The following is a 144,179-nucleotide window of genomic DNA, read 5'->3' on the forward strand; positions in this document are numbered from 1 at the left end:
ACAAGTTGCACGGTCTAAGAGCAGTGGAAAAAATGTTAGGGGATGGACCCAGAACATTTTTCATCATTAGTTTGTTGGACTTTTGTCTCACGCACAATTGTTTTGAATTTGAGGGTAAACATTTTTTACAAAAAGAGGGTACAGCTATGGGGGCGGCCTTTGCGCCCTCATATGCTATTTTGTTCATGGCCCATTTTGAAAATAGTTACATTTATCCCTCTCTTTTTTATAAAAGGAAGGTGGTCAAATACATGAGGTTTATTGACGACCTTTTATTTTTGTGCAGTGGTGTACCAGAGGAGTTCGAGAAGTTTGTTTCAGAATTGAAGCAAAATAATTGGGGTTTGGATTTTACTTATACCATAGGGGGTAGAACTATCCATTATTTGGATGTAGAAATTTATGTGAACCAGGATGACAAAATTCAATACAAACCTCATTATAAGAAGACTGCAGCGGAAAATTTTCTCCATGCTTCCAGCATGCATAGTGATTCCTTGATTAATTCTCTCCCATTTGGTGAGTTTAAAAGAATAGGGAGACACATTTCAGAAAAGAATTTGATTCCATTGGAATTCAATAAGGTGGAAGGAAAGTTATTAGAGAGAGGATATTCTGTCATGAGTGTTAAAAAAGCTAGAAGAAGGGTGGAGAATGAGTTGGGCATTACAAGAAGGTCCAGTAATAGGGTCACATTTAGGGGGATTAGGCACTCTGGAAATTATGATATCCATGACAAAAATAGTGGTGGGATTAAGGATTCTAACGGAAAAATATTTTTTGTAACCAGATTTTCCCATTTTTCTCATACTTTGAAGGGACTAGTGGATAGATTTTGGCCAATCATTTGTGAAGATGAGAAGATAGGAAAACTCTTTCCGTCACGGGTGACCTTTTCATATAAGAGATATTTTAATCTCAGGGAAATTCTAAATTTTAGAAAAAATGGTGGAGGGGGTGAAGATGATAGAAAGGGTCCATTTAGGTGCGGAAAATGTAAAGTGTGTAAGTGGATTAGGAACTTGGATGGTTGTAAAATCAATGGGGTCAAATACAATGCCACTGAATTTTATAATTGCAACTCAACTGGGGTTATGTATATTATAGGATGTGGCTGTGAGAGACAAAATTGGTACATAGAACAAACCACTAGAAGGGTTAAATTAAGGATTTTGGAACACCTAGGAGATATAAGGCACAAGAGGCTGGAGAGCCCAGTGGGAAAACATTTTGTTGACAATCATGGGGGGGTCCCAGATGGTTTTGTCTTCAGTGTGTTAGGTAGACCCAATGTATTTGGTAATGAGGCCATTTTTCGTGAAAAATTACTTTTGATGGAGTCAAGGTTCATTCTCAATTTAAAAACTATGTTTCCAAATGGAATGAATATGGAGGTGTAATGTGTTTTTTCCATATAATAATTTTTTCAGTAATTTTTTTTTTTTCAGTAATTTTTTTCAGCAATTTTTTTCAGTAATTTTTTCAGTAATTTTTTCAAGAATTTTTTCTTGATTATTTTCATGGATTTTCTCATACATATTTTACAATACTAATTTCTTCACGTATTTCTCAATATTTTCTAACATTTGGGAAAAGGGATTGCTTGCAAGGGCAACATTAATTGAACAATAGGTATACATATTATCAGTAATAATATTTATATTTATGTATATATTATTAGAAGTATTTATGAAATGAATGTTATTTATTCTCCAGTTAACATGCTGCATAGTTGTGCTTAAGAAATGCCAAATTTGTTTCCTTAAAGTAGTAAAGAAATGATTGTAACTATTTAATTGGGGGATGGTGCATCAATTATTTAATTAAAAGATTTGTATAAAAATGGGTGGAGTATTATGTAAAATGTATTCCAGGAGAAGGCGAAGGCCGAGGTACCAGAATTAAAAAATTTCTAACTTGCAGCAGTCGGTGTTCTCCATTTGTATTTTGTATGTTTTACTGGTGAAGGAGTGGAGGAATCGTGTGTTTTTTTAGTTCCCACACACAGTATGCCTGTACCTGATGTTAACAACTGGAATGGTGTATGTGAACACCTGCATATCCCGGCACTGTTCCCGGGGAAGCTAAGTGTGTGTCCTGGATGTGGGTGTGGTGTTCTGGACTAGTTGTGTTGTGTGTTACAGGTCCTATGGTCATGAAGCATGGTATAGGACATAACCTGCCAGTGCGATGTGCATATCTGACCCTGACGTAGGTGGCTGCAAATGCATATATATGCTATCCCCCACCTGAAAGGTAGTACTAGATGTATATAACTCTGTAGAAATAAAGATGTCAGCACCCTATAAATACTGCAGGTGCAGACCAGATGCCCAGTAATTCGGTTAGCGCACTCTGCTAATGCATCTCCCTCAAGTGTTATAATATAGGTAGGTAGGAGTTCGAACCATGCAATTGCTCAGTGTGTGTGTGTGTGTGTGGGTGAGTGGGGTTGATGTGTGTGCAAGTCTGTGTGAGTAAGATGTCCCTTTTGGCAACTGTGAAAGCAGTCTACAGGATGCACATTCCCCTATCTCAGCACGGATGATGACAGCACCCTATAAGTACAGCAGGAGAAGGGAAACCTCCCAGTAATTTGAGTAGTGTGCTCCGCTAATGCGTCTGTCACGAGTGTCATAACATAGTTAGGTAGGGGGTTGTATCCTGCAACTGCCCAGTGTGTGTGGAGGGGGGTTAGTGTGTGTGTGAGGAAGATGTCCCTTTTGGCAACTGTGAAAACACTCTACAGGATGCACATTCCCCTATCCCAGCACGGATGATGACAGCACCCTATAAGTACAACAGGAGAAGGGAAACCTTCTAGTAATGCGAATAGCACGCTCCGCTAATGCGTCTGTCATGAGTGTCATAACATAGTTAGGTAGGGGTTTGAATCTTGCAACTGCCCAGTGTGTGTAGAGGGGGGTTAGTGTGTGTGCAAGTCTGTGTGATGGAGATGTCCCTTTTGGCAACTGTGAAAGCACTCTACAGGATGCACATTCCCCTATCTCAGCACGGATGATGTCAGCACCCTATAAGTACAGCAGGAGAAGGGAAACCTCCCAGTAATTTGAATAGCGCACTCCGCTAATGCGTCTCTCTCAAGTGTCATAATATAGTTAGGTAGGAGTTTGAAACCTACAAGTGTGTGTGTGTTTGGATGTGGGGAGTTTGTGTGTGTGCAATTCTGTATGAAAAACATGTGCTTTTTTGCAATCAGGAGATCACACTACATGATGCACATTACCCTTTCCAAACAGTGATGATGTCAGCACCCTATACATACAGCTGGAGAGGAAACAACTACCAGTAATCCGAATAGCACAGTCTGCTACAGTGTCACTCTCAAAAGTCATAACATAGTTAGGTAGGGGTTTAAAACCTGCAAATGGCAAGTGTGTGTGTGTGTGTGTGTGTGTGTGTGTGTGTGTGTGTGTGTGTGTGTGTGTGTGTGTGTGTGTTTGGATGTGGGGAGTTTGTGTGTGTGCAATTCTGTATGAAAAACATGCTAGTTTTGGCAATCAGGAGATCACACTACCTGATGCACATTACCCTTTCAAAACACTGATGATGTCAGCACCCTATAAGTAAAGCCAGAGAAAAGAAACCTTCTAGTAATCCGAATAGTGCACTTCACTAATGCGTCTCTCTCATGTGTCGTGACTTAGTTAGGTAGGGGTATAAATCCTGCAAGTGTGTGTGTGTGGGGGTAGTAGGGTGTGTGTAAATGCAAGTGTGAGAGAACAGATCCTTTTGGCAAATACGACAATACACCAGATGCTGCATATTCCCCCAGTAAACACAGGGGATGTCACCACACTATCAGCACAGCCAAACAGGGCTAGTTGGCCAGTAATGCCAATAGTGCGCTCTGCTACTGGGTCTATTACCATTGTCAGAGTACAGATAGGTATGTTTTGGTAACCCACAACTGCCACGTGTGGTTGTGTCACACATTATGACTTTGTGTGATTTTATTGCATAACAATGCATGCCATTGTCTAAACCAGCAATGGCAATGCACACATGATGTATGTGTGTGACACATACACATAAATACCTGTGACCTGCAGTAGTTGCCATGTCTGACACATGCCTCGAGTGGATACATGGTATTTGCAATGCATATCAATATGACTGTGTCTTACTGTGCAGGGGCCGCACGTGGTATGTGTCTATACAGTGTGGGTGTATATGGTAAAATACCTACAGCAGGGGATACACATCTGGTCTGGGCCATATAGTCTACATGTAGTCGATGTACAGGTGCTGCATGTTCCCACCTGTTGTGGGAGTGGTAACATGTCATTCCACTGCAATTCAGTGACCACATGCTGGGAACCCTTCAACTAGTGTGTTGTAGCTACAGTAATGCTCATGCACAATGTTTGGCTGGATGCAGTCCAGCCATATAAAGACGGTTCTTGAGACTTGCATATTGCCAGTGTTGTTATGGAGGATAGGTGGGTTTCCTGTGTATGGGAGGGTTGTGTGTGCCAGACTATGAACCAGATGGCCGTCCGACACACTGTTAGCTGCACATGAATAGGCCCTGATGCTTTGTGCTGTGCCAACAACCTGGAGGTGTGTGTATCTGTGGTGCCTTGGGATACCACCCTTCTGTCCAGTGTTACATGTGTAGGGGACAACAGGCATGGTATGAGGTATAACCTGTCAGTGATGGGATGCACCTGTGAGCCGTGAATCAGGACTCTGGTACTGCACAGACATTGCAGTTCACCATGCTGAGGACAGTGTCCAGTGCATGCATCTTGCGGTGTACACTGCTGGTGTTGTGTAGCATCACTGTTAGTGTCCTATCCTGTGTGATACCCATGGAGGTGACTATGTAATCCGTGTCCTGCAGCATAAGGCAGTATGTGTGTATCAAGGGGCTTCGCCAATATACATTGGGCCATGGGTGTCACGTGCAAGCTGCCCCTCGCACATCATTGTGGTGTCCCTAGCATGTAAGCACACGTTGACAGCCAGTGGATGCCTTATGAATGACATTGGAGACTGAGCAGAATGTAGACATAGAACACCCTTCCTACATATAGTGGTAGCATACCTGGTGAGGGTATGATGGCAGCCAAGATCAGGCTCATACTGGCCCGTGCCACATGCTGAGAGATCCCTTCTATGTTCCCTATCATGTAGTCCAGGGAGGTATGTCTCAGGTCATCCATAGTGGCATGGTCAATGACTGAGTTATATGTGTCCATGCCTCTGACTGACCTGTATGCATGTGTTTTGTGGTGGACCATAGTGCCCCTGAGGCATATCACTGTGACCTTCACCGTGTACAGCCTGTTGAGTGGGACCCCACTGCAGCGGCCAAGAGAGGTACCTGACACATCTGTAGCAGGTGTGTTGTGTAGCCCTACAGGCTGTGAGTGTGTGGCACATGGGATGTGTGTGCCATGTGTGGCATGTGCTCTGTTCCGACGTAACATATGCCTGTGTGCCAGCTGTGGAGGTGTGTGATGCTCAGGCAGGATGCTATTCTGAGTCCCCACGTATGCCCCAGTGTGTTCAGCTTGCTGTCAGTGCATGTCTATGTCTGGTATTGTAGTCACTGTAGTATGACATGCCACCTGACAGGGTATGGCATTACTGGGTTCAGAGTGCTCAGTCCCCAGATTGGCTATGTGGTGGCATCCCACACATGTGTTGTACGTTCCTGGCCAAGGGTGATGGTTGACTGCATACATGTGGCAGCTGTGACATTGCCACATGACTCACATAAACCACAACTGGACCATAGAGGTGATTCACAGGTTACCTTTGCACATGCTACCCTAGTAGTGTGATTGCCATGGTGAGTACCAACACATAAGGCCAATGGGGAACAACATACTGAAGGTGTGTATGTGTGGGTGTACTGCTACTGTTTCATAGCACTGGCATATATGACTGCACACGTGGGTAAATGCCAGGTAAGACATGTGCAATGTGTCACAGGCAACGTACATGCGAACAGGACAGACAGTGATGTTCTGTCATGTGTAAACTTGACATATGTATCGTACGCTATGCAGATGCCACTAGGAGTCCACAGAAGCACTGTAACTCTGCATTGCAGGTGGAAGCAGTGTTCCAGGGAACCCCAAGCGAACATGCATGCAAACAAAGCTACAGTAAGCAGGGCTGGAAGTAGACCATTGTACAACAATGAAGGGGTAACACTAACAGTAGGTAACAGTGCAAATATGTAGGCACTATCAACATGTTCCCAGGAATGCACAGCGCAGATGCCCATGGTAGAACAGATATTATGTCATAGTTAATTGTGATTTGGATTACATTGGTACTGCACACATATCAACATGCGCAAACATCCACATTGCATAATCGTTGTGGGCAACCTGCCACCATTACTGTACATGTCCATCATTGCATATCACTACTTGCATTAGCTTCCCCCCTGTGCTACCCATGTATGTGGCTATCTGTTGACATCCTTACCACCGGTATGCAATTATGTGCAGCTGTTACACTTTGGTACGTACTATGGGTGCAGATAACAATTCAGGACAGTCATACGGTTACTGCATCAGGCATGCTGGGATATACACACAGTCATATCAGTACACTGTACTGTTACCAACATGATACTACTAATACACTTCTATGTAGTCACCCTGTGCATCAGCAACGTGTTTACCTGTTCCTGCACTGATGTTGGAGATTGCAGGAGGTGGCACAGTTGCTGGGGCTGCTGCTGGCACTATGGGGGCGTGCGCGGGCCTGTTGTCATCCACGCCGACTGCCAGCTGCTGCTGTTGCTGACATATGGCCACGTTGACGCCGCAACCACCCACCATTGCCCTGGCTCATGGACATTTGGTTGTGGAACTGCTGTAATATGTCCCCACAACGTCTGTCTATGACATCGGTGAAATTACGGATAGCATCCGCGATGTCACGCATACTGTCAGTCATGGCTGTGCGACATGCTCTCAGCTCCCTCAGACCCTGTCTGGTGTACCTTTCCATACACGACTGTGCCTGCATGACAGCCCGAAACATAGCTGAGGTTGACAGACCTCTTTGGGCACATCTGCCAGAGGCAGTACGCCCACGGATGCTCCCACGAGAACCCATGGGCAACTGTCTGTGTGGTACCATCGCAGGACCCTGCCCATGGCTGCTGTGAGGGGATTCATGTGCCACAGATACCACATTATCCTGGTCAATGCCTACTGTATCCTGTCCATCACCTAGGGACAATGGTGACAAAGGATGTACTGGCAGGATGACTGTGCGCAATGATGGGGTTGACAGCTGTGTACTGTCAATTGGCTGACCAATGGCGGACCCTGACACACCTTCCTGTACCATTACACAGATATCATCATTACCAGTACCTGTGGCACCAGATTCAGGTTCTCTGCTGCAGGACACCAGAGCAGCACCAGAACCTGTGGGAGGAAGACAGGAAACACAGTTTACAGTGTCCACACAATATTACCAGTGATGCACTTATGCACACATGCACACATGCACACATGCACACATGGACACAAGCACACATGCACACATGCACACATGGACACATGCACACATGCACACAAGCACACATAAACATATGCACACATGCACACGTGGACATGTGTACACATGCACACATGCACACATGCACACGTGGACACATGCACACATGCACATGCACATGCACACGTGGACACAGGCACACATGCACACATGCACACGTAGACACAGGCACACATGCACACATGCACACGTGGACAAAGGCACACATGCACACATGCACACGTGGACAAAGGCACACCTGCACACATGCATACATGCACACCCCGCAGTATACACACAGAGCACTACTGAGTTACACTAGTATTACTAGCACTATCAGGACTAGTATAGGTATTGTTAAACACACTCACCAGCATGGATGGCCTGCCTTGCTGTAACCCCGAAGGGACCTGCAGAAATGAGGAGATTAATGTCAGTGGGCACAACTGTGCCATTGATACTGCATATGATACAGTGCAGTAGTACACCAGTTGCCTTTCACACGTCAGCTGCTGATATTGCCAATATCACACATGCACAATTACATACTATGTTGACAGCTACATACCACGGACACACCTTACACATGCATAAACTAACAGTGTACAGAACAGTCAAGTGTACATATGGCATATTACCTGCATGCTCCATGTCATGCTGCTGTGTGGATCCAGCCTCCATCATGATGCAGGTGTATTGCTGTTGCTGTTCTGGGGCTGGAGCCACAACACTTAGGAGTAGCCCCTCCAGTCTGGTGAGGGGGGGACCACCTCCTGTGGCAACCTGTTGCCTGTGGATATCCGACACACGCTGACGGACATTTCTGATTAAATCACTGCGGTGATGTCGTACCTGCTCATATGTCCTATTATGCATGCCAATGTCATTTACCCTACGGACAAGGTCCTGCCACAGTGCAGCCCTCTCCTGCTGATTCTGGCTGGTGCAGGAAAACAGTATGTCATACTCCCGCACTAGGCTCTGGTGTATCTCCTCATCTTCCACTGCAGAGTAGGCAGGATTACGCTGACGCGCCATCTCCCTGGAAGAGAACACAAACAGGATATCAGCAGACTATGTCAGCAATATATGGCACACATACTATACATGATACTCCAGTGTAGTGATATACTACTACTCCCATATGTTGCATGTGTGTGTCCCGTGGTGGATAGACAAGTACATGGCCAGATATCAGTGCTCAGCCAGCACCTGTGCAACAATACCTGCCACATTCCATACAACATAGTAGCATGCCCCATCGGTCAGCACACTGCGACAGGTCCAATGCACAACATCACTCTGGGGGTTCATACCAAGGTACTGTATGTGGAACACCATCCACTAGTGTGATGTGGACACAAGTTACTCGGCCTGGATATACATATCCCACCATCACCACCAGCACAGTAGACTACTTTGATATGTATGTGATTAGACAGTTATTCACTTGTTAGGACTGAGATGGTATCCATGCAGCCCACTGGGCCAGTGGAAGCCACAACCCACACTGCTGACCCCTTTGCAAATGCTTACCATGGACATCCCACAGATTGCATGGAACTTGCACACACATTTCTAACCCAGACCCTATGCACAAAGGTTAGGCATCCTGTCCGGTGGACCCCAGCCAGAGGCAGATTGTATAACAATAGCAGGAGGCTACTGCAAGACAGAGCAGATTCACATTAAGGGAAGGCATCTGTGGTCAGCACTGGTAATACGCTATGGTCTCTCATAACAATGGCCAGCCTACTCTGGGAGGAAATGGACACAAACACTATAGATAACCACAAGGCCTTCTTCAGTTATGTTACACATATGGACCAAATGCCTCAGATATGCTCTGAGTTAATACACACCTACTTACCATTCACCGAACACACAGATATTGGCAACATTCTTGCAGACAGGTTCGGTGCACGTATCCCCCCTCCTTCTCCCCCACAAGAAGAAATACTTATCACAGCTGAATGTAACCTCCCTATCATCTCACATGTCCAGGTGAGGGCCGCCCTCAGCAAAGCAGAACACACAACATCACTGTGACCTGATGGTATCCCTGGATGTGTGCTAAGTGCACTCCAAGAGGACATACATCCGCATATAAGACTGATACTTAACCTTGGCCGTACTACAGGATATGTACCTGAACACTGGCATACAGCAACAGTGGTCCCACACCGCTAAGGAAGCACCTCTACTGATCCTGGGAACTACCACATCATAAGCATAACCAGCCTGGTCTGCTAAGCTATGGAATTATTCAGTATGGGATGCATATACAGCAATATTGGGAACCTGCAGACACTTGTTCCCGGCCAGTTTGCCTTTGTGATGGGCTGATCCTGCCTTTTGAACCTGGCTGACCTTTCTAAACAGTAACTACAGCCATTGATGAGGGCAACACACAGACAACTGCTGCCAGGATCATGGCCTAACACTGACTGACATGTAATGTATAGTCATCCCCTTTTGGTGGAACTACGTACACACAACATAACACATGGACATACCTATAGATACAGACCTATGACACATTTGGAGGGTTCACAGTATGCAGACTATTAACCTGCTACTTTACATTACCTGTGTTTGTCACAGCTGGCTAAGTTACCACTACGTCTGCTTCCTGCTGCTGCTGGCATGGCTTGCTACTGTCACTGTGTGTAGCATGTGTATTTTTTTTTATTTTTCTCTCACTCTCTGTCTCTGTCTGTCTCTCTCCCTCTGTCTGCTTCCAGACAGTGCAATGAACGTATTGCATGTGTGGAGTGTTAGTACAGGATGCTTTTGTAGGTATCTGCATAGTAGGTCCACGTGATGGCCTCTGCACCAATTGTAAGCCAGCATTTGCTAATTGCATCCAGCCAGTTGTGTACTGATTGCAGTTCTCACTGTGATTTCAGGACAGTGCTATAAAAGGGTATGTGAGATAGGCGTTGCCCTTTCAGATTGTAAGGGCGGGGACCATGCTGGTATGCTGTGGACACTGTTCTGTTAGTGTAAAGGTTAGTATCTCTCTCATGATTCAGGCTGTGTTGTAGATTCACATTTCTCCATTCCTCTCTCCTGTTCCCTGTAGTAAGTGTATATGCACAATGACACTATATATATATATATATATATATATATATATATATATATATATATATATATATATATATATATATATATATATATATGTAAATATACATACATTTATATATGCACATTAACTGACATTATTACCTACTAGCTGCCAAATAGCATGGCTGTTTCTGTTCACACACTACTATTATGGAAATCCACTAGTTTTGACAGTAATTCTAAATGACATGCTTTGTGTACTACACATCCTATATTCCCTTTACATTCATTCCTACTATTACATGATATATTTATTTTAGCACAATGTTCTTTTATAAGAGTCATGGCTTAGTGGTAGGTTATGCAGCCTACTGTTTCCAAGGTCCTGGGTTCGAGACTGACAGTGGGATTTTATTTTGCTTTTGAACTGACTACAGGACCTTTCAATCAGAGTGACTAAGGCACTTTTAAGCAGTTGTAACCGGGTTAGCGCTGGTTTGCGTGGAGCTCACGCATGCGCACTGGCGTTCAGCTCCGCGCACACATGCGCACACCCGCTTACAACCACTTAACAGTGCTTACACTGGCGCACACCTGCGCTATTTTCTTTGAAAGAAATGAAAATGGGGAAACAGGAAAGTGGTGAAAAAGGGGTCACAAAGAGGTTAAGACAATAGGGAAACAAGCTTGGGATTTGCAGGAGGGATGTAGGTAAGGCCCATAGCTGCCCATTTCTTCATCAGCAACAGCTGTGCATATGTATGTAATTTGGTGTGACATTTGAAACCTTCCACCCCTGAGAGAAGTGTCAGGACAACAATAATACTTGTTGCACAGCCAATTGTAATTGATAGTTTCCATGTCCAGCAGACATGTGTGCGGAATGGGCAGCTATGTATGGGGCGTAATTTTTTTGTGGGTACAGAGTGCCCTTTTTTTCAGGTGAGAGTGGTATGTCAGGTGAAGGAAGTCGGTATAGCTGGGGAGGTAGGTTGGGTAGGTCAACAGACAAGACAAACAAGACGCATACAGGGGCGGTGTATGACACGTGTGGGGGGGGTTACACAATTGACGGGGACGGAGGTTTTGATATCCAGAGCCCATGAGCCCATGAGCCCACAGATGTCAACAGTGGAAATGATATCCCCACCCATGGGCAGTTGCCACTGTTCCATCACTGCCCAGGACGGGGCTATGCTGGGGGCTGTGTAGGCCGGGCAACAGGCATGCCCGTAAGTTGTGCCACCTGTGCCTCAAGCTGGCATAGGGGCCCAAGAACAGAGTCCTGGATCACCCTACGCACCACAGTCCAGACGCTATGGAGGGTCAGTGGTGGTTCTCCTCTGGCCACACTTGCAGAGGGGGGCGAGCCCCATCCCCTGCAGTGCTTCCACCCGCAGGTGGCACAGGACCACCGGAGGAGGGTCCAGACTGGGCACTAGTGCCAGGTGCACTCGCCAGCTGAGGTGGGAGAGGTGGGTCTGCTGGAACCCGCCTTCCCTGTCGTCCTATGTTTTGCATTATATCATGACAGTTTGGGTTAGTAACATATAATCGCATTCACAATTAGTTGTAACAGCATGCATTAGTATTCCCATTAACCAAACACCCAGATATTCACACCATTGAACAGCGAGCATAACACATGCATAATTTGAACAGCAATACACAGTCCAACAACATGCAGGGTTGATTGATGGCAACAGGCCATCAGGTTTGGATGTATGAACAGGGTAGATGCATCAACGGACATGCAAATATCTATGACCCAACAGGACAAATGTCCAGGGGTGTTAATTGTGATTGCACATACCATTTTCACGTGGAATGGGTTATATGTATTTATAGGGTGGGGTGAAGAAAATAATATTAACACCTTTGAATACCAATACATATGCTGTACATTTCTAATAGCTGCACATATATACACACTACTGTTCTAACTACAGTTTCCTATATGATAATTACTTCAGTTTGGTGATAGGGCTGTTACTGCTACATCAATATACATTTTATTGTTCTTCATACACATTCATATTTGGCTTTGTTCAGCTACATCATCCTGTTACATTTGCTTTATATATCTATAGACAACTGTGGATGTTTGGTATGTCAGACAATCATACTATCTGCATATTGCAGACTGATAGCAACATATTCAGATTTTGGGATACACATTCCAGCTGCAGCAACACTTTGAACAGATTTCACTGTTTGGTTTTGCTTCTCACATGCATTTCATTCTGTACTGACTGCAGTATACTTTATTCAGGGGTTATTACTACTTTATTGGTGGATTCATAACACTTTCTCACACTCTCTCCCTTGTTTTCATTTTACTATTCAGGATGGTACTTACTTCTAGGCTTTATTGACATGTTTTACCTGTAGTTATTACAATCCTTTCCAGCAGTCTCACTTCTGTCATGTTTCAGTATTTCAACAAGGGTATATTTCACACATGTGATTTGCTCATCTTCTGCAGCTGTACTTTTCAGCCTGCTGCTGGTTGTGTACTATTATATTACAGGTGGGGCATCTTTATTTCAGACTTTATTTCAGACATTTTCATTTTTCTGTTTGGATTACAGACTGCAACACACTTTTGTAATCAAGCAATACTTGCAAACACTCTTACATTTGTTACTTGCACATTCTATTACTTAGTGACTACACTGCACTCTTTTGCTAACTGTCATACTTTTATATTTCTTTACAGTTACTGGGAGAGGATTACTGACCTGCCTGGTGGTGCAACCGCACCAGCCTATCGCCATAGGTTCTGCGGTTCGCAGAACGGACACCTGCAGCTGTAATATAAATGAAGTAATATTGGAATACACATCTCCATAATATCAGCTAGTTTAATTTCTTACATACATAATTACATGTAACTTACTCAGTAGTGGGGCGTTGGGCATTTGCCGGGCCTCCTGGATCCAAAGGTTCAATTGGTCCTGCTTGCATCTCTTCAGGTCCGCATGGTGGTGATGAACCTGCTCACCAGTCCTTGGAATCCCTGTGGCACTGGTGAGATCATGAGCCAACCGGTCCCACGCCTCAGCCCTATATGCTCCCCACAGGACCTGGCCCTGCATGAGTTGGGACTCATGATTGTGGACTAGGAGCCAGACCATGTATCTGGACTCCTCAATGCCCCAACTCTGTGCTCGAAAGCAACTACCCTCACCTACACCTGTCATTCTGGCTGCAAGTCAGTTCTACAATCATTTATGCTGTGTATTCCCGCCTATGGGGCTTATATATGCCGTTTTTCCCGCACATATCTGTGATTGGCCATTTTGAAATTGTATCAACTTCACAAAACCTGCTTTGTCATGCTCCACTTTGTATTCATTCCTATATATTTGCTATTACTGCTTTTATAGGTGCTGCTGTCATGGCTTAGTGGTTCAGTACCTTGACTATGGTGCATAGTTTCCTGGGTTCGAACCTGGCCACTGCTTTTTATTTTTATGACTGTCTAGACAGGCTGAGGGGTGTGTCTGTGTAAAGGCAGTTTTGATACGGCTTGCTCAACGTTGCCCGTTGGTTAGCTTGTTGGCGTGGCACGCAGCTCCGCGCAAATGGGGTGCACTGGTTTACACCTCATTTAGCTATCAGCACACATATTACACTTAGCTCAGCTAGGGTCACACAGTTTCAGCATGTTAAACCACTGCTCACCTACGGGCACTCATTTTGCACCTGTTGAACCACTGCTCACCTTTGGGCACTCATTTTGCACTTGTTAAACCACTGCTCACCTACGGGCAGATGCACTCACCTTGTTAAACTGTAGCTCAGCTATAGGCACATCTGGCATTTTTTATTATTTTGTTATCTCACATTTCTTCAAAATAAATGGACTATTTCATTACATTTTACATGAACTATGATTTTATATGTGTACATGTTTGTCAGGGACTTGTTATGTGCTTATTTTACTAAAAATAAAAGTTGGTGTTGTGGGGGCTCGAACCATGAATGCCTGCTCTTCAGCCGACATGTCTACCACTACACTACTGCTTCTTGGCTTACTTTGCATATTTAGTTCTTATATCCTTTTCCACTGACTGCTAACTGTGGCTAAGCTACGGGCAAGCCCGCGCAAACGAGCACACTCACGGGCAAACATCTTTACGTTTAAAAAAAATATATATAAGATGTTCATTTATATATTTTATGTTCATAGTCTGTGGGGGCATGTGTTGTGTTGTGTTTATTCACATTTCCATGGTCTCTGTCGTGGGTGTTTACTTTGGACAATTTTACTCTTCTGGGGGCGTGTCCGCTTGCAGGGCTCAGCCTACGGACACGCCCCCTACTGTCTTCCATGGACCGTGTTAGCCTTCGGTGTGATTCAGCATGCCCTCATGCATATGCATGACATGCTGACGTCACACCGTTTAACTGCATCCTCCATGTAAGCCATGTATCTCTTACACGGAGACTTCATGAATCCTGCCCAGTGTCAACACCTTGCTAACTTTTATTTATTTATTTATTATTTGTCGATCAGGTGAGTGGGCTGGTCTTTGGACCCTTTTGGCCATGACCCAGGTGCAGAGGCACAAAACAACTAAAGGATTTAATACACTCTTTTGATGATTACACAAGTGCACAGAATTTGGTTGTATAGCCTTTACATAGGCTAAAATCTTCTATTATCAAATAATCTTAAACCATTTAAAGTAGAAAGTATTCATGTTAGGGGAATAATACGAATGTAAGTGTAATATATGCTTTACACACACACACACACACACACACACACACACACACACACACACACACACACACACACACACACACACACACACACACACACACACACACACACACACACACACATATCTATATATATATATATATATATATATATATATATATATATATGTGTGTGTGTATAAATCAAATATTGCATTTACATTCACATTATTGCCCTTACATCATGAATACTTTATATATATATATATATATATATCTATATATATATATATATATATATATATATATATATATATATATATATATATGGTTCCCCTTCAGAAAGTCGAATGGCTGAAATCTTGAAATGCATATGGTCAAGACTATATGTTTGAAATTTCAGAAGCTCGACCTTTTGAATGGGGATCGGCATACAGCGCAGAACAGGAGATTTCCCTTTCTGCACTGTAGTGTGAACTCGGAGCTGGAATAAATAAGTAGCGGGGGCTGTGGGGGGTGCAGAGGGGTTTGCCCCCCTGCAGAAACATTGTTTTGTGCTTTGTTGTTTTTTTTTTTTTTATTCCCTTTGAAAAGTTCGAGCTTCTGAAATTCGATCATATGGCTTTGGCCTAATGCATTTTGGGATTTCAGCATTTCAACCTTCTGAAGGGGAACCATATATATATATATATATATATATATATATATATATATATATATATATATATATACATATATATATATATATACACCAACAAAACAAATGGTGCTCAGACCTGACACTCTGACACTTTACGATGATTATTTAAATAATGTGGCTATGTGACTTCCTGTTTTTTATATAGCACTGATGATGCCTATATGGTGAAACCAGTTTGCAAGAAATAGAGGCCAAGTCCATTATGTTTGATGTCTGCTGATGTCTGTTGATGTGCTTATTGTGTAATTAAACTGATTAAATGGATTATTGCCATAATGCGGCATGATTACTTACTACTTTATAAGAACCTATCGTGTGCTGGATGGTTTATGTTTTTGGGCTGGATATTTTCACAGTGCATCTCTTTTGGTTTCATGCACCTGTCACGTCTGATCACCATTCATTTTGTTGGTTAATTATGTATATTGTTTGCTCAAGCTGTTCAAAGCTGCAGAAATACTGACCTGCTGCCTTTTGCCCTGCTGTGATAATGGGAAAATATAATTTTCAATTATTATTTTCAATTGTTTTCTGCACTTCTCTTTTACTACATATCTCTGTAATCTGTACAACTATATTTTGCAATTGGTGCAACCATTTTTAGTATCCTTTTTGTTGTCTGATAGAGCTGAATATCTGTTACTGTTTGTGACCCTTTCAGCTTGTAGTGAAATCTTTTGTCTAGAGAGGCCTAGCTGATTTTCTTTGTGGAAGAAAGTAAATCAGTCTGGCTTAATCTAGTTAAAAGCATTCCTGCAAAACTATTTTTGATTGGATAATTGAGCTGGTTTCTGTTTCTCTGTCTTTAATAGCCAATGTTTTAAACCAGTTATACTTGTTTGCTCAAGTTGTTTAAAGCTGCAGAGAGACTGGCTTTCTGCCTTTTGCCCTGCTGTGATATTGGAAATAGATGTGTTTATTTTCAATTGTTTTCAGCACTTCTGTTTTACTAAATGGCTCTGTAATCTGTACAATTGGATTTTACAATCGGTGTAACTGTTTTTAGTCTCGTTTTTGTTGTCCATGGAGCTGAATATCTGTTACTGTTTGTGACCTTTTAAGCTTTTAGTGAGATCTTTTGACTAGAGAGGCCAAGCTGTTTTTCTTTTTGGCAGAAAGTAAATCAGTCTGGCTTTTTGTAGCAATTATTGCAGCACACATAAGTGCTATCCGCACTAGACGTCCTATAAGGAAACAGCTCCAGTACTTAGTAATGATGACCATGCCTTCTGAAATGTCTAAAGATCAGTTCCCTGTGCTTTCTTCTATTAACCTGGTGAACTTGGGCATTCTGAGGCAGTGTAACAACTGCCTCATGTAGACAGACAACCCTGTCCTCTTACCTCCCAACACTTGTGAGAGATGCACTTATATCTTCAAACTGGAAGCCATGCACTCTCCAGCCAAAACCGGAATAGCTGGTCAAGAGAAGAAGGTCAATGCCTGGACCACACCACATGGAACAGAAACACATAGCCCACATAGCCCTCCAGAACACCCACCATCACAGCCCTCACATAAAACACAAATCACACACCCACTTTCTCGGACGATCTCAGCAGAAATCTACCCAAACAGCAGAGACTTCCAAGGCAGAAAAGCACTTGACCACCACAACACAGCACAAACCACAAGACACATAGCTCACCTACACAGTGTGCCCCTCAACATAAGCCCCTATGGCAAAACAGCTTACCCAATACAATAATCATAGGTGACTCAATAGTGAGGCACACTGATGTTCCACTCAGTATGTTGAATAAGGAGAAGGTAACAGCTGTCTATCAGTTCCCATGATCCAACACATAACACATGCACTCAGGCCACTCCACAACAAGTACAAGTATGACTCTGTCATTGTCCATGGTGGTGTGAATGACCTGACGCATACCTCCCTGGATTGCATGAAAAGAGACATGATGGAGCTCTCAGATTATGTGGCCCAGGCAGGTATGATCCTAGACCTGAGCAGCATCCTACCATTGCCCAGAATGATACCACAGTACAAACAGAAAATGAATGACTTCAACAATTGGCTAAGTTTCTGGTGACATTATAAGGGGATCCAGTATCTGTCTGCTTGGGATGACATGATTACCAGACCTCAATGCCAGAGATGGCCTGCATCTGTCAACCCTGAGATTCTGGGTACGGGCTAAGGCTCTTGCCAACCCTATAGTGCCTTTTTAGGCAGTGTTCCAAAGACCAAATTACCACCGTAACAGCTATAAATAAATGCAATCTGAGGGTCATGCTGCTCAATACTAGAAGTCTAAATCTCAAGATGCAGTCACTCAAATCACTCCTCAAAGTGGAGAATATCGACATTTGTGCTGTAACAGAGACCTGGTTTAATGCAGCGAATAGCACCCCAGAGCTACCAGGCTGTAACTCATTCCATACCTTTTGGCCCCAAAACATTGTCCAAAGCTCCAAAGGCGGTGGTGTCTCCATATTCATAAAGGATATGCACACCTCCAGACTAGTAGACCAGCATAATGTATCTGAAAGGCTCCAGGTGCAACTAACATTAGGTAAGATGGCAACTCATGTTGTAGCCTGCTATAGGTCCCCAACCATGTCCCAAGACTCTCACTCCACATTCCTAAGCACCTTGTAAACTATTAAGATCCAAGCCAACACTCTCATACTAGGTGACTTCAACAACAACTCCATCAACTGGGAAAACTACTCATGCACCAATGCACTGGCCCAACGCTTCCTGGAATTCATTAATTTGAGTGCCCTGGAACAGCTCATTCTTAGCCCGACTACAGGAAGCAAGATCCTTGACCTGGTTATTACTAACATGGGCAACCATTGATCTACACCAATAGTCAATTCCTCCCTGGTTAGATCCAACCACAAACTAATCACCATGGAAATCCACATCTTACCCACACCCCCTGCATGGGTATCCACCATGAAAAACGTCTCCAAAGCTGACTTTTGACTCCTAAAAATAGAGGTGGCTAACTTCATGGCACCCATGCCAATGGAAAATAGATGCATGACTGTCGAATCATACACCAATGCACTGTATGAATGCGTACATAAATGCAAGAAACTAGCCATACCCAACAGAACCAAGACACTCTCCTCCAAAAGAAGGAATCCATTCTGGTGGTCCCCTGCCATTAATAAACTCTATAACAGAAGGAAGAAACTGTTGCAGAAAAAGGTGAAGTCCCAAGGCTGGAAAAATTCCCTTATTAGCCTCAACAAAAAGTTGAGATCTCTCATCAAAACCCCCAAAGCCAGCTATGAAGGCATAATTGCATCAGAAGCTAAAAACAACCACAAAGCCTTCTATAGTTATATCAATAATTGCTACAGCAATACCCAGATGTGCTCTGAGTTACTGCACAATGGTACCTCCTACACTGAGCCAACAGATATTGCCAACATACTGGCCGATAGATTCAGTGCAAACTTTACTCCTCTCCACCCCCCCAAAGGACCAATCTCAATATGGAAAAATACCTGTGCACCCAACATTACTGCAGCACAGGTTAAAGCTGCATTGTTCAAGGCCAAGAATACAGCTTCCATGGTACCCAACAATATACCTGGCTGTGTTCTACATGAATTTCAAAGTGAACTGGCACCACATCTGTGTGCCCTGTTCACTCACAGCCTCATCTCAGGCTTTGTCCGTACCGAATGGTGCACTACTACAGTCATCCCTCTCCATAAAGGAGGAATGACTACAGACCCTGGAAATTGTTGCCCTATTAGCCTGATGAGTCTGATATGTAAGGCTATGGAGCGCATCATCATGGACCTATTTAACAAGGATATAAGGAATCTCAAAACTCTAGATCCCACTCAGTTTGGTTTTGTGAAAGGTAGATCATGCCTGCTCAACCTGGTTGACTTCTGTGAGTCAGTCACCAGAGCTGTGGATGAGGGTAAGACAGTTCATACAGCCTACCTTGATCTGGCCAAGGCCTTTGATACCATTCCTCACTCAGGAATTATTGATAAACTCACCAAACTAGGCATTATCCCCCTATATCATTAGGCGGGTCGCAAATTGGCTCACAGATAGAACCCAGAGTGTGAAAGTAGCAGACTCCAAGTCAGACTGCTGACCAGTCAGAAGTGAAGTCCCACAGGGATCAGTCCTGGGTTCTCTCCTGTTTGGCATCTACTTCTCAGAAGTCCAGACCAACACAGAGGGACTCTGTCTGACCAGATTCACAGACAATTACAAGCTGGGAGCCATTATTAACTCCCCAAGTGATGCAGACATCCTACAGAAAGGCCTCACTGAGACCAATGATTAGTGTCGAAACCATGGCCTTAAGCTTAATGCCAAAAAGATGCGTCATCATCCCTTTTGGGAAAAACTCAGTTCCCACTAATTACAACATCAATGGGAGCCCACTGAACACTAAAGACATTATAAGGTATCTGGGGACACAGGTTGACAGCAACTTCTCCTTCGACCACTGCATTGCCACTGTGGTCAGCAAGTCCTTCTATGTGGCACACCGCATTACAAAGGGTTTTACATTCAGGAAGAAAGAGGTCATCATTTTTCTCTACTCTTCCCTCATTAGACCAGTCATAGAGTATAATGCTCCATTTGGCATGTACCTCACTAGACACCTGCAACAGCTGGAGAGGCCAGAAAAGTACCTCATGAAGAGGATCCTAGGCCTTAAACACATGTCCTACATGGACAGACTCAAAGAACTCCAGCTATTCTCTGTCTCATATTGTCTACTAAGAGGCGATCTCTGCTTGACTTATGAAGCCATGTCTGACCAAGCTCTGTTAGAAATGCTACATCTAAAGAAATCCCAATCTCTCTGCACTACATGCTCCAGAGACCTCAACCTCATTACCACAATCAACAGAATATGCTGGAGGGACAGGTTCATAACCCAGAGCCTCCCATACATGTCAAGCAGAGCACCTCACTGGTCCTCTTCAAGAGAAATCTTGAAGAGTGTATGGGAAATAGAAAGTTCACCATACTCTATCATACTGGCTCTATTTGATTGAAGCACTGGGAAGTAACATCAGGTGGCATAATGCCAGGGCACTTCTATGGGCTAGGCTTGTTCATAGGTTCATAGGCTGGTACTAGGCTATTGGCCCAAGGGCCTATGCAAGCCTATGCAAGCCTAGCCATAACAATTCCCTGGATATTTCTTCCCACAATATTTACTTCTCTGGACCCCTGTCTAGCAGGGAGACTGACATGATCCCCGGGGTGAATTTTTCTATCTCCCATCCAACCATCAAGGTTCCTTTTGAAGAGGGCCAATGAGGCACGCTGCTTGACATGTATGGACAGTATATTCCAGAGTATGTGGAGTCTCTGGGTCAGGAACCTATCCCTCTAGCATGTTTTGTTCATTGTGATGACAAGGTTTAGATCCCTGGAGCATGTGGCTCTGAGGGATTGGGATTTCTTTAAGTGGAGCATGTCCAACAGCTCAGGGTTTGACATGGCCTTGGATGTTAAGCAGAGATCACCTCTGAGTAGACGATATGCCACAGAGTATAGCTAGAGTTTATTTAGACGGTCAGTATAGGGCATCTGCTTTAGGCCTGTGATTCTTTTAGTGAGGTATTTCTGTGGTCTTTCCAGCTGTTGTAGATGTCTTGTGAGGTACATACCAAATGGGGCATTATACTCTATAATGGGTCTAATGAGGGATGAGTACAGTGTGGGACAATGACCTCCTTTTTTCTGGATGAAAAGCCCTTAGTGATGAGGTGTGCCACATAGAAGGATTTCCTGACTGTTGTGGCGATGTGTTTATCAAAAGTGAGACCACTGTCCACCTGTGTCCCTAAGTCTCTCTGGAATAAAATCCCAGTCCAGGTTAGGCAGAGTCCCACATTGACTCTCTTCAAGAGGAATCTTGATGAGTGGATAATGCCCGAACCTATGAACACTTTCAATGTTTAGTGTCCTGCCACCTATATGGTAATTCATAGGTACATGTTTTTTTCCAAAGGGGATAACTAACTTTATGTAAGGCCTTTTTGTAGAATATCCACATCATTTGGAGATTCAATAATGGCTCCCAGTTTGTAGTCATCTGTGAACTTTGTCAGCCAGAGTCCCTTAGTGTTGGCCTGTACTTCAGAGAAGTAGATGCTAAACAAGAGTGGTCCCAGGACTGAACTCTGAGGTACTCCACTTGTCACTTGTCTGGAGCTGGATTTGGAGTCAGCTACTTTTACAGTCTGGGTTCTGCCAGTGAACCAATTGGCAACCCATCAAGTGACGTAGGGATTTATGCCCAGCTTAGTAAGTTTATCTAGGATTCCATAGTGGGGGATGGTGTTGAAGGCCTTGGTGACGTCCAGATAGGCTGTGTGGACTGCCTTACCTTCGTCCACAGCTCTGGAGACTGATTCGAAGAAGTCAATCAGATTCAGGAGACAAGAGCGTCCCTTCACAAACCCAAACTGGGTGGGGGTCCAGTGTTTGAAGGTTGCCAATGTCTTTGTATATAAGTTCCATGATAATGTGTTCCATGCCCTTGCAGATCAGGCTTGTCAGACTGATGGAACAGTAGTTCCCGGGATCCAAGGTGCATCCCCCCTTGTGGAGTGGGATAACTGATAACTCAGTGGGCATGAAGCCTGAGGTGAGGCTATGATTAAACATGACACTTAGGTGAGGTGTCAGTTCATTTTGTAGTTCATGTAGTACACAGCCTGGGATGTCATCTGGTCCCATGGATGCTGTATTCTTAGCTTTGGAGAGTGTGCTTTCTATCTGTGTGTCTGAAATCTCAAAATGCATATGGTCGAGACTATATGCTTGAAATTTCAGAAGCTCGACCTTCTGAATGGGGATCTGAATTTGGCAATCTTTTGGTATTGAGATGGGAGAGGGGGGTGAAGTTGGCACTAAATCGATCTGCCAGGATATTGGCAATATCCTTGGGATCAGTATATTTAATGTCATTCTGTTGTAGCTCAGAGCAGATCTGAGCATTGCCATTTAGATTCTTGACATAACTATAGAATGCCTTGTGGTTGTGTTTGGAATCTTTGGCAATTTTATTTTCGTAACTAGCTTTTGAGGATTTTATGAGGGATCTCAGCTTCTTACTGAGGCTGGTGAGGGAGTTTTTTGCATCCTGGGATTTTCCTCTTTTCTGCAACAGTGTCTTCCTTCTGTTGTATAGTTTGTTTATAGAAGGGGACCATCAGATTGGCTTTCTTTTTTTGGAGAAGAGCATCTTGGTTCTATTTGGGATGGCACGAATCATGCATGAGTGGATGTGCTCATACAGTGTCTTAGTGTAGGATTCTGCAGTTGTAAAGGCTCCAGGGCCATTAGACTAGTACACACCTATGAACCTATGTATGAGTGCTGACCTGGTGGTGCTTTGCTGGACTGAAGTTGGATTATAATAGTGACATGGTGTTGATTTGGCATGAACTCACAATAACGGTGGAAAGACAAAGTTTGTGGACATTTTTGGACAATTTGGCCACCGAAAGAAATGATGTTGCACTCTTTATGGCAGGGGAACAAGTAGCAAGGAAAGACGGCAATATATCCATGATGGATATGGAAAAAAGTTTTAAACACTTGAGTGACTGTTCGAAAAAAGTTAAAAGTTACGTGTGGCATATCAAGCTCCTAAAAGCATATTTACAAACTGATATAGCGCCCAGAGTACGAGTATATGATTAGCCAGGTGTTGGTGTTTTTATTAATAAATGGTGTGATGTATTGAAACGTTGGATTCTTGGCTGGAATGTGGGGAGTGCCTTCTGTGTGGAGTCTGCATGTCCTCCCCGTGGTTGGATGGCATTCAAAAGACATGCGTAAGTGGGCATGCCTTCGTTGAAGGTTGGGAGTCGAGCTGGCACCTTGGCGTTCGTGAAAATCTACTGCCAATCATTAGCGGACCAGAGTTCCGCTGTGGCGATCCCGAAAAGCCGAAAGACAAATAACAACAACAACTGAAAGTAGCTTCTAGGATGTTTCTAGAGCTACTAATTAGTTATTATGAAAAGAACTTGGACATGTTAACTGAGCAGCTCCATAATTGCTATGATGATATCCAGCATTTTATATCTAGGGATGATTTTTTTGGGGGGTAGAAACAATATGTTTCTACAAGAGATGGGTGATTTTGAGAATGTGCTGCCAGTACATAAACTAAAGAAATATACTAGGGATATGAATGATTATCAAAACGACTCAATGTATACCTGGAAATATAAAAGATGTTCAGTTTGCTTCTCTGATGTTAAGAAAAATAAAGGAGAGAATGTGAAAAGGAAAAGGCTTCATTCTATCCTAAGGAAACTGAGTGGAAATATTACTGATGAGTCAAGTGCACCTGAGTTTTCATCCAACATTACTGATACAGATGTGGACATTTTGGAAAGTTGTGAGAAGTTTTCATCTGTACAGAGCATTTTAGAGACCCTTTAGACATGGAGGGAGAATGTGGAGTCAACATGGTAAAACCCTTCAGATTGCTGATGGAAGACTGACAGTAAATGTTAATGACAGTTCATGTGATGAGGACAATTTGATAGTGAATTTGACGTCTTTTAAATTTTCTAAGGATGAAACTGATGTGTTGAATAAAGGGTAGAATTATGTACCTTCCTTTTATGTCTCCTGTGCTTCAGTGGTGTCTGATTTTAAAAGTTTTTGTCGTAATTTAAATCTAAGATTCTATTATAGTAACAGGCTGGAAGCTGTTATTAATCCTACTTTTAGATTTAGAAAGTTTATTTTCAGCCTCCCTACCACTCTGCAGTGAGAATATTTGAAGAACATGTTCTACGTGAATTTCATGTAACTCAAAATAATATTTTTAAAAATGTAGGTACTAATTTAAAAGTAGAATAGAGGAATGATTTAAACAATTTGTGTAATAATGATAACTTAGTGGTGGTTAAAGCTGACAAGGGAAGTGGTATAGTCCTTTGGGACTCTACCAACTATGTTAAAGAAGTTATGAGACAGCTTAATGATGGCATTTCATATATGAGGTTACCATTTAATCCTGGCCCTGGTTTTAAAATAGAGATCACCAAATTCTTGGAAGATGCTATGTCAAATGGTATGATTTCTGAAGTAAAATGTGAACAACTGAAGGTCGATGATCCTGAACCATCTGCATTTTATATTCTGCCTAAAATACATATGATGATTATTAATCCCACAGGGAGACCTATTGTTTCTAGTAGAGGTTCTTTGACTGAACCATTATCTGTTTATTTAGAAATCCAATTGAAACCATTATTGTCCTTGGTACATGCTCGTATTAACGACAGTTAATGGATGATGTTCAAGTATCTTTACATTCATATCTGAGTACATTAGGTGTTCAGTCATTATTTATTAGCATACCCCATTTATTATAAAAATGATTGGTATTTGCAAATCAAAAGCACTAAGATGGATACCAATTTTATGCCAATATACCCTGACTTATTTATGGGATTCTTGGAAGTTAGCTTGATTTATGATGATGGTAATCAATTTAAAAATATATTAATATGTGTTGAAGATATTTGGATGATTGCTGGTGTATATGGAAAGGTTCTGTTGAAACTTAGAATGATTTTGTTAACTATTTAAATACCAATAAATATGGTATTATATTTGTTGGAAAGATTCAGTGATTTAATAGAGACTTCTTGGATGTTAATGTTTCTAAATTTATAGATGGTACTATGGTTACAAGATTATTTCAGAAGCCTTTTTCCAATAATTCTATATTAGAATCCAGCAGTTGTCATCCTACACATATTAAAAAGAACATACCTAAAGAGCAATTTTTAAGACTTAGACGATTATGCTATTCCAATGAAGTGTTTGAGGAAGAAGCAAATAAGATGGAACCTAGATTTCTAAGGAAAGGTTACAAATTAGTTTTCGTTTCAACAGCACATTCTTTTGGTTCTAGACAGGATAGGAAAGTATTGTTTGAATCAAGAGGATGTAGTGGTGCTGATATGGTTGTTAATCAAATACCTAAATTCATTAGTAGTTTTGGAACTAACACCTTTAAAATAAAGGGAGTGATAAATAAGTATTGGTCGATTTTGAAGTTGGATCCCTATTTTGAACAAATGTTGGATGATTGTTGCCATTTTGGATATAGGAGGGGGAAGAATATTGGTGAATATTTTAATAAGTATAAAACAGTTCCTTTTTGAGTAATAATGTCACGAGTGAGCCGCTCAAGGGTAGTACATTTTGTGGAAATTGTACATATTGTAAATGAGTGTCTACAACTAAATCTTACATCTGTTAATACTATGAACGTATTTTAAATTAGAACGTTGATCACATGCAACACTGACTGGATTATATACATAGCTAAGTCAGTGTAGTGCTTTCTATGTAGGTCAAACATCTAGACCTTTTAAACATAGGATAGCATTACATATTAGTGACATTAACTGTAAGAGATGTAGAAGTGCACTCTATAAACATCAATTAGAATATGTCAGGGCACATCTTACTTTTGTTGGTATTGATAAGGTTAAGATAGAGGGATTGTCACAACTGAAAAAACATAAAATTGTTAGATATAAGTTTGTGGTATCGGTTACTTTATGGGATCAGAAAAGTAACGTATTTGTTTCATCTGTACCCCTTTATTTCATTGTTTGGTGTTTTTGATTAATTTGCAAAGGGCAGGGGCAGGGGTAGGAAGGCAAGGCTAACACCAAAGAAGTGAATGCGTTTAAGTAAGACACACAAGTATCTTCCAAAGTATACAGGGTTCAGGTCGAGTAAAATCTGATGTATAGCACTCAACAGTACTGTTTAGATAGCTTGCATGTGTGTGAATTGGTATGGGCAAGTACATTTTTTTCTATATGTATGTGTTTACACGAACACAATCAAGCACTGTGCTAGCAGTGCATCCTGGCATCACAGATAGGTGGGAGTCATGCATGGTAGAGTACCCAGTTCAGCACTGTCACTCCCAACAACAAGAAGCACCTCTGCCAGGAATTGCACAACTACTTCCATGGCCCTGACTAGAAGTCAGAGTGCTACCTGAATGTGAACAATGTCTGCTGGTTGAGCTGTCCACACGACTATGTCCAGGACCACAATCCCATGACCTACCATGTCTGGGTGTGGACACCATAATCACTGACAGAGCAGTGGATGTAGTTTCAGTGGGATCTTGTGCAATCATATCTACTAACACCAGAAAATATTGCAAGTCTCCTGTTTTCTGGATGCCAACCATCCCTAATCAGATATTCCATTATAGACACTGCCCAATCTAGTGGATCATTCATCCTGTCTAAGGAGTCACCCAATCAATTCAGGGAGTCACTAACATCAGAATGCACAACTGAGAAAAGCAACTGGCACTGCAATGGAAGTAACCATGTTAGCATAATCAAATGTGTCACCCTCAACCTGTCCTGTATCAGAGGTCTCTGTGCCATGGGTTTGCATAGGCATACTGACTGTGTCTGAAATTGGGGATGTGGGAACCACATCTTCAGTGTCAGATTGACCCTCTGCATGCCCCAACTGTGCCTCTTCATTGCCACCATCATCATCAGAGGGTAACACTACTCCAAAAGTAGGTAGTAGGAGTTCCACATTGCCACTCTCAGGATCATGTATGATAGAAAGCAATAGAAAAAGAGAGAATAAAAGAGAACACATATTTTCCTTATAAGAAAGTTGTGTTAAACTTTAACAGATGCTAAAACAACATAAACTTTACTTGCATATAGACCCGAATCTTTCTTATATATAATACTAACAATAATTAAATGTGCATTTACCATGTGCAGGGGGGCTGGCAGTCTACAATCCAAAAGTACCTGCATGTGAAGAATGAAAAGGAAAAAATATGCTAAGTATCATAATGTGAATGAAAAAAAGAAAGAGAACAATCTCATTCACAAGTGCAGATTAAAAATGTTTTCTTACAAAACTGTAAGGGCCAGTTTGATTCCCCCACCCCCAAAGCAACCTTCACTATTTTTCTATGACTATTGTCTGACTCACAGTTATCACTGTCTCTCTCTTTCTCTCTCTCTTTACACACACACACACACACACACACACACACACACACACACACACATATATATATATATATATATATATATATATATATATATATATAAAGATATAAGAATAACAATTGCATTTTGCATACCTGGAAGGTCTGCTTATAACAGTCTGGCTGTGTTATACACATCTGCACCAACATCAAGGATTCCATGGGAACCCTCTGCTGTGTTATCTGGATCTGTGACAGTGGACAGGAACTCCTCTGTTTCAGTTAATGGTGGTTTGGTAGCAGGACCACCATCCATAGCAGCCTGTTTCCAGGCAACTGCACTGTCCTACAGCAAACAGAGTTTAACATGTCACTTGCCCAGTGTTGTATGAGATGAAACAGAAAACAGATACACATAATTAAAAACATAATACACAGACAGTATGGCTGTGAGCTCAATTATGTTTGACTGCATGCATCCAAAATGCACAAAAATAATTTAGAGGGTAATTGCTCCCTACTACTACATCCAGGTTAGGACAACCCCCCCCCCCCCGAAGTATAGATTTTTCAAAATCAAATATCAGCACCATTCTATAGCACATCCTTAATGGGGGAAACAGGGGTTTAACTGTGTAATACATTGCAGCATTAATAACAATTAAAAATCTAGCAGAAGAAATGTAAGGCAATGCTATTATAACTGCAATTTCTACTGCTGTGGAAGTCAGAAAGGCAGAGATCCAGAAACACATTTTTATTTTTCTGCTAACAAAGGTAAAAATGCCAGTTGTTCCTAAAAAAATTATAATACAGTCATTAGCAATGACTATGCAAACATCAAACTGACTACAAAACTAAAAAATAGGTCATGTTGCATTCTGTACCATAACATTTTTGTCATGCAGACATAGTAATGGCAAAAGAAAGGGATACAAGAAAACAACATTTACGACAAAAAACTACTTTTCAGCTGTCAGTTTAATTCACCGTTTAATGATAAGCTAAAACCATTTTGTAAGAAATAGCAACATGCCCTGAGAATGCAGCATTGTAGAAGATAAATAATTTTCCATAAGTTTTATTTTTAGCAATATCAAGCTCTTTGGATCAAAAGAATTTCCCCAGTATGATACAAGAGTATTAGCTACACAATTAGCTTCATATAGTAAAGAGTTAGCCCTGTGAGCACTGTGAGTATACAAATGAAGTCTCTCATCATTAGCATTCCTGAATACCACAATCTGCACTAAGAGTAAGGAATATAAACATGGTGGAAGGACCTACATAATTATATGCACATGTCTTAGTAATGCAAGGATGTGCATTGAGAAGTGCCCTTTTTAATGGCTTGCAGGTGACTATGATTACTCTTACTGCAGAAACAATCAGTTTTCTCAGTCTCTTCATCTTCATGTACACCTACTGAGAGTGTGTCAGAGAGAAGAGACTTTCCAAAAAGTCTGAAAGTACATTGAATTAATTAGGAGAGCAACAGTCCTAACATTCAAATGCTGTCTTTAATGACCATAGTTACTGCCCCTTAATAAGAAATGTTCATATGCAAGGGAGAACTTTAAACACTGGTAAAGATAACATATGGCAATAAAACAGAGATAGGCTTGCTATTAAGAAAGTATACATACAGGAATGAGGCACAATACAGAAAGTAAGGGGTATACCTATAGTATTTTCAGTCTTTGTTTAATATTGTGTAAGTACATGGGTATCCTAACTGTTTGCAATATCCCAATGATCCAGACATATATAGTAAACTCTCAGTTAACCGGCACCCATGGAGATTGCTAGATGCCAGATAACTTAGTTACTGGTTGCCTGAGAGTTACTATTAAAAATAAGCCTGACTAATACTGTACCCTATACTATACCATACCATACCATAAACACTACATTGATTTGATTTTAATATTGAAACACAACAATTAAAACCCAGGCTGGGGGCAGAACAGAAAGTGCAACACATAAAAATTAAATTGAATTGTTCATAATGTACTGTATTTCTTTGATTTTTTTCTGGTTGCTTGAGAGTGCCTGTTGCTTGAGTTTCTGTTAACTGAGAGTTTCCTGTATTGCCAAATGAGAAAGGACAATTTTCATGACTTGTTCCTGTTGCAGTTTCGATGTAACTTGATGCAATGTCACATTATCTTCACATCTAAACTTTTTTTCTTTGCAAATATATGTCTGTCTGCAGCAGCTATAGGAAATACTTTTAAATGATTGCTCTCAATGCCTTTGTCTGAGGGTTCAAATCCATACAGGTTCCTGTTACAAGATAGCAAAGTCTCTTTAACATATGAAATGTACATTTAAAGTATTTGAGCTACCTTTTTTGACATTTTTTCCTTGTATCATTTGCATGCCATTTGACATTGCATTCTGTTGACTGGCAGCAATCAATAGCACTGAACTGCATTTGACTGCTCAAGGTGAAAACTGATACATTTTATTTGAACTCTCATCAATGGTGTTCTTTTCTCAGCAGTCTGAACAGCACTGAATGAAGAAATTGTCACACTCATATCTGTGTTGCATAATTTTAAAAGTATTGAGCTCAGAGAAACACTACAAGTGACACAAGGTTTGAAATGCATTCCCAGATAATTTTACTGAGGGAGTTCGTACTAAATCTTGACACTCATTTTGTTGTATAAATGTGTTGATGTGGGAAACACAAGTACTGTCAGCATTTAGTTAAATTGACAGACAGATACATCATTTGAAATGATGTTTGTACTGCGTGAACAATGAACACACTTCTGCTGTTCACTGTGTGTCTTTGCATAATACCAGTAATATGCAAGATCTGCACTGAGTGCCACTTCAGACATGTTTTGCAAGTTTGTCTTTTGACGATGTGACTGGTAAGGGAGAGGATGGTAATAAATGTATAGGGCAAAGGTGGAGTGTGAAGGAGTACAAGATATTTATGGCACTCCTTATGAAGCACTATAGGCATAGGCTGATACGGGGGATCATACCTGGACACATTATAAGGCTGAGGCTTGGAAAAGCTTAGACAAGGCTATCTTATATGAACAGACATTTTATGCACTGGGGAACAATGTTGTCACTACTATAGTGACCTTATAAAGTGCAAGCAGGACCTTGTAAACTGATTGGAGGCTGGGTTTAGGAATGGCAGCCCCCCCCCATCATGTAAGTTTACTGATCCATAACTTGTCTGTGATATGGCATTAATTGTCCAGTCAGCCAACACAGGTACTCAATATTCTTTCATATTTATTTGTTTTCTTTTTGTACTGTACAGCTACAAAGGAGATAGCTGCAAACAATGAGGTGCACCTGGACAAACTTGCCTCAGAAAAGCATGGAATAAGTATGACTCAGGTACAAATTCAAGCCAGAAGTTTATTTTCATTCCCTCAGTCAGTGGCATCTTCAGAGAGCATACCCCAATCTTCATCTCAAGCATGCATGCCTTCCCCAATTACTCTTGCTGCTTGCATTAAAAAGAGAGAACACCAGCTTAGCTATGTGTGGGTTCAGTACCCAGAAACAGCAATCAATTGCTATTACTGGATAAATATTTATAAAATATTAACACCAATAAATATGTCAGGAAGAATTAAATTATGGTAATTGTGATTATTTAACTAGAATGCATATTTTGTATCCATTATAGGAAAGTAAAGGCTGATGTTTCTTATACAATAGCAATGGGGTTTGTTTATTATATGATACATAAATATCTTTCTATCATATAGGGATGTGGCAAAGGTGTAATATTAAATTATCATAATTTTTATGCATTTCCAAACCAAGATAATTAAAAGAAATAGTGTGTTGTGACATGCCATGTATCTAATTATCTCTTTTGCTTGTATCACCTCACCCTTTCACTCTCTCTTTTTGGGGTGTGGTTGTAATTTAACAATCTGCTCTTTATATAACTACTGCTGATAAATTAATGATCAAGAGCACATAGATGTACACTGACCCCTATGTCTCAGTCTGCTATATCTCCACAGATGGCAGCACAGACACTCAGAACTTTGGGGTCACAACCCGTCAGTATGGCCTCCACAACCACTGCTCTACCTGTGCCAAATGCAACAGATATCTCTTCCCAAGCTGCTGATTTAGTGATACCCACTGGGAGTAACAGCAGTACAGGTGATGATTTTGTCACTCAGCATGAGATGACAGGACTGGTGGAAGATATAATGGAGAGAAGCATTGGTGTATGAATCATCACTAAAAAGGTCATGAGTCTCATTGCCAAGATGACGCCATGTCCAGCACTGCCAGAGAGAGAGAGTGTCTGCAAAAGACAGTAATGACAGTTCTAAGGCTGATGACTAGATTCTCACTCTTCTCAAGCTGGACATGGATGCACCACCAATGTCTCTAGACAGTCCCCAGACATGGTGTCCTCCAAACATTTTGTTGCCATCACCACCTTGTATGTCTTGTATGTGTGCGCATGCTTCCAACCTTACCCTACCTACTCAACCCTGTCATTTCTAAGCACTTTTCATAACATTCCTCTCCCTCCACAAAAAATAAAAATGGGCACCTGTCCCACAAGAAAGATACTCCCCATACATTGCTTTCCACTTCACCTATGTGTCATCTTGACACAATTGATTTAGTTCAATTGGCCATATAACATTATTCTGTTGTTGTCAGCCATCACCGGAGTGGTGACTCTGCAAAGTCAGGAAATTGAGTATACAGTTTTGCAGTACATTGTGAAGAAGTGGATAGCTATGGTGCTCTCCTACATCCCTCCTGCAAATTCATGTATTCTTTCCCCTGTGCCATACCCTCTGCTTACCAACTCTATTCTCACCACTGGTCTATCAACCCCTATTCTATGCATTTAATCTGATCAGGATGTGTTGTCTGACTCCTGTGGATGTGTTTTACTTAAAATAAAATCTTGCTGCTATATTATTGTACCTGCCACCTATTTTGAAGCCTCTCTTGTAGAGATCTTTGTGTAAACGTCAGCACAGAGCAACATAGAGTATTTTTAATTCCCATTCTAAGTTCAACATTTCAAGATGTGATTATGCATGTACTAACATTTTGCCATCAGCAGTTCAATTCACCTTAGCAGCACTGCACTCAAAGAGTAAAATAAAAAAGAAATGAAATAATTATTTTTTTTGTTTGTACATTTGTATGTCTGTATTACTTTTGTCAACATGGGATCTTAATTTCAAAATGAAGTTGACTGACTTGAGTAGTTTAATGTGTGTCTGCTCTAACCTGTTGACCCTTGCAACTGTGTAATAAGTGTGGTTAACCTAGTCCCACATAATCCATCACTGTTATTTTTCAGTGCACTGTCCTATGTATGACATGCATTTTTGTCCTGCCAATGCACATAGTGCAAGCATGAAACAACACAAATGTGCATTCACACCGACATGAGTCACAGGAATGTTTGACTGATAATCTACTGGTGTAAAAGAGTCAATGTGTATGTAATCCCGTAATGTGAAACATGGCATTGTCCCTCACAGTAATGGATTGTGCATTAAAGACAATATCTACATATCAGTAGAGAAGTATGTTATTGCATGTGATAATAATATTGATGCTATCTTGTCCTGTGCTCAGAGTCATTTGTTGCACAACCTGTGATGCACAGTAGCATCTGTTCCAAACAGTGGATGTTGAAAAATTCAGATGTCCTTTTTCACATTGTTAATGTTAGTCTTCTGTGGTGCTTGCAACTAATGCAGTGCATTTATGTAATAATATAGGGAGGAGGTCCCACAAGTGAGATATATGTGTGTGTCTGTGTGTGTGTGTGTGTGTGTGTGTGTGTGTGTGTGTGTGTGTGTGTGTGTGTGTGTGAGAGAGAGAGAGAGAATGTGTGCAGCACTTGGTGCTGTATCCACTTCCCCTAAGAAGAATACATTTAACTGTTTACACAGCTCCCTTATTCTACTTTTTTACTGAAACATTATCTATACAACACACTGAAGTAATCCTGACAAAAATGCACTGTCTAGTCTTAAGTGTCAATCTTCTCCTGTGGTGCGTGTGACTAATACAGTGCTCTCCAGATTATGTAAATAGATAGGTAGGAGGTTTAATGCTCAACATGGAAGACTTACATATGTGTGCATGTCTGTGGGTGTGTGACTGTGTAACACTTAGTGATGTATCCACTCACCTTACAAAGAATGCATTTAACTGTTCACACTGCTCCCTTATCCCACTTTTTACTGAAACATCTTCTGTGAAACACACAGATGAGGTCATCTTGACAGAAGTGCAATGTCTACCACTAAGTATCAGACTTCTGTGGCACTTGTGACTAATACAGTGCTTTCGACATTGTATAACTAGAAAGGTAGGAGGCACAATGCTCAACATGGGTGATGTTTGTGTGTGTAATGCTTGTTGCTGTATCCACTTCCACTAAAGAGAATGCATTTACATGTGCACACAGCTCCTCTAGCCCACTTTTTCTAAAACATACTCTATGAAACACACTGATGAGGTCATTCTGACAAAAGTGAACTGTCTACTATTAAGAGTCAGACTTCTCCTGTAGAACTTCCAACTAATATAATATTTTCTACATTGTGTAACTAGATTGGTAGGAGGTTCATTGTTCAGTATGGGGAACTTGTGTGTGCATTAATGGTGGTATTTATGGTTAGGTTATCATGTGCTCAATCAACTTCTCTTTAAATATTTTAAGCTGCTAGATAACTCCACCATCCTCAATCTTACTTTTCACAGCCACAACTTATTTGCAACACAAGGTATATAAATGTATTTTGTTTGTACTCTACTGAGTACAGTTTTCTGCACTTTACTTAAAGAAAACATGGCTTTTTTAGGCCACAATCTGTCCATAACTGTCTAAATTATTGCTCCCAGTAAGAATGTCATACATTGAAAAGCTATCCATTTATTTTTTTTAGACGTGAAGAGATACAAATATTTGTTATGTGGGGTGGGAGAGAACATTTCCATTTTCAAATGACAGATGTTTTGAGGCATAGCAATAAGAACAAATGGTAAAAATGATATTATCTGCCTACATCCTTGGTGCAACAGACTAATGAAGTTATTATTTAGCAACTTCACCGACTTCTCCTGTGGTTCTTGCATGTCTTACACTATTTTCTCGAATGTGTACATAGATATGTGGGAGGTTCAAATACAGCAGTTCTTAATTTCTACAAGTGTGACTGAAGATGAATTTGTGATTACCTTACGCACATTTGCAGTAGCAACTTTTACAACCACAGATTGCTGTAAAACTAAATTTTACTAGACCTATCTCCTTTGCAATACACTGCTGATGTAATCCATTCATAGATGATGTATATTTCACTTGTCCTCAGTGCTCTGTTGTGGTGCTGGCTGCTGATAATGTGCTATATAGATAGAGTGTGTGGATAGGCATATGGTTTGAGTCCATTACTTCTTAAATAGAGTGAATGTGATTACTATTATATAGCATTGGCTACCACACAACCACCTTCATGTATATTTCTGTTTATGATTTGGATTGACAGTGGCACTCTGTGACACTAGCAAGTCCTAGCATCTGTAGGAAAAATAACTTTTGGCCACATAATTGTTACATAATGCTAATATGCTTGCAGTATCTCTCATTTGGAGTGCAAATTCATATGTGTTGTGTGACTTTGATATTGTGCTCTGTATATTGTGTATTTGTAGAATATTTGAGGCCAGCTGTGAGGGTGTCTTTCATTGTCATACTGTATATGCTATTCTTCAAAGACATAGAATGTATAGCTGTACAGTGTTGTTGTGTACTTTAACCACTTTTTAGCATAAACATCCAGCTAAGAAACCGTGGAGATGTCATCCATTTAACTGTGCACTGTTCCAGTTGTATCACAACATGTTGCGTGACACTTGCAATTCAGTCACTAATCTTTAGCTTGTGGTCTTGAGTAGTTAGTTCAAATCTGGCCATTCCTACTCAGACTACATTGTGCCAATCTTATTTTGATTGTTCATGCACCTAACACTGTTGTCAAACACATTTGTTGTGTACATGTATAGATGTTGATCTTTCTTACAAAAAAGCTATGATAATTTGTGTCATAGCAATGTTTTATTCAGAGTAATACATGTACTCATATACTGCAGGCAACAATATGATGACATGTGATTACATTTTCCTTACATAACATATGTAGGAAGTGTTATCCTCTGGCACTAGGTAAAGAGACAACATGCTGTCCGTTGTTGACTTAGTACAGCAACTACAGACACACATATCCCTTGCTACAATAACATGATATAATGCTTTCGCATAATGACATATCTCACAATTGTAGTGACACTTCTACAGTGGTGCATTCATCTTGTACAATATCATGTATTTTCTGTTATCAAATGCTCAGGTGTTCAACACCTACATTCAGTGCCAGTTAGCATTCTTGGGCCTTATACTGTAAAGCATGAAAGGCCTCTACCACAGTTACAATGTACACATTTACAGTGGGATGCGCCTCCACTATCCCTTTAATTTCAGAGATTGTTTACCATACATACTTCTGATGTAATAAGTTAGCATAGGTGGACATTTGCAATAGTGTGATGATGCTGTCTCCCCCTGGTCCAAAATCGCTCAGTTTGGAGAGCATTTGACTGAAGATCTAAAGGTCCCTGGCTCAATCCTATGTGGTGCTTGTGGTTGATCCACATCATTATTTCAATAGGGTTTCAAAGCTTGCTGATCAGTTCCTGAAAGGGGCAACATTATATGAATGTCTTGGCATTACCATAAACACCATTGGATCCATTTATTGTTATACATTTTTATGTTAGAGCATGATATATCATCACAGGTTGTGACTGAATGGCAGTGAAATAGTTATCCAGGGCATTTCATGCTGTGGGTGCTTCTGTAACATGTGCATCAAGTGCTGGGTTGTATTGCACACCCACACAGGTAGACTTTGCTTGAATTCTGAAAAAGTGTGAGTCCTACATGATGGTGCCAGCTTCCTTGTTAATGAAGCATTGATATTGCAATGCTCACTGTTGTGTGGACTGTAACATGTGTAGCTCCCTTCTAGTAGTCTGACTAAATCTGATTTATCATACTATATTTGTAACTCCTATCTTAACACACACACACTTAATTCAGTGACATGATGCAAATGTTTCTTACATCATTCATTGCTCACATGCATTACCTATTCACAAGATAATTATGTTCTATATTGCATGTCTTCATTCGGGCATGTCTTTTTTACTGCAATTGTTTTTGCCACATTATAGAGTTAAAATACCTCTCAACCTGTTAATGCAAAAAATCTGGACAAAGCTTGACAAAATGGGGGTACAAATAGGGGCATATGTTAAATATTGCTCTTATAACCTTAGAAAGTTGCTAGAGTAACATGATTTGTTTTAATATACATTTTCTGAAGTATTTGAAGTCTGAAACTCAAATGTATGTCATTATCTAGTGACATCAATCCTGAGATCATTCCAGTGATTTGCCAGGAAAAAAGAGGAACAGACCAAAAATATGAGCCAAAAATCTGGACATTCTGTGAATATCTGTACAGTTCAGAGGTATAAATGGCAAATGAAACATTGCATAACCATTTTTTACTATATAGCATGCTTCCAGACCATACAAAATATAACCAGTCCTGTGTTACAACATTTTCTTTTGTGTTGCTGCTGTTGAATTGCTGTTATGTTACTGTTCCTTGTAATTCCATGTGAGCATGTCCAGTGTTATGATGTCAGAGTTGTTTGCAAATCACCAATGGAAAACCTAGACTCACAACATGTCATCTGATCTGTCTTGTCATTTGTCACTTATGTATGTTCTATGCTACAAGATTACAATTTAGCATTTCCATAAGTATACATTTGCTTGCCTATTACATGCTCCTAGGTGAAGAACTCCTTTCCTATTTGTGCCACTGTCTTTTTCTTTGCAAAAACATGTTCATTTCTTATGTGCCTGACATTACAGCTGTAAGGTTCTTTTGTTCTTGTGTATACATGCTGAAGTGAAGAATACAGAAGTGGTTTCAGTTTGCATACATAGATTTCCTGTTTATACATCTCATATGCAATAACTGCAGCCTGTGCATGCATTCCAATAATGTATCTTTCTGTCCTTGGTAACTGTTATCTCAACTCAGCATTTAATAAACATGTATATCACTTTTACACTCACCTTTTTTGCACTGCAACTTTATATCTCTATTATTTATTAGCATGTCTGATTTTATTTATGTAAATAACTGTGGTATTGTCATTGGCATTAATTATTAAATTAATATTGCAGGTTTATGTCAGAAATGCTTCACATACACTTCATCACATTTGCCTGCAGTATATGAGTACACTTTAAACATTTCTACGTCAATATTAATTAATTATGCAGTATAACACAATTTGTGTACAACTTCCCCATTTCACTTCCCCTTCTTCTTTATTCTTTCCACAAGCTTGCCCATAATATGTCTGGGTTACAACTCATGCTCGTTTGTGAGCATTGCCTGTACATAAGCCGTTTTGTTTACATTCAGTGCTCATACCTGTAAGCACTTTCCATGGCCATGAACACTATTGCTGACCACAAAATGCTGCTTGCAAATCTGTAGGTGCAATGAGCACAGTACCTTTTTTCTGATCATTGTAATGCACACATGCAAACTATGATAACTGATATGATAGCAACAATATTTATTTTGTTTGGAAAATAACTACTGATCACTTTCCCCAGTATAATGGCTGACAACTGTCAAAGATGCTTGCTGCCTAGATGGAGACTGGCAGTCCTATGAGAATTCCATCAGGGATATCGACGTTCAAATCCATTTCCTTTACCAGTAGGCTTCTGAGACTTCAATCAGTGATGTCCATGTTTAAATCCTTCTTTATCACTGTTGGGATGTCTGCCATAGATTGGTTGACTTGGATGAGTTTCTGGACTTTTCTAAGAGTTAGATAAAAAGGAAATATTAATGAATGGACTGAGGGCAAACATTTGCCTAAGAGTAAAACATGTTATGCTGTATTAATATAATTTGAGTTTATGATGTTGAGCTGTCCATGCACAAGGGGATCCACCTAAAGAGTATGGAAAAGCATCATCAACATAAGTCTGCTGTTGGATAGTAACTGATATATTCATTAAGTGTATGTTTGCATATTTGAAATCATGCTTTGTTTTCTTTTAATTTGTATTGGTTTTTATATATGGTTATTGAATAAGTATCACTGTTTCAACTACTTTCCCAAATTTAAGCATGTAGTGCATTTGGGAGTATTATGTTTGCTACTGGCCTTTCCGTTACCATAAACCGTAATGTTAGGACATGAGTATTATAAACAAATGAAACAGATACCTTTGACCTTTTTGGTCACTGCTTTGTATAGAGAGATATATGCACATAAACAATGCCAATGAAGCAGGAGATGAGAAGTAATAAAAATTTAGTCTGTTCTAGAATCTAGTAGTGCAAGTCAATTTAAGAACCTGTTTGTTGGCTAAAAACCTTCAATGAGTCTGATGCTATAAAATAAATTCACTTAAATGGACTATCAGTGCCAATGGCATCTGTCCTTTACATCACTTTTTTGACTGTGGAGCTGGTATATCTAAGCATGTGTAGTGTGCGGATATCCTACTACATGGGGGTCCAAGGAGGCAAAATCATACTTTGAATTTTATTGAAAATGTTTCTCGCAAGTTACTTTTTCATGCTTCAGTACTCAGAAAGTCCATTTGGAGGACCAACATAATTCCATCAGTTCATATCTCTACTGTTGCTTTAATGTATTATACCCCCAAATTAACATTCTCAGTTGCAAACAGTGAACTCAGGGACATCAAAGGTTGAAAAAAAGGAATCATGTTAATAAACTGACACCTCTTTCCCTGACAACAAAAACTTGTTTCACTTAAATTCACCTAAAGCATGTCTGATGAAACTCATCATAAACCTTTTTTTTAGGGAGCAAGTCCCCCTGAAGTCCCCATTTAAGAGGACACCCTTCCAAATTAAATATACCTACTCTGAGGCTGCACAACAGTAGAGAACATTGCATTATCTACTGTTGGTGAAATGCTTTTGGCAAAACATTTTTGCTAAAATGGCATTTCCCAAACCTGTCATTGACCTACTGACAGGCTCACAAGAAGAATTCCCAAAAACTGGATATGAAGTTTCAAGTATTTATTCCAATGGGTTGTGCTTCACATGTTACCTCTTTACTATAGTCACATTTATATTTGCTTCTCATCAGGGACTACCAGCAGAACTGTATCTAATTATGTTTGCAGCTTGCAATATTCTGATTACAATAATATGTCCACATTGCTATATCTGAACAGTCTAGACCTAACTTTAACTGTTAAATCCCACTGCAAATTATTTGTATCCTATATCTGCAGCTCTCTGTTTTTAATTATCATAATTAATCAATCTGCTTAACTCCTCAGGTTGTATATGCCACCTTGGAATACACTGTTAATTTTACTTTGATACAGTGCTAACGATAAGGTACTCCTTAGCAGGTCAGATTATATTGTCTGTTTAAAGTGTATTTTGTGTTTGAAAAATCATGAGAAATGTGCTCATTTTTAGTAGTCTAATTTATGGGCTTTATTGTATCATTTTTTTAGTTCAGAATTTGCAGTAAGAGTTCATCTGCTTTACTTCAGCATTCATTTAAAATCTGTGATTCTCCAAGTACTATCTTCCTCAGGTTAACATTGGAGAAGTCAGAAATATTTATGTTTTCATTTCAGCATTTACTTTCAAGTTAAAGGAGTCTATTGGAACTACACCTCCTTTACTTAAACATAAGTGCCTCATTCAGAGAAATTTATGCAAAGATTTTAAAATACTGCTTTCTAATTCAAAAGTCTCCAAAATTAAGAAATTGAGAATTATTTTTTATGAAAACCAAGTTTTTTGCCTTTTTCTAAGTAGTTGTCACTTTGGAGGAAATTATAATGAGTAGCATATGGTGTGCAAATGCAAGAGTTTGCCTATGTATATGAAACTAATATCAGACAAATATTCATTCATGACTTTCTGATCTCAGTTTTATGCATTTTCAGCAAGATTACGACACTTTGGATACTCCTTGTCTTAATATCATAATCTTGTCATGTATTTGTATTCACATGAAATTCAAGTTGACAATCATTCTCTAAATTAGATCATCATTAAAGATTCAGTTTAATGCGGGCAAGCACCCACATCTCTGAAATGTGCATATACTAATAATCAGGATGCACAAACTCAGGGAACAGGGAAAAAGTAAGAAAAAAATAGCATTAATTTTCTCCATAGCCAGTGCTGACAAAATCTACTTGGTGATGTTCCAGTTATGATGTCCTGCGTATTGTTAAACTAGAGGCTGGCAACTATAGGTTTCTAACTTTTTCTTTTTTAGGGTCACATAATGTAAGACAATGATTTATGTTTTGGTTCAATACAATAAACAAACAAAAAGAAACAAATTGATGGGCCCCATGAAAATGGTTTACTTTGGTAATTGTTTGTCTAGAAATATTTATATTTTTTTTATTAATTCAGGTCAATTATTTAGATTTTAAAATCATTAGTTAGCAACCATAAAATATTTGTTTCATAATAATTTAGTCAATAAAAAACACATGACAACTGAGATATGTTATCTGTGGCATATCTCAGTGTTCTATTTTAAACCTTTGGGTTCATTAAAATATCTGATAAATTGTAAGCATTCAGCCCAATCTATTTCTTGCTCTTTTCAATACTAAGTGGTTGTCATAACCACCTAAAAACCCCCTATAAGAAAAAAGATTTAAAACAATGATTAACAAAATGATACAGGTTTAAACAACATTTTATAGTATAATGCATGTTGTGTAATGTAAACGCATTCCTCTCTACACATTTTGTCCACATAAAATGCTTTGCAGACCTTCTTGGATTAATAAATATTCCAGTTCTTTGCACAGCTTGCATTCTGAGTAATGTCTGTTTATTGACTGGATCTTTAATGCCAGCTGAGATATGCAGTGAAATTGATACACCTCTGTGTGATAAGAGGTTAATGATATCTAATGGACATGTAACTATGTTATGGATGTCATCTAGATCATGTACTGCAACACACCTCTGGCTGAAAATTGAAAATGCTTAATTAAGTTCTGCACACTTTCCTATAGTAATGCCCTTCTCTTCTGCCTTGTGACACTTTGCCTGACACCCCAGTTGTATACATTGACCAGGTCATTTGTAATGACACTTACCAGGATCAACACACTGCATAGAGTGTGATGGTAACATGCTTATTTCTGAAGTTCAACACCGACTTTGCCACAGACCACATTGAGTCCTTATAACTCAAGCTAGCCCCATGGACACTGCCAACTATCACATCATGGCAGCTTGACCACAACACTGGAGGATGTGAGCCTCATGATCTGTCAGAGTACATGGCTACTCTGTTCACTTCTCATGACCATACTGCATATCACTGTAGTGCATTTACTCGCCACTGTGTCTCCCAGCTTTTGAAAGTGATAATGATTGTTCACTGACCATACTCTACCTGTGTGGTGAGCATGGTGATCTCTGAAGCATAGCATGGTCAGTCCATGTAATGGCCTGGTTAGCCAAGGTGTGATAACCCATGTACCATTTTATTTTATTTTATTTTATCAATGTCATTACCCATATTAATGCATCAGGCACCATATCCTTGTCAGTGTTGCAAATGTACAATGACCACCTTTGCCTCTGCAGTGATACTGCTACTACATTTTTCTCTCTTGACTCTCCACGCTACCATTCTGCTTGTGCTGCAATTGATATTGAAGGCCCTAATAATAATTTTACCTGATGGTTCATCTATTTATTCAATTTATTTTTGAGAAGTATGGCACACACAACAACAATCTTGTTGCAGATGTCTGGACTGTATTACAGTATCTCTCCTGTGACATAAAGATAACTGATGTTCCATTTTAATAGACCAAGGACACACTGCACCATGCTTCACATTTCTACACTGGCTGCATTATAGGTCATTTCCTGCATGGTCAAGGGGTTGTGGATGGAGTCATCTACCATGTGGCATTACCTATAATACACAGCATAAAAACATATTTTATGTGGCCTGCTCTCTTTACTTTGTATCTGTGTGTGTATAGACCTGCAGAGTTCCTCCCTAACCCAATTCAAATGCAACTTGGACAATTGGATGGGAAACCAGAAATTCATCCCTGGTTTGGCACCTATTTCTCTAATGGACACAGGTAACCTGTAAATGGTTCATCTCGCAGGCCCATGCTTACATTTATCAAGAGTACCAGAACTTCTCAGAGATTTGGGATGCATGGCAAGGCTTAAAAAGGCCTTTGTGGTCGTTAGCCTAGTAAACACCTGTACTCTCCTCTATAGCCCTGGGGAATTAGGTATGCTACTCCTCATGTAGCAGTACATTGTCAAGGAACGTGCTTAGGATTTAAAAGCATGTTTCCAGTGATATCCCTATTGTCTTCCCTTTTGGTCACTGAAAGGTCTGTGTAGATGGTTAAGGCTGTGCATTCTTTATTACCCACAGGAATGGACATGCTATATATCCACCTCAGTTATGTTTGTGAATTACACAGTTTGACTAAATCTCTTACAGACTTTTAGTCCACAAAGAAACAGTCCACAGTTTGGTGGACTATGGGTTGGTGGCATGTTATGTGCTATCTGTACTTCCTATAATTGACATGGGTTGCTGCAACATGCCACATTGCAGACACTGCCTATAAAGGTGGCTACTATAATATACTGTTATCTGCTGCTGGCTGCTGCTTTTCCCATCACCATTGCTGAACCTCAGGAAGTGGTTTGTGCAGTCTTCATCAGAGAAATCACAATATTCCAGTGTGTCTTCAGACACTCATATCCCTCTTCCATCTCCTGGCAGAGGCAAGTGGATCATGCCCCGTCACTGCTCCCCCCCCCCGTCTGGCTCCTCCAGTTCTGGGACCTCTAATTACTTGAGCTGCAGTCAGGAATCCATCCCTCTGCACAAGAATCTGGACAGATAAGAGGACTGATGGATGGATATGATGGAATAGATTGAGGAAATGGATGGATGGATGGATGGATGGATGGATGGATGGATGGATGGTTGGATGGATGGATGGATGGATATCACATATAATATTGTTTCAAACAAATATCTAATACTGACTAGAATTAAGAAAGTTATTTCACAAATCAAAATATGCTTAAGCAGGTGACAGTAGACAGTTTACTTAAGATTATTTAGTGTTTAGCTGATAAATAAAATATCCCTGAGAAATATAGTGTCATTGATATGTGCACCTATTTATCTTAGGACATTAGATTTTTATCTGCCCATGGAATACTATACATCAACTTAACATCTGCCATTCGAACAGATATAAATTGTACAGTTTGCTTTTTTAAAATATTCAAAGACATAACACATACTGTCTCTGGAGAATGCGAGGGTGGAGCACCAGGTCCTATAAGAAGAAAAAAAAATAGGAAGAATTTGTTAAAATCACGCACAAAACATTACTGTCTTATTAAAAAAAAAACACATTAAAACAGAAATCATATTCTTTTTAAAGACAACAGAGAAAAGTCTCCTAGTTTGCCAAGTTCACAACTTACAAAATGAAAACCAAAAAAATGTCACTGGCCAAGAACCAAACTGTTAATACAGCCACAGCCACAGGCAAAAATAAAAATCCAATAGCGTAGAAACAATTTATTACCGCTTTCGTCAGAAGACTTCATCAGAATACATTATTACAAAAAAATCCCTGCCTTAAATAACACTTTAATTATCCAATTTAACAATTAATTAAAAACACTAAAATCTCTTAAAGAGCACTTACATATTATATAAACAACAATTCAGTGTTGTCCTTATTAATACATAATTTGCTATTTTTTAAAAAACATTTAATATTGACCATTCCATTTAAACCCGGAGGTTTATCAGATTTTAAACGAATCTGCCACATAGCTTCCCTCTGTTCCACAAAATTTCTAAAATCTCCCCCCCTTGCATCACTTTTACACACCTCAAGAACAGAAAATAGAAACTTTTTAAAATTGTTACATGTTACAGAGTGTTTAAACAATGCATTCTTTTCATCGTGCCTTTTAATGTCGTATAGGTGCTCACGTGTTTTAAGCTCCTGGACGTAATCAAAGCTGGGCATGTACTACATAGCCCAATATATACCACACCTGCTGTATTGCAATCTACATATTGGGGTACTTGAAAAGTCTTATCAATGCTGTCAATGATAATTAATGGTCCTACTGATAAGAATCTACAGGTATTGCAATGATGACAAGGAAAAACACCCTTGGTCTTCATTCTATTGTTTACTAATGGTGTTTTGTTTGTTTCAAATGCTTTTTTGATATCAAATGTATTTCTAAAAACAAAAACAGGTTTATCACCTAATACCTTTGAAATGTCTCTATTTCCTTGTATAATTTTCCAATTCTTTTGAATCACATTCTTTATAGCCAACCCATCAATACTCATGCCCAGGGAGCATATTGGACCTGTAATGTTAACTTCAGAGACGCCATTTGTGTTTGTCACTTGTTGTGATGTGTCAACATGATTATTTAAAATGGCAGGATAAGAAATACTTCTCCTGCTCATAATGGTAGTGATGATATCATCTAACATAGTACCGGGATATCCCCTCTCTAAAAACAATTTTTTAATGAACAAAATTTCATTGTTTAAGTCATTGTCAGATGATGTCATACGACAGGCTCTTATCATCTGTCCCTTAGGAATGTTTTTGATTGTGTGTTTCTGGTGGGCGCTGTTAAAATGTAAATAGTTGTTAGTAAAACTCTTTTTACGGTATATTTTGCTGTTAAATTTATTTTCTGATAAGTCCCATCTTAGTGAATCAGGTATGGCATTCTTGAAGATACTATCTGACAATAATATTGTTAAAATGAATGCTTTAAGGGACGAAATTTCTGATTTAGAAATTCAACTTAGAAATGTTTGTACTGTTTCAAATCAGAATGTTTTCTTTGACAAATTAGTTGCTGATATTGATAAACATTCTCTTGAAGTTACTAATCGCAAACATTCCAAACTGGAACGCGATATTGTGAGTTATCAAACCAACTCCGCTTACAATTTTTTCGTTCCAGGAAACAAGGAATTTAAATCTAGAGCTACTGGTAGTTACTTTAAAAACAAACACTTTCATAGTAATGTAAGCAACAACAGGCCTTTGTTCAACGAATTTATCACAAGTAACAAAACCGTTTCATTAGATATGAACAGCGAAAATGCTTTGTTTTGTAACCGCAAAGGCTCCACTGCTAAACCAGTGGATACAGGTCACGATACAGTTAGCCATTCTTTCGGCGACACTGGGGGTTGATGTGATTAACAAAGGGACTGATACTAATGCTGGAAAAACTGTTGGTAACTCCAGTATTGATACTGTAAATCCAGGAGATCCTGCTTTTTTAGGAAAAAGAATTCAAAGCAGCAAGAAAGCCATGCTGACCAGGAGCAGAACTTTTCTGAGTTCTCAGTCCTCCGAGGAAGAGAATTAAATTATGAAGTGGACAATGACCATGTCAAGTCTAATTTTGACATAATAAATCTCACTGACTGTATTTTTACAGAAGAGGAATTAAATGTGTTAAGATTAGGTCTGAATTTTGTTCCCACTGTTAAAGCAGATTACGGTAATACTGTTTTGGACATTAAGAAATTTTCCAGGAAAATAAATTTGTCCTATATTCTAAATGACGTAGATTTTGGGAAAAACAGTTCTTTAGTAAAACCTTCCACCTATAATCCACCTTTAACACACACAGTTAAAATATTTGAGGAGGCATGTGTTAATGATCTTGATAATATTTTCTATCAGAAATTTAAACAAAAGCACAATACGAGTGTTAATGAAAGAAAAGCATTTAATGCACTGCGTGACAGGAATAAAACTCTACGCTTTATGAAAAGCGACAAGGGTGGTAATATTGTTATTATGACCCAATTACAGTACAATGATAAAATGATGAGTTTACTAAAGAATCCTGATGAATATGAATTGGTAACACCATTTTTTATTAAGAAGAAAGAAGCTTTCATTCATTCTTTACTGTATGATGCTTTAATGAACAACGAAATCAACACAGAAGTATATGAATTTTGTGTGATAGAGAAGCCTAGAATTGGAATTTTATTTGGTATTCCCAAAACACACAAAAATCTGTTGGACCCCCCCTTCAGACCCATAGTGTCCTCTCCCCATTCGGTCACTGAGGGGATATCATTGGTCCTTGACGCCACCTTGGGACCTCTGGTGTCCAGACAGGAATCATTTATTAAAGATTCTTGGCACTTTTTGAATAGGATGAACAATTTTGCTACCAAAGGGGTTTTTGATTTTAATAAACACATCATGTTCACACTAGATGTAGAATCCCTATACACATGTATACCCCATGAAGAGGGGGTTGATGCCATTCGATTATTGTTAGCTAAAAGCCACGATTTCAACTCTGGACAAATTTCTACCATTTGTAGATTTTTAGAAATTCTACTCTACAATAATTATTTTATATTTGGGGATTGTTACTACAGACAAAAAAGAGGAGTGGCCATGGGGTCCTCTGCAGCTCCTTCATATGCCAATTTGGTGATGACTTGGTGGGAGGAGTTCTTTTTAAGACCTTTAATGACCACATATGATATTCAAGTATATCTTAGGTTTGTTGATGACTTGTTTTTTGTTATAAAAGGTGACAATGACACGGTACGTGACTTTGTTAACGAAGTTAATAAACAGGATAGTTTTTTAAAATTTAAACTTGGGAACTCTGGTTTGACAGTTGATTTTTTAGATGTTTCACTAAGATGGGACTTATCAGAAAATAAATTTAACAGAAAAATATACCGTAAAAAGAGTTTTACTAACAACTATTTACATTTTAACAGCGCCCACCAGAAACACACAATCAAAAACATTCCTAAGGGACAGATGATAAGAGCCTGCCGTATGACATCATCTGACAATGACTTAAACAATGAAATTTTGTTCATTAAAAAATTGTTTTTAGAGAGGGGATATCCCGGTACTATGTTAGATGATACCATCACTACCATCATGAGCAGGAGAAGTATTTCTTATCCTGCCATTTTAAATAATCATGTTGACACATCACAACAAGTGACAAACACAAATGGTGTCTCTGAAGTTAACATTACAGGTCCAATATGCTCCCTGGGCATGAGTATTGATGGGTTGGCTATAAAGAATGTGATTCAAAAGAATTGGAAAATTATACAAGGAAATAGAGACATTTCAAAGGTATTAGGTGATAAACCTGTTTTTGTTTTTAGAAATACATTTGATATCAAAAAAGCATTTGAAACAAACAAAACACCATTAGTAAACAATAGAATGAAGACCAAGGGTGTTTTTCCTTGTCATCATTGCAATACCTGTAGATTCTTATCAGTAGGACCATTAATTATCATTGACAGCATTGATAAGACTTTTCAAGTACCCCAATATGTAGATTGCAATACAGCAGGTGTGGTATATATTGGGCTATGTAGTACATGCCCAGCTTTTTACGTCGGAATGACGACGAGGAGCTTAAAAACACGTATACGTGAGCACCTATACGACATTAAAAGGCACGATGAAAAGAATGCATTGTTTAAACACTCTGTAACATGTAACAATTTTAAAAAGTTTCTATTTTCTGTTCTTGAGGTGTGTAAAAGTGATGCAAGGGGGGGAGATTTTAGAAATTTTGTGGAACAGAGGGAAGCTATGTGGCAGATTCGTTTAAAATCTGATAAACCTCCGGGTTTAAATGGAATGGTCAATATTAAATGTTTTTTAAAAAATGGCAAATTATGTATTAATAAGGACAACACTGAATTGTTGTTTATATAATATGTAAGTGCTCTTTAAGAGATTTTAGTGTTTTTAATTAATTGTTAAATTGGATAATTAAAGTGTTATTTAAGGCAGGGATTTTTTTGTAATAATGTATTCTGATGAAGTCTTCTGACGAAAGCGGTAATAAATTGTTTCTACGCTATTGGATTTTTATTTTTGCCTGTGGCTGTGGCTGTATTAACAGTTTGGTTCTTGGCCAGTGACATTTTTTTGGTTTTCTATAGTGGTATTTCATTTTGTACTTACAAAATGAATATGGCTTCCATCATGGGCTTTCAGTCATAGAAGTGGAGGCAGTTAATTTCTAGTTCAAGCCTTATATCCTCTGATAACATACCTGAGTCTGAAGTTGCTACACAAATTCCTTCCCGTTAATGTCATCATGCTTTATTTTGTAGGAGTACAGATAATAAGAAGCTGCGCCATGATCAGTCCAACTTTATCTAAGAAAATTACTGTTTTCTTTCTGGTTTTGTATGTGTTTAAATCAGAACCATTTTTTTCTTATAAGTTTTTTTTTTTAAAGGTAGTAATACACTACAGACTGCTTGAAAACCAAGTCATGCACAATAGATAGATATAGCAACTAAATGTTAGCTATACCTGAATAAATACTTTACATTATTACTATAGTAATGTCTGACAGTTTACAGAAGAGCATTAAAGCTATGAGCTGCTAAATGAACATCAACCTGTTGACCAAGGTTTGATTCCTACAGTTTCCATTTCCTCATTGCATGACTCTGAACAAGTCGGTTAAGTAGGTAATGCTCCCGGGCTGTTCCTGAAAAAAAGACTTGTGCCTAGTAGGTCTACTTGGTTAACAAACTGAATAAATACTCCAGTTATAATAAATCTTTTAATTTATTATGTTGTCAGTTATAATAAATCTTTTAATTTATTATGTATGTATATTTGGCATTTAACAGTAATAAAACCTAGAGTAGTTTGTCAGCCACTTAGGTATTTTTGTCTTGTATTCTGCAACTCTATGTCTGCAGTACTTTTTGGTCTGTTGTACCTGCAAATGTGTTGCAACTTGGCTGATAGACTTCCTGAGTGAACCATTCTCACACTTGTTGATTTCTCTGAAGGTCTGTCTCGTGCTTATGAATTTAAAATGACTTATCTAAAATACCCTTTTACCATAGATTAATGGTTTAGTTTTTGATTGCCTATCAACAGAGAGGTCCCCCTGGTGTAATCTCAGTCTCATAAAAAAATATTGCGAATAATAATGTTGCAGATATCATGGTACTTCACACCAAGGAAGAAATAGGAAATTAATTTCTTCTTACTCATTACATACTTCTCACCCATCATCAACGTGGAAATGAAAGTGGGTGTGCAAACCACAATGACTGGACTTAGAAGATAACACTTTCTGAGTGTCTGGAAACAGCACTGAAGAGGAGGCAGCAGTCAAAACTATGGGCAGGATTCACGATGGCTTGCACGGAGTCTAAGAGCCATGTAAGACTCCATGCAGCCATCGCGATCCAGGAACAGCCCGAAATCCCGTGTAAGAGACAGCTAAAACGACTCTTACACGGGCAGGGTGTGGATATGCTAATCACCCCACTTGCAGCCGAAAGGCATGCAAATGAGGTAGATTAGTGATCCACAAAGCTGAAACCAGCCTGTGTAAGAGTTGTGTTAGTTGCAGAAATGTACTCAGTTGACAACTGAGTATGTTACTGCAAATAACACAACAGAGCCATGACAGCTCCAAATAAAGTGTGCAAATGTTGCAGTCAGCATGCCAATGGCCAAATATGTGGCCATTGGCATGGTAACCCGATGCAAACATGAAAAAAAAATATATTTTTTTTCGGAGATCTGCGATGTTTAAACGCAGCGCAGCACCGCGCAAACGGGCTGCACTATATCAAACTGAAAAATAAAGGTTTGAAACCCACAAATGTGGGTTTTATGTAATGCATGGATTTGCGATGCAGGGACTAGCAGACCAGAAACAACATGGCCACCGTTTAGTGGTTGCTAAGGGGGGAAGCTGAGTGTAAGACATGTAACTAAGCATTAGTAGGCAATCCTATGTAAATGAATGGTAGGATAGTGAATCACACTGTCACATAGCAAATTAGCACAGTCCGTGTAGTGTAAGAGTTAGATAAGGGGGAGTAACAGAGTAGGAGATAGGTGACATCACAGGGGGGAATGTCAGGAAGAAATCAAGCTCATTGGAGCAAAGTGGTATATGAAACATATCAATCTCACAGCAGAAAAAGAGAAGTGTCAACAGATAAGCATGGGAAAGTCAGGAAATGGAAGGTGTACACTGTGGCCAACACCAAAGTTTCTTGCTGTACGTGCATGTGCGTGTGTGTGCACTGGCAGCAGCGAGTAAGACAGAGTGTGCGCGTGTATAGCAGAGTAAGCATGTAGGTGCCTGTTTAAAGATCTGTAAACCTGTTTGCGCTTGTGTGTGCGTGTTTTAACCCGAATAAGCAGATTCTAGTCCGTGTAAGCATGTGTGCGCGCGTGGTAGCCACTGTGAGCGTGTTTTCGCTGGTATGCGCGCTGCTCCCCCTGAGGAAACAGAGAGGAAAAGGAAGCAGAAGAAATAGTAGGAAACTAGCAGGGAATACCTGTAGAGGTAGCAGGTGAAAACAATTAGAAGCAGGCAATTACACAGGCAGAATACAAGCCCAGACCAGCACTTAAAACACTGCAAACAGCATTGCAGTATGTTTCTCTCAAGAGACACTGCAAGACAGGAGTAAGCTAGTAGAAGTGAAAACTGAAAAAGCTGCACTCAGACCAAACATGCTAGGGGCTGCCATAGCTGTCATAAGGAGACATAGGAGACTTGCTGAGGGTGGTGACAATGGAAATGCTGCCAGACAACCCACAGTGAGGAGACGGAGAAGAGTGTACAGGCCCAGGGTCACCTACCAGGGGTTACATGAGCTGGAGGTAGTGGAGCACTATAAAGTGGACGGAGACCTCCTGCAGCAAATTGTTGAGCTGTGCAGGCCACGCCTCACACACAGAACCAACAGAGGGGAACCCATCCCAGTGGAAACCAAGGTATGTGTTGGTCTAAGAATACTAGCAACAGGTACCTTCCAGAGACCAACTGGTGATATGATGGGGATATCACAGGCATCAGCCTCCAGGGTACTGCACCAGTTCCTGGATGCCATGTCAGCACATGTTGGTGAGCACGTATATTTCCCCAATGCCCATGAGGTACTGGCCAGCAATATGCATCTCTTCCAGCAAATAGCGGAATACCCTGAGGTAGTGGGTGCAATAGACTGCACGCACATACGCATCAAGGCACCAGCCGGTGAGCGGGGTAGGGCCTACATTAACCACAAGGGCTTCCCCTCCATCAACTGCCAGGTTGTGTGTGATGCCCAGGACATAATAATGAATGTGTGTGCTGGCTGCCCTGGGAGCTACCATGATTCCCATATCTGGCATTTGATGCAGCTGTACCAGACATTTGCCAATGGGGACATCCCACATGGTCACCTAGTGGGGGATGCAGGTTATGCACTGGAGCCATGGCTGATGACACCCATCAGAAATGCACACACACCTGAACAGGAACACCATAATGAGGCACACGCACAAACACGTAATGTAATAGAGCGTGTGTTTGGGCTGCTCAAGTCATGGTTCCGGTGCCTGCACACATCTGGTGGAGCCTTGCAGTACTCACCAACTACATGTACCCAAATTGTCATGGTATGTGCTATGCTACATAATATGATCCTGCAAAAACAGTTGCAGCAGGACCAGCATAGGGCCAGGACAAACAGCCCGCCACCATTGCCAAGGCCATTACAGGCAGAGAGTGACTTGGAGGAGGAACAACCTGAGCCTGCCCCAGTAGGCAGAAGGAGGCGTGCCCAGTATGCCCTGGCCTTGGCAAAGAGGCAACGCATAGCACATACACTGGCTCAGTAGGAACCCTAGGAATGATACCCCTCTCTGACTCACTCATATAGTAACAGGGATGCCTAACATGACATAACCTGCTCTCAAACATGTACAGGAAGTGTAGTATGTGCATCCGATAGAGGCAGCCCTGCAGCACCACCTGAGGCATGATTACCATGTGTTAAGCAATGTAACACCATCTAGTATATGCAAACATGAAGACCCAACCTAACATCTCACCCTCACCAAGCATGATGCCACACTATGAAGACAACAAGATCAAGTACAATAATTGGCTGAGGTATTGCTGTTAGCAAGGGGGAACACATGGCTGACAGCCTGGGCTGACATGCCGAGCAAGACATGATGCCCCACCTGCTAGGGATGGCATGCACCCAGCACACCTGGCTGTGTAGATACTGGCAAAGGATGCTGTCACCCCCACTGTGCCTGGAATAGGTAAGTCTGGAAACACAAACCCACCAACATAGGTAGCACAAGGGATAATAACCTGGACATAATGCTACCCAATGCCAGAAGTCTAACCTGCAAGGTGCATGCCGACCAAACCCACCACAGCATGGAGAATGGTAATATGTGTTCTGTAACAGAAACCTGGGCAAGGCCCAGAAGAGCACCCTAATACTACCAGGTTATGCCTCATACCATGCTTTACAGCTCCAAAACACGGAACACATGACAATAGGAGTGTGGCTACCAGTAATTATCAAGAATAACCACACCCCCAGGTTGGTACCACAGCAAGAAGCAGCATGGACTATCCACGGGCATGTAACACTGTCTCAAACTGTGTACCTGTTTGAAGCCTGCTACAGACCCCACACACAAACCCAGGTACCCCAGCCAGCCTTCCTGAAGACACTTCAGAGTATGAATGTCTCAAGAAATATCAAACAAGGCACACACAAAGTATGACATAGGTGGCAATCCATTATGTATGGAAGAAGTAATCATGGACCTAGGGACACAAGTGGACGGTAACCTGTCATGTGACACTCACATTGCCAAAGTGGCCAGGAAGACCTGCTATATTGCCCACCTTAATATGAAAGGATGCACATGTAGAGCTACAGAGGTCATTGTGCCCCCATACCCTTCCCTTATCAGGCCCATACGTGACAACTATGCCCCAGTTCAGATGTACCTTACCTTACACATGCAGCAGTCAGAAAGACCCCAAATGTACCCCACCAACAGGATAAAGGGTCCAAACATTGGACATCTGCAGCCTGGCTGAAGAAACCACAGCCCAATTCAGAAGCATACTGCACAGTCAGAGGTGATGTATGCCTGATGTACAAGGCCATGTCCAATCCAGAATGAATGGACATGCTCCACTGCAGAAACGCCAAATCCAGCAGACACACCACAGTGAGATATCTGAACCTCTACACATAGATTAATAGGATGTGCTGGAGGGACAGACCCATAGCCCAGAGGCCCAGGACACTCTGGAACAGAATCCCAGTCCATGATAGGCTGAGCTCCAAACACAAACTCAACAAGAGAAATCTGTTGAAGTGCATGGGAGATAGTAGGTGTACACTGGGGGCCATCCCTGTGTCACATCTAGGAAAGTAAACCCTACGTGGGCATAAGATGCACATTGCAAGGGGTGTTGAGACCCACACACAGTCTGTCCGTGCTCAAACAAGGCCAGGGCAGATAGCCTAGTATGAACCTATGAACCTATGATGATACAACTTGTGCAGGACACAAAGGATTATCACACAGCTGTCCTACCTGATGGTAGGAACCATGGTGATAATCCAGAGATATGCTCTGCAGCACTCTAATATCACAAACAATACACCAAACCCACACACATTGCCAACAGCCTACAAAACAGATTCCTTCCAACCTCCCCACCAGCACCTAATTGCCAAATATCTACCCCAGGAGAGTGCTGGCCCCCCAACATTGCAGATGCTGAGGTAACAGCCAGCATCCACAAAGCAGAGCACACAGCATCAATGGTACCAGATGGTGTCCTGGGTTGTGTCCAACAAGTACTTTAAGAAGAATGGAACAGCAAATATCATTACTGTGCACTATCAGTCCTACCACAGGATATGTACCCAAAGAGCGGTGTACAGCAACAGTGGTCCCACACCACAAAGGGGGTGCCCGAATGGATACTGCAAACTATCACCCCTCAACCCCGACTATCTAGGTTGGCAAAGTAATGGAGAGGATGATCATGGAACCCATGAATAACAAGATTGGGTACCTACAGACATTGGACCCTACCCAGTGTGGCTGTCATAGGACAGATCCTGCCCCGTACACATATCTGACTCATGTGAAACATGCACCAAGCCCAGTGATGTGGGGAATGTTGATCACACAGCCTATCTGGACCTTGCTAAACCCTTCCATACAATACCCTAGTTGGCGGTAGAGATAAGCTCACCAGCCTAACTATAAAACCCTATGCAAGTAGATGGGTTGCAAACCAGCTCAAGGACAGAACTGACCTGGCAGACATGCTGTAGCCATGGCAGACTGCAAACCAGGTACAACTGGCATCCCACAAGGCATGGTCCTGGGACCTCTCTTGTATGCTATATATGTCACATAGGTACAGGCCAACATGGAAGGACTCTGTCTGAACAGGTTTGCAGAGGACTACAAACTGGACACCATATCGGACCCTCCAACTGACACAAGCAACCTACAAAAGGCACACATAGAAACACACAAGTGGTGCCACAGCCATGTCAACAAGCTAAATGCAGAATAGTGTATAGTCAATCCCTGTGGAAACACAGTACATGGCCAGAAATTACCACATAGATGTTTACCCAGTAAGTACATCAGGAGCAATAAGAGACCTAGGGACACAAGGTGATAGATATCCTGCATGTGACAACCATGTGTCTGTAGTGGTTACAGAAACATACCATATACCCACCTAATCATGAAGGTAAGCACAGCTTGGTTAGGGTAGGTCAATGTGCCTCTCCAATCATCCATCAGCAGCCTCACAAGTGTGTACAATGTCCCTTCAGGGATGTACCATAGCAGACACCTGCAGCAACTGGAAAGACCACACAAATGCCCCACCAGGAGGATCGCAGAGCTGTAACAGATGCCATGTGTCGCCTGAGTAAAGGAACTGCAGCTCCACACAGTGCCATACTGCCTGGCTGGAGGTGAACTGTGCCTGATGTATAGAGCCATGACCAACCTGGTATCAATGGACATTTGGCACCATGTAAACACTGAATGCTGGTGACCTATGCAGCTGACAGGCCTGAACCCCAGCACAGACATAAACAGGACATGCTGTACTGATTGGTCCATAACCCAGAAGCTCACTCCACTCATGACTAAACTCCCACTACAGGATATCCAGGGAGTCCCTCAGTGACTGTCATCCAGAGGAATCATGATGACTGGATGGGAGATGGTAGGTGTACCCTGGATATCACCTGTATGTCATGGGTAGACAGAGGCACAGCACACTAACCGTGACATATGTCATGGCAAACACCAGTAAATGTGTGTTGAAGGACAAACACTTTCTGACTAGCATTACAAATGGACTAGGGCACATGGCCATTGTTTGTCACTGTCCACACAAGTTGTGGAATACATTAACAATGTTGGACAATCATGTACTAAGCTGTCCATATCTGAACAAAATGCAACATGGTCATATCTGCACAACTGGCCCTCAACCAGTCTGGCGTGCTCACTATAAACATTGCACACAGTGATAGGACTGAAACCGATTATACTGTCCACCACAGTGAAAGTTCTGCACCAGTACACTATACAACAATACAACTGTTTGGTCAGCAGGAAAGGATGATGACAACTGTATGCAAACTATCCCATGGTGACCCTGCAGGCACAGCATAATGCCTGTTAGGTTCAGACACATAGCAGTTGAGCAGTAAGAACACAACCTGATGTCCAACACTCAACTGTACATGTGATATATAGATGGCGTCCACACACAAACAGAAATGTGGTGGTCCACAGATCCCAACATAAGGAAAGATCACACTGGTCATGCTCGCACACTTAGATAAATGAGATGTGGCAGTCAAGAAGCCATACAAACTGCGAACTGGGCATGCTCACACACTTAGGCCATGTCACAGTTCAGCAGTTGCACACACATATCTGGCATTTCTATGTGTTAACACAGGAACCTCCCGCAATACAGACATCTGCCCAGTGCACACAGTGAAGTTACAACAGAGACATAAGTAAAGTACTGGATTCCACTCATATGCAAACATCTCCCACAGTACACATTTTGTTTATAGAGCTAGGGAAGGCTATGGCAATAAAGACCCACAAACAGTACATGAGCAACAGATACTTGCATCTGACAGGTAAACATATGGCCATAGAGTGCAATACCTGACTGTTGTCCCTAGGGAATACAGAAGGCTATCCACAGTGTATTTGGCGTCTGCCACCACAGTACAGTAGGCCACTGTGCCTGTGCAAAGTTAATGCATAGATATGCTCTCACCTGTACTCATGGATAGTCACAGATGTACATGCCTCTTCATCCATAATGATGTCAGCACACTATACATATGTCAGGAGCAGAAATATACCCAGTAATGTGAATAGCGCACTCTGGTACTGCATCTCTAACAAGTGTCATAACATATTTAGGTAGGGGTTTGAATCCTGCAAGTGCTCAGTGTGTGTGTGACACTGTGTGGAGGAGTAGTGTGTGGAATTCCATGTGTATGATAAATGTCCCTTTTGGCAACTATTACTACACAACACATGCTGCATATTCCACTGTCTAAACACTGATGATGTCAGCACCCTATAAGTACAGCAGGAGAAAGCAACCCCCCCCCAGTAATGCAAATAGCACACTCTGCTAATGCATCTCTCACAAGTGTCATAACATAGTTAGGTAGGGGGTTGAATCCTGCAGGTGCCCAGTGTGTGTGGGGGGGAGTAGTGTGTGCAATTCCATGTGTATGAGAAATGTCCCTTTTGGCAACTATTACTACACAACACATGCTGCATATTCCACTGTCTAAACACTGATGATGTCAGCACCCTATAAGTACAACAGGAGAAAGCAATCCCCCCCAGTAATGCAAATAGCGCGCTCTGCTAATGCGTTTCTCACAGGTGTCATAACATAGGTAGGGGTTTGAATTCTGCAAGTGCCCCATGTGTGTGTGTGTGTGGGGGAATAGTGTGTGCAATTCCATGTGTATGAGAAATGTCCCTTTTGGCAACTATTACTACACAACATATGCTGCATATTCCACTGTCTAAACACTGATGATGTCAGCACCCTATAAGTACAGCAGGAGAAAGCAATCCTCCCAGTAATGCAAATAGTACACTCTGCTACTGCGACTCTCACAAGTGATCTAACATAGTTAGGTAAGGGTTTGTATCCTACAAATGCCATGTGTATTTTTGTCACACAGTTCGTCCATGTGTGTGGGGTGTTGTTCCCAATATTGCACAACATACATTATATTAGTAATGTCAATGCACACATGATGTATGTGTGTGCCACCTACACATATGTACCTGTGAACTGCAAGAGTTCCCATGTCCGAAGCCTGCCTCATGTGAATACATTGAATATGCATCAGACAACTGTATGACTATGGTGTTCTGTGCAGGGGCTGCATGTGGTATGTGACTATACAGTGTGGGTTGTAGATGGTGTCATCCCACCAGTGAGGGATACATGATTGGTCTGGAGCATATAGTCCACATGTTGGTGATGAACAGGTGCAGCATGTTGTCACCACTTGTGGGAGTGGTAACAAGTTGTTCCATAGCAATGCAGGAAATGAATGATAAGAACCCTTCAGATAGGGTCTTGCAGCTAGAATAATGCTCACACTGTATGTTTGGGTAGTCGCAGTACAACCATATAATGGTGTGTGTGTGTAGAGACCGTCATATTCCCAGTGTTGTCAGGAAGGCCAAGTGGGTTTCCTGAGTATGGGAGTGTGGTGTGTGCCAGGCTATGAACCTGAAGGCAGTCTAACCCACTGTGTGTTGCACATGGAGAGGCTCTGATGCTTTGTGCAGTGCCACCAACCTGGGGGTGTGTGTATCCGAGGTGCCTTTGGATACAACCCCCCTGTTCTGGGTTGGTGCATGTGTAGGGGATGACAAGCATGGTATCAGGAATGACCTGGCACTGATGATGTGCTCCTGGGAGCCTTGTACCAGGAGTCTGTTACTGCACGGATATTTCTGTACCCCATGCTAAGGACAGTTTCCACAGCATGCATCTTCAGGTTTACACTGCTGCTGTTGAGTAGCATTGCTATTAGTGTCCCATCCCGTGTGATACCTGTGTAGGTGGCCTCTGCCAATATACACCGGCCCATGGGTGACAGGTGCAAGCTGTCCCAAGCAAAGCAATGTGGCATGTCCAGCATGTAATCCCACACTGACAGGCATTGGATCCCCTTTGGATGTCACTGAAAGATACGTTAATTGCAGAAACTGATGATCCTGTCTACATATTGTAGCAGCATTCATGGTGAGGGTGAGATGCTACTCAAGGCCAGGGTCATACCAGCCTGTGCCACAATCTCAGAGAGCCCCTCTATGTCCCCTAACATGTAGTCCAGGGAGGTGCATCAGAGGTCATACACACTGGCACAGACAATGACTGAGTCATACTTCCACATGCCTTGGAGTGACTGCTTTGCTTGTGTTATGTGGTGGATCATAGTGCCCTACAGGCAGCTGAGCTTGACCGTCACCTTGTTCAGCCTGGGAGCAGGACCACCGTGTACGTGATGATAGAGGTACTTCATACAACTGTAGCAGGTGTGTTGTGTGGCCGTATGGTCTGAGACTGTTTGGCACACAGGCTTTGTGAGCTATGTGTTGCATGTGCTCTGCTCTGGCATAATGTTTGCTTGTGTGTCTGCTTTGCAGGTGTCAGCTGCTCAGGCAGGATGCTTTTCTGAGAGCCCAATAATGTACCTGTGTGTTTCTGTGTTTGGATTGTGGTCGTGGCAGGTCTATGGGAGACTGGTACTGTAGTCACTGTAGTATCCCACTCCACCTGACAGGGAATGCCAGTGCTGTGTAAAGACAGCTTAGCCCCCAGTTTGGCTATGTGGTTGCATCTCTCACATGTGTTGTACATGTATGGGAAGGAGAGAGGGTTGTCTGTGTACATGAGGCAGCTGTAACATTGCCACATGACTCACAGATTCACCAACTGGACCTGAGAGTAGATCAACAGGTGACCTTTGCACATGCTACCATAGCATTGTGACTCCCATACTAAGTAACGACACATAGGGCCAATGGGGAACAAGGTACTCAAGGTGACTATGTGAGGATGTAGTGCTCCTGATTTGTTAATGTTGAGCAAATGTGAGGTAAGTCATATGCAATGTGTTACAGGCAAGCTACATGCAAACAGGACAAACAGTGACGTTCTGTCAAGTGACACATGGACATCAGTACAGTAAGCAACACAGATGTCACTAGGGATCCACAGAGGCACTGTATATCTGCACTGCAGGTGGAATCAGTGTTTCAGGAACATAACAGGCAAAATGCATATAAACAAAGCTACAGTCAGCAGGCCTGTATGTAGACTATGCTACAACAAACAAGGTGTACAACTTCCAGTATGTAACAGTGCATATATGCAGGCACTCTAAGCCAGTATCCAGACATTCCCAGGTCAGACGAGCTGGGTCCAGCCGCACCCTCCACAAGTGTATAGACCATGTACCTTCGTAATGTTGAATAACTGGCCTGATACCCAAGTGCTCATACCTGTAATAATACACATGTCAAATAACAGACACTGAGCCCTCACTCAGCAGTTCCAGACTTAGTATGATGTATGCTACCTGTCCTGGCACCACAGTATCCTTGACATGTATGGACACTCTCCCTCCTGTCATAGTTAGTTCTGTGTTTTGGTCCTGTTATGCATGGTATGAGGTGTGACCTTGTAGTGCTAGTGTGCTCTTGTGAGCCTTGAACCTGTTGTGTAGTACTGCACAGATATCAACATCCTGGAACATCTGCATTGCAGAGTCGTGTGTGGACAGCATGCAACTCACAGTTGACATGGCCATCATTGAGTATCAATATGTACATTGTTGTATCCCTTGTGCTACCTATGTAGGTGGCCATCCCTTCACAACCTCACCACCAGTATGCAAAGATGTACAGACAGAACACTGTGGTAATTACTATGGGTGTACAAAACAATACAATGACATACATACTGTAACTGCATCAGGCATGCTGGTATATACCCACAATGCTATCATTACACTGTACTGTTGACAACATCATACTATTACAATATGTCTATGTAGTCACCCTGTGCATCAGCACCATGTTAACCTGTTCCTGCACCAATTTTACAGATTGCAGGAGGTGGCACAGTTTCATCATATGCACAGGGTGTGTACCTGGTATGCCTGAGTCTGCCACTGATACAACCAATTGACATGTCTCTGTGTGTGTGTTGGTGAGGGACAGCAGTACAAGATGGGGCAATGTTGATGCAGTGTATGCGGTAGCCCTAGGTGTTATCACTTTGCATGTGTGTATGAATGCACACAGTCCCACCTCATGGCTGCCATATACAGGTGTTTGTGGACAGCCACAGACTGTACCTGCCAGGTCATACAGATCACTGTATGTGGCCACGGACACGGTACCTGTGCCTGGCAGGGGTGCTACGGACCATATCAGGTACTAAGCCAGAATGGGTACTGTCATCAGAAGCAGGTGTTTGTTGACTGGAGACAGGTCCCTGTTGGGACTGTCCAGTGTCACGTGCATGTGGTCTCCTGGGGCGGTCTGATGACAGCACAGACCCAGCATTGCTGGGGCTGCTGCTGGCACTATGTGAGTGGCCGCGGCCCTGTTGTCATCCACGACGGCTGCCAGCTGCTGCTGTTGCTGGCATACAGCCACGTCAACGCCTCAACCATCCACCATTGCCCTGGCTCATGGACATATAGTTGTGGAACAGATCTAATGTGTCCCCCCAATGTCTGTCAATGACCTCGGTGAAGTTGCGGATGGCAGCCGCAATATCACGCATACTGTCACTCATGGCTGTGTGACATGCTCTCAGCTCCCTCAGACCCTGTCTGGTGTACCGTTCCATACGTGACTGTGCCTGCACTACAGCCCGAAACATAGCTGGGGTTGAAAGACCTCTGTGGGCACGTCTGACAGAGGCAGTATGCCCATGGATGCTCCCACGAGAACCCATGGATGTCTGCCTGTGTGGTAGCATGTCAGGGCCCTGGCCATGGCTGCAGTGTGGGGATGCATGTGCCACCGGTACCACATTACCCTGGTCAATGCCCACTGTATCCTGTCCATCACCTAGGGACATTGGTGACAAAGGATGTATTGTCAGGATAACTGTGCGCATTGATGGGGTCGACAGCTGTGTAGTGTCAATTGGCTGACCAGTGACGGACCTGGCACACCTACCTGTGCCATTACACAGGTATCATCATTATCACTATCCACAGCAGCTGATTTAGGTTCCCTGCTGCACGACACCAGAGCAGCACCAGAACCTGTGGGAGTAAGACAGGAAACACAGTTTACAATGTGTACACAATGCCACCACTGATGCACACATGCACACATGCACACATACACACATGGGCACATGCACACATGGGCACATGCACACATGCACACATGCACACATGGCGACATGCACACATGCACACATGCACACATGCACACATGCACACACCTCAGTATATGAGATATTAACCCACAGACACAAACACACCTGCAATCAAACACATAGCACTACTGCTTCAGCCTATTATTACTATTAGTATACAGAGTATTGAACGTAATGGTATTACACACTCACCAGCATGGATAGGCTGCCTTGCTGTTACACCAAAGGGACCTGCGGAAAAGAGACATTTATCGTCAGTGGGCACAACTGTGCCATTGATACTGTGGGCATAATACAGTTCAGTAGTGCAACAGTTAGCTTCCACAGGTGTACTGCAGATAATGAGGTTATCACTAATGCATATTAATTACCAAGATTACAGCTACAAAACGAGGACACACCTCACACATGCATAACCTAACAGTGTACAGAATGCTCAACTATACACATGGCATGTTACCTGCACGCTCTGTGTTCTGCTGCTGTGTGGCTCCAGCCTCCATCATTACACATGTATGCTGTTGTTGTTGCTGCTTTGCTGGAGCCACAACACTCAGGAGTAGTCCCTCCAGTCTGGTGAGGGAGGGATGTCTAGCCACCCCACCACCTGTGGCAAGCTGCTGCCTGTGGATATCCGACGCACGCTGATGGACATTTCTAATTAAATCACTGCAGTGATGGCATACCTGCTCATATGTCCGGTTATGCGTGTCTATGTCATTTACCCAATGGACCAGGTCTTGCCACAGTGCAGCCCTCTCCTGCTGGTTCTGGCTGGTGTGGGAAAAGAGTACAGCGAAATCCCGCACCAGGCTCTGGTGTATCTCCTCCTCCTCTGCAGCGGAGTAGACTGGGTTCTGTTGGTGAACCATGGCCCTGAAAAGGAGAAGGAAAATATGTCAGCAATATCTGTCAGCAAAGTATAGCACACATAATACACATAATACTTGACTGCAGTGATATAACTTAGGCACCATATATAGCATCTGTCTGTCTATTGGGGGATACACATGTACATGACCAGATATCAGTGCTCATCTGACAACTGTGCAACAGTACCTGGCACACTCCATACAACAGACTAGTATACTGCAGCAGTCAACACACTGTTTCAGGTACAATACACAACCTCACACTGGGGGTTAGTATCAAGGTACTGTATGGGGAACATTATCAGCCCATGCACTGCATACAATGCACGTTACATATTTCACTGGTAATGCACACTACTCTTACTTGCCATAACCCTACCTACACCACAGTGACATACAGGGTAACACAGCACAACATATGGCAATGTAGTATGTGTTGATCGCAATACCTCACACACCTGTCTCTGGCCTCACACCAAGGACACACACTACCATGACAGACAGACAGTCATGGTGAGCAATCACACCAGTACACAACATGCACCCAGTCACTAGCACACTCATTCCACCTTACATATTCTGTTTGCAATGTGTTCATAGGTGTGCATTGTGCCCTAGGTAGGAAGTGTGCTTTTGGCCCTGGGCCTACAGCAGCATACTGTTATGCTACCCTGCCCCTTGTGACACATATGTTATGATCGTACCTGCTCCTTACAAACAGTTAAACAGGGTGACTCATATGGCATATTACCTATCAGCATAACATTCAGCAGGGGTATGTCTGACATCTACTCATGGGGATCCTTGCTTCTTAATTCTGTGTGGTGTACTACAGGGTATGTCATATCTGTGGGTAGGGTCCCGTACCTCCACCATGTGTTCTATACTGCAGTGACAAGCACAACAGACATAGGTAATTTGTGTTGTGGATGTTGGAGGTGTTACCATGATTGGTAGACAACTGTCATGGGTGTTACCGAACTATGTATATCCAGCAGTGGTAACCTCTATGTAGGTAGTCTGTGTGCGCTCTGTGGTGTTTGAGTGCATTGACACAGTTACTTGCATATGTCTGTGTCCTTCTCCATATCTTTAGCTATCATGGGAGGTACATACCGTGTAGGACATTGTGGAGTGTGGAGGGGTACAGCGATCTACATGTCCATAGCTGACACACCATGTCCGCTGACACATTCCATGTACAGGTATTACAGGACTAGTGTGCCACTGTATATATTGATGTGGAGCCTATTGCACACTTGTTGACCCTGTTCCCCCCTGACACATGCAGTGGTGGGCAGGCATGTACATATGTGGTGGTTATTGGTGTCAGTGTTTTTGAATGGGGTATGTTACTCCAGTATCCACACTGGTGTTCACTCCATGCCTGTGACACCAGCCACCTGTTGCAAGACATCTGCACACATGTGCCTCACACAGTCTATATATGTATATATATATATATATATATATATATATATATATATATATATATATATATATATATTGATATATTTATATCTGTATATGGATATATATATGTTTGTATATATGTATATATAATATGCATATATAGATGTAGATATATACATATAGATGTGGGGAGAGAGGGGGAGTGAGTGAGAGAGAGAGAGAGAGACACAGGGTGAGTGTGAGTGTGAGGGGTTGGGACAGAGAGTGAGAGATAGTCATATACAGACATATCTGTTGTCAGTCAGATCTATATGTATATGTATAAGTCTCTACAGATATCTATGTATGTATGTGTGTATTACATATATCTGTATGTACATATTCTACCAATCTCAATGTCTGTGCAGTAAGTGAGAACCTGGTTCAAGGCTCCTGAGAGCACACCAGTGGTACCAGGCTATACCCTGTATCATGCGTTTTGGCCCCAGGACTCAGGACAAAACAAAAAGGGTGGGTGTGTGTCCATAGTCATGGAGGACACACACATCTCCAGGTTAGTGGCAACACATGAAGCATCACAGACCATCCAGGTGCAGATGACCGTAGGCAAACCTGCTATACAACTGGTAGCATGTTACAGACCACCCTCCCAATCTCAGGGACCACAGTCAGCCTTCCTGTAGACATTGGAGGATATGAATGTCCCACCACATAGCATCATATTGGGATACTGCGACTACCCTAACATACACTGGGTGCATTATTCTACCCCAAACACCCTAGCCCAAAGGTTCCCGGAATTCACTATGTCAAATGCAATGGAACAGCTAGTCACCTCTCCCACAACAGGAGATAATATACTAGACCTGATCATCACAAACATGGGGACAATGTGCTACACACTGGAAGTATACCCCTCACTAGTCACATCTGACCACAGACTAATCCCCCTGGATATACATATCCCACCTCCCCCACAACACAGAAGACTACAGTGGGAAACCTCTCACATGCCGACTTTACACATCTTATAACTGAGTTGGTATCCTCAATGCCCACTGGGCCAGTGTAATCCACTTCCCACAATGCAGACACCTTCACATATGCTTCTACAGACATCTCCAAGAATGCATGGATCATGCAATCACAAATGAAACCATGACCCTCTCCACCAAGGGCAGGCGTCCTGTCTGGTGGACCCCAGCATTGAACAAATTGTATAACAACAGAAGGTAGCTACTGCACGGCAGAGCATACTTCCATAGAGCTACGGCATCTCTGATCAGCAGTAGTAGAAAGATACATTTTGTCGTACAAACATGCAAGGCCAACAATGAGAGGGACATCGCTATGGTCACTACAGATAACCACAAGGCCTTCCTCTGCTATGTTACACACCTGGGTGGGAACCCTCAGTTGTGTTCACAGTTAGTTCACAGTGACATACACTACACTGAACACACAGATAATGCCAACAGTCTGGCAGACAGGTTCAGTGCAGGTTTCTCCCCTCCCTCACCCACACATGTGGAATTATGTATCCCAGCTGATTGTAACCTCCCTGTCATCTCAGATGTCCAGCTGGGAACCACCCTCAGTGGAGCTGTAAACACAGCATCAATGGGACCCAATGGTATTGCAGGTTGCATGCTACGTGAACTACAAGAGGAGCTACACATGCACATTACATGCTATTCAGCCGTAGCCTTACTACAGCATATGTACCTGGACACTGGCATACAGCAACAGTAGTCCCACTCCACACAGGAGGCACCTCTACAGACCCTGGTAACTACCGCCCCATAAGCTTAACCAGCCTGGTCTGCAATACTATGGAAAGGATCATTATGGTACCCATACACAGAGACACTGGGGACTTAGACACTTGATCCCACCCAGTTTGGCTTTGTAGAGGGCAGATCCTGCCTTATGAACCTGGTTGACCTTTTCAAATCAGTCACTAGAGCCATTGCTGAGGGCACAGCAGTCCATACAGCCTACCTGGACTTGCCTACGGCATTCGACACAATACCACACTCTGCCATCATAGACATGATCAACAGCTGAAATGTAAATCCATATGTCACATGCTGGGTTGCAAACCGGCTAAAGGATAGAAACCCTATAGTCAACCTCACTGGTGCCATGTCAGACTCAGAGCCAGTCACATGTGGTGTCCCACAGGGCTCTGTCCTGGGACTGCTCATGTTCGGCATATCATTCTCAGATGTGGAAGCAGACATGAGAGGGTAGTGGCTGACAATGTTCAAAGATGACTGCATACTGGGCGCCATAGGTGATACACCTGCTGACACATACATCCTACTGACAGGCCTCACGGACACCAACAACTGGTGCCGGAGTCATGGCCTGACACTGCATGCCACGTAATGTATACTCATACCCTTTTGGATGGACAAGGTACCTACATATTATCACATAGACAATAACCCACTGAGTACAGACAAAGTAATCGGAGACCTGGTGACACTGTGCAATGCTGACCTCTCATTTGACACCCACATTGCCAAAGTGGTTGGATGGACTTCCTACCTTGCCCACCTTATCATGAAGGGATTCACATCCACATCAAAAGGGGTCATTGTACCCCTATACTCCTCCCTTAACAGGCCCATGACTGTGTACTATGCCCCATTTGGTATGTACCTCACCTGGCACTTGCAACATGTAGGGGCCCCCATGATTACATCACCAGGAGGATCAAGGGTCTGCAACAACTGTCATATGCTGCCAGACTAACGTAACTCATGCTCTATTCCATAGCATACTGCCTACGTAGGGGTGATCTGTGCCTGATGTAGTAGGCCATGTCCAATCTGGTAGTGATGGACATGTTCCACCTCATACAATCCAAATCCATCAGAAGCACAACAGCTATGGATTTAAACCTCAGCACACATATGAATAGGACATACTGTAGGGACAGATCCATCACTAAGAGGCTTCCCATACTGTGGAACAGGATCCCAGTTCATGTTAGGCAGAGACCCTCACTGACACTCTTCATGTGCATTCTTGACAAGTGGATGGGAGATCATAGGTTTACAGCAGGCGTCTTCTCTGTGTCACTACTAGACAGAGGCACAGTAAACTAATGCTATTATGTAGGGGGGTCTTCACTGTGTCACTACTATACAGAGGCACACATTTCTAAATCTATTCTATACACTGTCTGCAGATAGCCTAGTACTAAACTATGACACTGTGAAACTATATATGTCTATGTATTTCTACATCCCTCTCTATCTATGTATACACATATGCATATTATATATATATATATATATATATATATATATATATATATATATATATATATATATATATATACATACATATCTCGATATACATACATATACACGTTTTATATATATATATATATATATATATATATATATATATATACTCCTTTTTAGTTCCACATATGTATACACACAGTAACGTACTGCTGAACACCCATTACTGTACAACCTACTTGTGCATTGCACTACAACCTACATTGCTATGTGCACATAGCTACCGTCACATACATATGTATGTGGAGCCTTCAGTGACAGTTTCAGTATGTCCCCATCCCTAAGCACATCTTCATATACATAGATACAGACCAATAACACATCTGGAGGGTTCACAGTATGTAGAGTATTTTAGTAGTACTTTACATTACCTGTGTTTGTTGCAGCTGTTTGTGTAGGCTTGCAGTTGCTTGGCCTGCTGTCAGCCTCTTTGCTTTGTTGTTTCAGGTTTTTTTTTTCTTTTTCTTTCTTTCTTTCTTTCTTTCTTTCTTTCTTTCTTTCTTTCTTTCTTTCTTTCTTTTTTATCTTTTTTCTCTCTCTCTCTCTCTCTCTACCTCCAGTGGGTGCAATGACAGTATTGCATGTGTGGACTGGGAGTACAGGATGCTTTTGTAGGTATCTGCACATGTCCATGTGATGGCCTCTGCACCAATTGTTAGCCAGCATTTACTAATTGCATGCAGCCTGTTGTGTAGTGATTGCAGTTCTCACTGTGATTACAGGACTGTGCTATAAAAAGGTCTGTTAGGTAGGCGTAGCCCTTTCAGATTATCAGGGTGGGGACCATGCTGATTTGCTGTGGACACTGTTCTGTGAGTGTAATGGTTGGTATGTCTCTCATATTTCAGGCTGTGTTGTAGACACTGCAATGCATGTTGTTCTGTAAGCTGAGTATTCCTTCCTCCAGTGTCCTGTTCTCCATGTGTATGTAAACTGACACCTACGACTAGTAATACTGTGTATATGGGTGTGTGTGCTTTCCTGTGGGGATTGTGGTGTAACTGGTATATAGCAGTGGCTCTTGCAATCTGTTGCTATGGCTTCAATATTTGGCCTTTACATTCACTCATTGTATGCCTGCTAGGTGTCTTTCCTGTAATGTCTTGCTATGGCTTTCCTATTTTCCATTTACATTCACAGCTTGTAATGCTTGCTAAATCTGTCTGGCCAGCAATTCCCTATGTGTTTTTTGTGGTAGGGTGTTAGTGCATGCAGTATGGTCTGGCCATGGTGTGGGCCTTGACACTTACAGGGGTATTTGATCATGCTGCTGAGCAGGCCTCAGATACTCTCCGGTGCATCTTTTATCAGCCTCATGGAATGGTACATAGCAGTGAGTTACTCCAATGACATATTCTGATACTCTGCAGTTGTGACTGTGGGTTATTTCAAGCATATGTATTAGTACACCATTTGTGCCGTGCAGGTGGTGCATACCTTCAGTCAGTCATAGATACCATTGCATGTGTAGTTACACCTTTCTGCCTACTGTTAGTACATTTGACAGGGTGTCAGTGGGGCACAGTTGACATTTGTTTTCACATCAGGATCATCCCTGTAACTCAGACACAGTTGCTATGTCTGATCCCTTAACTATTCAACTATGGCAGTGTTTGTCCTGCTCTGAGTATGTGTGTGGCTTGCCAGATGCTACTGTGACATTATTACCTAGTAGCTACCAACTAGCATGACTGTTTCTCAGCACACAGTACTATTTTACAAATCCACTAGATTTGACAGTAACTATACATGACATGCTTTGTGTACTAGACTTCCTATATTCCCTTTACATTAATTCCTAATATTTTATGATATATTTCTTTCAGCACAATGTTCTTGTATAGCACTCATGGCTTAGCGGTAAGTCATGCAGACTAGTGTTTCCAAGGTCCTGGGCTCGAGACTGAGGGAGGTATCTTATTTTGCTGCTGAGTAAACTACAGGCCTTGTCATTCAGAGTGACTAAGGCACTTTTAAGCAGTTGTAAGCAGGTTAGCGCTGGTTTGCGCGGAGGTCACGCATGCGCACAGCTTAGCTAGCACACATGCTTAGCTAAGTGCACAGCGCACACCCACTACTGCTTAAAAGTGCTTACTCTCAAGACACCAGCTATTTTCTTTTAGAGAAAAGAAAATGGGGAGATAGGAAAGTGGTGAAAAAGGGGGCACAAAGAGGGTAGGACAGTAGGAAAACAAGCTCGGGTTTTGCAGGAGGGATGTAGGAAAGACCCATAGCTGCCCATTTCATCGTCAGTAACAGCTGTGCATATGTTTGTAATTTAGTGTGAAATTTGAAACCTTCCACCCCTGAGAGAGGTGTGAGGACAACAATAATATTTGTTGTACAGCCAATTGTAATTGCCAGTTTACATGTCCAGCAGTTATGTGTGCAAAATAGGCAGCTATGTATGGGGCATAATTTTTTTGTGGGTACAGAGTGCCCTTTTTTTTTTTTTCAGTTGGGAGTGGTATGTCAGGTACAGGAAGTCGGTATAGCTGGGGAGGTAGGTAGGGGAGGTTAACAGACAAGACAAACAAGATGCATACAGGGGTGGTGTATGACACATGTGGGGGGGTTACACAATTGACGGGGACGGATGTTTAAATATCTCGAGCCCATGAGCCCACAGATGGCAACAGTGAAACTGAGATCCCCACCCATGGGCAGTTGCCACTGTGCCTTCACTGCCCAGGACGGGGCTGTGCTGGGGGCTGTGTAGGCCGGGCAGCAGGTATGCCCGTGAGTTGTGCCACCCGTGCCTCAAGCTGGCGTAGGGGCCCAAGCACAGCATGCCAGATCTCCCTACGCACCACAGTCCGGACACTACGGAGAGTGAGTGGATGTTCTCCTCTGGCCACGCTTGCAGAGGGGGGACGAGCCCTATCCTCTACAGCGCTTCCACCCACAGGTGGCACAGGGCCACTGGAGGAGGGTCCAGCCTGGGCACTACTGCCAGGTGCACTCGCCAGCTGAGGTGGGAGAGGTGGGTCCGCTGGAACCCGCCTTCCCTGTCGTCCTATGTTTTGCATTATGTTATGACAGTTTGGGTTAGTAACGTACAATACCATTCACAATTAGTTGTAACAGCATGCATTAGTATTCCCATTAACCGAACACCCATAAATTCAAGCCTTTGAACAGCAAGCATAACACATGCATAATTTGAACAGCAATACACAATCCAACAACATGCGGGGTTGATTGATGGCAACAGGCCATCAGGTTTGGATGTATGAACAGGGCACATGCATCAACGTACATGCAAATATGTATGAACCAACAGGACAAATGTCCAGGGATGTTAATCGTGAATGCACAGACCCATTTCACATGGAATGGATTATTTGTGGTTATAGGGTAGGGTGAAGAAATATTTAATTAACAACTTCAAATACCTATACATATGCTGTACATTTCTGCTACCTGCAGATATATACACACTACAGGTCTGCCTACAGTTTCCTATGTGATAACTACTTCAGGTTGGTGATAGGAATGTTACTGCTACATCAATATACATTTCATATTTATCCATACGCATTCATATCTGGCTCTGTTCAGCTACATCATCCTGCTACATTTGCTTTATATGGCTATAGACAACTGTGGATGTTTGATATTTCAGACAACCATACTATCTGCATATTGCAAACTGAGAGCAATATATCTAGATTTTGGGACACACATTCCAGCTTCAGTACTTTTTTCAACACATGTTGCTGTTTGGTTCTGCCTGTCACATTCATTTCATTCTGTACTGACTGCAGTATACTTTATTCAGGTGTTATTACTACTTTATTGGTGGATTCATACCTCTTTCTCACACTCTCTCACTTGTTTTATTTTTACAGTTCAGGATGGTACTTAATTCTATGCTTTATTGACATGTTTTACCTTTAGTTATAACAATCCTTTCCATCAGTCTCACTTATGTCATGCTTCAGAATTTCAACAGGGATATATTTCACACATGTGTTTTACTCAGCTTCTGCATCTGTACTTTTCAGCCTGCTGCAGATTATGTACTATTATATTACAGGTGGGACATCTTTATTTCAGACTTGTTTCATTTTTATGTTTGGATTACAGGCTGCATCACACTTTTGTAATCAAGCAATACTTGCAAACTCTCTTACACTGTTACTTGCACATTTTATTATTAGTGACTACACTGCACTCTTTTGCTAACTGTCATACTTATATATTTTTTTACAGTTACAGGGAGAGAATTACTGACCTGCCTGGTGGCGCAACTGCACCAGCCTATCGGCATAGGCTCGACGGTTCATGAAACGGACACCTGCAGCTGTAATGTAAATTAAGTAATATTGGAATACACATCTCCATAATATCAGCTAGGTTAATTTCTTACATAAATAATTACATGCAACTTACTCAGTAGTGGGGCGTTGGCCATTTGCGGGCCTCCTGGATCCAACAGTTCAGTTGGTCCTGCTTCCGTCTCTTCAGGTCTGCATGGTGGTGACAGACCTGTTCACCAGTCCTTGGTATTCCTGTGCCACTTGTGAGATCATGTGCCAACCGGTCCCACGGCTCAGCCCTATATGCTCCCCACAGGACCTGGCCCTGCATGACTTGGGCCTCATGATCATGGATGAGGAGCCAAACCATATATTTGGACTCCTCAACACCCCACCTCTGTGCTTGGAAGCAACTACCCTCTCCTACACCTGACATCCTGGCTGCAAGTCGGTTCCACAATCGGTTATGCTGTGTATTCCCGCCTATGGGGTTTATATATGCCGTTTTTCCCGCACTTATCTGTGATTGACCATTTTGGAATTGTATCAGCTTCACAAAACCTGCTTTGTTATGCTCCTCTTCTATTCATTCCTATATATATGCTATTACTGCATTTCTAAGTGCAACTGTCATGGCTTAGTGGTTCAGTACTTTGATTATGGTGCTTGGTATCCTGAGTTTGAGCCTGGCCATTGCTTTTTTTATTTTATGACTGTCTCAACATTGTCCACCAGATAGCTTGTTGGCACGATGCACAGCTCCGCGCAAACGGGTTACGCTGGTTTACATGTCGTTTGGCTGTCAGCACGCATATTACGCTCAGCTCAGCTACGGGCACACGGTTTCAGCATGTTAAAATGCTGCTCAACCCCGGGCACTCATTTTACACCTTTTAAACCACTGCTCACCCACGGGCACTCATTTTACCCCTGTTAAAACACTGCTCACCTACAAGCAGATATCCTCAACTTGTTAGACTGTAGCTCAGCTATAGGCACATCTGAGATTTTTTTTTTTTTTATTATCTCACATTTCTGCAAAATACATGGCCCATTTCATTACATTTTAGATAAAATATAATTTTATATATGTACATATATGTCAGAGACTTGTTTCGTGCTTATTTCACTAAAACTAAAAATTGATGTTGTGGGGGCTCGAACCATGACTGCCTCCTCTTCAGCCGACGTCTCTACCGCTATGCTATTGCTTCTTGGCTTACTTTGCATATTTAGTTCTTATATGCTTTTCCACTGACTGCTAACTGTGGCTAGCGGCACACCAGCAAAAGCGCACTCACGGGCAAACATCTTTAAAACTTATAAAAAAATATAACATGTTCATTTTTACATTTTATGTTCATAGTCTGTGGGGGCATGTGTTGTGTTGTGTTTATTCACATTTACATGGACTCTGTCATGGGGGTTTACTTTCAGGACTTTTACTCTTCTGGGGGCGTGTCCGTTTGCAGGGCTCGCCCTACGGACACGCCCCCTCCTGTCTTACATGGACCGTGTTAGCCTTAGGTGTGATTCAGCATGCCCTCATGCATATGCATGACATGCTGACATCACACCGTTTAACTGCAGCCTCCATGTAAGCCTTGTAACTCTTACACGGAGGCTTTGTGAATCCTGCCCTATGTTTTTCAACATCTGTTTAATCTGCATTTTTGTTAATTTGTTATAGATAACCCAGTTGAACATAAATACCTTTATACAGATATAACTTCAGAAAATTCTCTATTAAAGTATATTTCTTGGAGCTACACAGTATGCACGGGGGAGACTTAAGGAATCAAACACTGGACAACAAGACAAAACTTTTTTAGTTTCTAGCAGTAAGCTTTAGTGCCTTTCTCTTAGACAAGATTGTAATGCCAGTAATGACCAACAAAAAAGTTAATATTCTTACTACATCATTCTTGGAAGGGTACCATACCAGGTATATTAATAACCCTAAGGAGAAGATGAGAAATTAATATAGCCTGAATGTTATCCTGAATAACACACAGGACACTAGAAGCTGAGGCTAAAGGAGCTCAGTATGATTATTAACAAATATTAGGAAGTGACCTCTCATCATGATGAAGAGGGATGAAACTCTGAAAGTAACCCAGACAACCTATGCTTGATTAATGGCATAAGTGCTGAGGGGTTGGGCCAGGAAGGAAGGAAGGCATTGAGCACCTACTTTAAGCTTGCTTATCCTAGAAGGCGTGAGGGATACAGCTCTGGCTCACTGATTAGGTGATACCGTAGGAGGTGGGGAAGCATTAGATGTTATACCTAAAAAGCTTAAGTCTGGTAAGAACAGACTGCCCTGCAGTGCTATCCCATAGCAAACCAGGGAATATTATATGTATGGAGACATACACACTTTTCAGAGGTCAGGCAGCTTTAGAGGAGCTTATCTGAGATGCCAAAGGGGTTATGTGCTCTACAGAAGTGGAAGCTCCCTTCATCTACTAACTGCCTAAATTTGCAGATGCCCTGCAAGCAAGGAGTAGTCATTGAATCTCTAAATGACTTGACCATCCTGCAGGAAGGTTTGTGTAAACATATATCTAGTGGCAAAATTATAGACTGAAACTAAATGGCAAAAAATGCATTATTGTATCTTTAGCGAAGTCATCTATCCTAGGAAACTACTGCATTGACAGTATACCCCTTGAAATGACCCAGTTGCTCAGGATTTGGGAGCTTATATGGCCAGTGAGCTAACATTTGACCAGCAAATGTCTGCTGTCATAAAAAAGTTGTTCTATATTGAGCAGCTTATAAACAAGCAGATTCTGACTTGATCTAGGGATGTCATTGTCCCCCTTTACTCAGCCCTCATTAGGACAATCATTGAGTATAATTCCCCTTTTGCCATGTATCTGTCCAGACTTGTGCAACAACTGGACTGCACACAGAGATATCTTACTAAAGGATATAAGTCCTAAACAATATGTCTTACATAGACTGACTTAAAGTCTTATCAGTATACTCGGTAACCTACAACTGCTAAGAGGTGACCTGTGTCTGGCATGCAAGCCGTCCTCTGACCCACTACTAATTAACCTACTGTAGAGCAGCAAGCTAATCAGAAATATCAGAAATACTTGGTCTAGAGATCTGAACTTCTCCTGTAACAATAACAGGATGATTTAGAGTGGCAGATAAATCCTGCATTGCATACTGCTGCTCTGGAAAAGACTCCCCATCTACATAAAACAAAGTTCATATCTGTCCATATTCAAGTTCAACTTGAATTTATGGATGGGAATTAGAAAGTTTGCTACAAATGGACAGTGGCAGCTCCTGAATCCTTGATCATATACATGGGTCACCTCAAATTATCTATAGTACGATCCCAATTATTCTCAGTAGCAGTAATATATAATTATCGACCATAGAATGGGTATGGTCAAGCTAAAACCAAACAGCATAGGTTAATGCAAACACAAAAAGGGAAATTGGCTAGGCTTAAAATGGATCTCAATGACAGCTTGCCTAGTACTTACCTATGAGCCTATGAATATGACAGAGGAAGTTTACCAGAAAAGCTTATTTCAGAATATGAACTGGAGAAATAAAAGAAAAAAAAACAGTAAAAAAGTCATTATTTTTCACTAAGGATGCTACACAAGAGAAAAATAACATAAAATTAGGTACTTCGAATGGTCAGGATATCAAAATAGATTAAAACGGAAACCACAGAAGGGCAACAATCTAAGGAGGTGTGAAGGAAATTAAGATGGAGAAGGGAAGAGGAGCAAAAGATGACACCATTGGTATACCATTAAATCACAGGCACCTTTGTTAGGTGCCTGATTGTCAGTATCTAGTGGCCGCATGACACATTATTCAAATATACACACTTGTTAAGTGTGTGTGTGTCTCTGTATATATATATTTATATATATATATATATATATATATATATATATATATATATATATATATATATATATATATATTATATGGGATCCGGACACATGCCTGACTAGCATATGTCCGAATCACAAAACATTGAACACACATACACAAAAGCGCTTAATGTCGAAAAGTGCTTCCATGTATGTGTGCCTGTTTCATAGATCGGACTACAGTGTGGGTAAGGAAAAATTCCTTTTCCCCACTGTACTGCGATCTCGGAGTGAGAATATTACAGTGAGTGGGGTTTGGGGGTGCAGGGGGGCAAGACCCCCTGGAGAAACGTAGATTTTTTTTTTGAACTACACATACACGGAAGCTCTTTTCAATGTTATGCACTTTCAGGTATGTTTGTTCGATGTTTTGTGATTCAGACACATGCTAGTCGAACATGTGTCCTAGATCTATGTATATATATATATATATATATATATATATATATAAAGAGGTACCAGGTCTAAAAGACAGATGAACATGTGCATAGGTGGTTGTCAGCAAGCTTCCTGATATGTGTAAGTTGAAGTGTTTGCTGAGTGTGGTGTGGGTAGGTGGGAAGTGGGTGGTCAAAAGTGTGTTGTTCATGGAGGTTTGTTAGTGCTTTTGGAAGGTAGAAAGCAGACCTGTATGTGTATGTCCATGTATGTGTGAGTCTATGTGTATCTATATGCCTGCAAGTGTCTGTGTGTGTTCACATGCTGGCCATGTTTTGAGTCAGTGATCAAAAGACTGGTGTGACTTCTATCAGAGAGATGTGTAGCTGAGTAGGAAGTTGTTGATATGTTTACTAATATACGATATACGAAGGTGTGTTTGCTGAGCATTGTGCAGGTAAGTGTGGAGTCAGTGGTTGAAAGTATACTGTGCATGATGGTTTGCCTGTTACCTGTGAGAGGTTTAAAAGATATGTGTGCATGTGTACATACATTTGTTTGTGTGCAGTGTGTGTTGATGGTGTTCTGTAATGTGAGGTGATTGACTGGGAGATTACATTGTGTATGTAAACAGCAGCAGTTGCAGTGACAGAGTCTCGGAGTCATGGGTTGGATGCAGTATAGGAGTACAGACAGGGGCTGTGGACTGTGTGCTGTCAAAAAAGTATGATCCAATGTGTGAGTGTGTGGGTGTGTGAGGGGGGTATGTGCAAATGGGTTTTGTTCTGAACATCTGTACATGTGTGTTAAAATGTATGTCAGGTCTATTTGCTAGGAGCTGTTTGAAAGGTATTACCAAGATGGTTGATTTTGTGACACACAATCCTACATGGTACTCATCTCAAAATAAATGCAATCTCAGAGTTGGTTATAAAAGTTTTGTGGTATGAACAGGGATTGACCCACCACTGGATATGTGTGTCAGACCTGTCTCCACATTAGAAGTGTATTTTTTGTGTGTGTTGGGTACATGAATGTTAGCCTGTCTACTCAGTGAATGTGAGTGCATTCACATGCATGTGTCTGCTCTGTGTGCTATCAATGGCCAGGGTAATCAATGAGTATGATCTACAATTTTTTTTTGATGAGCAGGTCATTGACTAGCTGGTTTCCTATTAGATGAACACATGCTTAAAATGTAGAGTACGATATGCTCGACAGCTTTTAAGAAAACGTTCATCTAAGTGAAACCTAAGTATGTTGAAACATGGAGTTTCGGAAAGTTATAGTTGGCCAGCCATCAGGAAACCAACGGCTGACCTCAGAGTGTTCACCTTGTCTAGCCATTCTTACAGTCCTCCACTGTGGTGCGATCTTGGAGTAGGTATATTTAAGTAGGGGGTGTCGGGGGGCGAAGCTTCCCACTTTATTTTGTTTGTTGATTTGTTTTTGTTTTTTTTTTTGTTTGTTTTTTTGGGGGAGGGGTTTAACGGTGTACAGTGCATTTTAGCCGTCATCCATTGACTTCCTGATGGCTGGCCAACTATAACTTTTTGAGACTCCTTGTTTTGACATTATGGGGTTTTGCTTAGATGAACTTTTGCTTAAAAGCTGTTGAGCACGTCATACTCGACATTTTAAGCATTCATTCATCTAATATAGACCAGACTAGCTTGCCATTAATATTATGTATCAAAAGGGTATCCTAATATTATAGAAATGGTAAAAGTATCTATAAGCATGACTGCAATGGAAAGACACCAGAAATGCTGTTAACATTTTGAATGTTTGAGGAAAGGGACATGTGGACCCCATCTGACGTTTGTGTCATAAATAACAAAAAGGAATGTCAGTTTATCAGTTTCAGAATGTGCTATAGGAGGAGCAAATGCTAAATTAATGGAAGCAGCATTTTTCATTTAGAGAAAGAAAAAATCACTGACAGTTTATGAAAAATCAGATACACAGAATCCATCAGAAACAAAACAATGTTGGTGATGACTTGATTAACATGTAAAAGTTATATTTGGTGGATAATCCCCCATTCAGTCTTGGAGTGAGTTTCACCTCTATACCCACATATGTCACTCTGAGACCACTGCATCAAAGGTCAAGTGCAAAGCCCCAAATACAAGATGCTTCTTCTGGAAGTCTTCATTTTTGGCCGGTTGTACATTATGACAGCATCAACCTATGCAAAACTGTTTTATTCCATGGAAAAAAACAGGAAATGCTGAGAATAAAATATGTAATCCACAAAGAACAAACCCCAAATCAAGGCAGTTCAAATGTATGGACACAGTATACCTGGAGCCACAATTCACGATAAAAGGGTTGCTTTAATATTTAAATGCTGATAAAAACAAATAAAATATAAGCCCTTTCGTCCTCTGAATAAAAACTTCTTCAGATAAAACCATGTTTGAAAAATTGAGTCCATATATACACCAGGCTAGATCACATGAAAGCCAAGCCCTCAGTGTTGTCATGCTTCCTTTGGGAGGGTTTAGAGACCATTTTCAGAAGATTTAAAGGGCCATGCAGGTAGAACACTGACATGAATTACAACAGATTTAAGTTAGTTTATACATGTCATTCTGATTTTTTCAGAAGACTGATAGAGAGTTCTGTTAGTAGTACTTAAAATAATAATCCAAGAAGAAGGTGGCTATAAAACATAGATCATCCTTTTTGAACTGCGTTTAGGATAGAAATTAAAAAATGTTGATGATCAAACTGATGTATGTCAAATGAACTGCAATGGAATATCCATGCCATAGTATGCCAAAAGATTGTCTCCTTATAACCTGATTCGGTTCTACAAATGACTCACGGCTAAGGGCAACAGAGTACATCCAGTGACTAAAATCTTCCTTGGAAATGCAAAACATTATATTTTCTGCTTTTCAAGAGGCTAATCAGAAAATTGAACATACAAGCTATGAATGTGTGAAGTGATCCAAGAGGATGAGGATAGTTTTGTATACACCACAACAGCATGTTAATGGAATGAATTGTTTTATCTGCCAAAACTGTTACCGGTTATGTGGCACATGGGACAGTTCCAGTCTTTAATCTGTTGTGGACTGTCATTATAAATGTTGTCCATCAACCCAGATTTAACATAAGCTTGCCTGTAAACAGCATCATTAAGGAGGTACCCACTACAGACGAATATCCACAGGCTAGTACTGGGCCAAAAATTAACAAGTAAATGTTAAACTCAACAATTGCAACTCAGCAGTAAGAACTTCAGAACTGTATACTCTCCTGAATAAGTGGGCTTAGGATTCAGTGAAAAAGAAAATAAACCAGGGAGGAAGAATTTGCAGAAGCAGAACAAAAAATTGTGTACCCTGAAGATATTTAGTTTCATAGTCTGTCTGGCGTATTCAGAAGAACTAGGATCATTTTCATAATGTAAAGGGCCAGGCTAGAGTAATTTTTGTAGACTGTCTTGGCTGGAGAACATCGGACAAGGAGAAAGTCACATGATTTTGATATAAAAGTCATTGCTAAGTTGCTGAATATGCCTGTTAGCGTTTACTATCTACCTTGACTATATTTATCTTTGACAAATACAAGTACATAACATAGATTGTGGACCCATACCGACATGGTGCGCTTGTAAAACTGTATGGCATAGTGAAAGAAGTACAGAGGAAGAATGCATGTGTGTTTAACATGAGAAGCTAGTCTGAAGTTTAACACAGACAGCATTTTCTCTTGGCCTAGGGCATGTGGTACATGTTAAAAGGCTGCAATCAGATCTGAATTATGAATTTCTAAAAAAAAAATAGGTGCAAACAATGGGAGAGAAGAAAAGTATCATGATAATGCGTCATTGAACAGAACAATGTTTGCAGTTATTAGGACTTGGCAGGTGTTAGCTTTTTTTTGGATGGTCATATTTATATACTTATTTGCTTATTTCATTGTTAATAAGTGGTTAGGACAAAGATGTTCCCATATATATATATATATATATATATATATATATATATATATATATAATCCTTAGAGGATACAATATTCACATTTAATTATGGGAAAGAGTAGTGGAAGCTAGGTTAAGAAGGGAGGTGATGATTAGTGATCAGCAGTATGGTTTCATGCAAGGAAAGAGCACTACAGATGTGATGTTTGCTCTGACAGTGTTGATGGAGAAGTACAGAGAAGGTCAGAAGGAGTTGCATTGTGTCTTTGTGGATTTAGGGAAAGCATATGACAGGGTGCCTAGAGAGGAGTTGTGGTATTGTATGAGGAAGTCGGGAGTGTCAGAGAAGTATGTAAGAGTGGTACAGGATATGTACGAGGGTAGTGTGACAGTGGTGAGGTCTGTGATGGGAGTGACGGATGCCTTTAAGGTGGAGGTGGGATTACATCAAGGATCAGCTCTGAGCCCTTTCTTATTTGCAATGGTGATGGAATGGTTGACAGATGACATCAGACAGGAGTCCCCGTAGACTATGATGTTTGCAGATGACATTGTGATCTGTAGTGAGAGTAGGGAACAGGTGGAGGAGACCCTGGAGAGGTGGAGATATGCTCTAGCGAGAAGAGGAATGAAGGTCAGCAGGACTAAGACAGAATATATGTGTGTAAATGAGAGGGAGGATAGAGGAATGGTGAGGATGCATGGAGTAGAGGTGGTGAAGGTGAATGAGTTTAAGTACTTGGGATCAACAGTTCAGAGTAATGGTGAGTGTGGAAGAGAGGTGAAGAAGAGAATACAGGAAGGATGGACTGGATGGAGAAGAGTGTCAGGAGTGATTTGTGACAGACGAGTTCCAGTAAGAGTGAAAGGGAAGGTCTACAAGAGGGTAGTGAGACCAGCTATGTTATACGGGTTGGAGACAGTGGCATTGACAAAAAGGCAGGAGTCAGAGCTTGATGTGGCAGAGTTGAAGATGTTAAGATTTGCACTGGGTGTGACAAGGATGGACAGGATTAGGAATAAGTATATTAGAGAGTCAGCCCAGGTTGGAAGGTTTGGAGACAAAGCCAGAGAGGCAAGATTACGTTGGTTTGGACATGTGCTGAGGAGGAATGCAGAGTATATTGTGAAAAATATGCTAAGGATGAAGCTACCAGGTAACAGGAAAAGAGGAAGGCCTAAGATAAGGTTTATGGATGTGGTGAGAGAGGACATGCAGGTGGTTGGTGTGACAGAGCAAGATGCAGAGGACAGGAAGAAATGGAAATAGTTGATCTGCTGTGGCGACCCTTTACGGGAGCAGCCAAAAGAAGAAGAAGAAGAATTAGAGAAATATTTCATGTCTAGAGCTTTATACCTCAGATTTTTACAGTATTCTGCTTGGGTCTTTTCATAAGAGACTGGTATATAACAAAGCAGTATGATGCAAGTTCAAAAGCTGGAACCATTATGACTTCCAGAAAATATTAATAACTTGTAAATATTGATTTAGACTTTTAGATTTTAGATTCAACTTTTAGAATCTGATGAATACCCCCCACTTAGAAGATCAGAGAGATTAATGAATCAAGAAAAAGTATTTTACAATTCAAAAAACTACAATGGGAGGGGGGGGGGGAGGCCATTTCAGACGAAGCGACAGGCTTGGAATTAGTTGAAGGCATTACCAACAATATGTACACCTGGACTTATGATGGTTTTAATATCTTCAACTATTCAAATGTTTGTATAGACAAAACCTGGTTTGATTTGTTTTCAAAAGGGTTCACCTTCATTCCTACACAAAAAATGGATATTTTTAAATTGTTGATAGATATCAAGCTTTTTATCAGGAAAAAGAATTTAGAGCTTTTTTTCAAAGGTAGATCTTTAGACTGTGATCCTCAGCATTTAAAGCGAAAAAGTACATTTAACCCGCCTACACACCCCCAGCTCAGAAACTTCGAATTAAAGGTGGAAAATGAAATTAGAACTCATTTAACAACAAGACATTTCCACTCTAATTTAACACAGGAAGAAAAGAATACTTTAAGAGCTATTAGTAATAATCGTGACCTGAGGGTAATGAAACCCGACAAGGGTGGTGGGGTTGTTGTGATGGAGACAATCCAATATGAAGGAAAATGATGAATTTATTAAATGACTCAGAAAAATACATCAGAGTATCCATTAACGAAGTTAATATAGCGTATAGAAAGATTCAGGTTTTACTACAAGATATGTTAATGGAAGGTTCTATTGACCACAATACTTACAAATATTTAGTGGTTGAGAAACCCAAAATTCCTTGCATGTTTGGCATTCCCAAAGTGCATAAGAATAGCCTAGATCCACCTCTCAGACCAATTGTGTCAGCCGATGGTTCTATTATGGCGCCTTTAGCTAAATTTGTGGACCATAAAATCAAGAACATATTAGAAGGTAGTGATAATATTCTAAAAGATTCTTGGGACTTTTTGAGAAAAGTCAAGCCTTCTTTATACACTGACAATATAGCTTTCGGTACCATGGATGTGATTGACCTTTTTGGTTGTATTCCCCATGATCTAGGGTTACACTGGTTTGAAGAAAAGTTAGTTGCAAGCAAAAAGTTGACACACATTGACTTTAGGAACACCTTAACCTTGATGGAAGTAGTATTAAAAAATAATTATATCTACTTCCAAGGGGAATATTTTAAACAAGAAAAAGGCGTTGGAATGGGGGCACACTGTGCCCCAGCTTATGCCAACATCATTATGGCATATTGCGAAGAAAAATATGTTCTCAATTCCCCCTTTTTGAATGAATGGGTCTTATACACAAGGTTTTTAGATGATTTGTGTTTTTTCTGGAAAGGCAGTTACGAAAAATTCAAATCTTTTGACGTACGTCAATAGTACTTCCAGTTTTCTAAAGTTCACTAGCAACTTTGACCGCCAAGAATTGAGATATCTGGATGTTTGTATTGGCAAAAATAAAGTTTTACATCATGTATTTTCAGAAAGGAAACCTTCTCCAATTCTTACTTGCACTACACCAGTTGCCACCCCCCTCACCAAAAGAAGGGGGTTGTGAAAGGGCAACTGGTGCGGTTGAGTAGAATAACCTCTGACAACAAGGTATTTTTAGAAGAAGTTAATTTTCTAAGGAACTTATTTACTAGGAGAGGTTATCCTTTAGAATTATTCAACAAAGTGTTTGAAGAAGTAAACATGAAAAGAGTAGATTCCTTTGTCCCCATTTTGGGTAAGGATGAAAACTTGTTGTCAAATCAACAGCAGGAACAGAAGTATGTAGAAAATAAGACAGGGCTTATTAACACTTTCAGTGAACAATCAGCATTTGTAAGAAACATTTTTTCTAGGGAATGGAATAGTTTTTCTAAAATTTCGGACCTGGAACATATATTTGACAATGAATTAACCCATATTTATCGTAAAGGAAAAAGTATCAAAAACATTTTGGAAAGTGGCTTTAATGCCAACTCTACAAACAAAAGCAATAAACCAAAGAAAGGGTTATACAAATGTGGAAAATGTTGTTACTGCATACACTTAATTTGTGGTGACACTATGTATTTACAAGTGAGATGTATGACCTTACATTTAAACACCTTTGCCAATTGTGACACTAATGGAATCATTTATATTGCTATTTGTAAAAAATGCCCCTCCTTTTATGTGGGAAAGAGTGAAAGAAGGCTCAGGCAAAGAATATATGAGCACTTATATGATGTCAAAGTGAAAAATGAGAAAAATGCACTCAGTAAGCACTCATTAAAATGTGAAACTCCGGGTTACCAATTCTTTATTTTGGAGGTTGTTCCCACCAATCCTAGGGGTGGTATGTGGGAAACACTCATTGAATACAAGGAATTGTATTGGCAACTCCTTTTAGATGCAAATCGGAATTTTGGGCTTAATGACATGGTGTCTTTGGCCCCAGTATTGAAACTGAGGGCTGCAAAGCTCTAATTATATTTGATGTGCAATGTCTTTCACTTCATTAAGAATGAATTCCTAAAGTACTCTTTATACCCAACTACTTTTATAGAAAAAGCTTTCATGTATTTTTAGATGTAGTTTTAATTCAAACCACATGATGGTGCTATGCTCTAATTTTATTTACTATGAGAAATACAGCAACTTGAATTTAAATGTTTTTATTAAAAAGATTTTAAAAGATTTTAAAATATTTATTAAATAATAGTTATTGGATCACTGAAGTTAACATGAAATTTCAATTTTTTGTATTTTTAACTTCAGTATTTCTATGTTTTTAACAAACCTTTATGTATTCACACTTATTAACCTCCATTTAAAACAACTTGAAATATCATTGGTTAATTGGGCGCTGACAGATTTTGAATGGTATATAAAAGCACTCATTTTTTAATATGGTTGACATTGCTGAAGAAGTTGGCGAAAACGTTTTATTTGAATACGTTATTGGAGTGTTTGTTCAGTGTTTTCATCAGTGTTTCAGTTGGCGTGTTGGTGTGTTACATTTTATCTTGGTGCTTTGAGAATAAAGCATTTTCAACCTTCCGGGATCAGGATTTATTTGTGCTTGGTACAGTGGTGGTGTTTTTATGTTTACCAGTTATCTGTTTCCACTACTTGCTCATCAACGTTTTATCAGTTTATTACATGGAGCAACAACCGAGCGCAGATCACGGTCCTAGGAGTTCAGAGACAGGAGAATTGCATAAGTTGATTGGACAACTAACGCAACTGATTGGTTTGTTGACGCCCCTCAGCCAATCATTTGTCACGCTCGCCTCGTCTATACAACTACCGGGCAACCAGGAAGCCATACAGAAGAACGTTGGTACGAAGGAAAATGTTTCGGACAATTCCAAACAAGTTATTTTTAATGTTGAAGAGGGCGATAGCTGTGACAACAGCTTGGAGGGGTTTCCTCATATCACAGTGGATAATACCAGCACCAACGACGCTGATGTTGTGGCAGTAAGACCGAGAAGTCAAAGAAGACAGCACCAAGGTGCTGTGGACAAACAATACAATGTTTCAGGTACACAGAAGCTGTTTTCCGAATGTTTAAATGCAAAATATGATTTTAATTTTGAACATGTTTCAGTCAAATACAGCGCCACATTTTCTACTTTGCTGAACGACCTTGAATTTTTTCTGACCAAATACAAGACTTTGGACATGGACAACGATTATCTTAAGCATTGCATTTCTTTGAATATTGTTCCCAAAGGTTTGAGGGTTTGCAAGTACCCCAACAATGTTGTGGAGGGGACAGAATTTTGTAAAGAGCTAACCTCTATTTTTGATAATTGTGGGATCAATATCATGAAAGCTATTATTAGAAATAATGAGAGACTAATGGAAAAGTTGCAGTTAGACATTGAAAATATTAACAAAGCAATTTTAAGTGATTTGTTATACACAGTAGAGGCAAATAGAGTAAAATATCAAACTGTGTTTAAAAATGTTGATGTAAAGTGCAAGGAGGTACAAAAAAGAAAGATAGGAAAAATTAAGAGAGACTTAGAAGAGTATAAAAACAATACACACTACCCAAAACCAAAAACTACATTTAGGAATGGTTATGGTAGTTGGGGTAGAGAAGAAACACACGATTATGTATGGGGAGAATCTGAAAATGCGGAACAACAAGAACAACTTTTAGAATCTGATGAATACCCCCCACTTAGAAGATCAGAGAGATTAATGAATCAAGAAAAAGTATTTTACAATTCAAAAAACTACAATGGGAGGGGGGAAGGCCATTTCAGACGAAGCGACAGGCTTGGAATTAGTTGAAGGCATTACCAACAATATGTACACCTGGACTTATGATGGTTTAAATATCTTCAACTATTCAAATGTTTGTATAGACAAAACCTGGTTTGATTTGTTTTCAAAAGGGTTCACCTTCATTCCTACACAAAAAATGGATATTTTTAAATTGTTGATAGATATCGAGCTTTTTATCAGGAAAAAGAATTTAGAGCTTTTTTTCAAAGGTAGATCTTTAGACTGTGATCCTCAGCATTTAAAGCGAAAAAGTACATTTAACCCGCCTACACACCCCCAGCTCAGAAACTTCGAATTAAAGGTGGAAAATGAAATTAGAACTCATTTAACAACAAGACATTTCCACTCTAATTTAACACAGGAAGAAAAGAATACTTTAAGAGCTATTAGTAATAATCGTGACCTGAGGGTAATGAAACCCGACAAGGGTGGTGGGGTTGTTGTGATGGAGACAATCCAATATGAAGGAAAAATGATGAATTTATTAAATGACTCAGAAAAATACACCAGAGTATCCATTAACAAAGTTAATATAGCATATAGAAAGAGTTTTACTACAAGATATGTTAATGGAAGGTTCTATTGACCACAATACTTACAAATATTTAGTGGTTGAGAAACCCAAAATTCCTTGCATCTTTCCCATTCCCAAAGTGCATAAGAATAGCCTTGATCCACCTCTCAGACCAATTGTGTCAGCCGATGGTTCTATTACGGCGCCTTTAGCTAAATTTGTGGACCATAAAATCAAGAACATATTGGAAGGTAGTGATAATATTCTAAAAGATTCTTGGGACTTTTTGAGAAAAGTCAAGCCTTCTTTATACACTGACAATATAGCTTTCGGTACCATGGATGTGATTGACCTTTTTGGTTGTATTCCCCATGATCTAGGGTTACACTGGTTTGAAGAAAAGTTAGTTGCAAGGCAATAAGTTGACACACATTGACTTTAGGAACACCTTAACCTTGATGGAAGTAGTATTAAAAAATAATTATATCTACTTCCAAGGGGAATATTTTAAACAAGAAAAAGGCGTTGCAATGGGGGCACACTTTGCCCCAGCTTATGCCAACATCATTATGGCATATTGGGAAGAAGAAAATCTTCTCAATTCCCCCTTTTTGAATGAATGGGTCTTATACACAAGGTTTTTAGATGACTTGTGTTTTTTCTGGAAAGGCAGTTACGAAAAATTCACCAATCTTTTGACGTACGTCAGTAGTACTTCCAGTTTTCTAAAGTTCACTAGCAACTTTGACCACCAAGAATTGAGATATCTGGATGTTTGTATTGGCAAAAATAAAGAAAGTTTTACATCATGTATTTTCAGAAAGGAAACCTTCTCCAATTCTTGCTTGCACTACACCAGTTGCCACCCCCCTCACCAAAAGAAGGGGGTTGTGAAAGGGCAACTGGTGCGGTTGAGTAGAATGACCTCTGACAACAAGGTATTTTTAGAAGAAGTTAATTTTCTAAGGAACTTATTTACTAGGAGAGGTTATCCTTTAGAATTATTCAACAAAGTGTTTGAAGAAGTAAACATGAAAAGAGTAGATTCCTTTGCCCCCATTTTGGGTAAGGATGAAAACTTGTTGTCAAATCAACAGCAGGAACAGAAGTATGTAGAAAATAAGACAGGGCTTATTATCACTTTCAGTGAACAATCAGCATTTGTAAGAAACATTTTTTCTAGGGAATGGAATAGTTTTTCTAAAATTTCGGATCTGTAACATATATTTGACAATGAATTAACCCATATTTATCGTAAAGGAAAAAGTATCAAAAACATTTTGGAAAGTGGCTTTAATGCCAACTTTACAAACAAAAGCAATAAACCAAAGAAAGGGTTATACAAATGTGGAAAATGTAGTTACTGCACACACTTAATTTGTGGTGACACTATGTATTTACAAGCAAGATGTATGACCTTACATTTAAACACCTTTGCCAATTGTGACACTAATGGAATCATTTATATTGCTATTTGTAAAAAATGCCCCTCCTTCTATGTGGGAAAGAGTGAAAGAAGGCTCAGGCAAAGAATATATGAGCACTTATATGATGTCAAAGTGAAAAATGAGAAAAATGCACTCAGTAAGCACTCATTAAAATGTGAAACTCCGGGTTACCAGTTCTTTATTTTGGAGGTTGTTCCCACCAATCCTAGGGGTGGTATGTGGGAAACACTCATTGAATACAAGGAATTGTATTGGCAACTCCTTTTAGATGCAAATCGGAATTTTGGGCTTAATGACATGGTGTCTTTGGCCCCAGTATTGAAACTGAGGGCTGCAAAGCTCTAATTATATTTGATGTGCAATGTCTTTCACTTCATTAGGAATGAATTCCTAAAGTACTCTTTATACCCAACTACTTTTATAGAAAAAGCTTTCATGTATTTTTAGATGTAGTTTTAATTCAAACCACATGATGGTGCTATGCTCTAATTTTATTTACTATGAGAAATACAGCAACTTGAATTTAAATGTTTTTATTAAAAAGATTTTAAAAGATTTTAAAATATTTATTAAATAATAGTTATTGGATCACTGAAGTTAACATGAAATTTCAATTTTTTGTATTTTTAACTTCAGTATTTCTATGTTTTTAACAAACCTTTATGTATTCACACTTATTAACCACCATTTAAAACAACTTGAAATATCATTGGTTAATTGGGCGCTGACAGATTTTGAATGGTATATAAAAGCACTCATTTTTTAATATGGTTGACATTGCTGAAGAAGTTGGCGACGAAAACGTTTTATTTGAATACGTTATTGGAGTGTTTGTTCAGTGTTTTCATCAGTGTTTCAGTTGGCGTGTTGGTGTGTTACATTTTATCTTGGTGCTTTGAGAATAAAGCATTTTCAACCTTCCGGGATCAGGATTTATTTGTGCTTGGTACAGTGGTGGTGTTTTTACGTTTACCAGTTATCTGTTTCCACTACTTGCTCATCAACGTTTTATCAGTTTATTACATGGAGCAACAACCGAGCGCAGATCACGGTCCTAGGAGTTCAGAGACAGGAGAATTGCGTAAGTTGATTGGACAACTAATGCAACTGATTGGTTTGTTGACGCCCCTCAGCCAATCATTTGTCATGCTCACCTCGTCTATACAACTACCGGGCAACCAGGAAGCCATACAGAAGAACGTTGGTATGAAGGAAAATGTTTCGGACATCTCCAAACAAGTTATTTTTAATGTTGAAGAGGGCGATAGCTGTGACAACAGCTTGGAGGGGTTTCCTCATATCACAGTGGATAATACCAGCACCAACGACGCTGATGTTGTGGCAGTAAGACCGAAAAGTCAAAGAAGACAGCACCAAGGTGCTGTGGACAAACAATACAATGTTTCAGGTACACAGAAGCTGTTTTCCGAATGTTTAAATGCAAAATATGATTTTAATTTTGAACATGTTTCAGTCAAATACAGCGCCACATTTTCTACTTTGCTGAATGACCTTGAATTTTTTCTGACCAAATACAAGACTTTGGACATGGACAACGATTATCTTAAGCATTGCATTTCTTTGAATATTGTTCCCAAAGGTTTGAGGGTTTGCAAGTACCCCAACAATGTTGTGGAGGGGACAGAATTTTGTAAAGAGCTAACCTCTATTTTTGATAATTGTGGGATCAATATCATGAAAGCTATTATTAGAAATAATGAGAGACTAATGGAAAAGTTGCAGTTAGACATTGAAAATATTAACAAAGCAATTTTAAGTGATTTGTTATACACAGTAGAGGCAAATAGAGTAAAATATCAAATTGTGGTTAAAAATGTTGATGTAAAGTGCAAGGAGGTATAAAAAAGAAAGATAGGAAAAATTAAGAGAGACTTAGAAGAGTATAAAAACAATACACACTACCCAAAACCAAAAACTACATTTAGGAATGGTTATGGTAGTTGGGGTAGAGAAGAAACACACGATTATGTATGGGGAGAATCTGAAAATGCGGAACAACAAGAACAACTTTTAGAATCTGATGAATACCCCCCACTTAGAAGATCAGAGAGATTAATGAATCAAGAAAAAGTATTTTACAATTCAAAAAACTACAATGGGAGGGGGGAAGGCCATTTCAGACGAAGCGACAGGCTTGGAATTAGTTGAAGGCATGTACACCTGGACTTATGATGGTTTAAATATCTTCAACTATTCAAATGTTTGTATAGACAAAACCTGGTTTGATTTGTTTTCAAAAGGGTTCACCTTCATTCCTACACAAAAAAATGGATATTTTTAAATTGTTGATAGATATCGAGCTTTTTATCAGGAAAAAGAATTTAGAGCTTTTTTTCAAAGGTAGATCTTTAGACTGTGATCCTCAGCATTTAAAGCGAAAAAGTACATTTAACCCGCCTACACACCCCCAGCTCAGAAACTTCGAATTAAAGGTGGAAAATGAAATTAGAACTCATTTAACAACAAGACATTTCCACTCTAATTTAACACAGGAAGAAAAGAATACTTTAAGAGCTATTAGTAATAATCGTGACCTGAGGGTAATGAAACCCGACAAGGGTGGTGGGGTTGTTGTGATGGAGACAATCCAATATGAAGGAAAAATGATGAATTTATTAAATGACTCAGAAAAATACACCAGAGTATCCATTAACGAAGTTAATATAGCATATAGAAAGATTCAGGTTTTACTACAAGATATGTTAATGGAAGGTTCTATTGACCACAATACTTACAAATATTTAGTGGTTGAGAAACCCAAAATTCCTTGCATCTTTGGCATTCCCAAAGTGCATAAGAATAGCCTTGATCCACCTCTCAGACCAATTGTGTCAGCCGATGGTTCTATTACGACGCCTTTAGCTAAATTTGTGGACCATAAAATCAAGAACATATTAGAAGGTAGTGATAATATTCTAAAAGATTCTTGGGACTTTTTGAGAAAAGTCAAGCCTTCTTTATACACTGACAATATAGCTTTCGGTACCATGGATGTGATTGACCTTTTTGGTTGTATTCCCCATGATCTAGCATTACACTGGTTTGAAGAAAAGTTAGTTGCAAGCAAAAAGTTGACACACATTGACTTTAGGAACACCTTAACCTTGATGGAAGTAGTATTAAAAAATAATTATATCTACTTCCAAGGGGAATATTTTAAACAAGAAAAAGGCGTTGCAATGGGGGCACACTGTGCCCCAGCTTATGCCAACATCATTATGGCATATTGGGAAGAAAAATATCTTCTCAATTCCCCCTTTTTGAATGAATGGGTTTTATACACAAGGTTTTTAGATGACTTGTGTTTTTTCAGGAAAGGCAGTTACGAAAAATTCACCAATCTTTTGACGTACGTCAATAGTACTTCCAGTTTTCTAAAGTTCACTAGCAACTTTGACCACCAAGAATTGAGATATCTGAATGTTTGTATTGGCAAAAATAAAGAAAGTTTTACATCATGTATTTTCAGAAAGGAAACCTTCTCCAATTCTTGCTTGCACTACACCAGTTGCCACCCCCCTCACCAAAAGAAGGGGGTTGTGAAAGGGCAACTGGTGCGGTTGAGTAGAATGACCTCTGACAACAAGGTATTTTTAGAAGAAGTTAATTTTCTAAGGAACTTATTTACTAGGAGAGGTTATCCTTTAGAATTATTCAACAAAGTGTTTGAAGAAGTAAACATGAAAAGAGTAGATTCCTTTGCCCCCATTTTGGGTAAGGATGAAAACTTGTTGTCAAATCAACAGCAGGAACAGAAGTATGTAAAAAATAAGACAGGGCTTATTATCACTTTCAGTGAACAATCAGCATTTGTAAGAAACATTTTTTCCAGGGAATGGAATAGTTTTTCTAAAATTTCGGACCTGGAACATATATTTGACAATGAATTAACCCATATTTATCGTAAAGGAAAAAGTATCAAAAACATTTTGGAAAGTGGCTTTAATGCCAACTCTACAAACAAAAGCAATAAACCAAAGAAAGGGTTATACAAATGTGGAAAATGTAGTTACTGCACACACTTAATTTGTGGTGACACTATGTATTTACCAGCGAGATGTATGACCTTACATTTAAACACCTTTGCCAATTGTGACACTAATGGAATCATTTATATTGCTATTTGTAAAAAATGCCCCTCCTTCTATGTGGGAAAGAGTGAAAGAAGGCTCAGGCAAAGAATATATGAGCACTTATATGATGTCAAAGTGAAAAATGAGAAAAATGCACTCAGTAAGCACTCATTAAAATGTGAAACTCCGGGTTACCAATTCTTTATTTTGGAGGTTGTTCCCACCAATCCTAGGGGTGGTATGTGGGAAACACTCATTGAATACAAGGAATTGTATTGGCAACTCCTTTTAGATGCAGATCGGAATTTTGGGCTTAATGACATGGTGTCTTTGGCCCCAGTATTGAAACTGAGGGCTGCAAAGCTCTAATTATATTTGATGTGCAATGTCTTTCACTTCATTAAGAATGAATTCCTAAAGTACTCTTTATACCCAACTACTTTTATAGAAAAAGCTTTCATGTATTTTTAGATGTAGTTTTAATTCAAACCACATGATGGTGCTATGCTCTAATTTTATTTACTATGAGAAATTACAGCAACTTGAATTTAAATGTTTTTATTAAAAAGATTTTAAAAGATTTTAAAATATTTATTAAATAATAGTTATTGGATCACTGAAGTTAACATGAAATTTCAATTTTTTGTATTTTTAACTTCAGTATTTCTATGTTTTTAACAAACCTTTATGTATTCACACTTATTAACCACCATTTAAAACAACTTGAAATATCATTGGTTAATTGGGCGCTGACAGATTTTGAATGTTATATAAAAGCACTCATTTTTTAATATGGTTGACATTGCTGAAGAAGTTGGCGACGAAAACATTTTATTTGAATACGTTATTGGAGTGTTTGTTCAGTGTTTTCATCAGTGTTTCAGTTGGCGTGTTGGTGTGTTACATTTTATCTTGGTGCTTTGAGAATAAAGCATTTTCAGCCTTCCGGGATCAGGATTTATTTGTGCTTGGTACAGTGGTGGTGTTTTTACGTTTACCAGTATGGTTTCATGCCCGGAAAGAGCACTACAGATGTGATGTTTGCTCTGACAGTGTTGATGGAGAAGTACAGAGAAGGTCAGAAGGAGTTGCATTGTGTCTTTGTGGATTTAGGGAAAGCATATGACAGGGTGCCTAGAGAGGAGTTGTGGTATTGTATGAGGAAGTCGGGAGTGTCAGAGAAGTATGTAAGAGTGGTACAGGATATGTACGAGGGTAGTGTGACAGCGGCGAGGTCTGTGATGGGAGTGACGGATGCCTTTAAGGTGGAGGTGGGATTACATCAAGGATCAGCTCTGAGCCCTTTCTTATTTGCAATGGTGATGGAATGGTTGACAGATGAGATCAGACAGGAGACCCCGTAGACTATGATGTTTGCAGATGACATTGTGATCTGTAGTGAGAGTAGGGAACAGGTGGAGGAGACCCTGGAGAGGTGGAGATATGCTCTAGCGAGAAGAGGAATGAAGGTCAGCAGGACTAAGACAGAATATATGTATGTAAATGAGAGGGAGGATAGAGGAATGGTGAGGATGCATGGAGTAGAGGTGGTGAAGGTGAATGAGTTTAAGTACTTGGGATCAACAGTTCAGAGTAATGGTGAGTGTGGAAGAGAGGTGAAGAAGAGAATACAGGAAGGATGGACTGGATGGAGAAGAGTGTCAGGAGTGATTTGTGACAGACGAGTTCCAGTAAGAGTGAAAGGGAAGGTCTACAAGAGGGTAGTGAGACCAGCTATGTTATACGGGTTGGAGACAGTGGCATTGACAAAAAGGCAGGAGTCAGAGCTTGATGTGGCAGAGTTGAAGATGTTAAGATTTGCACTGGGTGTGACAAGGATGGACAGGATTAGGAATAAGTATATTAGAGAGTCAGCCCAGGTTGGTGGGTTTGGAGACAAAGCCAGAGAGGCAAGATTACGTTGGTTTGGACATGTGCTGAGGAGGAATGCAGAGTATATTGTGAAAAAGATGCTAAGGATGAAGCTACCAGGTAACAGGAAAAGAGGAAGGCCTAAGATAAGGTTTATGGATGTGGTGAGAGAGGACATGCAGGTGGTTGGTGTGACAGAGCAAGATGCAGAGGACAGGAAGAAATGGAAATAGTTGATCTGTTGTGGCGACCCTTTACGGGAGCAGCCAAATGAAGAAGAAGAAGAATTAGAGAAATATTTTATGTCTAGAGCTTTATACCTCATATTTTTACAGTATTCTGCTTGGGTCTTTTCATAAGAGACTGGTATATAACAAAGCAGTATGATGCAAGTTCAAAAGCTGGAACCATTATGACTTCCAGAAAATATTAATAACTTGTAAATATTGATTTATCATAATTAATTGCCTGAAGCCTACAGCACCCCTCAAGGCAAAGAAAAATGGCTGTGCTGCTAAATTGTTATATTGTATATAATAAGTCAGCCAATTAAAAGTTTTGCAAAAATATCAGCTACAAATCACAGACGAGGCAAAATTCAGAAAATAATATTAATTTATGTGCCTTCTGGATCCTTTCTAAATTTTGAAGACTGAATATCTAGCATCTATCAATCTTGTTAAGACAGTTCTGAATGCATTCAGGAAGCTGTAATAGTAGAGAAAGTAGCACTGTACCTAAGACATTGTTAAGTTAAAATGTAATTATTTTTGTTTGCATTTCTTTTCAGTCTATCATAAGTAATTAGATTACTTACTTGGTGGCATTCTTTCTTTTCCACCCACTAGGTGACATTCTGCTGTCAAAAGTGTTGCAGCTACAACAAGAGCAATGAGCAACAATGCTTGAGCCTTCATGGTTGATTTGTCAGAGATGCACTTTGAAAAAGGACACAAATTGCTTCTAAATCTAAGAATATACACATGAAAGAAGTCAAGACCTTTTATAGAGACTTAAGGACACTATAGTCCAGCCCAGCAAATATTTTCCATTCATGTGACATAAGGAATGAAATTTGATAAATCTCAGATGCAGTCACCAGACATAAGGTGGAAAAACTGTAGTCTCAGGTTCCATCACATAAACATCCATTCAAAAGATCAACAACTGCAAGATATTTGACATGACAACTTCTCTGAATGCATTTCATTCCTCATAATATCTTACAACCTGTTTTTCAGCTTAAAGACAAAAAGGCAAAATACCACTTATCATTCTAAATTTAGACATATGCATCTTAAGAATCCAAAACACTTGGTTATGACCCAGTGAAATACCTCCCTGTGTCTTGGAAACAAAATTTCTTAATGCTTGTGCAATGTTTCCTGTATACATTTTGTATTTTTTTCCCACGGCATTTTACTGTATTTTTACTCTTAGAAAGCTGTGCATATAATGGTCTACTGTCATATACACTATATCAAACCTTAAAGATCATCTGCACTGCATCTATGTTATTTTTCCAGGTTGAAGCAAGAGATGTGCTTCCTTTGAATAAATACCATAAATGTAATTGTTGCAGTCCAATAATGCTTCTGCCACCCCAAAGAACATGCATTTTTTTCCGTCTAGATTAATTTGTAATTTATTGTCAAGGACACAGATTCATTGTTGAATAGACACTGGAGGCAATGATGTCCATATCTGAAGCTCTTGACACTCTAGGCTGCACTTTTTTTTCATTTCTAGTTACAATGGTTGAATAAATAAAGACATATTTTTTGCTTTTATCTAAATGCAGTAAAATTAGTGCAAATAATATCTGCCTTATTGGAGTTTGTGTTTGATCAGCAATTTCATTTGCTACTGATTGACATTGATTGTTGTCCATTAGTGATACACAGCAAAGGTGGAACCAGGGGCCAACTTGTGAAAGGCTTGTTCTAAATGTGGATGGCACAGTGGTACAGGCATTGATGCCTCACAACAAGAAGTTCTATGGTTCAGTTTTTGGCTGGGGTCCCTTTTGTGCAATGCCTGCATGTCTACCCTGTGTTCATGTGGGTTCTCGCCAGGTGCTCTAGTTTCATCACACATTCTAACGGCATGCAGTAGGTGAATTTTACACATTACACTGGCCATTGGTATGAGTGCCTGCAAATGCGTGCGGCATGGAAGAACATCCATAGCAAGGCTAGCCACCCAACAGTTTGAACATTGTCTCTAGATGATAATCAGTTTGATGTGACATCCCAACTTCATGTACAAAAATGGGAAAAAGGAGTTGGGCATGGATGCTCTAAATGTGCATGCTGTCTGTACAAGAGAGTCAGTTTTGGGCTCTCCCTTAGTTTGAATTTAAACTGTCTAAATCCATTTGTATTTAAGCACCACATTTGCTTGGTTTTGCACTCAGTTTGGCAGAATTGCTCCAAGTTTGACGACTTAGCCTGAGACCTGGAGACAATCTAAACTAAATCAGAAGCATCCACTGTGCTCTGAAAAAAAATAAGTATATCTAAAGCTTGCACTTCACTTTTTTAACTGTTTTCTGCTTAATTATTGTTATATTTTATCATTGTTGCTGCTGCTTGACTGTTTTTTTCTGCACTTTAAAAACCTAGTTCTACTGTATCTCACAGCATAGGCTAGATACACAACTGCTGAATCCAGACTATTTGGCATTTACTGAGCAATAAAACCAACCATCCTACATTATGAAGGCCCTCCTGCACCCTTGTGGCAGAAGTGTGAAGCTCAGAACCCATTTGAGATGGAGGTTGTTGGAAAAGGGCTTACTTTTGGGCTCTCCCATTGTACTTAGGCACCGCATCTGCCCATAGCTGCAAGCCCCACAACAGGGTTTAGCGCTACTGTGTATAGACGCAAATATTTAGATCAACAATTTTCCCTTGATACCTGCTAAAGAACCTGCCTCAACTCCACTGCCTCTCTCTGCACTACATAGTTGTGCCTTTCTAACCAGTGAGGAACTCAACTGTGTATTCTGAGGTGCTGATGCAATAATCTACCCTTAGCCCTCCACATAATAACCATCTTCGTTTTACAAGTAAACCCTGGTCCCTCTTTCCCATCCGCACTAGTTACAACAATATATACCTGGCATAATGGATGGACAGTTTCCCACCATTTCTCCAGCCAACCTGATTGACATGGGCATCCTGAGGGAAAGTAGCAATTGCCTCATGTACACTGGCAACCACTTTCTCCTAAAGCAAATAAATACAGTATGTGAGAGATGTAACTATACCATGAAATTAGAATCAATCCTGACTTAACAATAAACAAAACATACAACAGGTTGTCAGCACACACAACTCCCTCTCACACACAAGTTAAGGTCAAGATATATAAACCCACAAACACGGAGGTACTCATTAAGAGCCTACCAAAAGACCAGAGACCTCCGAAGCATAAACAACATACATGTACTGGTACACAAACAGCATCTATCACTACACATTTCAACACACATATCAGCGTCTTAACAATTAAGCCTCTAAGGAAAAACACCTCAAAGCCAAATGTTCTGGTCATAGGTGACTCAATAGTGACACAAGCAGATGTTCCCCTCACCAGGTTGAACAAGAAGAAGGTCATAGTCAGCTGTCTGTCAGGTGCCAGGATCCATCAAATTACGCATACACTCAAGTCATTCAGCAACATTTACCGTTATGACTTTGTCATAGTACATGTTGCTGTGAATGGCTTGAGACATACCTCTCTGGACTATATGAAGAGAGACATGACTGAACTCAGATTATATGTCCTAGGAAGGAATGTTCCTAGCCCTAAGCAGCATTCTACCTTCACCTAGGATGATGACACAATACAGACAAAAAATGATTGATTTCAATAATTGGCTTAGCTTCTGATGTCACTGCAGGGGGAATCCAGTATCTGTTGGACAACTCATGCTGCTTTGCCAGAGATGGCCTTCATCTGTCTCCTCAAGGCTTTCAGATACTGGAAAAGATGCTTGCCTACCCCATAGTGCCTGTTTTAGGCAATGTGCAAACAACAAAACTTCTAACATAAAGAAATCTACTAAAGACAAACTCAAGTCATGCAGCTTAATTCTATGTGCTTAAATAGTAAACTGTATGCCCTGGAAGCACATTTCACCTTGGAAGATGCTGATGCTTGTGCAGTCACTGAGACCTGGTTCAAGGCCGCTGACAATACCCTGGCCATACAAGGCTACAATGCCTTTCACATGTTCAGACCCCAGAATGAGTATGAAAGAACCAAAGGTGGAGGTGTATCCATCTTCATTAAATCCAAATGTACATCCCTCAAGACTGGTGAAACAGTACACCTTTTTTGAGCTAATCCAGGTCCAATTAACTACAGGTAAAATAACTTTCCACATCATCACTAGCTACAGGTCCCCCAGCATGAGCCAGGAGAAGCACATCACCTGCCTGGACTTGATAGTCTCACTGAGTATGCAGTCAAACACCTTGGTCAGGGGAAATTTCAACTATACTTCAATCAACTGGGTGTCTTACATGAGTACTAACAGGATCACTATGTGATTCCTTGACTTTGTCAATTCAAATACCCAGGAACAGTTGGTCTGCACCCCGACTAGGGGTTCAAATGTCCTGGACCTATTGCTCACCAACATGGGGGGGGTTACTGCACTCCCACCTTTGTCTTGCTCTCCCTGGTAAGGTCAGACCATAAGTTTGTCTTGTTTGAAGTAAAGACCAAAGATGACACTCCCAGAGAAGTAAAAAGACTGAAAGATTTCTCCAGAGCAAACCATTGCTTACTAAGCGATGGGATAAAAGTTTCAAAGCCCCTGCCAACATAGCCAACAATGTTTCCAATGCAGAGGAATACACAAATGCCCTATGTAGCCACCTAAACAAATGCATTGACTTGGTTGTACCTAACAGGAACAAAACTAGGTTTTCCCTAAAGAACAAGTCACACTGCTGAACTGTAAGTTAAATAAGTTACACAGCAAAAGAAAGAAACAGATATCTCAGCGCAGAAGAGTGCTTAATCAGCAGAGGAAGAATATCCTCCACAGCTTGAACAAGCCAATCACATATCTTGTTAAGTCCTCTAAGTCTAGCTAAGAGACTAAATTAGCATCCTTAAATAAAGAAAATCACAAGACATTCCTTAGCTCCATCCGAAAACTAAAAGGGAATGCCCGCCTGTGTGATGAACTTGTAGTGGACAGTACCACTCGAACTGACGCTGATGATATCGCCAACCTGCTATATTGCTTGTTAGTAGCCTAATTAAATTTATCTGCTATTCTAAGCATCTTAGTTTTGGTCTTAGCACTTGTGCTTCAGGCCAGTTATTTTACATTTAAGATGTTTTTTGTGGTCTTCACTCTTGTGGACATTATGTCTGGACAATTCCCATCAGTTTCTCCTGCCAGTCTGGTCAACATGGGTAAGTAGGGAAAGTAGCAATTGCCTCATGTACACTGACCTCCCTCTACACAAGTTAAGGTCAAGAAATATATACCCCCACACACGGGAGGTACTCTCATTAGCCTACCAGACCAGAGAGACCCTCAAACATAAACAACATACATGTATGTACACCAAACAAACAGCATCACTCACACACATCACATATCACATATCAGCTGCCTAACAATTAAGCCTAAAACAAAAACAAGCCAAATGTTCTGTTCTGACACAAGCAGATGTTGACAGCCCTCTTCTCCTAGCACATTATTCTTCTACTTGCGAGAAATGCATCTACATAGTAATCTGGAATCCATGGTCTCTCATGCCACAGTCAGTACTCTTGACAAAGTAGAGACCTAAACAGTAGAGACCTCCAAAACATACTCAGAAACATTACGCACACAACACCAACCACAACACATACACAGCAGACAACACACCTGTGTCTCACAAACACAGTACATAAGGTATAACAATAAACCAATGCAGCCCATAAGGCATAACAATAAACTGAACATGCTAGTCATTGGAGACTCAGTTGTGAGACACACCAATGTCCCTCTCACCAGACTCGACAAGGAGAATGTCACGATTAGTTGTCTGTCAGGTGCCAGAATTCACCACATCACACACGCGTCTCTCCACAACAGGTACAAATATGACTCTGTCATTGTCCATGTTGGCATGAATGACTTGAGATGTACCTCCCTGAACTATATGAAGAGATACATGATTGAGCTCTCAGAGTATGTGTCCCAGGCAGGTATGACCCTAGCCCTAAGCAGCATCCTACCTTCATCAAGAATGATATCACAATACCAACAAAAAATAATTGACTTCTGTGATTGGCTTAGCTTCTGGTGTCTTTCCAAGGAGATCCATTATCTGTCAGCCTCGGATAATATACTTGACAGGCCTCACTGCTTTGCCAGAGATGGCCTCCAAATGTCAACTCTGGGATTCCAGATTCTGGCCAAGGCTCTTGCCTCCCCCATTGAGACTTTTTTAGGCAATGTCCCAAAGACAAATCTTCCAACATAAAAGATCTATCAAAAAGCAAATTGAAGGTCATGCTGCTTAATGTTAGGAGCCTTAACCTGAAAATGCACTCACTGGAGACTCTTCTTGTACTGGAAGATGCTGATCTCTGTGAGGTCACAGAAACTTGGATCAGGGCTGCAGAGAGCACCCCTGCCTGGCTATACCTCATTCCACACATTCTGACCCCAAAATGAGGTCAGGAAGACTAAGGGTGGTGGAGTCTCTATCCTCATTAAGGACAGGCACACCTCCAGACTGGTTTGTCAGCATAATGTATTTGGATTACTCCAGGTGCAACTGACAGTTGGCAAGACACCCATCCAAGTTATAGCCAGCTATAGACCCCCCTCCATGACTCAGGATACCCACTCCTCCTACCTAGACCTATTTGACTCCAACAAGGTACCCCCTAATACCCTGATCCTTGATTACTTCAACTACCCCATCATAGATTGGGTGAACTATTCCTGCACTAATGCACTTACCCAGTGATCCCTTGACTTCATCAGTTCTAATGCATAAGACCAGCTCTTACCATTCCCCCTAAGGGGGGATAACATTCTGGACTTGGTTCTCACTAACATGGATGACTGCTGCACCACTCCCATAGTATGTTCTTCTCTTGTGGGATGAGATCATTGGCCTGTCTTATTTGAAGTTTCTATCCCACCCAACCTCCCCAGCTGTAACCAGGTTAAAAAACTTCTCAAAAGCTGACTACAACTGCCTAAGGGAGGGCATCAGTAGCTTCACACCACTGCCCCCCTCAGACAATACAGACAACTATGCTGAACAGTATGCCAAAGCAGTATACAAGCACCTGAACAACTGCATGGACTCAGCCATACCCAACAGAACTAAAACCTGCTCCTCAAGGAAACATAAACCTGTCTGGTGGACATTCTCTATAAAAAGGCTTTACAACAAAAGGAAGAAACTGTTGTCCATGGTAAAAAAGAACAAATTCCAAATTGGAAAAACACCCTCCTTAGCCTCAACAAGCAAATTAGATCACTAGTGAAAACCTGCAAAGCCAATTATGAATTGATATTAGTCTCTGAAACAAAGGGAAACCACAAAGCCTTCTTCAGTTACAACAGGAACCTCCATGGCAAAGCCCAGGTTTGTTCCTAATTAGTACTTAACTGTACCACTTATACTGATCCTGTTGACTTCGCCAACCTGCTAGCAGATAGGTTCAGCACAAACTTCACCCAAATGTCCCCCCCAAAGGCCCATTCAACATTTCCTGATACTTGTCCTGCACATAACATCTCTGTAGATCAAGTGTTAAAGGCCCTATCCAAGGCAAATAACACAGCTTCCTTGGGACCTGATAGTATCCCAGGCTGTATTCTGCACCATCTCCAGCAAGAACTAACTTTGCCATTGAGCACCCTATTGAACCGCAGCCTAAGTATAGGCTTCATTTCAGCAGAGTGGAGAACTGCCATTGTCATCCCCTTGCACAAAAGTGGTGCCACTACTGACCCTGGAAACTATTGCCCCATTAGTTTGACAAGTCTGATCCGTAACGCCATGGTGCCTATTATTATGGATCTCATAAACAAGGACATAGGCAATCTCCCAGCACTTGACCCCACCCAGTTCAAATTCGTCAAGGGCAGATCTTGTCTTTTGAACCTCGTTGGCTTCTTTGAGAATGTCATCAAGGCCCTGGATGAGGGAAAGTCAGTACATACAGCTTGTGTTGACTTGTCCAAGGCCTTTGACACAATCCCCCACTCAGGCATCATCAAAAAGCTAACACAACTTGGTGTAAGTCCCTATCTCATCAGGTGGTTTGCCAATTGGCTCACAGATAGGACCCACAAGACCAAAATAGGTGCCTCCACCTCTGACAGCAGACCTGTTACTAGTGGTGTTCCCCAGGGATCTGTCCTGGCAACCCTACTGTTTGGGATCTACTTCTCAGAGGTCCAGAAAAAGACAAAAGGCCTGTGGCTGATCAAGTTTGTGGATGACTGTAAGTTGGGTGCTGTCATTGACTCCCCAAATTATATTAACATACTGCAAAAGGGTCTCACAACAACAAATGACTGGTACCAAAGTCATGGGCTTAAGTTAAAAGCAAAAACATGTATTATCATTCCATTCAGCAAAAACATGGCCCCTACTGATTACCACATCAACGGCACCCCCCTCAGCACACAACCTGTTGTGAGAGAAGTGGGTAATCAAGTTGACAACAATCTCATATTTGACCATCATGTAACGGCAGTGATCAGAAAAGCCTTTTACTTGGTTCATCTCATAAGTAAAGGGATTGCATCCAAAAAAAAGAGGTTATTACCTCTCTGTGCTCTTCCATCATTGCATATAACATCCTGTTTGGTATGTACCTCTCCAAACACTTGCACCGACTAGAAAGGCCACGGAAATACCTCACAAAGAAAACCCATGGCAACCAACAGCTGCCCTATGTGGACAGGCTGAAATCACTATCACTCTACTCAGTAACATACACATTGCTCAGAAGTGATCTGTGACTCACCTGCAAGGCAATCTGGGACCCTGCCCTACTAGAGATGCTCCATATTCATAAGTCTAACTCCTCATGCATTACCTGGTCAAAAGGCCTAAATCTAATATGCAATATCAACAAAACCTGCTGGAGAGACAGGTTTGTCTCCCAGAGGTTGCCCCATCTCTGGAATACACTTACCATGCATGTCAAACAGAGTACCTCACTGACCCTCTTCAAGCACAACCTTGATGAGTGGATGGGAAACCACAAATTAGTCCCAGGAGTTCCACCTGTGTACCTCATTGACAGGAGTGACAGGTGCTGACTGAGGTTTCTTTTTCGGTGAAAAACTCTTGGCTAGGCTTGTAAGGGTCCCAGGGACATTAGCCTAATAACATCCTATGATTCTATGATCCTATGGTCGTTTTGGCAATAACTTCACCCCCCTGCCCCACCAGACACACCCAATGCATTCCTGATACCAGTCATCTACCGAGTATCTCCAAAGAACCGGTCATACAAGCATTCTCCAAGGCCAAAAAATGGCCTCCATGGGACTAGATGATATTCCAGGCTGCTTACTAAACAATCAAAACATGGCCTAGCAGAAAAACTCAGTGCTATCTTTAACTTCAGCCTGAGAACCAGCTTTGCCCCAACAGAGTGGAGAACAGTAATAATGATCTCTTTACACAAAGGGAGTCCACCTGGGAACTATCGACCCATAAGCCTGAGCAGATTATCTGCAAGGCTATGGAAAGTATCATCATGGACCTTATCCACAAGGACAAAGGCAACCTTCAAATTCTTGACCCAACCCAGATTGACTTTGTCAAGGTTAGATCATGCTTATTAAACCTGGAGGACTTCTTTGAGAATGTCACCAAAGCCCTGGATGAGGGCAAAATCATACATATCACCTATCTTGATTTAGCCAAGACTTTTGACACAATCTCCCACCCAGGTATCATAGAGAAACTCTCCCAGCTGGGGACTAATCCATAAATAACTAGATTGGTAGCCAGCTGGCTCACAGACAGGAAGTACACTGTCAAAGTTGGTCTACCTCACAGATGAGGAGAGTCAGGATGTGTCTCTGCATGCATGCATGCATTAGGTGCTGCCCCCCCCCACTCAGATGTGAGTATTTTGATATGCACCCTTCTATGAGAACATATTCCATCTGGAGGGTGTGTTGAAGTGTGTATCTAACCATATCAGGTAGGTATATGTTCTGAGTCATGCTATATGTGATCTATGATGTTGGCACCTCTCCTTGATTTTGTGTGATAGACCTGAATGAAGGTAAGACAGTCCATACTGCCTGTTTTGATCTGGCCTATGGTTTGGGCATAAACTCCCACTTAGGTATCATTGAGAAAATCTCCCCAGTAGGGATTAACCCTAATGTCACTAGATGGTTACCCAATAGGCTGACTGACAGAACACATATCATGAATGTTGGTGAATCAACTTCTATCAGTAGAGCTGTCACCATTGGCATACTCCAAAGATCTGTGCTGGTCCCTTTACTGTTTGAATCTATTTCTTGATAGTCCAGGCTAAAGTATACGGCCTTTGGATTACTAGGTTTGCCATTTACTGCATTCTGAGTGCAATCATATAGTCCACCAATGATGTTAACATATAAAGGAGGTGCTAACACAGACAAATAATATATGTCAAAGCCACATGGTCTACTAATAAATGCAAACATGTGTCATTAGTTTTGCCTTCTGAAAAGTGGAATTCTCAATTACAGCATTGATAATACCACCACTTTACTGAAACCCAGTGGTGCAAGACCTGGGAACACATATAGATAGAAATTTGAACTTCGACCACCTAGTGTCCACAGTGGCATGGAAAGGCTATGTTATGTACCTCATAAGTCAGGCCATTGTGTACAGATCTGAGGATGACATAACAGGACTGTAGTTGAACCTCAACATAATACTAATAGAGTATAAAGCTCCCTTTTGCATGTACCTCACCGGACACCTGCAGCAGCTGGAGAGACAACAAAGGTTTCTCACCAAGAAAATACAGGACCTACAAACCATGCCATGATATATGTGGATAGACTAAAATCCCTTTCACTGTAATCTGTATTGCATAGGATGAGGTGACTTGTGCTTGGCCTACAATCCAATCTCTGACTCTGCCCTAATAGGAATACTGCACATCTGCAAATCAGCAATAGCTAAATGACATCAGCAGAGTCTGGTGAGAGGAAGATGGTAACATCAGTGTCACACATGTTGGTGTAAAATGCTCTGTTTAATTTCAAACAAGTGCACAGACACACTATTACACCCCAGCAGACTGCAGTGAGAACAGAACCCCTACCTATCTAAGGTACACTGCTTAGAGAACTCTGTATTTAAGGCAAGCACTTCAGCTCAAATCTGACTTGAAGGGTGTCAGACAACAATTTGTAGGTGATGACATCAGCAATCTCTGGTGAGGAGAATATGGTTATAGTAGTGTCCCACAAGCTGATGTAAAATGCTCTGTATAATGTCAACCAAGTGCACAAACACACACAACCCAGTTGACTGCAGTGAGATTAGAACCTCTACCTCTCTAAGCACACAGACTAAAGAACGCAGTATTTTACACAAGCATCACAGCAGACTTCTGCCTTCTATAAGGCTGCAGGACAACTTATAGTGGGTAACACCAGCAGTGGATGTTGGAAAAAAGATGTTGGGATGCCTGCATGAAATTGATGTGTAGGCATGTGCAAGTGTCAAAATATTGCTAATCCATGGGTTTGGAGTGGTAACAACAGGATACACAATTATGCTCTTCTAATTAGACACACACACACACACACACACACACACACACACACACACACACACACACACACACACACACACACACACACACACACACACACACACACACACACACACACACACACACACACACACACACACACACACACACACACATCTAAATTGACTGCAGGGAGAACAGAACACCTACCTATTTAAGCACACAGACTAGAAAACTGTATTTAATGCAAGTGACACAATACAAGTCTGACTTTGACATGGCTGCAGAGTAATTTATAATGTTTGACATCAGCAGTATATGTTGGAGAGAAGATGTTGGGATGCCTGCATGAAATGGATGTGTAGGTATCTAGACATGTCAAAATATTGGCAATCCATGGAAATGGAGTGGTAATTACCGGATACATGCTTATGCTCCTCTGACTAGATAGACACATACACACACACACACACACACACACACACACACACACACACACACACACACACACACACACACACACACACACACACACACCTCCCAGCTGACTGCAGTGGGAACAGAACCTCTACCTATCTACATACATAGACTAGAGAAGTCTGCATTTTATGCAACTTACATGGCACAAGTCTGACTTTTACAAGGCTGCAGGCCAATGTATAATGGATGACATCAGCAGTGGATGTTGGGATGCCAGCATGAAATGGATAACTAGCCATGTCCAACTGTCAAGATATTAAAGTTCTGCATGTTACCAGATTGATGAGTGTACAATGTGTAGTATTTGGAGATTGTGTTTCCAATGTGCAGGTATACTTTAAGAGACAGCTTTACAAATTATATGCAAATAATTGCCCACATTACTACAAGTACTAGAACATCTGAATGTGTATTGTCATTCTAAAAATGTGCATGGTATATAAGACAATATTTGTTATTTATGTATCTATTGTAGTTGATATATTTATGAACAAGTTCTGAGAGATCAAGGTTGCAGTGTATGGGGGAAGCTAACAAATAGCTGCATTATAAATATTTGCCTTTTTCTTAGATAGTGCCTTCCTTATATTTGTTTCCACGTGTAGTTTCATGTCATGAATGCTAAATGGAGCGTAAACTGAAGTAATACATGCTATTGTCCAATTTGCGTAGTGCACCGCAGGGCAGTTAAGTAGTGTGCAAATGAGAGTATCTTTTCACCATTCTATTTCTATTTATTGTCTCTATTTACATCAAAAATAAATATACTTCAAAGCTGGTCAAACAGGATAATGCATTTCAGCTGCTCCATGTTTTCAGTAAGTAGTGCTTAATTTGCTTCTAACTTCAGAATATCTGCCTAAACACTTCATCATTAAATTTTCAGGGTCTATGTATTAGTTTCCCCTCAAGTGTTTGGTATTGGTCTGTATAGACTCAGACACCTTGAGTAACATTTTTCCTGTAAAAGCACAATTGACATTTCTCCAATACCTAGTTGCATATAGAACAACTAGTTTGCAGTGACAAGCACTGTCCTCATAGTTGCAAACCAGATACTCCTGACAGTGATTTATTTACTCACTCCAACTATCTAATCAATAAAAAAAGGATCTGTTGCCATGGATATGAACTTTCCTACTGTCTCCGTTACTGGCTTGATGAATATGTAGAAATTGTCTAATGTTTACTGCCAATCAGTTAATCTCAGACAAACTGATAAGGTATGTGAGAGATGTATTTACACAATTTCACTGGAAGCAAAGCTTTCACAAAAAAGTACTCCTAATGTCAATATGGTTGTCTGCAGTGCACATGCTGCACCAATTATATGTAACCACACATACCTCCTAGATGAAGTACACATAACAAATACCCTCAGCAGCCCCACATGCACTCTTTCAAAACAACACCCACATCAACACATAGAGCTACATCTCATGAGGCCTCTACCTCTAAGCCCATAAGGCAAGCCACCACACAATCCAACATTCTGGTCTTTGGAGACTCCATCATGAGACACACTGATGTCCCCCTCACCAGGTTGAGTAAGGAGAAAGTCATGGTCAGTTGCTTATCAGGGGCTAGGATCTGCCACATTACGCACACACTCAGGTCATTGGACCACAAATACTAATATGACTCAGTCATAGTCCATGTGGAAATAAATAACCTGAGATATACCTCCCTAAACTATATGAAGAAAGACAACATGGAGATCTCGGAATATGTGTCTCAGGTTGGTATGAGCCTAGCATTGAGCAGCATTTTAACTTCTCCAAGGATGACGCCACAATACGAACAAAAGATGATTGATTTTAATAATTGGCTTACTTTCGGGTGTGATTCTAAGGGGGGTGCAATATTTGAGAGCATGGAAGGAGATAGTCAACAGACCAAGATGCTTTGCCAGGGATGGTCTGCACTTCTTCCATATAGGCTTGCAAATATTAGCTAGCTAAAACATTGCCTTCTCCCATAGTGCCATTTTTTGGCAATGACAAACTGAAAGTACTTCTGACATACCAAATCAAAACTAACAAAATCTAAAAGTATTATTGCTCAATGCTGGGAGTCTATACAGAAAAACTCCACTCCCTAGAAAATTTTTACCCTAGAAAATGCTGAATTCTGTGCAGTCACTGAGACATAGTTTAAAGCCAAGGAGAACACAACAATAGTGCAAGGTTATAATGCCTTCCACACATTTAGGCAAGCTACTTCATAGACAGGGATTAAAGGTGGAGGTATTTCTATTTACATAAAAAATAAATGTACTTAAGGCTGGTCAAACAGGATAATGTACTTGAGCTGCTCCATGTGCAAATCACTACAGGCAAAATCCAATACCACTTTCTTGCAAGCTATAGGTCCTCATGCATGACCCAGGAAACCCATACCATGTATTTAAACTTATTAGAAACACTAACCATCCAACCCAATACCATATTCATGGGTGACTTTAATCACCCCTCTATTAACTGGGAATCCTATATGACACCAAATGTACATGCACAGAGATTCCTGGATTTTGTAAACACAAACTCGCTGGAGATAGTCAATACACCAACCAGGGGTGCAACCATACTGGAGCTGGTCCTCACTAATATGGGAGAATGCTGCACACCCCCTACTGTAATGCCTTCCCTGGTAAGGTCAGACTACAAAATGGTGTCCTTTGTACTAAAACTAAAACTTGGACCCCCAGCTAAATCTGGAATATTTAGGAACTATTCTAAGGCTAACCTGCTATTAAGTGAGATCCTAGCAAAATTTCAAGCCCCCATAAACCCTGAAAACACTGCTGCCTATGCAGAGCTGTTCAAAGAAACTGGTACAAGCATGTTAATGGCTGCATAGAGACAGCTGTTCCCACCAGGAAGAAGTACAGAACTAACTCAAAAAACAAGCTACCTTAGTGGAATCACAAAATCAATAGGCTGTATAACATGAGGAAGAATATCATGCAAAACTTAGGTGCAGCACCCAACAGGATAAAAGCACTCTCATCAAACTAAACAAAACAACTCAGAGGACAAACAAAGTCTACCAAAGTCAAATTTGAAGTAAGGTTGGCCTCCTAGGCCAAGGGCAACCACAAAGCATTTTTAGCTATGTCTGCAACCTAAAAGGCAATGCACAATTATGTGCAGAGCTCATTGTGAATGGAGTCACCTATACTGAGTCAGACGATATAGCAAATCTCATGGCTGATAAATTCAGGTCCAACTTTACCCCTCTCTCCCCCTCAACCTTCCCTCAGGAAATATCAAATATAACTCACCCTATTATCACAAGGGAACAGGTCCTTAATGCTCTGCCTAAGATCAAGAACACTGCATCAATGGGCCCAGACAAAATTCCAGCATGCCTTCTAAATAGCATGAAACATGACCTGTCATGGCCTCTGGAATTACTGTTTAACTGTATCCTCCAAACAGGCTTCATGTCTCGTGAATGGAGAAATGGAACTGTCATGCTTCTGCACAAAGGTGGACCATCTACAGACCTTGGACACTACAAACTCATTAGTCGCACTAGTCTTATATGTAAAGCCATGGAAAGGATTATCATGGAGATCATCAATAGAGATATGGTAAACCTCCAGACACTAGACCCAACTCAGTTTGATTTCATCAAGGGCAAATCATGCCTACTCAATCTGATGGTCTTCTTTGAGGAGAACACCAAAGCAATGGACGAGGGCAATTTTGTTCACACTGCCTACTTTGACTTGTCCAAGGCATTTGACACAATACCCCACGTGGGAATTGTAGACAAACTCAAGAGGTTAGGTGCAAACCTGTATTCAGCTGGTGGATAGCCAAATGGCTCAGAGATAGGACCAAGGAAGTTAGACATGAGGAGTCTACCTGTACAAAGAGGCCAGTCACATGTGGAGTCCCTCAAGGATCAGTCCTTGGACCGCTCTTTTTTGGCATTTATTTCAAGTCAAGGTCAATGTCAGTGGTCTCTGGCTGACTAAATTTGCAGATGATTGCAAATAAGGAGCTGTTATTGAATCTCACACTGACACAAATATTCTCCAGGAGGGGATGACACAGATAAACAACTGGTGTCAGAGCCATGGACTAAAACTAAATGTCAAGAAATGCATAATAGCATCCTTTGGGAAGTCATCCATCCCTGGTAACTATCATATTGACAACACACCCCTTGGAGTTGATGCCGTAATCATGGACTTACGAACACACAAAGATAGTAATCTAGCTTTTGATCATCACGTGTCTACAGTGGTGAGGAAATCATTTTATGTTGCATAACTTATAAATTGGCATCTAAGTCCAAGGAAGTCATTGCTCCACTGCATTTGGCATTCATCAGACCTATCATTGAGTACAATGCCCCCTTTGGTATTTACCTAACCAGGCATATCCAACAATTGGAACATACACAGAGGTTCTTCACTAAAAGAATACAGCGCATAAGTAAAATGTCCTATGCAGACTACCTCAAGGCCCTATCCCTGTATACTGTCTCCTACAGGCTTTTGAGGAGAGATCTATGCCTGGCATACAGAGCATTGTCAGACCCCATTCTGATGGACCTCCTGCATATCCACAAAACAAACAGCACCAAAATTACCTGCTCTAAAGACTTAAACCTTGCCTGTGATATGCATAGGATGTGCTGGAGAGATAGGCATGTATCCCAGAGACTACCCTGTCTATGGAACAGGCTCCCCATTCATGTGAAACAGAGCTCCTCCCTAACTAAATTAAAGTGCAACCTGGACAATTGGATGGGAAACCAGAAATTCATCCCTGGTTTGGCACCTATGTCTCTAATGGACACAGGTAACCTGTAAATGGTTCATCTCCCAGACCTATGCTTACACTTATCAAGGGTATCAGAACTTGTCAGAGATTTGGCATGCATGGCTAGGCTTAAAAAGGCTCTTGTGGTCATTAGCCTAGTAAACATCTCTGCACACCTATGAACCTATGAGCCTCATTGCTAAACTTTATGAGTTCTCATTATTGAAGGTATGAAACACATCTGCTGCTTAGCTAACTCTGTGGCAGCAGGTGTAAATGCATTAACACATTTCTTTTTGAGCCCAGATGATATAGGATTTGAATTCAGGTATATATAATGCTTTTTAAACAAACAGTTATAATGCAATGAAATTATTCTTTATACGTCATCCCCTGTGTGTTGATGAAGCACAGCATGTTTAAGTGGCACTGTGCTGAAGTAACCACACCACAGAAGACCCATTCAATGTCATTTAACATTGGTGCATGATGCCAAATTCCATGCAATCACAGAAGCCAAAAAGTGAAGGGCTCTACTGGGTTTTTGTTACTTATGTATGTTGTGTGTGATTCTATTTTTTGACCAGATTATAGGTGCTAAAATAGGGTAGATAGGAAATTTGTAAAATGGGGGCAAGCAGAAGAAGAACAAAGGGAAAACAATATAGGAATGAGTAAGACAGAGGTAGGAAAGAACCATAGCTATCCATTTCTTCAACAGTATAAAATCAAAGTACGTACAGAATATTAGCAGTATTTGGACTGCCACCTCCACAAGGATGGGTGACAACAGCTCAGTCATGTTGTATAGCCAACTGGACCAAATCAAGCATGTCAAGAAGACATGTGTACAAAATGGAGAGCTATGTATGGGACAATATTTTTTGTAGGACAGGTGCTCATTTTTTTTAACTTCAGTAAGAGATGAAAGCTGGGTAAGGGGTGTTGGTATTTCTGGGACATGTAAGTTGGGTAGGTGAAGACGCAAATGCAGTTAAACAGAACAAACAAACAAGACACAGGGATGGTGAGGGATACAAAGGTTGGGGGACACCATGACTGGATGAGGGATGTGACCCTGCAAGCCCATGCCTATCAAATATGGGGATAGTAAAAATCTAGTCCTCACTCACTGGACTGTCATCACCAGCCCCTTATTCCGCTGGCTGATGAGTGCTTGATGACGCATCCTCCTACTGACCATGAGGAAGAACAGCCTGTCTATCTGATGTAGGTGTACACTAATGGTGTGGTGCATGACCTGCCACACAAACCCTGGCATTTCCTAACAGGTGATGAAATCCCCACCAATGCCAGTACTCCAATACGGCTAGGGTACCACAGTACTATCAGCCCTGATAGTGATACCTGAGGGTGTATGTAGTGTAGGGCAGCAGAGGCAGTACTGCCAGTTTGGGTCCCAGATGTGCTGGGTGTCGGTGCTGTAGCCAGTTGAGTGGGGGAAGTCTGAGCTACTGGTGTTCCCTAACTCCCTGTGCTGTGAAGGATTTTGTGATTTGTTACAGATGGATAACTTGGAGACATTTTATTAACACATAATAGAAAATAAACAAAAAGATAAGGGTTAGGGAGAGGAAAAAAAGATATAATTAGTACCATCATATGTGACATACAATGCATTATCACAATAATACAAATATTTCATCTGAAGTTTTACATTTAAGTATGCATCCTAACAACTGCAAACTATAATTACAGATTGCTCAAAGTAATCTTTGCAAAGTGCAGATATTGCACATGTGCTTGGTCCAATTATATATATTACAGTTAAGACTAGGGCATTTATGCCACTTGTGTAGAAATTAATTTATCTAATATTATTAAAGAATTGTAGTATTGTGTAATTGTTACTCCAGGTATTTGAGCCCACAACCTCTGTCTACAGTCTTACACTTGACTCCTAAAGTTGGTCTGTGCTACAAACTGATGCATGCATACTTGCTTTTACAGTTAGGTTGTGCATGCTTCCTTAGCTACTATTGTATAGAAAAGCACCATTTTCTTTAACTTTTAAAGCTACAATAATACTTTTCATATATCTTATCTTATATACAATACTTGTGTCTATTCACAGCTATTTCAGAATTAGCTGTTAAAAGAAAAGAACAAAAGAGCATTATGCATATCAGTCTTGCCTATATTTAGATTTCTATGTATTATACATTTTCTTTATTAGCATAGTTACACAACTATGGGCTGTAGCTAGTTTGAAACTCATCCAAGCACTGGTTTAGTGTATCCCTCTTGCACCTTTGTAGGTCATTGAAGTGGAGCCTGCAGTGTTCTCCAGTGTGTAGGATGACAGTGACACTAGATACAGCCTTAGCCAGAGTATTCCAATCCTCCAACTTGTACTTATAGGTTCATAGGTTGGTACTAGGCTATCGGCCCTAGGGCCTATACAAGCCTAGCCATAACAATTCCCTGGCTATATCTTCCCACACTATTTACTTCCCTGGAACCCTTTCTAGCAGGGTGACTGACGTGATCCTCATGGTGAATTTCCTTTCTCCCATCCAATCGTCAAGGTTCCTTTTGAAGAGGGCCAAAGAGGCGCTCTGCTTGACATGTATGGGCAGTCTATTCCAGAGTCTGGGGAGTCTCTGGGTCAGGAACCTATCCCCCCAGCTTGTTTTGTTTATTGTGATGACAAGATTTAGATCCCTGGAGCATATGGCTCTGAGGGATTGGGATTTCTTTAAGTGTAACATGTCCAACAGCTCTGGGTTTGACATAGCCTTGTATGTAAGCAGAGATCGCCTCGGAGTAGACGATATGTGACAGAATATAGCTGGAGTTTTTTAAGGCGGTCAGCATAGGGCATCTGCTATAGGCCTGTGATTCTTTTAGTGAGGTATTTCTGCGAGCCAGAATAGCCCCCCTGCAGAAGCCTTCGGCTCTGGCACTTTACCATGTGTCCAATAAATATACTGGGCTCCTAAGCACCCCACCTCTGTACCCCAAATTGGGCACATTCCCCTCTAACACCAGACATGTCAAATTCCAATGCAGTGCAATAGCAAATAATGATTTCTTGCCAATTCCTGGTATTTACTGGTAGTGTGTAAACCTAAGCGATGGTGCCAGCCACATTTGCATGATGTTAAGTAAAGAGCAATAGTACCAAACAAAGAGGAAAACAATTTTTGAAACTGAAAGGTTAATATGACACTTCACGTTAGTTTGAGGGGTGTCTGCTGCTGTAACTGTTAAATGATTTAACTTTGCAGACATGCACTGGGGGCATATGTTTCATGACCCAACACATGTTTTTTTTTTCTTTATATACTGCTAAAATTTATTTTTATGGTGTGGGATTTAAAACTATGCATAAGGGACAAAACATTTTCTTCCACAGTAGTGTTTTTCCATCTTTGCCACAGAAGAAGTGCTTCTCTGACATAGTCATGAATCATTTATAAATGCAGGTGAGAGACTGAGATGTTAACCATGTATGTGTGTGACCTGACAAGGTACTTGTGTATACATTCATTTGTGTATGTGTCTTATTTAAGTGTGAAGGCCATCTATGTCCAGAATGCAGAATTATGCTTACAGGAAAATAGTAGACAGTATACTCTCAGTTATAAATCTGAACCTTTAAAGCATAGTAAGGGTATCTTATCCCTCATACATATAATTCATATCAGCTCCACTATTTATAATTATGTATAGATTGTTATAAGTGATATTTAATATACTGTGAAATTGAACAATTTTATTGCAGGCAGTGCAGTGGTGCAGCAGTTAACATTGTCACCTCACAGCAAGAGGTTCACTAGATCAATTCTGAGGTAGGGTGCCTTCTGTGCAGAGTCTGCATGTCCTCCCCATGTCTGCATGGATTTCCTCTGGGTACTTGGTTTCCTCCCACATTCCAAAGACATGCATTTGGAGGGTTTCTTCCCAGGCCTCCACTGAAAATAGGCTCTGTCCTAGTCAGATTTTCCTGGTTAACAAATGTTAAATAAATAAATAAATGTTTGGAATTTTCTGTATTAGAACTCAGGACCATGTGTATGTCAGCCCTACATTTAAACCTGTTGCCACAGGAATATTGAAATACCATTTGGATATTTTCCTGTTCATTACTATAAATTGAACTGTTACCACAGTCAAAATATGTTGCACTTCCTGTATTAGAGCCCAGGACCATCAGAATTACAGCCCTGCACTTCCACCTGCTTCCACAGGAATAGTTAAACAACAGTTACATAATTCTCTATTCATTCTTAACTTCTGTGTGTTAACTGTTGTGCAATGTTGCTTAACATGTCTGCATGGTGTCCACAAGAATTAATAAAATGTATTCATTTTGAAATTGTTGACTGTCTTCTTCTTGTCTGCAGGTGTTCTGTTTGCTTCCTCTGTAGGCCACTACTTCAGGTTTGTGCACTGTTAAGCAATGAGATAAGCACAGCTAAACATGACATTCATTGTGTTTCACCATTTCCCCTGTTTGTGCTAAGCCACACATCTTACAAACACTGGCATTAAAAAAATAAAAAGGGAAAATGATGAGAAAGGAAGAAAATAAATCTATCAAATAAACAACACTACAAAAAATTACGTTGGTACACATGAAATATTTTCACACAGGACTGGATATGAACTCTCACTCCAATGAACCTTCAAAACACAGTAAGGGTGTCTTATCCCTCCTTGCCACAGGAACAGCTTTGCAGCAGCAAATGAAAATCTTTGTGCATACTAGCAACTCCAAAATTATCTGCAGTATTAACAAAACATGACAGCTGTTTCTACATGTGTTAATTTCAGATGTACTTCATGGAGTGATCACACAACAGTTATGACTATTGCTTGCATACATGCAGCTCTGTCTTATCTCTCTATGTTTGTTGCTCAGTTGTGTCTCATCTGACCAGTAATCTGAGACATGCACTCTTCAAGGCATTCTGTATCATTACTCTTAAAATGATGTCTGAGAATATTAAATGGCAACAATATCATATGCAGTTGCCAACAAAGGAAGGGGAGGTTGGATATTAATGAACAGAACTTGTGAATGCTGCGCTGCTAACTAATATTTCCAAACTTACATCTAACACTTTCTAAGTCTAACCTGACAGACCCACTGGATGAAGGGCAGCCTGTAATGCTGTTCTGTCTTTCTTCTCCCAACCAGTAATCATTCACAGTTGCAATCCATTAAAAACAAACACAGAGGGAGTGCCTGCACTATATTTACATCAGCTATATGGAGCCAAGTATTTGGGATTCAGCAGTTCTAAAGAGTTCACACTTGATTTGCATCTTCACAATGCCAACAGCATGGAATCTACTCCATTAAAAAACAACCATGTAGCTAGGGAAACTGAAGGTGAGGAGACCTGTTTATGTGGAAAACACAGCAAACAGGTTATTACTTCAGGATATATCTGCACCGAGGATTACTAAACTGGAAAGGGAATGCTTGCATTATGTTAGCTATATACTTCATATGCTGGAATGTAATTAAGAAATATCAATAGCAAAGGCTTTACACTTTTATCTGTTTACATAGTTAGAAGTGCACTGATGACATGGGCATGTTTGCAAGGTTATTTCACAGGTATACATGATTAGTACCCCCAATAGAATGTTCTGTCTTAAATCTGTGGACATGTTTCAGGGACAGTTCATTTGATAGCACTTTTAGCATTTCAAAGATGGTTTGTTAGCAAAATGTATTATTTGCTTCTTCTTTTTGGGGAGAGCAAAGATGCAATCAGTTATGGCACAAACATGGATATGTTGCTATTAGTACTCTCTTTTTTGTATCCAGCCTGTTGTTCATATTTCAAATCTCTAGACTATTTTATGTTTCTCCAGTGGCCAATGCTGAAATGCTACCTTTTATGTTTTATTTGTGAGCAGTTATTTTATAGTTGTGTGATACTTATGTGTATTATCTTTCTGCTGTCTTTTAGGAGATCTAAGACTATGCCACCCAGGTGTCTCAATCCTTGAAAACCACCCTTCACTACTGCCAAAAATCAGGTCATTGTTGATACATTTAAGCAACATGCTGCCTTCCTGCTTGAAAGGGGACAGAAAGATATGCCACACAGAATTCAGATTTGGCTGCAGAATATTGCAGATGTTAATACCATGGGTGGCCACAGCAGGACATATGATTAGGTGCATCACAGGGCCACTGACATGATCTTATCTGCATGGAGGAGATCAGCTGCAGTGGGCCATGATCTAATTGGTACTGGGGGGTTGGCTGGTGCAAAGCCACCACTAATACCAAATGAAGAGTTCTTGTACACCATCAAGGATTCAGACAGCTCACACGAAAATGCAGAACAGCATGTCCTTGACTTTGGTGATACTGTTTCAGGGAAGAACTTCCAGGTAGGCTTTTGAATCTCAATTGATGAATACTGTTGTACAGTAAAACAATTGAAATCAATACTCTACTTCTGTTTCAGAAGAATTTTTTTGGGGGAATTAAAGATTGATACAGTTAGCAGCACATTATGACTGATTAGCTTAGGTTGGAGTTGTCACCCAATTTCTAGTGGAAAATATAATTAATGGGCCTATAAAGGGGAAAAAGTATTACCCATGTGTTACTGTTAATTGTGATTATGTTGTCCTTACCCTTTGCTTAACTTTTTCCAGGAGCATCTGGCATGCAGAGGATACCATCCTTTGTATATGGTAAGCTGAAAATGTTTATGTCAGTACCAATGAGCTTTTCAAAGAAATATTTTAGTGTGTGATGTTGATGTCAGGACTGTTGTGTGTATTGCTGCACTGTCTAATAGTGGCAGCACTGTTATTTTGTTAGCATATATTGGAGTTTAGTAGTTTAGTTATTCATTTTTCCTGTGCTTGCTGCTTATTATCACATGTGATCCTGACAGTGGAAGTGTGGGACTTCTACCATTTGATGTCAGAGTATCAGCAGACTTTGATGATGATGGTGTTCCGAACAGAGCCACAGTCGGGGGTGCAGAGGTTGAATCTGACACTGAGGTTGACATACAGCCATCCTCTGAAATTCCATCAGACACAGCCAGTAGGCCTATGCCTACCCATTCCAGTGAGCCCACAGATATTGGAAAGGTGGAGGACAAGACAAATGATTAGGGAAGTGTGATTACTGGAGCTTCAGTGCCTGCTGACTCTGGGTGTAGCCAAAGTGTGGGTGATGTGGCATGCAGGAGGGTTGTTAGGTGTGCTCGGAGGAGGCCTGCTGTCCATCCTCCACCTGATCCCAGTGTCTCTTGTCATGCCACTCATTTTATGTTTAGGACCATCATGGAGGCACAGGCACATTCCCATAGGTGCTCCAGAAAAAATGCTTAGGGTTGTAGTTGCTGCACAGGCTGACATACGTGACTGCCTCCACCATGTTGCTGATTCAATGGATCAGACAAATGACACATTGGAACAAGTGGTGTCTGTGACGGAACATCTGCTGGGAGGGGGTGGCATCCTCATGGGTGTAGGTCAGCCACATCATCTGCTGTTAGCCAACATGTCCATGTCTGATCACATTCCCATAGGGCAGTACTTCCACTGCTCCATCAATGGGGGAGCTATTCACACCCAGATGTGGCAGGCCATGGGGTTGTGGTCCTGGGCACCCTTGTGAGGGGAGCTTTTCTGGCAGACATTAGCCACATTCAGGTAGCAGCAGTGTATCTGACCTTGGGCATGAATGTGCCAGTGCAACTCCTGGCAGAGCTAGTTCTCATGGCCAGGGAAGACAATGATGAACTGTCGCCTCTACCATGCATGGCGCACACATGTCCAACATACCAAGATACAGAGCTAGCACAGAGCTTGGCTGTTTTCATGCAAACTCTAACACACTGCCCCTACAGACACACACAACAATTAAATGGTTCAGCCATGCAGCCCAAAACTCATTTTTTTCTCAATGGTCATTTGTTGGTTTATCCAAATGTCTGTCTGCTTCTCTTTCTTACTCACACACACACACACACACACACACACACACACACACACACACACACACACACACACACACACACACACACACACACACACACACACACACACACACACACACTGACTTTTTGCATCAGCCTAAACACACACACACACACACACACACTCACTGACTTTTTGCATCAGCCTAAGCTTCCTGCTCCCCCCACTCTGTTCAAGTGATGATAACTGCGCAATATTACTTTTTTGTATCTTTTGGATTCAAGGATACATAAGCTTTGTGTCTGATGCTCAGGGTGCATAGGTGACATCGTGCTTAACATATCTGCATTTGTGATGTTGAACTGGTAATTGCACATTTGACTTTTATTGGTTTTAGAAAGTTAGGCAGTTGATAGCATCAACATTTTCCATCTTTATTGTAAATGATATGAGTGTTGTGCAGTCTCAAACTGCAATGTGTATCATTATTTCTAACTTCTCTCTTTAATGATTTTCCAGTACAAATGCATGGTGCTAAATTGAGGGAATGCAGCCCCCATCACTAGTTTTTAGAGGTATGACTGTATGAATCTTTGATTCCTGAGGCCTACTACTTAATAATGGACACATATAAGTCAAATAAGTCTCTGCTGTCACATTTTAAGGTAATTTCTGTACAAATCTCCCATCTTTTACTTGTTTACACTACCAAGTAACAAACTGCAAGGATATGCCAGCCATTTATATTATTAAACAATATACACCAGGTTCAACACTTACCTTGTAAATCCAGTGGTTCCAACAGTTTTAGTCAAGGGCTGACTCTGTCTGATGCAAGCAGTACACAGCCAGTACATGGGGAGGTAAAGGTTGTGAGAGTTGCCTGGCATCAATGTTACTATATGTATGTATGTAGGAAGAAGGATTTAGACCCTTAGGTGGTGAGTGAGTGTGCTATGCATTGTTTGTTAGCCAATGTGAGGGCATATTGAGCATGCCTATGTCTTCCTACACCTACAGCAGCTGCTGCTTCCCCCTCTGACTCCTCATCTGACTGTGGCTGTGGTGACCTTGTCATTGGTGGTGGGATGTGTGCTCTTTCCCTCTGCTGATCCTGCTGAAGCTGTTTTCTTAGGATGATGTTGTGTAGCATGGCACATACTTTGATAATTTCAGTACATGTCCATGAATTGTATGCAGTGCTCCCTCAGATGTATCTAGGCACTGGAACTGTGACTTCAACAGCCATCCCATGTTGACCTCTGAAAAGTTCCTGTAGCTACATTTCTAAGTGCTACACATACCTTTGTCTCCACTGGGATGTGTTCCCCTCGGTTTGCCCTGAGTCTGAGCTGATGATGACAGATGTTGCAGAGTTTCTGTAGTGTGTCTCTATCCACCCTGTAGTGCTCTACAATTTCCACCTCAAGCATATTGTGATAAGTTAAATGGGGTCTGAAAACTGTTCTCATTCTGGGCCTTGGTCTGTTATCAGCAGCAGTAGCATAGTCGTCATCCTGTTGCACATCCACATGAATTAACCACAGCAACATTCTTTCTGTATAGACTCCTTTCTTTGGCTGTATTCCAATAGGCTTGGGAATTTACAGGGAAAACCAACACTGCGTCTACATGGTTGCTTTATTACTTGTTGAATAGCTCCTCCATCTTGGGTTGGTTTATTAGCATACAATTCAGCTGCTTATGCTGTAATTTGCATGCCACGTTGTTTACCGTGGTTGAGCGGCTCTACACACTATGTAGAGCTGCTTACTGAGTACAAAACAGTGCACTACCATGTGCTCATCACTACACAATCTGCATACTGTGTTAATGGACCATATTGGATTTACTGAATCTGCCCAAACATCTTTATTGCAAGAAAAATCCAGTAGCTGTTTATTTGATGACAAAGCTCTGGAAAAGTGATTATTACTAAAGTCTGGTGATAGTAAAATTTCACATAGCCACAAATCTAAGTTATTCATTTGATATAACTGAAATATATTTTCAGTTTATTAATACATTTCATAGAGGGGTGTATAAAGAATATCATTTAGAATTATAGTAATAAATGACCACCTTTTCTTTACCATACCCTTCGGGGCAACATACATATCCTTAAGTTTCATCTCGCTAAGGCTTAGAAACAGTAACCTTTTGCTTGCTTGTGTTTGGCAGATTTTTTTCTTGACCACAGAGACATTTATCACAAGCACACTGCTACTGACAGGATAAAGAATAAGGGAAATCAAAGGCCACAGAAATACATCACAAAGAGAATCCATGGCCTCTAACACCTGTCCTGTGCGGACAGGCTCAAATCATTATCTCTCTACTCGGTATCGTACAGATTGCTCAGAGGTGATCTGTGTCTCACCTACAAGGCAATCTCTGACCCTGCCCTACTAGAGAGGCTCCATATCCATAAATCTAACTCCTCATACATTACCTGCTTGAAAGGCATAAATATAATATGCAACTTTAACAAAACCTGCTGGAGAGACAGGTTTGTCTCCCAGAGGCTGCCCCATGTCTGGAATAAACTTCTCATACATGTCAAACAGAGGACCTTGCTGACCCTTTTCAAGTGCAACCTTGATGAGTGGATGGGAAGCGAAAGATTTGTCCCAGGGGTTCTACCTGTGTCCCTCATTGACAGGGGCAACAGGTGCTGACGGAGTTTACTTTTTTGGGAATAAACTCTTGGCCAGGCTTGTAAAGGCCCCAGGGCCATTAGCCTAGTAACCTCCTATGATCCTATGATCATTTGTGGATGCCAGATTTAGTAAAGAGACAACTCACCCAATTGCTGATATTTTCTCTCCTTTTTAATTCCTTTTCCTTAGCTGTTACATATGGGGTGTAATCTGGTTTACTACTTAAATTCCTAGCCCAGTTCCCATTTCTAGTAATGCTCACTTATATCGTGGTAGGATCACCAAACTGTATACACGTACTCTCCTCTGAAATTGGGATTATTGGTTTCACTTGCATTACTACCCTGAATAGATACATCTGTGTTTTTTGTTTCATACCAGTATCATCCAGCAGCTCATTCAGTGGTTCATTTTGAGATATTTTATAGCCCATTTGTTTCTTTTGATAACAAGATGCACAGCAGTGATTTCTCAACTGCTGCAAGTATATCACATTGAATAAATAACAAAGCAGAAAAAGGCCACACACAGCAAACAGAGCACGGTGCCCACACAGGAAAAAAGTTCATAAACCAAAACAGTCATAAAAGTGTGGGTACCTAATGGCAGTTCAACTGGTTTCAGTTATCAGTTCTCACCACGTCACAGGAATAAAAGTCCTCTTCAGGAACACAGGTCATAAAGTCCTCTTCAGGAACACAGGTCATAAACTCTTTCAAGTATCCAAGTAAAACGAGACACAAGTAAAGGATAATAATTTATTATAGTTAGCGCTTTGTGCGTAGGCTTCATCAGACTTTATACAAAATAAGAAATCTACTTGTTTAAAAACTAATGAAACGAAAACCATTGGTCATAAATTATCCAATGAAACAGCAAGGTCATTAACTCATATCTAACACATGAAAAGCCTATGCTGAAAAATGCTGCAAACAGTTGCCTCAAAGCAATACTAAAAAAATATTAAATATATTGCCTAAAATACAATGTCATATAAACTACTGACATATATACTAACATAAAGTCTTCATTGGATAATTTATGACCAATGGTTTTCGTTTCATTATTTTTTAAACAAGTAGATTTCTTATTTTGTATAAAGTCTGATGAAGCCTACGTGGCGAAAGCGCTAACTATAATAAATTATTATCCTTTTACTTCGGTGTCTCGTTTTACTTGGATACTTGAAAGAGTTTATGACCTGTGTTCCTGAAGAGGACTTTATGACCTGTGTTCCTGAAGAGGACTTTTATTCCTGTGACGTGGTGAGAACTGATAACTGAAACCAGTTGAACTGCCATTAGGTACCCACACTTTTATGACTGTTTTGGTTTATGAACTTTTTTCCTGTGTGGGCACCGTGCTCTGTTTGCTGTGTGTAGCCTTTTTCTGCTTTGTTATTTATTCTCTAAATTTTACACACCAGCAGAAGAGGATGGCGGAAAGTACTCTACAAAATATTGAACTTCCATATACACCGAATGTTTTGGGCGCTGCAGCTCAGAGGACCGAAAGGTTTAGAGTTTGTGTGACTGGTAGAGAGAATCTTTTGTTGGACTATGCACCGACTTTGAATCCTGATGCTAATCTAGATAATAATGTTAATAACATGAGCTTGACTGAAGACCTCGCTAAACTTGAGACCGATTTATTAAAGTTAAAGAGACTTCAGTTACAGAGACACCACTTTGAGGCCTGCCTAGCTAAGAAAATTGTACCGAGAGGCCTCAGGATCTTGAAAATGCCTACTACAGGTAACAAGTTTCCAGAACTGTTGTGTCAATGGCAGAAACTGAACCTAGAACTCAGCTTCAATTATATGAGACTGTTGATTAACTTTTTTACCCCTGAAGAGGAAACCCTTAGAGATGGAGCTAATACACTGTATGACAAGATCAAACATAGTTTCTCTAGTGACTTAATTGATCCTAAACTCGAGAGGGTTCTGGACAATGTCATGTTGTTTGAAAAGCGATTACTTGAACAAAAGAAAAATAAAATACTTAGAGATTTAAGGGACTTTAATAACTGCCATGTCTTTACTTGGCCTAGGCAGCTACCTGATAACAGGACAGCTTTGCCTGGAAGACATGAAACTAATGTTTTGCCTGCTACAGTTACTAATGTTTTACCTGCTACAACTGAGAATGTGTTGGTTGATACCTGTACTGATAATGTTTTATTAAATGATGTTATAGATAGTCAGGTTTCTAATGACAATGGTGTTGGTCTTGTTACATCTAATACTCCTATAGTTACTAATGCAGTTAACATTGGTGAGAACTCTAAGCTGGATAATATGGCAACTGACAAGATGAATAGTGAAGTAGTAATGAGGAAGATTACTGGTCAAGTACTACCCGCACATCTTATGAGAACTTAGGTACAGGCCAGTGTTCTTTTCCCATAGCCCAACATTCCTATGTAAGCAGACAACGATCTGCAAGCAGAGGCAGACAGAAGAGGAAAGGTCAGGGGAGAGCAACATGGCCCGACCCTAAAGAAAATGTGGGAGAGAACCACGAATCGTTACGAATCGTTAGTTATCAATATATCTAATAAAGTCCTTACTAGTGATGAACAAAATGTACTAGAGAAAGGCCTGAGTTTTATACCCAGCTGTAATGGTAATTTAGTAGACTCCATCATAGATTTGAGACTGTTTATTAGGAATCTACAATTGAAAATAGATTTTGGCACAACTCAAGATGTGACGTACAATCCACGTTTTAAATCTACCAGTGTATATATGCCTCAACTAAGCCCTTTAGTAGATACTTATGCTAAACTGGTAGAAAATGATATTTAGACATATTTTGATTTTAACCACAGGAAGAACTATAGGAATAATTTAAGTTATAAACAGAGGAAAGCATTGGATGAGTTAAAACTAGATGGATCTATAGTCTTTAGACCAGCCGACAAAGGGGGCTCTTGCGTAGTTATGAACCAACCAGATTATGTTAGATGGATGCGTGAGATGTTGGGAGATGTGAAATTTTATAATAAAGCTACAATGGGAGAGATTACTGAAAAAGTTTTTCAAATATATGATATGTTAGATGATTTAGTTTTGAACGGCTTACTTGATGATGAGACATATGACTATTTGAAGGTTAAGAATCCTCGTATACCTATTATACAAGGTCTCCCCAAAGTCCATAAAATCTTTCACAATCCTCCCATGCCCCCATGTTGTTTGACAAACAAGGCTAACTGAGCCCCTTTCTATTTATGTGGAATATTTCCTACGCCCTGTGGTTGATCTTAATGCAGTTATTCTTAGAGACAGTAAACAGTTTTTGTTAGACTTATATGATTATACTAAACAACTTGATGACAACAGAGAATATTATCTGGTGACACTGGATGTTGTCAGTTTATTTACAGTTATTCCCAATGATCTAGGTGTTTCCAGTGTCTCTGATTATTTAAGCCGTAAGTCACAATATAGTATGGTAAAAATAGATCTGCTAGCACTATTCCTTGAAACTATTCTTTATTCCAATTTCTTTCTTTTTGGTGAAGATCTTTTTTTGCAGAAGGATGGCGTAGCTATGGGCACTTCTTGTGCCAATAGCTACGCCAATCTTGTTATGGCAATATGGGAAGAGGAATTTATATTGCAGAACCAGCGCTCATGACAGACATAGGCCTTTATAAAAGATTTGTGGATGACCTTTTTATTGTCTGGCTTGGTGACGAGGAGCCTTCTGGCTTTTATGATTATATTAACACATCCACCGAATTTTGAAGTTCACTTTGAATTATTCACGTGAGCAAATTTCTTTTTTAGATGTTAATATACATAGACTGGATAGTGGCCTCTTGAATACTTCTATACATCGCAAGTCATGCCATAAGAATACTTTTTTACATAGAGGGAGTATGCACCCTAAATATGTATTTGACAATGTGATGAAAGGTCAGCTGATGAGAGCCTCTAGGCTTAATGCCTCAGAAGAAGGCTATGTTAATGAAGTTAGCTATTTGCGGCGTAGCTTCACTTCGAGAGGCTATGCTCCTTTTAAATTTGAAGAAGTTTTGAGAGAGGTAGATAACATCAGATCTGATAGAGCTAGACCTTACTTTTTGGAACCAAGTATAACTAGCCATGACACATTGGAAGTGACCAATAATGAGATACGAGCCTGTATGTTCTTCACCAAAGATGTTGTGTTTCTTAGGGAGATAATGGAGAGGCATTGGGATGTTTTGTTATTGGATGACAAGGCAGGCCCCTTAGTAGGGACCCAACCTAAGTTTACTTTTAAAAATAAACCTAACCTGGGAAGGATTCTTTGTGGCCCTAAGAATGTTTTACACCAGAATAGCCATATACAACATGAGTATAATACTAAAATTTGTGGTAGGTGTAAACAATGTGTTTATATAGATACTAGGATGAGTTTTGTACACCCTACCACAGGCTACATGTTTAAACTAAGTACTGGGACCGATTGTGGTAGTAGTAATTTGATATATTTGGCTAGATGCACCAAGTGCCCCTCGTTTTATATTGGGAAGACCAATAGAACTTTGAGGGAGCGCATAAGGGAGCATATTTATCAAATTAAGTGTTAGGCTCATAATGCCTTAGCAAAACATGTACAGTTGTTTGATGCGACGCATAAGTTCACTTTCTGTGCTCTCCAAACTGTGTTTGGGAACATTAGAGGTGGTGATATGGTAAATCTGACTTTAGAAAAGGAGTTGAGGTGGATTATCAGATGTAGAGCTGACAAGGCACCAGGACTTAATGATAAAGTTCAAATTAAACCGATGTTAAGGAAAAGAAGGGTGTGTAGACCGAAATTATGATCCTCTCTGGATCTGCAGTTTAGTATGCCTTCCGGTCGTTTAGTACTGGATATTTATAAGCCTGGACTTTGTCCCCCCCCCCCTTTTTTCATGTGTATTTTTCTGTTAGTTGCTCAGTAGGGACTTTGATAGGGATTGATAGTCAGTTGTGATTTCTCACATAGTTCTATATTCTTGGGCTTTGCTAGATAGTTATTTGGTTACTATCTGTTATGTTTCCTATATACCCCTCTTCTTGTTTGGAGTGTTTGGGTTCCACTATGAGACCTAGGTAGATAGAGCTGATTGCATATCCATCTAATATATTTATATTGAGTCTATGTATTATTTGTTACTGCTGTTTAAGGACTAGCGCAGAGTCATGCATTCAACAGCGAGTGAAGTCTTAATATCTGCCACGATTGAGTGTGCTGCTATAGTGAGTTTTTGTCAAATGGTGTACTTTTGGTTTATTTCTTTTTTAACCTGCTTTACTGCTGATGTACACCTTAAGTGTATGTTACAGCTTGTAACACAATGCTTTCACTTCTATATATGTCTAAGTATTATGTGTGTTATGTTACTTTAACATTATGTAAACCACCCTATGATGAACGCCTAGCAAGCTAGAGTGAGAGCCAACACAAACTGCTCTCTATAATGGATTTATGAGCTGCTGTAACATTAAGGTGCTTAGTTAGCAATCAAAATATATATATGCTGGTTCTTTTGAATGGATTTTCAAGCTGTTATGCTTTCAGGTTAGCGACTTTTATTGTCATATGGTTCTGTTTTCGTTTGTATTCAGTTAGAGTTCTTATTGTGTTTACCTAATGTTGTCTTTTTTGCTTTCCTGGATACATCATGAATTAGAGTGTGATGTTTGTTTTATTTTAGATAATCCAGCACTTTAAATAAGTTAAGTGCATTATGTGAACTTTATGTGTTTCTGCACGCTGCAGTATTTGAAGCGCTTGTTGTTCAGACTGTTTTCATTTTATGTTTGCAACTCAGCTGCATTAGAGTTGCTGTTATCCAAAGGTGTTTATATGTTAGTTGTTCGTATTAATCACCATATATAATGTTTTAATTATATGTATTTGTTTAGTGCAGATTTTAGCTTAGATTTTGAATGTTAGTATATATGTCAGTAGTTTATATGACATTGTATTTTAGGCAATATATTTAATATTTTTTTAGTATTGCTTTGAGGCAACTGTTTGCAGCATTTTTCAGCATAGGCTTTTCATGTGTTAGATATGAGTTAATGACCTTGCTGTTTCATTGGATAATTTATGACCAATGGTTTTCGTTTCATTAGTTTTTAAACAAGTAGATTTCTTATTTTGTATAAAGTCTGATGAAGCCTACGTGGCGAAAGCGCTAACTATAATAAATTATTATCCTTTTACTTCTGTGTCTCGTTTTACTTGGATACTTGAAAGAGTTTATGACCTGTGTTCCTGAAGAGGACTTTATGACCTGTGTTCCTGAAGAGGACTTTTATTCCTGTGACGTGGTGAGAACTGATAACTGAAACCAGTTGAACTGCCATTAGGTACCCACACTTTTATGACTGTTTTGGTTTATATCACATTGAATATTTATCTCATTAACAGAAATTCCACTTCCCTTTTCAGGTGAATTCTCCTTCTCACTGCTTTTCTTAGTCCATTCATTTGGTATGCCAAGTTCTCAGAAATGGTACATTTGTTGTGATATCAAGATTAGAAAGCAGATGTCTCTGCAGTCCAAACATGTAACTTTGAAAGACGGCACCCTCTTCTAATAAAGAATGAGCCCATGGCTGAGCAAGATGTTCCATAACTATGGTAGTGATGTTTACAAAGTTTAATATCACAGTGGGCAAGCTGTGTAAAAACTTAACTACTGTCCAGCTGTAGAATAGAAATAGTGATACATATGTTATTATGAATTGGATTCAGTCAGGTTTAAAATAGTCTCATCTACAGTGTTCATGCCATTACATTTTCTGTGCTTGCTCTGCATGTCACACTAAGAAGCCAAATGTGTCTTAGCATCTTTGCTTCAAGCATGACCATTTGTACTCACATTTGCAAGAAGCAGTAGTCATCTACATAATATGACAAGCTCCACCAGAAGCGGTCCTATTATGGCCTGAAAGAAGTGTCAGGCAGAAAATAAAATAAAGATAATAAAAGTAGTACTGCCTCATGTGTCAATGAATAAACTAACTCTCACACAAACACCAACACATTTAAAATTCTGGAAAGCTGTTTAACTGTTAAACACAATTGCTGCTCACAGCAGCATGACAAGCCAACTTAAAGTTGTCTTGATAGGACCTGAAAGAAGCGTCAGCTAGAAAAGAAAGCAGATAAAATTGCTAGTGCCTCCCTTGTTGAGGAACACACCAGCTCTAACACAAATGCATACTTAGAATTTTGAAAAGCCATTTAACTACTCAATATAATTCACTTGTAATTATGTAATTGTAGATATCTTTATATATATATATATATATATATATATATATATATATATATATATATATATATATATATACATATAAAGAGACAGGGAAACAGATAAAGGCAGGTAGTCAGTTGTTCACAAATATATTTAGCATAGTTTTCAAGGAATCAAGCATGGTTAAGACTAAATGCAGAAGAGGCTTTGATAGGCAATTTGATGAGAAGTTTATAAACATCACTGAAAGAGATGTGATTTAATTCAAAAGTGAGGAAAGGCCATTCTGAATTACATGGATAACTTCTAAATTAAATACTGTTCTCAAGAAAAAGGGCAAAAGTAAGGGTAAGACTATATGGGTAGGAAGCAGGGTTACAAGACAAGCTTTTGTAGTAGCTCAACTGCCCCAGTTACAGACTAAATAATAATTTGTGCATGTGCCAGTATGCCCCATGATGATGACATTTTACTGCTTAAATCATTTCCCAGGAGTGGCCCAAATGCTATGTAATTATATTGCCAATCCATAGCAGCTAGCTGCATGCTGAGTAAACTTAACTGTTAACCAATCAACATTCATCCACTCTGTACTACTTACTTAGAAGCTCACTTCCCCGCCCTTTGTCCTTTAAAATTTGCTGCAATTAACATGTGCACTTTCTCCATCTTGTTGTGATTTATTGGTGATGTGTACAGCTGAAAGAGGCATTTTTTAACTGCAGTCACTGACCTACAACTACTACCTGAATATATATGACATAATTAGTTTACTGTAGTAAATTCTTGTTTTTCATGTACATGTTGCTTTGAATATTTTCTGTGAACCAGTTGTTGATTGTTTACTTATTTTTGTAAATGATAATCTGTAGATCTAGAACATGTGGAGCTTTTCTCCCCGGGACTCTATTGAAAACAAATGTAAAATAATTAAATAATAAATAAATATATTTCTGGGAGTCGCCTCTGACTGAAATAGCTAAAACAGTAGGCACATTAGCTCCAATCAACAAAGTACAGGTTCAGTGCAGGCCTTGATGTATTGTGACAAAACACCTTGGTATGCAGATCATGAGGAATAGATAACATCCAAAATTGATCAAATTAAGTCATTACTGGGTCACTGGAAAATGCTTTATTTAAAAATTGCACTGCAAATGATTTTACCCTTTGGTTTCATACAGTAACTTCAGCACTGGAATACATTGATAAGAAGGTTGTAAATTGCCGGCCAGATTCAATAAAGCCTACATGATCCATTTATGCATGACACACACAGTAGCGCACTGTTTTAGATTTAGGCATGCACAGTGGCACAAACAAGGTAAACACAATGGCATGCAAATTACAGCATAAGCAGCTGAACTGTATGCTAATTAACCAATCTAAAATAGATGAGCTATTCAATATGCTATAAAGCAACTGCGTAGACTCAGTGCTGTTTTTTTCCTGCACATTTCAAAACCTATTGGAATACAGCCATGGGAAGGAGTCTACACAGAAACAATGTTAGGGGCTGCTGTTGCTTTAGTTTATGTGTATGTGCAACAGGCTGACGTCTATGCTGCTGCTGCTGCTAATACACCAAGGCCAAGAAGGAGAAGAGTTTTCTGACCCCAGTTAACTTATCACAATCTACAGGATGTTGAAATTGTAGAGTGCTACAGGGTGGGTAGAGACACACTACAGGAACTCTGTAACCTCTGTCATCCTCAACTCAGACCCTTGGCAAACCAAGTGGAACCCATCCTAGTGGAGACAAAGGTATGTGTAGCACTTAGAACTTTAGCTACAGGTACCTTTCAGAGAACAACAGGGGACATGCTGGGGGTGTCACAGGCATCAGCATCCAGGTTCCTCCATCAGTTCTTGAATGTTATGCTCCAACATGCTAGTGACCACATATATTTTCCCCATACTCATGATGGGCAAGAAATATGCACCCTGTAGCACACTGCCCTGAAGTACTGGGTACCATAGATTGCACACATGTAGAAATTAAGACCACACAGGGAACAGGGAAGGCTCTACATTAATAGAAAGGGCTTTCACTCTGTTAGCTGCCAAGTTGTGTATAATTCTAACGGAATCATCTTGAATGTATGTGCTGGCAACCCTGGTAGTTACCATGCCTTACCTATCTGGCACACCTCCCAACTGTATCAGATGTTCACGGGGAGGGGGTTCCCACAGGGTCATTTACCGGGGTATGCAGGTTATACACTGGAACAGTGGCTAATGACACCCATCAGAAATGCACACACACACACTGAAAAACATCATAATGAGGCACACACTCAAACCAGAAATATCATAGAGCATGTATTTGGGTAGCTGAAGTTGCAGTTCCAGTGCCTAGATACATCTGGGGGAGCCCTGCAGTACAGTCCATACTCACATACTAAAATATTCACAGTATGTGCCATGCTACACAACATCACCCTGAGAAAAACGCTTCAGCAGCGTTAACAAGGGGAAGGACCATATATCCCACCATTAATGCCAAGGTCACCACACCCACATGCAGATGAGGAGTCAGAGGAGGAAACAGCAGTTGCTGTGGGTAAAGGCAGACATAGCAGTGCTCAATATGCCCTCACATTGGCTAAGAAACAATGCACAGCATGCTTACTCACCACCTAAGGGCCTAAAACATTTCTTCTATGCACATGCATATGGTAACAGTGATGCCAGGCAACTCTCATTGCCTTTAACTCCCCATGTATTGGCTGTGTACTGCTTGCATCGGAAAGAGGCAACCCTGAATAAAAGTGTTGCAACTGCTAGATTTGCAAGATAAGTGTTGAACCTGGAGTGTATTGTGTAATACTATGAATGAATGGAATATCCTTGCATCTTGATACTTGGTAGTGTAAGCAAGCAAAAGGTGGTAGATTTGTACAGAAATTACCTTAAAATGTGACAGCAGATACTTATTTGAGTTATATGTGTCCATTATTATGTAGTAGGCCTCAGGCATCAAAGATTCACACAGTTATAGCTCTCAAAAGTAGTGATAGCCACTGCATGCCCTCAGTTTAACACCATACATTTGTATTGGAAAGTCATTAAAGAGAGAAGTTAGAAAGTAATGATACACATTACAGTTTCTGACTTCACAACCCTCACAAGATCATTCACAATAAAGTTGGAAAATTGTGATGCTATCAACTGTCTAACTTTCTCAGACCAATATAAGTCAAAGGTGCAATTACCAGTTCAACATCATAAATGCAGATATACTAAGCACTAAGTCATCTATGCACCCTGAGCATCAAACACAAAGGTTATGTATCCCTGAATCCAAAAGATACAAAACAGGGATCTAGCACAGTTATCATCACTTGCACAGTGTGTTGTGGGGGGGGGGGGGCATGAAGCCTAGGTTGACACAAAAGGTCAGTGAGTGTGTGTGAGTAAGAAAGAGAAGCAGGCAGACTTTAGGATAAAGCAACAAATGGCTAGTGAGACAAAAGGAGTTTTCAGCTTCATGGCTGAACCATGTAACTATCATATGTGTGTCTGTAGGGGTCCTCCAGGTGAAATTGGTGTGTGTGTCTGCATGAACACAACCAAGCTCTGTGCTAGCTCTGCCTTTGTATGTCAGACAACTGTGAGCCATGCATGGTAGAGGTGGCAGTTCATCGTTGTCATACCCAACCATGAGAACTGGCATGTCCATGCCCATGGTCAGATACATTGCAGCTACCTGAATGTGACTGATGTCTGCTGGATGAACTGCCCTCACAAGTAGCCCCAAGATAACAACCCCATGGCCAGCTACGTCTGGGTGTGGGCAGCTCACCCATTGACATAGCAGTGGAAGTACTGCCACTATGGAAGCATGATCGGACACAGCCATATTGGTTAACAGTAGATGATGTGGCTGACCTACACCCGTGAGGATGCTGTCTCCCTCCCAGCAGACGTTCAATCACAAACACCTCTTGTTCCAATGTGTTATTCATCCAATCCACTGAATCGGCAACATGATTGAGGCAGTCATAAATATCAGCCTGTGCCACATCTACAACCCCAAACTTTTCTCTGGAGCACCTATGGGAACATTCCTGTCCCTCCATGATGGCCCTAAATATATGAGTGGCCTGGGAAGAGATACCTGGATCAGGTGGAGGATGGACAGCAGGCATCCTCCTAGCATCCCTAACTACCCTCCTGTGTGACACCGAGCTCACACTTTCACTACATCCAGAGTCAACAGGTACTGAAGCTGCAGTAACCACACTTCCCTGATCAATTGTATAGCCCTCCACTTGTCCAATATATGTGGGCTCACTGAAATGGGTAGGCATAGGCCTACTGGCTGTGTCCGATGGAATTTCAGGGAATTGCTGTATGTCAACCTCAGTGTCAGATTCAACTTCTGCACCCTCCAATGGTGTATTTGTTCGGCCACCATCATCATTAGGGTCTACTGATACTCTGACATCAGGTGGTAGAAGTCCCACACTTCACTATTTATTATATATTTATATATTTTTATACTTTTATTCTGATGGTTTCCTTAAGACTTGATTGTTGGTTAGAGTGATAGGTGGGCTGAAGCATGTGACCTAATTGTATCTCCTATTTAAATATTGAATGAATGTAGTTAACTTGTACTGATGAAGGGTGTAGACCCAAAAGCTTTGCAATAATGTGTTTGGTGTGTTACAGAGTTGATAATAAGCAAGAAACACAGGATCAATTAATACCTACACAACTATAGTCCAATATATGCTAAAAAAATAACACTTCTGCTACTATTAGACAGTACAGCAATACACACAACAGTTGTGACATCAACATCACACACTAAAATATTTATTTGAATTGCTCATCAGTACTGACATAAAAAATGTTTCACTTTCCATGTACAAATGATGGTATCCTCTGTATGCCAGATGGTTCTGGAAGACGTTAAGCAAAAAGTAAGGACAACATCATCACCATTAACAGTAACACAGGGGGTAATACTTTTCCCCTTTATATGTCCAATAAATATACTGTCAACAAGAACTTGGAAGACAACCCAACCTAAAACCATGTGTAATCAATCAAAATGTGTTAACTGTGGCAATCTTCAATCCCCCCCAAAAAAATTATTGTGAAACAGAATTAACATATTGATTTAAATTGTTTTACTATACAACAGCATTTAACAATTGACATACCAAAGCCTACCTGGAAACTCCTCCTGGGACATACTTCTTGTCCCTGAAACAGTAGCAACAATGTAAAGGACATGCTGTTCTGCACATTCCAGGGAGCTGCCTGGATCACTGACAGTGGACAGGAACTCTTCATTTGGTGCTAGTGGTGGCTCTGTAGCAGACCACTACCCTGGTACCCATCTGATCATGCCCCACTGCAGCTTCTCTCTTCCATGCAGATGAGATCATGTCAGTGGCCCTATGGCACACTTGGTCATATGTTCTGCTGTGGCCACCCACTGCATTAATGTCTGTGACAAATCTGCTGCCAAATCTGCATTCTGCCTGATATATATCTCCATGTCCCCTCTCAAGTAGGAAGGTACCATGTCGCCTAAAAGCTTCAACAATGACCTGATTTTCTGGGTCAGTGAAGGGTGGTTTTCAAGGATTGAGATGCCTGGGTGGCATAGTCCTAGGTGTCCTAAATTAGAACAGAAGGATAATACACAGGGTCTATATCACATCAACAAAGTGACAATTCAGTGAACAGCATTTCATCGGAAATGCCATTCATTAAAATCTACTCTTGTGGGGGGCTGTCCCCCACACCCCCAGTAATTATATATACCAACTCTGAGATCACTCTACAGTGCGGAAAGGGCAAATTTCCCAATCCTCACTGTACTGCGATCTCAGTATGAACAGTTCGACAAATGGCATGTTTGATGTAAGTGCACCGAAAATGCCATTTGCTGAACTGAATTTTTGCTGAGGTGATATAGACCTAATACACATAAGTATCACATAACTACAAAATAACTGTTCCCAGATAACACAGAAAAGGTAGGATTCAGTACTACCCACTGGAGAAAGATAAAGCAGTTGAGAGATTTGAAATATGAACAACAGACTGGATGTAAAAAAAATTAGAGTAACAATAGCAACATATCTTTGTATGTGCCATAACAGAAATGCAGCTTGTCTACCCCACCCCCCAAAGAACAGGCAAATGACACATTTTGCTAACCAACCATCTTTGAAATGCTAAAAGTTCTGCCAAATGAACTGCCCCTGAAACATATCTACAGATTTAACACAGAAAATTATATAAGGTATTGCCAGTCATGTATACCTGTAAAATGCCCTGACAAACATGCCCATGCCATCATGAGACTTCTAACTAATGCATACAGATCAAAGTGTAAAAGCCTTTGCTAATCAACACACACACATGTATATATATATATATATATATATATATATATATATATATATATATATATATATATATATATAGTAAACTGTTATACAGGTTTTTCTTAAGTACATTTCCGCATATAAAGTATGTAGCTGACAAAATGCAAGTAAACCTTCTCAAGTTCAGTAATCCTCTATGTAGATATATCCCAAAATAATAGCCTCTTTTTTGCATTCTCCACATAAACAAGTCTCTTCACCTTACATTTCCCTAGCTACATGGTTGCCTTTTTGTGGTGTAGATTCAGGGCTGTCAGCACAGCGAAGATGGAAATGAGGTGTGAACTCTCTCAGTGTTTGTTTTTAATGGATTGTAACTGTGAATGACTACTGGTAGGGAGAAAGAAAACACAACAGCAATGCAGACTGCCCTATATCCATTGGGTGTTTGAGGTTATTGCAATGTGTTAGATGTAATTTTGTCAAGGTTGGCAATGTAAGTAAGCAGCACACAATTTACAGATTCTGTACATTAACATCCAACCTTCCCTTCATTTGTTGGCATCTGCATATTATATTATTGCCATTTGATATCCTGTCATATTAAGAACAATGATATAGAATGCCTCACAGGCTGCATGTCTCAATTTACTGGTCAGATAAGAGAAGAATGACCAATAAACAGAGAGAGGCAAGACAGAGCTGCATATTTGCAAGCAATACTCATAAATGGTTGTGTGATCACTTAGTGAAATACATTCAAAAACAATAAATGTACAAATAACAGTTGTATGGTTTCATATTACTGTAGATGATGTTGTAGTTGGTTGTGGGCAGAATGATTTCAGTTCCTTGCTGCAAAGCTGTTTGTGTGGCAAAGTGGGATAAAGCACCCTTCCTGTGCTTTGAAAGTTAATTGGAGTGAAAGTTCAAATCCATACCTATGTAGAAATATTTCATTTGTACTAACAAACATTTTTTAGTGTATATTTCATATATTGCTTTGCTTCATTTGAACTACTTTTCCATTTTATTTATGTTTCTGTTCCTTGCTGCAAAGCTGCTTGCATGGCAAAGAGGGATAAAGCACCCTTACTGTGTTCTGAAGGCTTATTGGAGTGGGAGTTCAAATCCAAACCTATGTAGAAATATGTCATGTGTTCTAACATTTTGCAGTATGTATGTTATAGATTGCTTTTCCTCATGCTTTTCCTCATTTCAGCTATGTTTCCCTTTTTTCTTTTTTTTTTCTCTTTCTCTCTTTTTCTTCTGTTTTTTTTTTTTTTGGGGGGGCATCGTTTGCACAATGCATGGCTTAATGCAAACAAGGGAAATGGAGAAAATGAATGTCAGGTTTGGCTGTGCTTATCTTGTTTGCATAAAGCGTGGCAGTGTGCAATCTGCACTATTTGCTCACCCAGGAACCAGAGAGAACACATGCAAACAGTGTGTCTGTAAAAGGTCAAAAACAATACATTGTTGCAATTTCTGTATTTCATCTCATAACTGTGCTTAGCAGTATTGTAAGGCGGTTAACACAGAGACCTTAAGAATAATTAGAAAATTAAGGAATGTCATGTAACTAGTCCTTTGTCAACAGGTGTAAGTGTAGGGCTGGAGTACAGATGGTCCTGGGTTCTAGTACAGGGTGTGCAACCATTTTTTTACTGTTATGACAATGCAGTTTATAGCAATGAATTGAAAAATGGACAAGTGCTATTTCAATATTCATGTGGCAACAGGTATAAGTGTAGGACTGCTATACACATGGTCCTCGGTTCTAATACAGGATATTCCATACACGTTATTTATTTATTTTTCTTATTTATTTTGAATTTGTTTACAGGGATGATCCAGCTGGGACAGAAGTGCCCATCTTAAGTGGAGTCCTGGGGCGAAAAGCTCCACACTTAATAAAGACATTTAGTACATATTATTGGCAGCTTATACAATTGGTGAAAAAAACAGTATATAAGTAATCATTCTCAAATCAAAAATATTATACAAGCAATACAGAGTATATACATGAGAACATTCCATATGAGTAGTTTTCAACTAGCAAAATTTATATAGGACACTTCATGCAGTGGGTGTAAAGCAGATATAGGAATTAATTAGAGACTGTTAATTAGACACTTTTGTTCCACTTTCCATTATATTCACTCTCACTTATAACACTTTAGATAGTGGAGCTGATATGAATTATTTGTATGAGGGATGAGACATCATTATTGTGTTTTCAGATGTATGACTGAGGGTATACTGTCTACTATATTTCTGCAAGTAAGTATAATTTTGTTATCTGGACTTGCATGGCCTTCCTAAGATACATGTACAACTGGGTCTATATCCAAAACCTTGTCAGGTCACACACATATGTGTGTAATAGCTCAAATTGTTATCTGTATTTATGTATGATTCCTGGATATGTCTGAGTAGCACTTCTTATGTGGTAAAAATGGAAAATCAACAGTATGCATACCTCTCAACTGTATAGCTTTTTGCAGACTGTCCAGATTTTTGCCTCATATTTTTGGTCTATTTTCCATAAAATCATGGTTTCTGGCATATCATTAATGACTGAAGTCAGAAAATAATGACAGACATTTGAGTTTCAGACTTAATACCCTTCAGAAAATTCATGTTAATGCAAAACCGATTATTCTCTCAACTTTTTAAGTTTGTAAGGCAATGTTTAAGAAACGTCCCTATTTTGGGGCCTTTATTTCCCCCATTATTTAAGGCTTTGTCCTGATTTAATGGTCTAAGAGGTAGAGAGGTAAGACACTATGGAAGGAAATGTTTTGTCCATTATGCCTAGATTTGAATCCCACACTGTAAAATCAATTTTTCTCAGTGTATACTAACAAAAAAATGTGTCAGGGCATTACATGTATGCCCCCAGTGCATGTCTGCAAACCTAACTCACCTAGAAGTTACCTTCCAATTTCCAGTATATATTTCCAGGCTACATCAGTAGACACCCCTTCACCTAAGGCAAAGTGTCAGATTACCCTTCCAATTTCAATTTAATTTGTCCCTGCTTGACACTACTGCACACTGCTTAACATTGTGCAAACATGGTTAGCATCTTTGCTCATGTTTGCAAACTACCAGTAAATGGCATAACTGGCATTGGCAGGAAAGCATCAGTTTTCATTATTCTAGTTCAGCTGGTAGACATGGCTGACATTGGTGAGGAAGGTGCCAAGTTTGGGACACACAGGTGGGGTGTCTATGAGTCCAGGATATTTATTGTACTCCTGGTAAAGCACAACAGCCAAAAGCTTCTGCAGGGGGACTATTCTGGCTCTCAGTACAAGTCTGAGGCATGAAACAGTTTGGCCCAAGCTCTATCCGATGTCACTGGTATCCCATGCACTGGATATCAATGTAGGCATACTTTCACCTACACAGAAGAAAAGGGGATACTTTCAACCATTGATTGCATGAATTTCAGACTGTGGACATCTGACAGATCTGTATGCATGACAATAAGACAGTACTTGAAAGACAAAGAAAGCTAAATATTGGCCAGACTGGTATGCATAAGGCCTTCTGTTCTTTTCTGTTCTTTCTCCAGCTCCCAATGAACATGAGTTCAACTGGAATGTTCATGTTGCTCAATTGGAGTGACTGAGGGATGCAAGTGGTATGTATGCATTAGAAAAGAAGTATTGTTGTAGCTTTAAAAGTTAAATATAGCTTTTTTGGTCTTTTACATAGGTGTATCAAATTGAGCATGCATATCCCAAATGTAAAAGCAGGTGTGCATACATTAGTCTGTAGCACAAACCAATTTAAGAGTCTAATATTAGACTGTATTCAGAAGCTGTGGGTTCAAATACCATGATTCCCAACTATACACTACTGTTAATTCTTGAATAATATTTACATTAAATTAAAATAAACTATACCAATGGCATAAATGCCCTGCTGTAAACTGTAATATACATAACTGGACTACACATATGTGGAATATATGCATATTTCAAGGACTACTTTCAGCATTCTGTAGTATAACGTATCTGTTAGGAGATATACTTAAATGTAATATCTCAGATAAAAGAGTTGTATAATTGTACTAATGCATTGTATGTCACATATGATGGTACTAGCTTTTATCTCTTTTTTTCCTCTCATCCAACCTTTAGCTTCCTTTATTTTATTTTTTATGTGTCGTCAAAATGTCTCCATGCTATCCATGTGTAGCACATCACTAAATGCTACACAGCACAGCAAGGTAGGCCAGCCCCAGTGGATCAGCCTTCCCCCACTCCACAGGGTCCAGCCACAATGCCCAGCATGTCTGGGAGCCAAACTGGCAGCACTGCCTCTGCTGCTCCTACATTACATGTGCCCACATGTAGTACTGCCTACAAACTGATGCAGTGGCACCCTCCAGGAGCAGTGGCAGAGGCAGCAATTTCATCACCTGCAAGGAGATGAAAGGGAGGTGTATGCCTAAGCAGGATGGAGATGCTGCACTCCCTCATGGTCCATAAGAGTGGAAGTCATCAAGCACTCCAACTGCTAGTGGATTAAGTGGACAGTGATGACAGTCCAGTGGGTGAGGACTCAATTCTCACTCTCTGCAAGCTTTATGTCCATGAGCCTGTGTTGTCCCCTCCCTCACCCCAATCATGGTGCCCCCAAACCTTTGTCTCCATCACTGTCTCTGTCTTTTATCTTGTTTGTCTTGTACGTTTGCATTTGCTTCTTCATCTATCCAATTTACCTAACCCAGGCATACCTATGTCTCTTACCCAGCAGTCCTCTTTTACTGAATTAAATAAAAATGTGCACCTGTCCCACAAAAAAAATCATCTCATACATAGCTATCCATTTCATACATGTCTTCTTGACATACCTGATTCAGTCCATTTGCCTATACAACATGATTACATTGATGTCACCCATCTATCTGGTGGTGACAGTACAAATTCAGCTAATATTCTGTACATATGATCAGTTTACATTGTTGAAGAAATTGATAGCTATGGTTCTGTCCTACATCCCTCCTGCACATTCCTGTATTGCTTTCCCTTTGTTCTTCCCCCTGCTTGCTCCCCATTTCACCAATTTTCTATCTACTCCCTTTTAACACCTATAAACTGGTCAAAAAATAGAATCACACACAACACACATAAGTAGCACAAAAAGCAATGGATCCCTTCACTTTTTGGCCTCTGTGTTTGAGCAGAGTTTCACATCACGCAACAATGCCAAGTGATGTTGAGAAGTGGGACAATGCTGTGTTATCTCTTCACAATCTCGCTTTACCCTGCTGTGCTATTCCCACATACAGCAACACATGTACTATAAAGAATTAATGTCATTGCATTATCACTGATTATTTAAAAGTATTTAAAAGTTGTACATATATCTGGATTAAAACCCAAAATAATCTGGGCTCAAAAAGAAATATGTCAATGCATTTATGCATGCTTTCACAGTGTCAGTTGAAACAGCAGGTGTGTTTTATAGCCTCAATACTAACTGTTAGACCTCAGCAATGCAGCTCACATTTGCACATTCCTTAGCTATGCACAAACAGGCAAAGTATCTCACATGTGCAAACAATGCCAACGGTTGCTCACACCAGCTGCTTGCCACACTATGGAAAAGTAAATATTATTATGTATTATTGCTATTTACCATCCATTCCCTGTCTATGACATAAAATTACATGTGGAAACATAACAAACTGAAGGCCCTATCAAACAATGTCACATATGTACAACAGAGTCATGTGTTGCCTCCCCCAAGCACTGCAACCCTGGTGTCTCAGTACTTTTTTCACACATATATCACCTAGACTACAGAAATTAATATCAAATGTGTGATGTGCAATACACATCAATCTGTTAACATGCAGAACTAGAACTATTGACCCATAAGCCTAAAAAGCAAGGCTAGGGAAGGTATCAGCATGAACCTTATCCACAGGGACATAGGTGACCTTTAGCACACTTGACCCAATCCATTTTGGTTTTGTCAAAGGTAGATATTGCTTATTAAACCTAGTGGACTCCTTTGGTAATGGCCCCAAAGACCTGGATGAGGGATAACAGGACATAGCTCTATGTTGATTTATCTAAGGCCTTTTATACTATCTCCCATTTAGGTATCACAGAAAAACTCATCCATCTGGGTATTAAGCCATACATTACTAGATGGATAATCAACTGGCTTACCGACAGAATGCACACTGTCAATGTTGTGGACTGCACCTTCACCAATAGACCACTTACCAGTGGAATACCACAAAGACCTGTGCTAGGCCTTCAACTGTTGGGAAACTATTTCTCTGAAGTCCAGGCAAAGGTAAATGGCCTGTGGCTTACCAAGATTGCAGAAGAGTGTTAACTGGATGCATTCCTATAGAACCCCACAGCTATGTTAGCATATTACAAAATAGACTGATACAGACAAATGACTGGTGTCAAACTCACAGACTGAACCTTAAAGCAAAACATACCTTACTGTCCCCTACAGCAATGAAGTACCCCTGATAATTATCATACACATAGCATCCCTCTAAGCTCAAACACAGTGTTATGAGACTTGGGAACACATGTTGATAGCAATCTACACTTCAATCACTATGTGTCCAGAGTGCTGAGACATGCATTCTACATTGCACACCTCATAAATAAGGCCATCACATCCAAGATCATGGAGGTCATAGCTCTGTTGTACTCTACCCTTATCAGACCACTAATTGAGTACAATGCTCTCTTCTGTCTGTACCTCACCAGAAACCTGCAGCAACTGGAGAAAACACAAAGGTTTGTAACTGGAAGAATCCAGGGCCTCCAAAACATACATGACAAACATGGAAAAACTGAAAGACCTGTCACTGTACTCCCTATCCTGCAGGCTGCTGACAGGTGACCTATGCCTGACCTGTAGAGCAGTCTCAGACCCTGCCCAAATGGAAATGCTGGACATCTGCAAATCAAATGGGACAAGAATAACTTGCTCCGAAGATCTCAACCTAGTCTATGACATAAAAAGAACATGCTGGGGAGACAGATATATCTCCTAGCAATTGTCACTCCTCTGTAATAGGCTCCCAGTGCATGTGAAGCAGTGCTCCTCAATGACCTTATTCAAGTGCAACCTTGACAACTGGATGGGCAATTGTAAATTCAGCACTAGAGTGGCATCAATGTCCTTCATGTGCAGGGCCAGTCGGTGCTGATCACAAAATTGCTCTGCTAACAATGACCATCTAACTATGCTCAGTAATAGTGCTTGTGTTTTTACACAGCTAAGCTTGTAAACACCCTAGGGCCATTAGGCTAGATATTGCCTATAAACCTATGAAGCTATGGACCTATGCAGGCCTCCCAAAATCTTCAAGCCAGCATTTCCTGCTGATTCATCCACTATAAGTTGACCTGCAGTCTTGCAAAAGTCAGACTTGAGCTGTGGCACTTGCCTTAAATACAAAGTTCTGTAGTCTGTGTACTTAGGTAGGGGCTGTATTCTCAATGCATTTAATTGGAAGGTGTTTGTGCTCTTGCTTGACATTACAGAGAGCCTTTTACACCAGCTTGTAGGATGCTGTTATTACCATTTTCTTCTCACTAGACACTGCTGATATCATCAGCTATATCTCATTTGTGAATGTGCATTATTCCTACCAGGGCAGGGTCAGAGACTGACCTGAAGGTCAGCCAGAAGTCACTTAATCCTATGCGATCCAGATTACAGTGACATGGCTTTCAGTCTATCCACATGTGTTATGGCATAGCTTGTAGGCCCTGTGTTTTCTTGGTGAGAAACCCCTGTGATTTCTCCAGCTTCTGCATGTGTCTGGTGAGGTACATGCATAAGAGAGCATTATAATTTATTAGTGTTCTGATGAGGTTTCAGTAGAGTACTATAATATAATCTTCAGATTTGAATACAGTGGTGTGACTTATGATGTGCACAACATAGATTGTCAACAACAGTGTGGACACTTGGTGGTCGAAGTTCTGATTGCTATCTACATGTGTTCCCACTGCTTGCATCACTGGGTTTCAGAATAGCAGGACTGTTGTCTATTCTGTAATTAGCATAGAATTCCACTTTGCAGAAGGACAAAATCAAGACACATTTTTGCGTTTATCTGTAGACCGTGTGGGTTTGTCACCACTCATTTGTCTGTGTTAGCCCCTCTTGTAGTACGTTATCATCATAGGCAGACTCAGTTATTGCACACAGTATGCAAGAATCAGCATAAGCAGTAAGCCAAAGGTGGTACACTTTATCCTGAACTGTTAAGAAACAGAGTCCAAACAGTAAAGGACCAAGCACAGATGCCTGAGGTATGCCAGTGGTGACAGCTCTACTGGTACAGTTTTTTTCACCAACTTTCACATTATGTGTTATGTCAGTGAGCCAACTGGTTACCCATCTAGTGACATAAGAGTTCATCCACAGCTGGGTGAGTTTATCAATGATATCCACATGGTGGATTGTGTCTAACCCTAGGCCAGATCAGGATACCCAGTATGCACTGTCTTAACTTCATCCAGGCCAATCACACAGAATCAATGGGCAGTGACAACATC

The 144,179-nt window shown here is 40.5% G+C and overlaps 1 long non-coding RNA gene across 1 annotated transcript; it reads right to left on the reverse strand.

The window, feature by feature from the left end:
- Positions 1–37,976: 37,976 nt before the first annotated feature.
- LOC122808021 lies at positions 37,977–95,376 on the reverse strand. The gene is made up of 3 exons (XR_006365761.1): positions 95,201–95,376; positions 44,499–44,533; positions 37,977–38,977 (listed from the first exon to the last, which is right to left on the reverse strand). It is a non-coding gene; the product is annotated as an uncharacterized LOC122808021 (long non-coding RNA).
- Between the last annotated feature and the right edge of the window lie 48,803 nt (positions 95,377–144,179).

This window comes from Protopterus annectens, chromosome 8.part0 (assembly GCF_019279795.1).
Source record: "Protopterus annectens isolate FY-2018-M chromosome 8.part0, PAN1.0, whole genome shotgun sequence".
NCBI classification, from domain to species: domain Eukaryota; kingdom Metazoa; phylum Chordata; order Ceratodontiformes; family Protopteridae; genus Protopterus; species Protopterus annectens.